This window comes from Garra rufa, chromosome 18 (genome assembly GCF_049309525.1).
Source record: "Garra rufa chromosome 18, GarRuf1.0, whole genome shotgun sequence".
In the NCBI taxonomy this organism is placed as follows: domain Eukaryota; kingdom Metazoa; phylum Chordata; class Actinopteri; order Cypriniformes; family Cyprinidae; genus Garra; species Garra rufa.
The window spans coordinates 26,979,289-27,123,467 of record NC_133378.1 but is presented as its reverse complement, the minus strand read 5'-3'; the positions used below and the strand labels follow the sequence as shown (position 1 = coordinate 27,123,467).

The 144,179-nt window shown below is 35.3% G+C and overlaps 3 protein-coding genes and 1 long non-coding RNA gene across 5 annotated transcripts in view; 3 read left to right on the top strand and 1 right to left on the bottom strand.

Annotated features, from left to right (window-relative positions):
- neurod4 (neuronal differentiation 4) overlaps window positions 1-1,472 on the top strand; it is a 3,147-nt gene extending 1,675 nt beyond the window's left edge. Inside the window, exon 2 of the mRNA XM_073823463.1 lies at window positions 1-1,472. This exon is cut by the window's left edge and continues 17 nt beyond it. Within this exon, the coding sequence (XP_073679564.1) occupies window positions 1-1,027 (1,027 nt within the window). The 3' untranslated portion in view covers window positions 1,028-1,472.
- Window positions 1,473-12,710: 11,238 nt separating this feature from the next.
- Window positions 12,711-15,184, bottom strand: birc5b (baculoviral IAP repeat containing 5b). The gene is made up of 4 exons (XM_073822563.1): window positions 15,059-15,184; window positions 14,778-14,887; window positions 14,274-14,391; window positions 12,711-12,791 (listed from the first exon to the last, which is right to left on the bottom strand). The coding sequence occupies exons 1-4, from the start codon at window positions 15,182-15,184 to the stop codon at window positions 12,711-12,713; spliced, it is 435 nt and encodes a 144-aa protein (XP_073678664.1).
- An 18,194-nt stretch (window positions 15,185-33,378) lies between these two features.
- On the top strand, window positions 33,379-139,970 carry znf385a (zinc finger protein 385A). Of its 2 annotated transcripts, XM_073823139.1 has the most exons (8): window positions 33,379-33,649; window positions 94,136-94,278; window positions 105,443-105,553; window positions 119,894-120,065; window positions 129,955-130,284; window positions 134,901-135,085; window positions 135,216-135,308; window positions 136,745-139,970. In XM_073823139.1, exons 1-8 carry the CDS (start codon window positions 33,640-33,642, stop codon window positions 136,967-136,969), a joined length of 1,269 nt encoding a protein of 422 aa, XP_073679240.1. In that variant the 5' UTR covers window positions 33,379-33,639; the 3' UTR covers window positions 136,970-139,970. The 2 variants fall into 2 exon arrangements, with proteins under 2 accessions (XP_073679240.1, XP_073679241.1); XM_073823140.1 differs by lacking the exons at window positions 33,379-33,649; window positions 94,136-94,278 and adding an exon at window positions 100,027-100,517.
- LOC141290463 (uncharacterized) lies at window positions 49,985-51,432 on the top strand. The gene is made up of 3 exons (XR_012340156.1): window positions 49,985-50,747; window positions 51,017-51,102; window positions 51,381-51,432. It is a non-coding gene; the product is annotated as an uncharacterized lncRNA (long non-coding RNA).
- Window positions 139,971-144,179: the final 4,209 nt, after the last annotated feature.

Here is a 144,179-nt window from a genome sequence, read left to right as displayed (position 1 = left end):
ACCTTATGGAAAACCAGGAGATGTGACTGAGCTAGTCAGTTCTCTCGGGTGGATGGAGGAAGACCTCAGCTCACAGGATGGTGACCGCACACCTGAGATGGGTCACTATGCGTTACACAGGAGACCTGTAGAGCTTGGCAGTGAGGATATGGAGGAAGAGGAGGAGGAGGAAGAGGAAGAAATGGGTCTTGACGGAGAAAAGGCACCTAAGCGAAGAGGTCCTAAAAAGAAGAAAATGACCAAAGCCAGACAAGAACGTTTCCGTGCAAGACGCGTTAAGGCCAACGCCAGGGAACGCTCACGCATGCATGGGCTCAACGATGCATTGGACAATTTAAGGCGTGTCATGCCTTGTTACTCGAAGACTCAGAAGCTCTCCAAAATCGAGACCCTGCGGCTGGCCCGCAACTACATCTGGGCGCTCTCGGAGGTTCTGGAAAGTGGCCAGTCACCTGAGAGCCTTGGTTTTGTGGAGATGCTATGCAAGGGGCTTTCGCAACCTACCAGCAATCTCGTGGCTGGCTGTCTCCAACTCGGACCCTCGTCAATGATGGGCAACAAGCTGGATGAAAAGTGCGGGGTTCCAGGAGTAGGTCCACAGTGTCATCCCATTAGCTATCCCTCACCAGGACTTCCTAGTCCACCCTACGGCTCATTGGAGGCTTCACACTTGCTTCATCTGAAGGGCTTCAAGGGAGCTAATTATGAGAATTCCTCGCCTAATGAATGTAGCAGTGGCACGCCACCTTACGACGGCCCTCTTACTCCACCACTCAGCATCAGCGGCAACTTCGCTCTCAAGCAGGAGCCGTCACCACATGAGGCTGAGAGGAACTTTACACCTCACCCCGGCCATTACATCTCCTCACACCCTTACCCACCTTCCTCCTTGGCTGGTCTTCCAGCTCCTCAGGGTCACCCGCTGTTCCCAGGCTCCCGCTTCGAGCTTCCTTTAGACATGGCTTTCGAGCCGTATACCCCTTCGCACATTGTGACGTCACAGATGAGCAGCATTTACAGTGAATAAACAGATATGACCACCAGAGACACTCAGCAATTCTGCCTCCTGCTCCTCAGTGTGCCTCCAGGGGCGCAGCACATTTAAGGAGACACTTTGCATGTATCCTGTCTGATCCCTTAAGAGACCAGAGCGGTCACTGAGAGCGAGAATATCTGAAACGCAACCTACCTGTGGCAACTGAAGTACTGAGAAAGAGATGCATATTTTTCGTTAATTTATTCTTGTTTTTGTCATGACTGAGTTTGTTACTTCTTTAAATGTTATTTTTAAGTGTTCTGGGATTTGTATTCTGTATAAACTTGATGTTCTCCATCTCAAACCTGACGGATTTGGTGCACATGCCATAAAAGTGCACCAAAATTGACAAACTGAAAGGTTTTTAGACGCATATGGAGAATAGGAAGCTCAATGTCTTCAGCGCTGTTCAACCAGATGCTGATTTTCCACTCAACAAAACATAAATAAATAAAAGGAAAGGATGAAGGAAAAGGACAAATTTAGTTCACTACATCTGCCATAACAAATGCATTTATTTATGACTGTATTTAATATTTATTTTGATGACAATTGTATGTTTTGAAGCAATTTGTCAGCACTGTTTTTATTGGTTCTTTGGTACACTGCCAGTCACTGCTACCAATACTCATAAAGTATCTAATTTATTTATTGGAATTCATTCAGTTTAATGTATTTTTCTTTTGTCATTCTCCACAATATTTGTAATTTTGCTCAAGCGTTTGTAAATATTTACCTGTTTCGCACTTAATAAAATAAATATTCTTATATAATATGACAGTATTTTGCTTCTTCTTTTGCTTTTTCATTCATTTTGCATATAAAACACTGAAGTTATATTTTTTTTACAATGAATTCAGACATTTAAAAAACACATTGTATTTTGAAATAATAATGCAAAATTTAATTTGATTTTTTTTTTTTTTGGCATTATAATTACATTTTGCACTGTTATGCCTAATACTCATTTCATAGTCATGCTGAATATGTGACTGAATGTATTTATAGACTTCCTAAAAATTTTAAACACTACCAGTCAAACGTTTTTTGGACAGAAAGATTTTTAATGTTTTTTAAAGAAGTATCTTCTGCTCACCAAGCCTGCATTTACTTGATGTAAAGTACAGCAAAAACAGTACAATTTTGAAGTATTTTTACTATTTAAAATAACTGTTTTCTATTTGAATATATTTTAAAATGTAATTTATTCCTGTGTGTCACATGATCCTTCAGAAAATATTCTAATGTTCTGATTTGTGGCTCAAAAAACGTTTATTATTATTATTATTATGTTGAAAACAGCTGAGTAGAATTTTTTCAGGTTCCTTTGATGAATAGAAAGTTCAGAAGAACAGCATTTATCTGAAATCAAAATCTTTTGTAACATTATAAATATTTTTAGACAGACTTATGGGAAATTTAAAGCATCCTTGCTAAATAAAAATATTAATTTCCAACCCACAAAAAAAGATAGATTTATTTCAGATAAATGCTCATTTTTGGATCTTTCTATTAATCAAAGAGAAAAAAATTGACTTAACTGTTTTAAATATTGATAATAATAATAAAAAATGTTTCTTTAACAGAAAATCAGCATATTATAATAATTTCTAAAGGATCATGTAACAAGAAGACTGAAGTAATGATGCTAAAAATGTAGCTTTGATCACAGAAATAAATTACATTTTAAAATATATTCAAATAGAAAGCAGTTATTTTAAAAAGTAAAACTATCTCACAATATTACGGTGTTTGCTGTATTTTAGATCAAATAAATGCAGGCTTGGTGAGCAGAAGAGACTTCTTTAAAAAACATTAAAAATCTTACTGTCCAAAAAACAATGACTGTTATGTGTTTATTATTATCTGTAAATTGCAATCGCTGACTTTGTAAAGTGATGTTAAATCATATGTATATGTAATAGCTATTTTAGTGATTAATATTAGTGTTATGATGGGCATGGGAGTCAGTGGAGCATGTGGAGCCATGGGAACACATAGCTGTGGAACAGGTGACTGTGTCATGGGATCCCTTTTCACTCTCACTTGCGTTTTCCCAGCCTTTTCATTGCCAAAATGGTTGGGGAAATCAACAAAACAAAACAAAAGCACACAAAAAGGGGGTTAATGATGTATAGAGAAAAACAAAATGAGTGTGAAAAATGTATTTTTAATGGTTCCGTTAACGTCACATAGCTGTACTGAACATTGTCTGCGTTTTTCCACAAACCTTTATATCACTGGAGTACAGGGCGATCGTTGACTTTAGCTCTGTGCTCATACCGGACAATGCGATGCCTCTCCAAACAGACAAACAGAGGGATGATGGGGTAACAAGCTAGAGAAGCAGTGTGTGATTGTGTGTTTATTGTTGGAAGCGGCACTAAGATGAGAATGGGTGCCTCAGAGGGTGTTTTGCCTGAAGTGGACCCCGCCTCATCCGCCGCTCCAAAGGTTTGTCTTTTCCAGCCCTGCCAAGGCGAGAGAAGTGAAGGAGAAAAAGGGAGTGATTGTTTTAGCGGGCGCCACTGGTCTATTGTAAGTGCAGTGTGTTCTTTCTCTCGACCTCTGACCTGCATTGTTGTGAGGCTGTTCGTTCGGAGAGCCGAGACAGCTGGGAGAACTGCGGGGGGCTGATGGACAGCTGGGGCCAAACTAGTGAGAGAGAGAGAGAGAGCGAGCGAGGGGGAAAAGAGAAAGTGGGAGAGGGACTAAACCAAAACAGAGGAGGTGAACAAGACCTTATTCTTGAGTGACCCCTTTCCCTGTCCTCTTGTGGGTCAGCTGGACATTGGAATGACACATAGTTCCACACGTTGAGGCGGTGAGAGGTGCTGCAGATGAGGAAAGGATTGAATAGAGGGAGTCAAGTGCACAGAAGGCTTTCAAGCAGTGCCGTCAAGAGCATTTTGTTTTAAAACATTATGAGAAATACCTGTAGCTTATTGTAGGGTTGAATTGAATTGAATCTTTGTTTTAAAAAGGCGTTTAATCTATATTTTGTTCATTAATGCTAATTAATAAAGTAAATGATTAAATGTGGCTGAAGTGTTCAAACACATTTGATTGCACTGCAAACTCAGCAAGTTACTCTTAAAACTGTGCTGTTTACTACCCACAGAAGTTATACAAACTATAAAAAATGTTATGAGTCTTTGGTATTGTTCATTACAGCCAATACATCAGCCGTCTGCAGAACTCAGCAGGGCTGAAGTAAGGGAACGGTTTCAGAGATGTCAGCTGCTGTCGACATATCTTTTGAAAACAGATGAGAAGGCACAGAGGAGAAATGTGCTAGCTTAAAATGAAAAGGCATGTGAAGATGGTTGCATTTTCCCATAGGGCAGATGGTCATTGCTGTGACCTCTGTGCCACAGCAAATACCCATACAAAGTTTATGAAAAAAGTGATGTTTTAAGACCCTAAATTAATTTTAAATCTTATTCTAATACAGCCATAGCTCAGAAGGTTTATCCGGCCTCTTCAAATGAATAAGGCAGATGATAGTCTGATAGGGTGGGCCAAAGAGTACTTAGATATTTTAGCCATTTTAAATGAAAAGATATTTAATTTAATTTCATTAATGAATGCAATTTCAAAACAAGTGACATTCGTGAAAATAATCAATAATTTAAAGAACTGAATTAATTCATAAAACATTAGCTTTATGATTGTCAGGCTTACAGATGAAGTCAAAAGTTTACATTCACCTAGCGGAATCTGCAAAATGTTAATTATTTTACCAAAATAAGAGGGATCATACAAAATGCATGTTTTTTTATTTAGTACTGACCTGAATAAGATATTTCACATAGAAGACATTTACATATAGTTCACAAGAGAAAACAACAGTTGAATTTATAAATATTACCATGTTTAAAAGTAAAAAAAAAAAAATGCATTACGAGCCAGGGGTGTAAACTTTTGAACAGAATGAAGATGTGTACATTTTTCTTATTTTCCCTAAATATCATATTTTATTTATTTAGTACTGCCCTTCAGAAGCTACAAAAGATACTTGTTTCCTAGAACAAAATAAGTTCAATTTACTCTGATTTTCAAAAGTTTTCATCCCCCGGGTCTTAATGCATCGTGTTTCCTTCTGAAGCATCAGTGAGTGTTTGATTCTTCTGTAATAGTTGCATATGAGTCCCTCAGTTGTCCTTAGCGTGAAAAGATGGATCTCAAAATCATATAGTCATTGTACACAAAAATGCGGAAAAACCAAAGAATTTATGGGACCTGAAAGATTTTTCTGAAGGACAGCAGGCAGTTTAACTGTTCAGGACAAACAAGGGACTCTTGAACAACTATCACTAAATAGAAAAACAGCTGTGAATCATTCAGGTAACAACACAGTATGAAGAAACAAGTGTATGTAAACTTTTGAATGGGGTCATTTTTATAAACTATTTTCTATTGTGGACTATATGTAAACATCTTTTATGTGAAATATTGTATTCAGGTCAGTACTAAATGAAAAATAACATGCATTTTGTATGATCCCTCTTATTTTGGTAAAATAATTAACTTGTTTACAGATTCTGCAAGGTGTATATAAACTTTTGACTTCAACTCTATTTGAACACTGTTGATGAACGAACCTGTGGTAACTCTGCTAGAAAACCTTTTTAAACTTGAGAGGAACTGACTTAATACACTAGAAATCACCTTGACACCAGATGCTTTCTGCAGGTCATTTAATCTGATATTCCTTAACGTGTGGCTATACAGTGTTTATATCGTGCACATCTTCCTTTTCTGGCACGAAATAATTATATATGTTGTGTGGAGTTGTGATTTTACAATGTGAGTTCGAGAGTAGGAATGGATGATGGGACATTAAAGTGCAGTCTGAAACCTCTTTCACTCCTCCGCAGTTTTTTTTTTTTTTGTCTCTCTGGCACTAATCCATTGGCCAAACAACGCAGTCTCCCACTAAATGAAAGGTCCTGATCCATAGGGGGGAGATGGGGATAAAGCATTGTGATTAAGATTGTATTAATGGGGCCATAGGAGGCTGGAAGGCTTTAATCAGTGTCTGTGCTGCCGTAATCCCCTGCCTTTAAGCTTCAGCTAACGCTGTGATCCTCCTCCTCATGAGTCACATCACACACACTCGCACAAACACACTGGATAGGCCGGAGAACAGGGAGGTCAGGGTACAGAGCTGGAGTACAATGAAACTGATAGGAGGTATACTGTAGGCTAGGAGGCAGCTGGAGAAGGAAACTAGGAGGAGGAGGATGAGGGAGGATGAGGTTCGGAGAAAGACGAGAAGTAAAAATGCTGAATCTGCAAGATTAGATAGATGGATGGACAGACAGACAGATAGACAAACAAACAAACAAACAAACAAACAAACAAACAAACAAACAGATAGCCAGCCAGCCAGCCAGCCAGCCAGCCAGCCAGACAGACAGACAGACAGACAGACAGACAGACAGATAGACAGACAGATAGACAGATAGACAGACAAACAAACAAACAAACAAACAGATAGCCAGCCAGACAGACAGATAGCCAGCCAGACAGACAGATAGCCAGCCAGACAGACAGACAGACAGACAGACAGACAGACAGACAGACAGACAGACAGACAGACAGACAGACAGACAGACAGACAGACAGACAGATAGACAGATAGATAGATAGATAGATAGATAGATAGATAGATAGATAGATAGATAGACAGACAGACAGACAGACAGATAGATAAACAAACAAACAGACAGATAGATAGACAGATAGACAAACAAACAAACAAACAAACAAACAAACAAACAAACAAACAGATAGCCAGCCAGACAGATAGACAGATAGATAGACAGACAGACAGACAGACAGATAGATAGACAAACAAACAAACAAACAGACAGACAGATAGACAAACAAACAAACAAACAGATAGCCAGCCAGACAGCCAGACAGACAGACAGACAGACAGACAGACAGACAGACAGACAGACAGACAGACAGACAGACAGACAGACAGACAGACAGACAGACAGACAGACAGACAGACAGACAGACAGACAGACAGACAGACAGACAAACAAACAAACAGATAGCCAGCCAGACAGCCAGCCAGACAGACAGACAGACAGACAGACAGACAGACAGACAGACAGACAGACAGACAGACAGACAGACAGACAGACAGACAGACAGACAGACAGACAGATAGACAGATAGATAAACAAACAAACAGACAGATAGACAAACAAACAAACAAACAAACAAACAAACAAACAAACAGATAGCCAGCCAGACAGCCAGACAGATAGACAGATAGATAGACAGACAGACAGACAGACAGACAGACAGATAGATAGACAAACAAACAAACAAACAAACAAACAGACAGACAGATAGACAAACAAACAAACAAACAAACAGATAGCCAGCCAGACAGCCAGACAGATAGACAGATAGATAGACAGACAGACAGACAGACAGACAGACAGATAGATAGACAAACAAACAAACAAACAAACAGACAGACAGATAGACAAACAAACAAACAAACAAACAGATAGCCAGCCAGCCAGACAGACAGACAGACAGACAGATAGATAGACAGACAGATAGACAGACAGACAGACAGACAGACAGACAGACAGACAGACAGACAGACAGACAGACAGACAGACAGACAGACAGACAGACAGACAAACAAACAAACAGATAGCCAGCCAGACAGACAGATAGACAGATAGATAGACATACAAACAAACAGACAGACAGACAGACAGACAGACAGACAGACAGACAGACAGACAGACAGACAGACAGACAGACAGACAGACAGACAGACAGACAGACAGACAGACAGATAGATAGACAGACAGACAGACAAACAAACAAACAAACAGATAGCCAGCCAGACAGAGACACACAGACAGACAGACAGACAGACAGTATATTTTACTCTCTCCACAATGTGCTTTTCCGGATAGCAAGTTTCCAGCACAGCAGACGGCGGTGCACCTGCCCTGTGAGCTCAGGTCAGACTAAAGAGTGACAGCGAGAGCCAAATTCAAAGACGATCCACAGCAGAGTAAAGGTAAAGGGAGGTTAGAGTTCACAGAAGGGTGGAACAAGCCATTAAAGTGACATTGTGAGGCGAGACTCGTCTCCTCAGAGCTTTGTGAGAGTGCTGGGTTGTCAAAGTTAAAGAGCTTCTAATAGGATGGGGATGCTGTCATGTTTACCCTGCCTCCCCCCTCTACACGCCCACTGCATTGTGGAAGTGGCCCGGCTTTGAGCCCCCACAATGGCTGGAGAGGAGGGACAGATGGGGGTCCCTATGGAAGGAGGCACAAAAAGAAAGCAAGGTAGGAGGGCCCGACTGTGTGAGAGAGAGCCTGCAGTTAGCTCACACTGATTGCCATGCAAAGTAATGGAGAGTAAAAGAGAAACGGATGGGAAAAGTAAGAAAGAGATGGAAAAGGGGAGGGGAAAAGGTCACAAAGAGATTTGAGTGATGTGTAATCATATAAGCTATACAGTATAAGCCTGAATGCACCGATGCCCTTCATAAATCTAAAGTGGGGAAAACTCAGCAGAGGATGATGGAGGTTTCAGACTGGATCATTTATCGAAAAGTCTTAAAGTGCTGTATGTTCACAAGTCAACAAATATTAGACTATCAAAAATAATACTGATTTGTGTTGAGGAACTATTCAACAAAAACATGTCGGCATAAATGCAATGTTGAATTTGTCCAAATTACAGAAAATATGTGATAAATATGTCTATATCTATACCAGTCAAAAGTTTTTGAACATTTTAATTTTGTTTTTTAAAAAGTCTCCTCTGCTCACCAAGTCTGCATTTATTTGATCCGAAGTGCAGCAAAAACAATAATTTTGAAATATTTTTATTATTTAAAATGGCTGTTTTCTATTTCAATATATTTTCAAATGTATTTAATCCTATGATTTCAAAGCTGAATTTTTAGCATCATTACTCCAGTCACATGATCCTTCAGAAGATTCTAATATTCTGATTTGCTGCTCAAAAAACAATTATTATTTTGTTGAAAACAGCTGAGTAGAATTTTTTCAGGATTCTTTGATGAATAGAAAGTTCAGAAAACTGCACTTATCTGAAACAGAAATCTTTTGTAACATTATAAATGTCTTTATCATCACTTTTGGTCAATTTAAAGCATCCTTGCTAATTAAAAGTAATAATCTCTATAACATATAATATACATACTGACTCTAAGCTTTTGAATGGTATGGTGTATAATGTTACAAAAGCTTTTTATTTAAGATAAATGCTGATATTTGGATCTTTTGATTCATCAAAGAATCCTGAAAACAGCAAATCAGCATATTAAAACGATTTCTAAAGGATCATGTGACTGGAGTAATAAAAAATTAGCTTTAATCAATGAAATAAATTACATTTTAAAATATATTTAAATAGAAAGCAGTTATTTTAAATAGTAAAAATGTTACTGTTTTGCTGCACTTTAAATCAAATAAATGCAGGCTTGGTGAGCAGAAGAGGCTTCTTAAAAACATTAAAAATGTTACTGTTCAAAAACTTTTGACTGGTAGTGCATATCTATCTCTATATATCTTAAAGGAACCGTATGTAAGAAATTTATGTCAGTTAATCATAAAATGGCCCTGACATGTCACTAGACATTAAGAAATCATGTTAATTTCAAATACTTATATCACTGACAACAGTGGTCCGGCCAGGATATTGTCATTTAAAAGTGAGAGTTGCAGCCCTCAACTGATGTTATTGTTGTCGTTTTGTGTTTTGGTCTGAGGCTCCACCCTCCAGCTGTCGACCAATCACGAAGTCAGTAGAGTTTCGTGAGACGGGTTGCCAGCTATGCTCTAACTTAGTTACAGCTGCTGCTAAGAACGAGTCGGATAAAACATGTATAAAGTTACGAAACCTAAAAGACCTCGTTATGAATCCGAAATACGTCGTGACAAAGTCCGAAATAAAACAAGGATTTGTATAGGAGATGCCTTTGAAAGATGGAGACGGCTGAAAACGGAGATGAATTTGAAGATAGATGCCAACGTTGCTAATTTTCTCCTTGACAGGTAAGATTCATCTATGTTTGGCTAACTTTGGTTCCGTAGGCTACACAGTGGATTTTCTGTGGTCGCCTGTACTAAATGCGTTCGTAAAAAGCTTTATATCGCACCACGAGCAGGGTATGAAAACAACCTGTGTTCCGACTGACTGAAATGTGGTATTACAGTACATCTTTACGAAATATTTGGCTAATCGCCATCTGTAAATTTTTGCGATACATAATTACTTCGCAAAACATCTCTTGTGAAGCATAAACATAATTAACAGAAGAAAAACAAATTACTGTGTAAGACTCGTCACTTGCCATTAGAAGCTCCTTGTAGCCTACTCCTGCAGTTTAGCTGGCAACCTGGAGTCAGAGGGGAGCGGGAGGGGAAACACCGTTCTACAGTATTTTGAATGTGATTGCAGTACCAGTTTTGGCCACAATCCTACATACGGTTCCTTTAAGGAACGTTCAACAAAAACTTGTCAGCATCCATAAAATGTTTACTGATGAACAATGCTGAATTTGAAAATATTATTGAAAATTACTAAATATACACACACACACACACACACACACACACACACTTATTTACTTTTGTAACATATTTTATAATTATTAATGCATGTAAGAATGTGAGTAACCAAATGGTTTCTGGTCACCATTGACTTCCAGTATTTTTTTCCCATACTTTCCATACTATTTTTTTCCATAAAAACTCTTTGGTTACCCATAGTTATTAGATTTTCTTTTATGTTCAACAGAAGAAAATACCAAATTATATTGATTAAATACTGTATTAATTTTAATGGAATAGATTTTATAATTAATGTATTCATTTTTTTAAACAGAATCATTACTATCATATTAATACGTATTCAGAATATGATAACAGTTTGGACATGACATCACATATACATTATATATTAAAAATTAATTTTTTGATGATTATCATTTGCATTTACCATTGTTTTTTTTGCTGTTTTCCATGGCCACACAGTCTAGTAAATCATCCTGCCACACGCATTTGCCTGCTTGGTACATATTGGCTCTTTAAAATATTTTAATAAAAAAAGTTAAACAGTTTGTCTGTTCCTAACATTGGTAGAATAGGTCTTTGTTTGCCCCTGCATGAGCTAATCTACGCTCTTCCAGGTGAGTCCCTCAGCATTAATTTGGCTCAGTGTGTCATAAAGGCTGAATGGGGTGGGAGTTGAATTATGAGTGAAAGGAGGGGATGCTGAGCGGAGGTGAGGCAGGGGTGTGTGGCAGAGCCTCTTCTGGTGTAAGATGAGGAGAGCCGAGGGGGAGGACCCGCGCACAGCAACAGATGGGCCCCAATGGCACTCTCAGGTTGTAAACTTTCTGTTGGGAACATCTGTCAGTTTGTCCATATGCCACATTTTGAGAGGAGAAGCCCCAGTCAGTGTGGAGTGTGGACACCTGTCATTCCCTGTGATCAGACGGGAAGTGATGGACTGTGCACCAGTATTTCATATTTGTATGCTGCTCGTGTGACGTAGGCACGAAAACCACTACAGCCGAAAGGCAGAAAACTAATTGTTAATGCTAATTGAATTATCAACAGACTTAACATATTCAAAAATGCCTGTGGTACCCACGACTGCACGCATATAGCCAGGAGCAGGGCTAGGGAGCTGCTGGACAATGCAACATTTACAAGTTATAAAAAGAATTTCCACATAATGATGCAACTACGCGAAATCAAAACCGTGATTTCAGACCGTCGTTATTTTGAGAATTTAAGGGTCTCCTCTGAGCTCCTCCTCTAGATGAGTGTTACATCATTTTTTTTTCGAAAATGTCTTATTTTTCTATTTGCTCTGTTGCGAGCGGATAAAGGAGAATTAAGCAGTTGATCGGGGCTCAGTGTCCAGAGTGTTGCATTAGACAGTAATCCAGGGCATAGGAAGGGGGAGATGGGATAGCATCTCTAATCCCTCGCCTACCCTATCCCAAACACACAAAATAAAGCTGTTTATACAGTTATCACTAAAGAATGCCTCACATTTTATTTCAAAGTATGGCACAAGATTCATCTAAGAACAACAACACCAAGACAATTTCCTAACGGACCATGTTTGTTTTTTTCCTGTGTACACTTCTAAACACTGGTAAACCTCAGTACCAAAGCCCACTGAGCCCTCCAGTGGTAGACAATGTTTTTACACACAGTTCTCCCCAACTCTGCTACCATCTATAGTGACAGATGTTACGGGGCAACAGTTGGTATTGAGAGGGAGGGGCTTAGGGCCATCTGCCCAGGGTCAAGTTTGGATGGGAGAAGGTCTCAAAAAAGAAAAAAAAGTGGCAAGTTGAGCTACATAGCTAGAATAGTGTTGAATACTTATGTTCTGTTCATCCACTTAAACCTGTGGTCATCATTTACAGATACTATAGGAGTCAAAGAAGATACAGAAATGCTTCCCAATTCACATGATCCAAACAAACAGCTTCCAAACAGTCCAAAGCTGTAGGCATCAGTGGCAAGAAAAAAAAAAAAAAATCAATTACGCTGATGGAACATAAATATATAATTTATTGGTGCAAGTTAAAAAACAAAGTACCATTAAAATAATTTAGCATCAGTAGAGATTAAATAAGTGCTCGCAGATTTTTGCTAGTGGTCTCCACCTCATCACGAAACAAGGCTATCTTCCTGTGGCCCATCTTCCTCTGAGGGGGAAATCAATTATTGATTAATACATATACATTTTATGACTAGTAGCAAATAACCATAACCCATCAACCTTATTCTTGAAAAAAAAAAAAAAACCTATGGGTGAGGCTTCTAGTTCATTAGCCGCTATAGGGAAATAACATGCAGTAAACGGTAAAACTGTTTGCACTACAAACCAGTGTTCATAATTAAGAAAATACATTATATTTGCAATATCAAGCAGCAAAGCGAGCCGTTTTGTACAGCAAAAAACAATTGCGTTTTCACAATGCATCATCAATCGGCCATATTGGCGGCACTGAATGGAAACAATGCCACTGAACCGAACGAAACTCACATATTTTGTGGATTATGGCTGCTGAAAGTGACCAATTGTCGTCATGTTTTGGGCTGTACTAATCTGTCGGACCGGGAAAAACACTTGGAGTACTATAGACTGCCAAAAGTTATAACAAATCAAGCAGAAGAGTGGACAAAGCTGTCTGAGGAACAAAAGGCATTTGTGGTTGGCCAAACTAAACTAGGATTTCCAGGGCAAGAATCTTGACAACATTAGTGTCTGTTCTTATTTCCAGTCAGGTAGATGAACTATTAGGCTAACATCAGAATTAATACTTCTTGTCTGCATCTTTACCATCTATTAACTTCAATGTGTCAAAATATTGCTATCTTTTCTACTAAGTGCTTATCTATATGTGACCCTGGACCACAAAACCAGTCATAAGGTAAAATTTTACAAAACTGAGATTTATACATCATATGAAAGCTCAATAAATAAGCTTCCTATTGATGCATAGTTTGTTAGGATAGAACAATATTTGACCGAGATACATCTATTTGAAAATCAGGAATCTGAGGGTGCAAAATACTGAGAAAATCACCTTTAAAGTTGTCCAAATTAGGTTCTTAACAATGTATTTTACAAATCAAAAATTACATTGATATATTTACAGTAGGAATTTTACAAAAAAAAAAAATCTTCATTTCACATAATATTTACTTAATTTCCTAATGATTTTTGGCATAAAAGAAAAATCAAATTTTGACCCATGCAATGTATTTTTGGCTATTGCTACACCCAGCGACTTAAGACTGGTTTTGTGGTCCAGGGTCGCATATAGTTTAGCAGCCTCTACACATTTTTTCCATGGTTTAGAAAGCATAAATTAGCAGAACAACGTATTCAGTAGTACATTAACCGTGCAATCCATGCTGCTGTTTACATCAGAGTATCGCAGATACGGCCAAGTATCCAGGTAACGGTCCAAGTCGCAATGTTAAGTGCAAACCCTCTATAGGGAAATAACGAGAAGAGTTACAACGTGCAGTAAACTGTTTGCACTACAAACCAGTGTGCTCGTAATTAAGATAATACATTAAAATAATATGGTAAGACACACCAATTTGCAAAATCAAGCTACAAAACAGAATGATAGCTGGATGAGAACGGAATCCACCACCGATGCATTCACACTTACAATGTAGATTCGAAGCCGCTCCTGTTCCAGCTGAAAAAACTCAATGGCTGTGAGCTCCTCAAACGTCTTTTTCATATGAAGAAAAGCACAATTGGGGGAACGCTTTTCATGTTCAGACCTTGATTAAAGGACAGTCAGTCAATTAAAGTGGTGAAAAAAGTTATTGCCTTGTTGATGCAAAGTCAATTGTGACCCTGGACCACAAAACCAGTCAAAAGGATCATTTTTTGTTGTTTTTGAAAGCTGAATAAATAAGCTTCACATTGATGTATGGTTTGTTAGGATAATGATTTTTGGCATAAAAGAAAAATCGATAATTTTGACCCCGACAATGTATTTTTGGCTAGTGCTACAAATACACCCGTGCTACTTAAGACTGGTTTTGTGGTCCAGAGTCACAATTGTTAAAATCTCAGGTTTACAACAGCTTAGAGAAGTAAACAATAAAAGGTGTGCTCAAAAAACAATGCCCATAGATTATAACGGGGTGCTGCAGGAGCTCACCAGGGGTTGTCTTCTGGCTCCCAGCCCTCAAGCTCTCTGAGACAGTAGAAACAACAGACTACGTCTGGCTCATTCTCACTAGGACAGTGCACAAAACCTGCCTTGGCCATCTGAAGAGAGGATTCAGAGGATCTTCATTAGGCCTACTTCTTTTAATTAAAGCAGCAGTGGATTTGTAAAAGCGCCTATAGGCTACTTAAAGCAGTGCTGTCAATTTTACTTTCAGTATTATTAGCCTATTTCCTTAGCCCTCTTTTTCTTTTTTTTTCCGACACACTCACCAACTCTGGTGTGCACTGGCAGTCTTCTCGAAAAGGCCACTCGGAAAACGTCTGTAGTCGCTTTTCATAACTATACATCTGATTAAACGATAAAAGCCGGGAAGCAATGACTTCTGCGTTAGACATTTCTGCGGTAGCTAGGTCTGCAAACAGACAGCAATGCACCTTCACACCATAAACCTGGTTGAGTGCGGGTGTTTAATTGGTTGGGTGCTTTTGATGATTGATTGATGAATCGCTGACAGCTGTCTGAGGATAAACGAAAAGGTAAAACATGGCTGTAAAACTAGATATTAAAACTATTATAACTTTATTATGTTACGCATGTAGATTATCAATGTGTGTTGTATGGTATTAAATGAAAAAAACATTTCGCTCAAAAATGATAAGGTTCAACTGAAACTAGTGAAGTTTGTCACACATTTGAATAAACAGTGTAATGTCTCCATCTGCTGGACGAACATAAACAAGTACAAATTGAAATTTAGCCTAGTGACTGAAAAACCATAATAACACTTGTTAGTGTCTAAAAACATCTTTAGAGCTTTTTGAAAAACTGCTAACAAAATGTTTGATAAAAGTTTTAATTAATTGACTGATGTCAATCAATGTGAATATCAAAAAGTGTATAAAATCTATTATTTAGTAACATTACATCATGGCTTTTTAATAGGACGAAAAACTAAAAATATGTTCATTGAGGAAGTTTTTTCACATCATATTCGCTTGTCCCACACACACACACACACACACACACACACACACACACACACACACACACACACACACACAATGTTGGGTTTACATGTTTTATGGGGACATTCCATAGGCGTAATGGTTTTTATACTGTACAAACCGTATTTTCTATCGCCCTACACCTACCCTACACCTAAACCTAGCCCTCACAGGAGATTGTGCACACTTTTACTTCCTCAAAAAAACTCATTGTGCATGATTTATAAGCCTGTTTCCTCATGGGGACCTGAGAAATGTCCCCACAAGGTCAAAATCTACTGGTATTCCTATCCTTGTGGGGACATTTGGTCCCCACAACGTGATGAATACCAGGTACACACACACACACACACACACACACACACACGGTTTACCATGTTTTATGGGGACATTCCATAGATGGAATGGTATGTGTACTCTTGTATATTCTAACCCTTCCCCAAACCTACACCTCAAACAAAACTTTCTGCTTTTTTAGTTTTCCCAAAAATTCTGCTACCATCCTATTCTTTTTAGGCTTTTTATAGACTTGGTGCCCAAAATGTATGGAATACCAGGACCACGCACAAACATATACAAATATTATTAAAATAATTATTAAATAATGAATGCGTGTGTGTGTGTGTGCATATTTAAGCAGTTGTATGTGTGTGTTCAATATTTAAAAATGTTTTTATTTATATATTTAATTTATATATATACATATTTTTTACACTACCAGTCAAAAGTTTTTGAACAGTATGGTTTTTTTTTTTAAAGAAGTCTCTTCTGCTCACCAAGCCTGCATTTATTTGATTCAAAGTACAGCAAAAGCAGTAAAACTATTTAAAATGACTGTTTTCTATTTGAATATGTTTTATTGAATATTTTTTTTAAATGTAATTTATTCCTGTGATCAAAGCTACATTTTCAGCATCATTACTCCAGTCTTCAGTGTCACATGATCCTTCAGAAATTATTCTAATATGCTGATTTGCTGTTCAAGACACATTTTTTTCCCAATTATTATTATCAATATTTAAAACAGTTTTTTCAGGATTCTTTAATGAATAGAAAGATCCAAAGATCAGCATTTAACTTAAACTAAAAGCATTTGCAATATTATACACTATACCATTTAACAGCTTGGAGTCAGTACAAATTTTTTTGAAAAACAAAAAAGGTTAGAAATTAATACTTTTATTTAGCAAGGATGCTTTAAATTGATCAAGAGTGATGATAAAGACATTTATAGTGTTACAAAAGATTTCTATTTCAGATAAATGCTGTTCTTCTGAACTTTCTATTCATCAAAGTAACCTGAAAAAATTACACTTAGCTGTTTTCAACACAATAATAATAATAATAATGATAATAATTGTTTGTTTGTTTTTGAGCAGTAAATCAGAATATTAGAATGATTTCTGATGGATCATGCGACTGGAGTAATGATGCTAAAAATTCAGCTTTGAAATCACAGGAAAGTACATTCAAATAGAAAAAGTTATTTTAAATAGTGAAAATATTTCAAGATTTTACTATTTTTGCTGTACTTTGGATAAAAAAAAATGCGGGCCAGGTGAGCAGAAGAAACCTCTTTAAAATACATTAACAATCTGCTGTTCAAAAACTTTTGACTGGTAGTGTATATGGTGCTATTTTGGAGAAACAAAAATTGTGTTTTAAAATATTTTTGAATAAATTATTTATGAGTGTCACTGACTCCACACAGTAAATGCTTTGGAATGGAGACCTCATGTCAAGCATAATCCTTAACAAGCCCTATAAAGATTCCTGTGTTAGGTATTTGACTGCTTCAGCTGCACACATACTTCCGCGGTAGAAATAGTAGATTCCCCTGGGCTGTACATCATCAGCTATTTACTGGACACAAATTCAAGTCTAGAAGTCTCAGCAACTTGTGTCCCTTCTTTCTTGGACCAGACCAATTACCGTAAGCCAATACATACACCATAAAATGAGATCATAGTGAGTGGCAGACAACATTAATGGTTTGTGGTGTGAGTGTTTGGAAGCTGTTTATGACCGATGGGTATAGGGAGAGGCCCTGTTGCTGTCACCATGTTCTGTAACTGTATCTTACTGCGCCTGGCTGCCGAAATGTGCTTACTGCTTCGAAAAAGCCACCCCTCCACCCCTCACTGCCCTTCATTTGATAGGAACTTCCCTGTGACTGTGGGTTTGTGTGTCACAAACAAATTCTGCTGTTAATATGATAATCTATCTGAAAGGCCAATGCAAGATCACCTAACTAGGATGGTCATATTAAGTCTAAAGGAGTTTTTTCTGTGAAATGATTAGCGAGATTCTTAGATTTCAAGAAGATTTGCGGCTGCTTGTTCTCTCTTTTGTGCTGATAGTTTGTCACCTAATATTCGGGCTAGAGTTTCACATCGGACATGACATTTGTTGTATTCATTTCAGACGAGACCCCACACCGGAGCTGTCACTCATCTGCAGTCGGCCGCTCTGGATTCATCCCAGAAGTTAAGCGGAATTACATCACCATCAGCTGTTGTACGGCCTTCTCTTGTGTGTGGCTTGGTCAAAGCCACAAAGTAAATACTTCATCCAAGCCACACTCTAAATGGAACTGACTGGAATTACGTTGCATGGCTGAAATGTTTATTTTATTCATTGACGTTTTCCTTTACTACACAGGATACTTGAGAACGGAAAGGAAAGTGGAATGAGAGGAATCGGGACATGAATCAAAGCATGAATCCCAGATCAGCTCCCTATATGTCATGTGCCACAGCTCCAACATGACTGGAATTTTCTTGATATCCTTCTCCAGTTGCATGATTTCCAAACTTCAGATGTAAAAGGCAAAAGATTGTGGTTTCTTATTTATTTGATGATAAATAAACAAATATTAAGCAATATTTGATCATGATAATTCTAACAATTATTATATTTATTATTTTTTATTATATTTCATTATTATTATTATTATTATTATTATTATTATTATTATTATTATTATTATTATTATTATTATTATATTTATCTCAATATCAAGTAATAATAAATAAATATTATTTTCATAATAATTATTAACAATACTTTTTAAATTTATCACAATATCAATAATACAAATGATTGTTTTTGTTTTTATTGAATGATAAATAAACAAATAATAAAAATATTTCATAATTATTATAATACTTTTTTATTTATCACAATCATTAGTAAAAAGAATGATTGTTGTTGTTTTAGTTTTTATTGAAAGATAAATAAACAAATAATATTTAATACAAATTATAATCATACTTTTTATGTATCACAATATCATTAGTAAACAATATCATTAGTAAAAGGAATAAACAAATAATAAATAATGTTTAATAAAAATAATTTTAATTGATCACAATGTCAATAATAAGAATGTTGTTTTGATTTTTATTAAAAGATAAATAAATAATACATTTAATAATTATAATACTTTTTATTTATCACAATATCATTAGTAAAAGGAATGATTGCTGTTTTTGTTTTTATTGAAAGATAAATAAACAAATAATAAAAAAATATTAAATATTAATTATAATAATACTTTTTAATTGACCACAATATCACTAATAATATGAATGATTATTGTTTTTTTTATTGAAAGATAAATAAACTTAACTATAATAATACTTTTTTATTTATCACAATATCATTAGTAAACAATATCATTAGTTAAAAGAATGATTGTTGTTGTTTTTGTTGGAAAGATAAATAAACAAATAATAAATAAATATTTAATAATAATTATAATCATATTTTTTCATTTGATCACAATATCAACAGTAAACAATATAATTAGTAAAAAGAATGATTGTTGTTTTGTTCATTTTATGAAAAGATAAATAAACAAATAATAAACAAATATTTGCCAATAATTATAATAATATTTTTATTTATCACAATATCATTAGTAAAAATAATGATTGTTGTTTTTGTTTTTATTGAAACATAAAGAAACAAATAATAAATAAATAATATTTAATAATAATTATAATAACAACACTTTTTATTTTATTACAATATCATTAGTAAAAGAAGGATTGTTGTTGTTGTTTTTAATTGAAAGATAAATAAACTTAAAATTAATTGATCACAATATCAATAATAATAGTCGTTTTAGTTTTTATTGAAAGATAAACAAACAAATAATATTTAATAATAATTTCGTAATATTTTTATTTATCAAAATATCATTAGTAAAAAGAGTTTTTGTTATTTTTATTGAAAATTAAATAAATAATAAACAAATATCACATATTAAGTAACATTTACAATAATTAATAATAATAATTATTATTAGTTATTCATTCTTATTTTCATTTTTGTAACCCAATTATTTGCACGACAGAATTAAATGCTTTTATACAATCTTCTCTCACGAGATCGATTTGACTAAATCTGGTCACAACTGAATTACTGTAAAGCTCTTGAGATGTATGTGTGCATTTTTAAGTATTCATATGTACAGCCTCAAATTGATTCGATATACTTTGCATGGCTGAAATGTTCATATTATTCATTGCCCTTTTTTAACTGCAGAATTTTCCTGAATTCCTCCTCCAGTTGCAAGATTCCCAAACTTGACTGTCGCCAATGACATTCTATGCATTCACTTTTTGCTCACAAACTAAAATAGTTCCAAGCGAAGTCGGAACATGTTAAAAACATTTGTTATGCAACAACAAACTTGTCCATATTATGAAACAAGACCTAGAGGTTCTAGTTGGATTTCGTCATTCCACTCCCGGTTACATTTTCCCAGCTGTCAGGTATGTATCTCACATTCCCCAGCCTATACCTCTCTCCCTCTCCATCCCAGTCCATGCTTCATTGACACTTGACTCTTAACTCTCTCACTCTCTCTCTCACCCACTCCCTCCTTCTCCTCAACGTTCTCCTCCTCTCCGCTTCCTCACACGGTTGTCCTTACTTATTAAGGTCCTGGTGTGATTATCTGCTGGAATCTCTTGCACTTGTCCTGTATTCTCAGTGTGGTGAGATTGAGAGTGGGATGGGCTAAAAGCGGGAAATGTGTGTCTCTGTGTGACTGTGTGATACTCTGTGCAGCAGACACTCCCGTAAGTTCATCAGGACTATTTTGGCTCCAAATATCCCTGGAGCCTCAAAGAAACGGGTCCGGAACACTCCGTTGTTCATGCCAGGAAAGGTTTCCACGGGGAGATTGTGGTGTCAGGGTGCCAGTGGAAAGACCCTCGGAGGCAGAAAGAGGAGACGTGAGGACGGGAAACAGTCAGAGGAAGAGGGTTTAATGTGGGGTACAGGTAAGAACATCCACTAATATCTATTTCTGCATGCAGTCTCAAGTGAACACATCCAAGTGCAAACTTTTTCCCTGGAGATCGATCCTTTTTGCTGCATAGGCAGAAATGTACTGCATTCATGTGTATATACTAACACACTAAGTCAGAATAACACTGAAGCTGATTTTCAGGGTTAAAATTATTCATGTACTATGGCATTTACGATAGATGGATATACATAGCACGCAAGACATAGATTAATAGTTTAGGAGATGTGATACATCTTATGGAGTTTCGACAGTCTATGACCAGCATCTACTCTTCCTAATTTAGTCACGTCAATGTTGTCATTAAACAGATTGTATTTCGTATGAAGAAGTGCATACTTCTCCTGGACATTTGAATTGGCCTTTTCTATAGATGTGTGCTTCCTCTCTTCATCAGTAATAAGAAAGCTGACGTTCAACAGTTTTGTCAGAGCGCTCATTATTCTCACCAATACAGCTTAAATGAATTTGATCTGAGATGTACAAGCCACTGAAACGCAAAAAGCCAAAGATATATTATATGTGTGAGTGCACAGGCCTGTAGGCTTTGTGTAATGTGTGTGTTTGATTGAGTGCACTAACAATTTCAGAAGAAATATTGCCCACTAATGAACTATATTCTGTCAAAAAATATGAAAATACCTTTGCTCTTTTGATTGTATGTGAAGGACATAGAAAGGAACTTGTTCATTAGACCATTTAATTTTTTTCTCTCCTAACTTTTAATACCTGTACTTGGATGTAAAATAAACAGATGTTTAGCTTCAAAGGTCAGCCGATGTCCTTTCTTTGTGAGTTTGAACTTTGCAGGAAAGTTTTTAAACCAGTTTAAAACCTATGACATATTCTTGTTCATTTTTAATGTTATGTATTATTATTTTGCATATGTTTCCAGTTGTTAGTAGACTGACTAGACCAAAATGAGTCACTTTCATATCAAATCAAAATCAAATCAAATCAAAATTTATTTATAAAGTATCTTAAAAAACACAGTGTGTACCAAAGTTCTGTACAATTACATAAAACACCATCAAATATAAAGATTAAGATAATAACAATACAGCAAAGGTAAATAAAATGCAATAAAATACATATACATAAATCAGTTTATTGTGAATCTCTTGAGATTAATGTGTGCACATATAAGTGTGTGTTTATGTGTAAGCGTCTATATGTACAAGTCTGAATATTTGCTGAGATAGATGGGTGTAGACATGGTATTAGGAGGCTCTCTGTCTTCTGGCAAAAGTGTGAAATTAGCATCTCTGTGTGAGAGAGAGTGACAGTCAACTTCGACATTCCCCTCATACGCAGAGCTGGAAAAGCACACAGGCTGTCCATTTGGAAATGTCTCATCCTTCCGACCACTTTCTAGAAATCGCTCCTTCTTGTTGCACAGGAACCTAACTGATATGGATCCACTCTTGATCAATAGTCTAATTTTAGTGTGATCATCCACTGTCATGCAAACGGATACTCATAAGCCGGCTGCTGGCTCGGTGCTTTTCAAGGGCATCGAAGCGGAACTGTGAAGGTCTTGCGCATATTTAATGAATATCAAAATAAAACCCTTTAACCTTGTACTAGGCATGCATTATTTTCCCCGTTTTCAAACTAAATTAGATTTGATATATATGTGCTGAGTACATCAGAAAAGGTTACATGGATGAATCGACACTGATAAACTATATTTTAAATGTCACCTTTATTATTACACATTTATTTCCTCCTCATATAGCTGATGTTTTTCCTCTTGCACTTTAGGTCTAGGTTATTTTTCATATGGTGGGCTGGACCCTGGACGTCCCTTTGACCTTTCAGCGCAGTCTCTAAATTCACCACCCGTCTGCCAGAACACACTGCTGTTGATATATACAGTATGTTCTCAGAGCACATGGCACATAGGCTGCAGCTCCCTAAAGTCGTGATCAGTTTAAGAGGAAGATCAGACAGGAAAGAAAATCTTAGAAATAGGCTGTGAAATACATTCCCTATTGAGCCATCCCAGAAGTGGCCTATATGAAATCTGCATGACCAGATTTTTCTCTGTATCTTTATTTTTTTCTCTGTATCTTTATCCACCGTATTTTTTCCCATAAAAGCGGGTGTAGCCATTTGTAAATTGTATGTGCAAGGCATCCGGTCTCATATGCTTCTAGCTAGATTTAGCTGTACAAAACAGCTCATTTTGCTGCTTGATATTGCAAACTGGTGTGTCTTACCATATTGTTTTAATGTATTATCTTAATCATGAACACAGTGGTTTGTAGTGCAAACAGTTTTGCTGTTTACTGCCCTTTGTGGGTTCAAGCGCATAGCGCTAAAACCCTATTGTAATTGTTAGAATTGTCTCCATGGCAGACCAGACTGTAAGTCGTAGAGACTTGACACTTGAAGCGATCAAAAGTACAAAATTGCTCATAGCTCATGTCATTGTCATGTTCATAGCTCATGTCATGTCAGCTTATGTCATTGGAATCCTTGGCTCACATCGGACAAAACACATGCCTCGGATTTGTCCTTCACTCTTGGTGAATTTTTGGGATATTTAGCATTCTTTTATAAAACCTACTTTTGCAAACTAGTCCAGGTTTTTCTCCTGATCAGAACCAAACCAGTGCAGAAGGATTCTCTGGAGAGTGAATATCAATCATTATCCAAAAAAAGGAACTTTTGACTCTCCTTCGCAAAGGGACGCCAAAACGTTAAAAAGGGGTAGGGGTGCTTTTACTAAAACATCTATAACTTTTGAACAGTACGAGATATCTTTGCCACACTTTTAACTTATATATAAGAGTTAAATCTGAGGTCACATAAAAAAGTTAATGAGCTTGGGCACTTGGTGGCGATATAAGAGGGAAAAAAACATAAAAACGGCCATAACTAGCACCTGTTTTTCTTATCAACATGAAAAACGGTATGCACATCTTTGTCCAAAGTGCCACAAGTGGTAATGAAGACATTTGCGTATCTCAAAAAGCATGGCTGCCATAGGCTGATGAACTTTGAGCACCTATTAGCTTAATGGAAGTAGATCAAAATTAAACTCAGTGGGCCTGTTTGACTTACAACCCTAAAGGTCTTAAAAAATTTGTTTGGGGTTCTGCTGCTGCTGTCAATCAAACTGTTTGTTAAGTGATTGAGAAAATGTAAAAAAAAAATAAAAAATACTTTCGCAAACTAGTCCTAGGTTTGGAAAAAAACACTGTAGTGCAATTCTCTGGACTCTGGATTTGAAATTTGCTCTTTGGGAGCCCTACCCCCACAGCAAAAAGCCTAAATCAATAAGTTAAAACTTCTAAACAAGCATGCAAAGTTTTTGGGAAATCAGACCACAGCTGGTGCTATAACAGTCATATAAACATTAAAAAACATATTTATATGGCAAATTGCCTGTATTTGGCAAAAATGTTTTTTTAAATCATTACTTTAGGTGGTTACAGGCTTGCTAAATAATGTAATATCTTATTTCATATGTGCTTAAATGCCTTGAAGCGCTTGAAGGACCATGGTAATCGATGCATGCAGCTATATTTATTCTTCTCGCTATTTCTACAGTGACTGATGAACCTGGAGTCTTGCACTTATATTATATAGAAAAATATAATCAGGAAACAATGTCTTAGCTTCTGTTATTCTGTGTTTTTGTAGCCAAGAAAAGCAGTTTGTTCTGCTGCTTGTAATGATACTGAAAGGTAAAGCGCCTATTTTGGTGCCTCTACAGGCACTAAATGGTATTGCAAGAATGACTTAATCAAAAAAATGTTTGTCTTTACAGAAAAAGTTATAATACTGCTAAAGGAAACAGTCACATTTACAGTTGTTTGCCAAATTTTTGCTGTAGAAATCAGTTCATTTTAATTGGGAATTTTGCTGGATGGCCAATTTCAATGTTGACCGACAGAAAGCTGTTTGTTTTGAAAATTAGTTAATACACAAACAAAACAAAGATAATTAGAGTAGGCCTATGATTTACAAGATAACAGTGTTTCAGTTTTTGGAACATCAACATTTAACGTCTAATTCAGTGTGTTGCTTGCCATTTCTTTGTAATTATTTGTGAAATGTTCAAATTTCTGAGGTGAAAACTGTATCCAACCAATTCTGTATATCGTACACCAGTTTGTTTTCAGTGTAGATTGCTAAATCATTGACAATCAATCTTTTTGCCAATGAAATGTTGCTGTGTGAAAGACAGCTGATTTTTGTGCCTCTAAAAATGAATGTCGAGTTGATATGATGCAAACACTGACTTAAGCACTATTTATATACTGTACGTCCTTTTTCCCTCCAGAGTTCCAGTTTGTTCTGTTCTTAGTGGCATGTTGAAAATTGATGATGATTGAAGATCTGTTAGTACACAGATTTTTACAACTGGGCCTCACCCTATCCCTAGATATACAGTATCTATGTCTGCTGAACTAGCCAACTTAGAGTCCAGATTTAATTTCTTGTTCTCTGGTCTCTCATTAAACACATTTAAAATAGAACCTCAATATTCCAATATATCCATGGGCCTCCCGCCAGGCAGGGAAGCCTTCATAGAATCCCTAAAGTGTTTTTGGCCCGGTCCCCCCTAACACATGGAGCCTTTCCCTGCAGCTGGGCAGTAATCTCAACACGGAAAGCTCCATTTCTCTCTCTGGCTCTTGGATGTCTCTGCATCTTTGATCAGGCCCAGAGTACGGTGTTTAATTTTGCATGCTAGTTCCAGGTTTGTTTGTGTCCCAGGTTTGTGTCCCTGCTTTGCCCTGCGGGAGATGGCTTGGTGCTTGCGTGAGAGGCTTAGTTTGCAAGGCTTGGTTTGCAGTCTGGAGGCGGTCCAGGCTGCTGCGCTACAGAAGTGTGTACGTTTGGGGATGTGACTCCCCAAGGCTCTGTGTAAAAATAGCTCTCTAAATAAACTATAATTCTCTGTGTAATCGGTACTTTTAAGCGGGAGGACGATAGCAGGTATGCTAAAATCCTCTAGCATGATTCCCTACTGTATATTCAAATATCAGTTACGTAAGCATCATATCACTATATATAATGAAAATATGGTAGATGTATATAATGGACTGAGGGTACACCTACCATATTTTCATTCAGAATAAAGTGATGTAATACATTATTTAAATGAATAATTTTTAAATCAATAATTTTTTATGCTGCACTATGTTGTTTATGGATGATTCTTGTGTGTAATAGCAATTCTGAACCTGCAGAGGGCAGCAGAGTGCTTTTACCGTGGCTGTAGGGGTTAAGCAGTGAGGAGCTTTATAACAATGAAATGGACTGTAGAGCAGGAGTCAAGGCCTTGTCCTCTGAGTCTGTGTCGCAGTGCAGGTTTATTCTGGCAGTGGGCTTTTATGGTTGACTGGTGGCAAGCGGAGGTGTTCCAGGCTCTCTCCCACACTCACTCACTGTCTTCCATATGGTGTCAGGGATATAGACAGATTATAGGGTTCACACACAGCCGCATTTGACTTCCTGGGCTAGCATGGCCTCAAATGGGCTTTGTCTTAAAGGATAACTATTGCCAAAATGCAACCTGGGCTGTTTTTTTTTCTTTCTGTAAACGAGACAAACTTGTATCTAAAAGCATAATTACGACAAACGTGCCTTTTGAGATTGACCGTGATTTCGTTTTGTGGTCAATGGCCGGTGAATGGGAGTACTAAGGGCATAAATTTGAGCGCATCAAAATCGATATTTTTACAACACTAATAAGGCTCGACACACCATGAAACTTTGCTCGAAGTATCGCCTGGGTCTCTACACATGAGAACATTGTTTGTGTACACAGAGTTTACTAAAAAGAAAGCTTTTGAACAACTCACTTTCACTGTTTGAGTTTCCGCTCACGGCCGTCTTGCCAGTCAAGAGGTGTCGATCTCCGAATGCGAGGATGGATAGCTCCTAAACCATATTTCCATATAAATGCATGGCTAATTCGTTGTTTTGTCGCAAGTGAAAAAAAAAATATTAACCTTCTAGTTGTAAAAAGAGCCTCATATAAGCCTAATATGTCGTCCTATGGAGTCCATTCATTCACATTCGGAGATCGACACCTCTTGACTGGCAAGACGGCCGCGAGCAGAAACTCAAAAAGTGAAAGTGAGTTGTTCAAAAACTTTCTTTTTAGTAAACTCTGTGTACACAAACAATGTTCTCAATGCTCGAGTTCATGTATAGAGACCCAGGCGATACTTCGTGCAAAGTTTCATGGTGTGTCGAGCTTTCTTAGTGTTGTAAAAATATCGATTTTGATGCGCTCAAATTTATGCCCTTAGTATTCACCGGCCATTGGCCACAAAACGAAATCACGGTCAATCTCAAAAACGGCACGTTTGTCGTAATTATGCTTTTAGATACAAGTTTGTCTCGTTTACAGGAAGAAAAAAACAGCACAGGTTGCATTTTGGCAATAGTTATCCTTTAAGGTGACTGGATTTTGAACACATTTTGGCAACATTTTACTAGTTCACTACTTAACGGTTCATTAAAATGCCCAGTGTTACAATCTGAATTAAAAATGTGGAAAATGTGCATCCTGACCAAATTTGTGATGAATGATACACGTTTCCAGAGTATAATATTTTTTATAATACACTGACTTTTTAGTGACTCTTTCTGCAGTTTGCATAGTTACGCCTGTAGGGGGCGACAAGTGGATTTTTGTTCATTAAGGAGTAATTTATTTCTTAGTTCAAAAACACTTTATTCTTGAGTTAAAATCTGACTGACTTTGAATTAGGAAAAGCATACCACTATACTACTGCCATATCTTTACATGATAGAAATAGTATTCGAAACGACTCGAGCCAATCAGTGAATCACTGAATCGTTCACTCACTCAACCGATTCGTTCTGAAACTGAATCATTCGGCAACGCTAAGTTGTTTTGGCTTTGCTAGGAAGTCTTTTCGTTTGTGGAGCAAAAACAGAAACCACAGCTGGAAATACTTCTACTAAAATGTAAGTTACTCAATATTAACTTCTTGTTTTTTGAAGTGATGCATAAAAGTAGAAATAGGGTAATCGTTGTGTCTCTTGCAGTCTTTGTTTGGGCAAAATATTAGAACAGACTCTGTGATATTTGTTTGTTGTATATTGCTGTAATATTTTATGTTTTAATGAGGATATGTGAACTTGCTTCTACTCTCTGTGCATAGGGCATTCATGTACTGTCATCCCATAAATACATTTTAAACATTAATTATACATTAATTATAGCTAGTGGCCAATTATAGCCTTTTAACTGTCAACTTCCGGTAGTAAAAAACAGAATTTTAATCAGGCCAAAGTTGTTAAAAGGAGTTGGGAAGTTTGTTTAAAGTTTTGTTTGAGGTTGTTAAGTCTGTGAAATAGCCTACCTTTTTACTTTTGGACGGACGGAGTAATATAAAATGTGTGTGTGTGTGTGTGTGTGTGTGTGTATTTATATATATATATATATATATATATATATATATATATATATATATATATATATACTACCAATCAAAAGTTTTTGGACAGTACGATTTTTAGTGTTTTTTTAGTCTCTTCTGCTCCCCAAGCCTGCATTTCTTTGATCCAAAATACAGCAAAAGCAGTAAAATTGTGAAATATTTTTACTGTTTCAAATAACTTTTTTTCTATTTGAATTTTAAAATGTATTTTATTCCTGTGATCAAAGCTACATTTTCAGCATCATTCTAATATGCTGATTTGCTGTTCAAGAAACATTTATTAATATTATTATCAATATTTAAAACAGTTGACTACATTTTTGTCAGGACAACATTCAAAAGTTCGGAATCAGTATTATTTTTTTTTCTTTTTGGGAAAGAAATTATAGAAAATATTACTTTTATTCAGCAAGGATGTTTGAAATTGATCAGAAGTGGTGATAAAGACATTTACAGTGATAAAAAAGATTTCTATTTCAGATAAATACTGTTCTTTTGAACTTTTTATTCATCAAAGAAACTTGAAAAAATTCTACTCAGCTGTTTTCAACAAAATAATAAGGAATAGTTTTTTTTTTAGCAGCAAATCAGAATATTAGAATGATTTCTGAAGGATCATGTGACTGGAGTAGATGCCTAAAATTCAGCTTTGAAATCACAGGAATAAAATATTAAATATATAAAATAATACACAAAATATTCTTTCATTCAATTCTGTCAGTAAAAAAGAAAAAGAAAAAGTATGATACAAAGTTTTTTTCTCTCTCCTTTTATGTTGTAGTGTAATTAATGACTCAGAGGTAGTGATGTGATTCTGTTCTGCCAGAGCTGTCAAACTCAAAAAGAGCTAATTGAGTTAATTGAGTAACAATTTTGGGATGTGGAAATTACTGTAGGGTGGCTTGTCATCTTCAGCTCTATTTCTTGATGCTCTCATCTATCTATCCATCTCCTCACACCTGTTTTTTGATAGCCATTCTCCTCACGCTGTGACCATAGCCATCCTAGACTTCACACACACACGCACACACACACACGGAGCCAGGGGGTGCAAAAGGATCCCCATTCTTGGATTTCACCCTCTCATCATGACATCCATTAAAGTCCTGCTGGGTCCCAGTCCCAAGCGGGTAGACAGCACATTAGCGCTTGGACCATTGAGCTCAACAAGGCCCTATTCTGAATTATTGATCCCAACACAACTAATGAGGAAACACTATCCCCTCTTTTGATGAGACACACACATGGTCACACTACTGTTTGAGCTCTGCATTGCCATCCACATCGGCACACCGTCCGCCCAGCCGTCACTTGGTTTGCCAGGACTGGGCTGGCCCATTTAATTAACCTGTTTATCAGTGTTTTGACGTTCACAGGCTCAAATGGCCTCAGTGAACAGACCAGGGCTGTGTTTCCCAAAAGAATCGTAAGCATATGTAGAAACGCAGCCCAGGTTAGAGGAGCATAAATTTTTATGCTGGTCCAACTGGTTTATTAAAGGATTACTTATTCCTCGGCTGGGATCGTGTAGAAGCTGCATTGAAACTGCATTAACCTTCAATCCATCGAGCACCATTTAAGTCCACTATATGGAGAAAAACTCTGGAATGTTTTCCTCATAACTGTGACTGAAGAAAGAAAGACATAAATATCTTGGAAGACATGGAAAATTATCAGGAAATGTTTATTCTGAAAGTTCACCGTAATAATTTAAAATAACATTAAACATTTAATAACACTGTTACAAGTAATTTTGAGCAAATCACACACAGTGTTTACAGTACGCTTTTGAACTGTACATTTTAATGCTATAATTCAGCATTAAAATTATTTGTATATTTTTAATATGTGCCATATTGCCAGTTCACAATCTTTATTGGCTTATTATATTGGCAGTTGCTAAAAATGCTATTGTTTATGCTGGTTTTTGCTGGTTTAGTTCCGTCAAAATGTTGTTCACTAGCAAAAAAATGCTGGTTGACCAACCAAGGCTTGTTGGTTAACCTAGTTAAGAAGCCAGGTGTAGAATTAAGTTTAATTCCATTTCAGTTGAAATTGAAAGGGTTAATTCACCCAAAAATGAAAATTTTGTCATTAATTACTCACCCTCATGTCATTTTAAACCCATAAGCCCTTTGTTAATCTTTGTAATACAAATTTTTGATGAAATCTGAGAGCAACGCATAGACAGCAATGTTCAAGGCCCAGAAAGGTAGTAAGGACATCAATAAAATAGTCCATGTAACATCAGTGGTTTGACTGTAATTTTATGAAGTGTACAAAGAAAACAAAAATAATAGCTTTATTTAGCAATTTCTTCTCATTCGTGTCAGTCTTCAAAGCATCCATAACTGCACCACAACATTGTGTTGCTGTCTATGCAAGGTCAAAAACCTCTCGGATTTCACCAAAAATATCTTAATTTGTGTTCTGAAGATGAGCGAAGGTCTTGCAGGTTTGGAACAACATGAGGGTGAGCAATTAATGATTTTTTGAATAATCTAAATAGGAATTGAAAGAAATTAATATAATTCCAATATAGTTTTTAACTGGAAAAGGAAAGTTTGTCAGAACAAATGGTGACTGTTGGCATGATAACCTTGTTTGAAAGCTTAATAAAAGTTTATAGGTCTTATAAGAACACTTAATTTCCTAGAATGGCTTTTCAGAAAATAAATTCCACGTTCAGTCATTCCAATTTAAATTTCAATCAATTTTATGTGGAGTGTCGCCAATTCAATCCAAATTCACATTTGTGACTCTGGACCACAATACCAGTCATAGGGGTCAGTTTTTTTTAAATTAAGATTTATACATCATCTGAAAGTTGCACGAATAAGCTTTCCATTGATGTATGGATCGGATAGGACAATATTTGGCCGAGATACAACTATTTGAATCAAAATATTGAGAAAATCATCTTTAAAGTTCTTAGCAATGCATATTACCATTAAAAAAGTAAGTTTTGATATATTCATGGTAGTAAAAAATATCTTCATGGAATATGATCCTTAATTAATATCTTGATGAAAATGATTTTTGTCATAAAAGAAAAATCAATAGTTTTGACCTATGCAATGCATTTTTGGCTATTGCTACAAATATACCCGTGCCACTTAAGACTGGTTTGTGGTCCAGGGTTACATTTATTTTTTTAAATGCTGCCAATTATTAAATTCTAAATTTAAGGGAATAAAGCCCAATCCCATCATATCCTCAACAGGAGGGTGCTTTGCATTAGTTTGGTCAGTGTTTGCATCCACAGTTGACGAACTGGGATTCACGACCTTCCTCTTGACCTTTACAAAGTGACTGTTTAAGCAAAGCTCTAATAATGAGTAGTTAATCAGTAAAGATCAGTATAAAGACCTCACCTGTATCAGTGTGTTTACCCATTGGTGTATCAGGGCACACATGAGTCCATCTTCATTATGAGCTGTTTACTCAGGTGCTGGTGGTAATAGTGTGTATGAGTGCCCTCCAGGATCAGATGACGGTGTGCGTGTGAGTGCACGTGTAATGCACCTGTAGTTTTATAATAATGGAGCTTATACATCCAATTTCCCCCACCCTCCTTTATTTTCTGTCTCTGTCTCTGTGCGGTGCACTATCAAGAGTGTCAGCCAGCCTCCTTAGTATTCACATCCCCACTCGCTGACTTACTGCACAAGCCAGAGACAACAGAGGAGAGAGAGAGAGCGAGAAAGGAGGGAAAATGAACAAACAGGAAGACAAAATAAAAGATCGCAGTTTTGCTAGCCTCTGGCTCAAGCATGCATAGTGTGTGTGCTTTAGAGAATTCATTTTTTAAGTCTCCTTTCTTCTAAATGCTTGATTCACCCCTGCAGTATCGGAAAGGCTGCCATAAGCTCGGCTGTTGTCTGAGGCGAGCCGAATCGCTTATATACCGAAGATGTTCAATTTTGAATTCTTTATGAGGTGCATTTCAACCCGACAATGAACGTTTTGAAATTGGCCCAGTTGTGCTAAATAAGATTGCGGCTTGTGTCTCTCTCTCTCATTGTTAGTTTCTCTGTCTCTCTTATTCTTCCTTCCAGTCTTTTCTCCGTGTCACTCCATGTCTCCTCATACCTCTGTCAGTTTGAATTTAGTTTAATCTCCCCCTCCTCCCCCTGATTCCTTCGCTCTGTCGCTCTCCGTTTCATCTCTTCCGAACGCTCCGTCTCTTTTCTCATATCTTCCCAAACTATTGAGTAACAAACATTTCCTGCAACAGAAAGGCTAAAGGAGAGACTCAGGGAGGTGCAGAGAGGACGTTAATCCCCTTACAAGTTCACGTCACAGGGTTGCAAAGGGGGCGAGGAGTGAGAGATGGAGAAGTGACCACCACCATCGCGACTGCCATAAACAGACCGATTATGAGAGTGAAAGAGATGGAGGGAAAAAACTGAGAGGGAGAGAGAGAGAGTGTGGCAATGCTTCCATGCTTTCAACTCTGCAGGATGACAAGCGGCTGCTGCTTCTCCAATTGGTTGGGACTGCCACCAATCAGAGCGCAGACAGGGAAGGTGCCTTTAGGTTATACCCAACCCCAAAAACAAGAAGCGGGGAGAGAGAGAGAGAGATAGAGAGAGAAAAAAGAGAGAGAGAGAGCGCGCCGCAGACACCGGCTTGACTGTGCTACTGAGGCATTTCTTTATGGTATCTGAGAAATGTTCCTGTTGAGGGGAAACTGTCCATCTTCTGTCTACCGTAGAGAAGCACTGTGCGTCCCATTGCACCTACAGGGATTTCGGCTCATTCACTGACCAGGGCTCTGGCATTTCTGACCCCCCCCCCCAACCCCCGTCTCGGGACCCTCCCCCACGTTGCCCTCTGACTCACCTGAGAGAAGACGGCAGAAGACCTGCAGATCCCTCCCCTCAGAATACTGCTCGTTCACCTGGAGAGAGAGGACATACCAGATACAGGATGGACAACAGCTATGCTCTCTCTCACTCTGCGCTGGCTGCTTGACTCACTTCTGGTTCGGAAGAGAGACGCAGAGAGGAGCGCCGAGAAGAACTTGTGTTCCCCTGGATTAGAATTCGAGGAGAGTTGGTCCTGATCGCTGGAGCGAGTGTTTAAGGATGATCTTGGGTAAGTTCTTCTTCAGATCTTCTCCAAAGCGTGCTGCCACACTACAGGCACTTCAGTTGAATTGGTATTTGCGAAACATCAAGCCTTTGATTGAGCTTCTAACTCATAACTTCCTTAATGGCATTCTTTTCAACTTGTGTAGACCTGATTGTGCAAGTATTGAATCATACGGGTTTCTTCAAGATGAATTCGGGCTGAAGCTGAAGGTCACAGTTGTAGCAGCGGGTGTTCAGCAGTACAAGCTGTTTCACCCTTGGTCTGACTCCCGCTGTCCATTCACAGAGGGATTTTGATATTTAAAAAGGAAAACAGAAAGGTTTAAGATCTAAAGGAACTAAAGAAACCACTTCCCAAGTTGAACTTCTGTAGTTGTACTTTATAACAGATTATGACAAGATAAAACGATCAGTTGTTTTGTTTTTTTGTTGGCTTTTTGTTTATTGCAGTTGGGATACACTGCTTTAAGGATTCTGGCCAATACTGATATGTTGATAATAATTTTAATGTTATGGGCTATAATATATTTTTAACATAAATTTCTATTTAATTTTCATATGTGACCCTGGACCACAAAACCAGTCATACGTTTTTTTTTTATTAAGAAAAATTAGCCTTATGATTGAAAGCTGAATAAATAATTTTTCCATTGATGTATGGTTTGTTAGGATAGGACAATATTTGGCCGAGATACAACTATTTGAATATCTGGAATCTGAGGGTGCAAAAAATCTAAATATTGAGAAAATCGTCTTTAAAGTTGTCCAAATGAAATTCTTATGCATATTACTTATAAAAAAATTAAGTTTTGATATATTTACGGTAGAAAACCTACAAAATATCTTCATTGAACATGATCTTTACTTAACTTTACTTTCCTAATGATTTTTGGCATAAAAGAAAAAACAATAATTTTGATCTGTTCAGTGTATTGTTGGCTATTGCTACAAATATACCTGTGCTACTTTAAACTGATTTTGTGGTCCAAGGTCACATATTTGACAAAAAAAAAAAAAAAAAAAAAACTTATTTTACAAGTTAATTTGCTGCAAATGAGTTTAGGCATCACTACATCACATTATTTTGGAAATTTACTGAAACTTACAATGCATTTAACAGTGATGTTTATTGCTGTTTTTAAAGGGTAACTTGATGACAAACATGCTCTAAATGTAAAAATAAAGAAAATGAGCTTGCATAATTAAATATCTAAAATCCAAAAGAATTTATAACATCTGCAGAAAACCGATATGGTACCGATATCCTACATGTATCCATTTGCAAGCCTTAAATCTTCTTGGGCAATTTATAATCGTATACATCATGAGCTTTGAATTCAGTTCTGGAATTAAACCTATAAACAACCTCTGCAGTTTATTAATGTTGAGCATGAGCAATTTTTACAGTCTTTTGGGTGCTTCTAGAGAGTTCCTTCATTGCTCTAGGCTGTAGATATGCGTGTGTGTGTGTGTGTGTGTGTGTGTGTATGGAGACTAGAGGCTGCAGCATCTGAGCCAGCTTATATTCCTGCAGGGGTTGTGTGAATATAGCCTCTGCACTCTATCGCAACAACACTATCGTGTCGTGCAGTTGTCGATGTGTGGCTTAGTTCTAGATGTTTTAGATCATGATAATGGGACTTTCTAGTGTACCTGTAACATACCTGTGTTGCCGTGCTATAAAAGTGTTGCTGTGTGTGTTTGTTTGTGTAATGCTCTGTGAGGGAACACCAGTTGAGGCCACATTGTTTAACGCATGCCTGGGCTAATTTAACAGCCGGGCTGCTACACTTCTTGCCGGCATTTTCCTCGGGGCATGTTTTCCAGGGAGCCAAGCATAATGATTATAGGGCTTGTAATGTGTGATCTGTCTGCTCTATATGTGTGTGTGTGTGTGTGTGTGTGTGTGTGTGTGTGTGTGCGCATATGCCATTATTACTACAGACAGAAAGGATTTATAGTTGCAGTATATGGTTGTGCACCACAATCAGCCTCACATTTGCTAAATATATGTCTTTAGCATTTCTAGCATGCAGAATGGGCTGGCTTTATATATTTCCAATATGTAATTTAGAAAAGTGTGCATTCTCGCCTCTTATAGACTTTTTTTTATAGACTTTCTTCACTGAAAATATTGTCATCACTTACTCATCTTCATGTTGTTCCAATGATAATGATTTTTTTCTTTTTTGTAGAATACAAGAGGAGATGTTTAGCAAAATAGACGGAGACCAGGCTCATGGTTACCATTTACTTTCATTGTGGGTAAATGTGCAGCTTGGACATTCTGCTAAACTTCTCTTTTTCAAGTCTCAAGTCAAGTTTGGCATTATTTTACTGAAATATTATTTAATTATTCATTTAATTTATTTGAATTGACAATTTAATCTTAATCCTCAGAATTTTCTAACACTTTTTCAAGGTGCTTTCCACCTTAAAAAATGTGTTTTATTTATTTTGTATGCGAGGGGTTGCAGAATTGTGATGGAGTACTTGAATTTGGTCTCGTTGAACAAACAGACAAGCACAGACGTGCTGCTCCGTTCCCATCAAAAGAGGCAGGAATGATGTTTGTGACTGGAAAGATGGGCTAATGGCTTCATTAACCCATCTGATTACAGCTGCGTCTATCCAATCTAATCAGTCACGTCTGACAACGAATGTATTCAAGTAGGCTACTCCGTCTGACAGAGGGATGTTTTTAAGCACTCTGTCAGCCTCTGTGTGTTCATTACCACATTTACGTCTATTTACCTTTTTTGAAAAAACGATCAGACTATTAATAAAAGAATACTTGATTTTTATTTGCACAAAATGAGCTTGGTGCTGCTATGACCTCATGTTTAAGGACACATCTGCGTATGATGTAAAATATGCATTGCTCATTAAAAGCTCTTTTTAACTTATATGTTGTTGTTTTAATGTAGATTGTTGCTATTTTCGAACAAAGCCGTTTTGTCATTGTGGTGACCTTTAAATTGCAGATGTATTTAGGACGTTACGTCTCAGCACTGTTTTACACTCGATGTCACACACTTCGGCGGACAACACACTACATTATACGAGCTGTAGTGTGATGAAAACAACCCTTTTATGAACTTCCTTTTTCGGGCAGAATGTGTAATGACTCATTTACGGTCCTTATCTGAATATACTCTGAATGACCTTGACCAGATCACCTTCCTCCTTTTTATTCTGCACCTGCTTTTAGCCCTTTAAAGGCCTATTCACATCAAAAAATGAGAACTGTAACGATAACTATATTAGCATCCACACCAACACATGATAATGTTTTGTTTATTATAAGCGAGCACTGCAGTTATGTCATCCGCTCCTTTTCTGATTGGCTGTCAGTGTCTCAATTCTATTATATCTTTACATGTGTGTGTTTGGAAAAGTGAGCAGGTTGAGACATTTGTTCCCAGTGGTGGAGAAGACACAGCTGACTCTGATAATTGGACATAAATGTTCAGCAGTGTATACAGCAGAGATCCGCTGAGCCCCACAAGGCAGATCATACACTGACTGCCATAAATGCACACATGCAGACACACATTGACTCTCTGGAGCCATGGCATGCCGCCTGGTCCCCAGTGTTTTCATCGGCAGGACTGAGACAAAGAGTGGGGTTGGCTGCTGAAGGAGAGGTGAGTAACCCGAGCAGCAGCACTGCGATGTGCATTCACTGCCGCCTGCCCAGTGTGGAGTTTCCATTGTGGTCAGCCAGTCAGTACCCCCCCCCCCACTTTCCTCCATGCACACCTGCACACCTGCCTGAGCTTACACACAGATAAGTAAAGCTCTCAGAGCCAGTTCATTTAAAGGAATAGTGGCCAAAAATAAACGTTTGGTCATTATTTAGTCAGCCTTATGTAGTGATCTCATCTCACTTCTCTTCTATATTTATCTGATCCTGTACAGTAGCTGTATTTACATTCACATTTAGGCATTTGGCAGATGCTCATCCAAAGCATTCAAGGTATGCACTTTCAGTTCTTGCATTTCCTGGAAATCGAACCCATGACCTTTGGGTTGCAAGCACTAGGCTGTGTTGCCTGAGCTTCAGGAATGTAGTGTGAAGAAAAGGCTGAAATTTAAGTCATTTTTTACTGAAAATCTTTTTCCTGTCGCAGGTTTCAGTTATTTTATGCTTGCTCAACTTTCTGACACAATCAGTTGTGAGACGCGTTTAGCACCATTTGCTTGGTTGAATCCACATATTTTTTTATGTGATTTTTTTGGGGAAAATGCTGGATGTTCAAGCAATTTCCAAAATGCTTGTAAAAACTTACAACTTACGTTTCTGGTTTGCTTTTTTGGTATGCACAAATTGTCCTATAGGTGGTGATTTTGGTATCTTGAATTTGGAAATTAAAACTTAGATTTGTGGTTTGCACATTTCTGGTATGCACCAATTTTCCCATAAGTGGTCATTTACGAAAGGTATAATATGACATAAGTAGATGTACAATATATTACATATAGACTATTTTTATAGTACATTTGGTCATGTTTGGAGTTTGACAAGCATCTGTTACCATAAATTTTAACCAAAAAAATATAAAAAATTGAAACAAAATAATAGTGAGGAAATGACAAAATTTACATTTTGGGTGAACTATCCCTTTTAAGGGTTGACTATTAATAATATATATATTATATATAATATCAGCGCTGATATTAAAGGCGGCCAGGCCGATATTAAGCATTTTATAGCATTTTTATAATTGTTTTATAGTTAGCACTGATATTATAATATATTATATATAATATCTGTGCCGATATTAAGCATTTTTATAGCATTTTATAATTGTAGGTGTCAGTCATTTGACTGTCATTTCAAAACCAATTTGCCGATAAAATAATCTAAAAGCATTTAAAGAAAGTTTTTGTTAGAGTTCATGTTATTCATAATTTTTACATAAATTTAAATTTTTACATACAGATATATATATCGGTTTAAAATACCAGTTATCGGTCTACTTGAATTATGAAATGAAAACTTACATTTCTGGTCTGCACACTTCTGGTATGCACTAATTTTCCCATAAGTGGTGAATTTGGTATCTTGAATTTGGAAATTATTTATTTGCAAATAATTTTTGTGATTTATTCAGACCATTTTTGCATTTTTTTGCATACATTTTTTTGGTACCTGATCTACTAATATAAAACTTGGCCTAATGTGTTTTCATGCATCATATATGACGTGAATGAGATTTATGACTTGAGGTAAAGATTTATTTCTACTTTTTTCTATTTTGAGATTTTGGTAGGTTTTTCATGAAATGTGTCATATGACTTCAATAGACTTGCAATATATATGGACTATTTTTATAGTACATTTAGTCATTTTTGGAGTTTGACAATCATCTGTCCCCATACATTTTTGCAAAATAAAAAAAAGTTCATAAATTTGAAACAAAATGATAGTGAGGAAATGACTAAATTAACATTTAGGATGAACTATCCCTTTTAGGGGTTGACCTAGAGGGGCGTTTTATAGTTAACAGCATTTTTTATATAATTTTTAGATTTTTTTTTATAATTAACACAGATATTATATATAATATTATATATGATATCCATACCGATAACTAGGCCGATATTAAGCGTTTTATAGCATTTTACAGTTATCGGTATCTGTCATTTTCAAAACGATTTTACATTTCAGTTTTTGTCAGAGACCTTGTTTTTCTTAAGTTTGACGTACATTTTCATTTTTACACTAGACATACTGTATGTATCGGTTTAAAATATCGGTTATCTATCGACTTAATCTGTAATAATTGGTATTGGCATTGGCCCTGAAAAACACATATCGGTCAACCCCTAATTCCTTTAACACCAGTGTTTCCGCTTGCTACAGACATTTTAGAAGGAAGGACTGAGAATACTTCTCTGTATTTACACATGCCGTCCCTTATTTGTTTCCCCTGGAGGGATCCGTTATGTTTTGTGACATTTAGGCACAGTGCCCAGGGTCGTCTGATGTGTTGGCTTTTCTCTCAGTCTGTCTGCATCTGTGACTTTATGTTCGTTGCATGCACATCTGTCTTTATGATACGGCGTCCTCTCACGCTTCCTGTCTACCTGGTTATCTGTCATACATCCCCTCCCCCCCTCACCTTCTGTCTTCTGGCTCTCTCTCCTCCTCTCTTTTGCTGCGGTCAACCTTAATACTCACCTGTCCCTTGAGGTTGTGAAAAAAATGTGTTTGTTTGAGAAGTTCAGCATTTTTTTCCATCTCCTCTGCATGGCTAGAAGAGAATGACACAGCAATTATAAGATCTGTCCCCTGAAGTGCAGTCCGAATGCTGCATATTATAGCCTAATTTAATCTAGACTCTTGCCCTTCATTTTTAAATGTGTACTTTACTTAAGCATGATGTACTACACTGTAGAATAGACTAGCGTAATTAGTTGTTGTGTTTTGAGCAACATGGCTTCTAGCTAAAGGGTTTAGCTGGTTAATAGTGTATGTTTACAGACCAATCTGCAAGACCAACCACAAACTGCTCTGGTCTAGGGTGGTCTTTATAGCCAGATGTTCAAAGTTTGTCTGGTTTGATGTTTAGAGAGTTTGGACAACAATTTTACTACATCAGTATTGAGCAAATTTATTGGGCAAATACCATGTTTCTTCATTGAAAGTACTTAATATTATTTTGCCAAAATGAGAGAGATCATACAAAATGTGTGCTCTTTTTTATTTAGTACAGACCTAAATAAGATATTATACTTAGGTAATTTACACATAGTCCACAAGAAAAATGAATAGTTGAATTAATAAAAAAGACCCTGTTCAAAAGTTTACATACACTTGATTCTTAATACTGTGTTGTTATCTGAATGATCCACAGCTGTTTTGTTTTTTTTATTTAGTGATAGTTGTTCATGAATCTCTTGTTTTCCTGAACACATAAACTGCCAGCAGTTCTTCAGAAAAATCCTTCAGGTCCCACAATTTCTTAGGTTTTCCAGCATTTTTGTAGCCTGACGAGCCAGACCCACATAAATGTAGGGTCTGGGCACTCTCCATAGACGGGGCTCAACCGGAGGGGCGGGATAAACGGTTGTCTTTTAAACTCACTCTCCACGTAATAGGATAGCGCTACAACCAATCAGAGCAACGAAGAAGGTGACCTAGTCAACTCCAAATACATCCTTCTTTTGTAAGAACGACCTCAGTGCAGTTTCTTGTTCTTTTTTTAGAGAAAAGCTTAATTCCAAGTCTTTCAGAGTGGCGGTCAAAGCCGATTCGAAAGAGAGTTGTCCGCTAGCAGCAGCCATCGCTCTATCTCTCACACGTAATTCACGGAACCAGAGAACGTCTGACGGAACTTATGGTCGCAGGTCAGTCATCATCATGTTAAGCCCGCCCACCGACTCGTGATTGGCCCGGTCGATTTTGGATTTTTGGAAATCTCAAGTGAACGGAGAGTTACTAGACTGCCCTTAGAAGCAAATGTAATTTGCTGCCGCTAGGGGCGCGTCTAGATTCTAGGCTAGCATTTTTGAGTATTTGAACCCTTTTTCTAACAATGACTGTATAATTTTGAGATCCATCTTTTCACACTGAGGACAACTGAGGGACTCATATGCAACTATTACAGAAGGTTCAGACGCTCACTGAGGCTCCAGAAGGAAAAACGGTGCATAAGAGCCAGGGGTGTAAACTTTTGAACAGAATGAAGATGTGTACATTTTTCTTATTTTGCCTAAATATCACATTTTTTTTCATTTAGTACTGCCATTTAGAAGCTACAAAAGATACTTACATGTTTTCCAGAAGACAAAATAACATTTACCCTTAACTTTAAAATTCAAAAAGTTTTCACCTCCTGGCTCTTAATGCATTGTGTTTCCTTCTGGAGCATCAGTGAGTGTTTGAACATTCTGTAGTAGTTGCATACGAGTCCCTCAGTTGTCCTCAGTTTAAAAAGATGGATCTCAAAACCATACAGTCATTGTTGGAAAGGGTTCAAATACACAAAATGGCTGAAAAACCAAAGAATTTGTGGGACCTGAAATTTTTTTTCTGAAGAACAGCAGGCAGTTTAACTGTTCAGGACAAACAAGGGACTCACAAACAACTCAAAAAAAAAAAAAACACAGCTGTGGATCATTCAGGTAACATTCAGGTATTAAGAATCAAGCGTTTGTAAACTTTTGAAAAGGGTCATTTGTACACTTTCAAATATTGTTTTCTCTTGTGGACTATAATTCTACTTTTGACATCACGGCTCTTGTTTGCCCCTTTAGAGCACTCAACAGTCAAATTTGTATTTGCATGATATTTTTCATTTGTTTTGACTGTGTAGATGCTCTACAGTATACTGAGGGATTTTTGGCAGATCATTTTTATCTTATCACTTCCACAGTCTTTTGTGACAGTTGCAGAACCTGCTAGAGCATAAGTGTGTAATGCTAAACATGCAGAGTTTGTCACACTTATGTTGTTCACTTTGGAGAAACTCAAACTGTTTTTTCCATGCTGTTTTCCCCCTCCTCACACAGATACTCTTCAGTTTGATTTTATGTGCAGTTTCACACCCATTAAAGCTAAACACCTGCTAGTGGTTTGGCTGAGCAACTGCTGGTTAGCCACTGCACATTCACTTCCCGTTTTATAACCTAATCAAACCTGATGTTAGCGTTCTCCACAAATGGTTTTGTTTTTGTCTCAGCTGGCGAGATTTCACTCCGGAGAACCATCAAGAAAATCCGATATCTGACAAAACGAGCAGGGAAACGTTTGAAGAAATGGGGAACGACGTAATAAATTAGACCCAAGGGGGGAAATCATTACTCACTAAAACAGCACGTGTGTGTTTTTCTCCTAGACAGGTCAGCTGCGCGCATCGTAGGAGGTCAGTTTATTTTTTTGCCAAATGGCAGGTTAACTGCACTTGAGCTTCAAACGACATGAGCATAGCTTACATCTCCGTCCACCTCCTCCCTTTCCCCATCAAACGCAGCCATCACTCTTAGCCGGACATACAGACTGGCTGGGTGCTAGAAGACTGTCAATAGTGGGTGTAACGGACACTAATGAATTGCCTATAACAAGAGCTCTGGGAGGCGGAAATGCATTACTGGCTGTGTGAGGCCCAGCAGACTGAATGAAATGGTCCCAACTGTCTCTTCATCCACACACACACACACACGCATTGCACCTCATTCCTGGCCCGAATACGTACTCTAATGGTTTAAGCATAGTGTGTGTTAGTGCCAGGTGTCCAACAGAGCTGCTCTTTAAAGCACGCGGCCAACCCTCTGTGGGATCCTGTAACACGGTGTGCTTTCTAACAAAATGCGCTCCTGGTATATGTGTTTGCTGTGATGCACATGGTCGACAGGATCCTGGCTTTGTTACAGAGCCTTCTTGTTTGCTTTACGGTTTATTTTGTTGTATAGACAGGACTCAGAGAGCAAACAAATCATAAAAGCCTGAATATACAATAGCAGCAATGGGGTCATCCTTTGAATAAGGCAGTTTATGAAATACGCCAACCAGAGCGGATGATAAATACATACATCCGTCCACAAACAGCTCACATTTATCAATAGTTTGAGCGCAAATCCCTGACAAATTGGACGGCTGGATGAATTATGAAGCTTATATCTCCAGGTTTTCGAGGGAGGGAGAAGTGTGTCTGTGTTTGTGTGTGTGAGTGAGTGTGTGTGTGTGGAGAGAAAATACAGTGTTTGCCATTCAAGCAAAGATGTGTATAGCTGGTATTACATTGTTTCCCACTGTTGTTAAGGTTTCGAAAAAGAGGAACAAAATCAATTCTCCTTGAAATTCTGGAAGGTCGATGCTTGGGAGCGTGGAGGGGGATATGAGGGAGGGCTGGAGATGTGATAGCTTGCAGCAGAGAGGGAGAAATCTCCTCCAAGCCTACTGACAAGACTATTGAGTCTTTTAATACCCTCTCTGGATAAGTTCATGCATGGAAACTGAAGCACTTTTTGTAAGTCACTCTGAATAAACGTGTCTCGCTATATGCCTTTAGGATAGTTCACCCAAAAATGACACTCCTGTCAGCCTGTATTTACTCTCATTTCAATTGATACATGTGTGATGTGATTTTTTTTTTCTTCTTTCCCCTGTGGAGTATAAAAGAAGCAGAATGTCCAGGAAAAACTTGTTTTTTGTTCTTAGAAAAAAAAATAAAATGGTACATTTAAAATTAAATGTAAAATTTTTAAATGCTACATTTAAACCGAAAATTTGAAATGCTATATTTAATTATATTTAATTTAATTTAATTTAAATGCTGCATTTCAAAACAGTATATATATATATATATACTGTATATTCTAAAATAATAAGATATATTATATATAAGGTAATAATTATAAATAGATTATAATTATAATAGAAGGAAATTTATTAACAAAATAAAGTATATTATATTATATTATAAAGTACTGTATGCTTATATGGTAAATATATACACTAACAAAAAATGTATAAAGGTTAAAAGTATGAATTGTCTTATAAATCATGAATGAAGGGCACTACCACAATTTTTAAAATATTTTTTTTTTAAATGTTTGAAATTAAATTAATTTAGAAACTTTTTATGGTTCTGTGCTTTGCAGTTGAATTTTATGTTGTTTAAAAAATGCATTTTAAGGCATTTATTTAGTGTAACCTTCTGTTTTGTTTATCTTTCTTTTTTTTTCCTTTTTTTTTTTTTTTACAATTTAGGATTTAATGGCATACAGTTTTGTAAAGTAAAAAATAAACTACCAGTCAAATGTTTTTGGACAGTAAGATTTTTAAACGTTTTTTTAGGTCTCCTTTACTTACCAAGCCTGCATTTATTTGATCCAACATACAGAAAAATATTTGTATTATTTGAAATAACTGTTTTCTATCTGAATATATTTTAAAATGTTATTTATTCCTGTGATTTCAAAGCTGAATTTTTAGCATGATTACTCCAGTCATTTGATCATTCAGAAATCATTCTAATATGCTGATTTGCTGCTCAAAAAACATTTATTATTATTATTATTATTATTATTATGTTAACACCAACAGCTGAGTAGATTTTTTTCAGGTTTCTTTGATGAGTAGCATTTTAAAATTTACATAAAAATTAAAATATATTCAAATAGAAAGCAGTTATTTTAAATAGTAAAAATATTTCACAATAATACTGCTTTTGCTGTATTTTGGCTCAAATAAATGCAGGCTTGGTGAGCAAAAGAGACTTACTTAAAAAACATAAAATCTTCCTATCCAAAAACTTTTGACTGGTAGTGTATACCTATATTATATATATTTTTTACCCATCAAAATTTAATTGGACTGGGAAAATTGCGCTTTATATACACCCAGAATGTTTAGTGATGCCAAAAAGGAAAGTTTCAAACTTGTAAATATGACTTGTAAGTATACATATTGACTTAAATGTAAATGCATTGTAGCTTAAGTCTAAAAAAAATTCCTGGGTTCTCCCATAGACACATCATAGGGGAAAGTTCAGTCAAAATTTTTCTTTTTCATCACTTTTTTTTTTTTTTTGACTATAAGGTGTTGAGCAGTCTGACAGCTTGTGGGAACAAACTGTGTGATTGTTTTGGCCTGAAGACTAGCTTGACCCTCTTGTCCCCTCTGTCCCAGAGAAAATGTCACGTTATGTTTATTCAGGCTCCAAATTACTGACTGTTTATTGTAAATCCATCATTAAAAAGAGGCTGAATAGTTTTAATGGGCTTTGGAGGCAGTTCCAGCTATGAAGGCTGGGCTCAGACCTGCCTGAATGCTGTGTGTGTGTGTTAGAAGGAGATAAAAGGAGAACATGTCTCTGTGTGTGAATGTGGATCTTGCAGCAGTGTTTGGATGAGTGCCATAGAGTCATTGGCTAGCAGGTAGCTTCCTTGGTGAAAAGAAAAGTGATGCGCCAGTCAGGGGCTTGTGGTATGCACACCTGCACCTCCTCTCCGCTTCCCTTCCTCCTTCATTTTGCGATCTGGTAAAGGGCAGAGGATATGGAGGGACTGCGCTCAGACCTGCCCCTGCCCAGGAGGTAAATGCGCTGATGAGTGTGTGCATGCACATACCTCTGTGGAGATTAGACTAGGTGCACCAGGCCCACATGGCTAGCCAGGTCCAGCGATGAGTATGGAAACCTATCCAACGTAGCTGCACTTTTGGCGGTGACAGACATGCCTGAGCACATTGGCTGATATTTCAGCTTCCTTGCGGAGGTGTATCCATGAATTATGAACACTTTAGTCTCCCTTTGGTCTCAAGCCCTTAATGAAAAATGCCTTTTTTCTTGAGTATGCCCTCGTTAGTGGTAGGAATTTTGATTAATTTAAGAAAAAACATGTTTATAGAGCGCTCTCTTGTTTGATAGCTTTTTTCAGAAAGGTAGATACACATTAGTATGAATCACAAACATAACATGATGGTCTGTACACGAATAATATCACTCACTTTCTGTTTAATTAATCCCATTAGACACATGAATGAAGGTGAAGAGTGTTGAAACCTGTTTTTTCTTTATTAAATAGCAAATAATAATTATTTAACTTCTCTTTTTTTTTTTTTTCTGCACTAAGTGACTTAATTCTTTTGAATCAGTTTATCAAAAAGATTGTTTAGATTCATTCACTGATTATTTCACTTCTTTTTTTTTTTTTTTACACCAGTATGTAGTTACAAGTGAGTGTGTTTTTGTTTGTTAAGAGTGAATCATTCAGTTGATATCTGAAAATTTTGGAAAACTGGAAAAAATCGTGATTTGTTCACTTAAATTATTTGGTCACATAAAACAATGGATTGTTAAAAAATAATATTCATATTTTATTTCTTTCTTTTTCTTTATTCTTTTTTCTTTATTCCATTGACTTTTTGAATTTTGAATCTGTTCATCAAAAATATTTGTTACTGATTCATTTATTTACTGGCCCTTTCATTGCACCAGTATGTAACTACAAGTGAGTATGGTTTTGTTTGTTAAGAGTGAGTAATTGAATCATTTACGCAACCAGTTTAAAAAAAAATTTAAAGTGAAAAAAATAAATAATTCTTTTAAATAAGTTCACCAAAAATATTTTTTTTTTCTTTATATCAGTATGTGGTGACACGTAGGGTTGCAAAAAGTGGAATATTTCCTGAAATTTGGAAACTTTACAGTATTTTTTGGAAACATTTGGGGTGTTTTCAGAAATTTTCTTGACATTTTCCACCCCTTTGCAACCCTAGCGATAAGTGAGTGTATTTTTGTGTGTTAAGAGAGAGTAATTGAATCATTTACACAACCAATTTATTTAAAAAAATTAAAACCTAAAAATAGAAGCTCAGTCACATAAATATTTTGTTAAAAACATTGATTTATATATATAAACTGTGCTTTGAGAATAATTTATATTATTTAAGTCTGTGCAATCAATTTATTTATATTTATTTTTTTTGATTCATCCCAGTAACTTGATTCTTTTGAATCAGTTCACCAAAAAGATTTTATTATTTCATTATACCAGAATGCGGCAACAAGTGAGTGTAGTTTCGATAGTGAGTATTTGAACAATTTATGCAACCAACTTATTAAAAACATATTTAAAGAAAATTGGGTAATACTTTATTTTACGGTCTCTTAACTAGTTGCTTATTAGCATGCATATTACTAGAATATTAACCATTTATTAGTAGTACGAATTAGGCACATATTAATGTTTTATACTTCATGACCTTAATCTTCATTCTTAATCCTACCCAATAGCTAAACTTAACAACTACCTTACTAACTATTAATAAGCAACAAATTATGAATTTGTTGAGGGAAAAGTGGTAGTTAATAGTGAATAAGTGTTCCCTATCCTAAAGTGTTACCGAAAATTGATTTGTTTAAAAACTGTGATTGATATTATTTGGGTGTGGACCATCAATTTTTATTTTTTGACTTGATTCTTTTGAATCAGTTCAACAAAAAGATTTCATTATCTTATTATACCAGTATGTGGCAGCATGTGAGTGTATCTTTATGTGCCAATAAGTCATTGAACCATTCACATAACTGATTTATTAAATGCACTTTGTTGATAAGCGAAAAAACTATTTGTTGAAATGAATGTTTTTATTCCCTGTAACGATTCACTCATCTAAATTTGCTCATAAACAAAACACTATTTAATCAAAGTTGAAGTGTTTACAATCTTCCACTTGAGTTACAGAGGCAATTTATAGTATAGTCCTGAAAAGCACATAAGCTTTTAAGAAGAGATTCTAGGTTTCTCACCAAAGCCCTCCATCACTGGTCCATTTCCAGCTCAAACGGCAACACTGTGCTCTCCTGCGTCGTCTTATTGAGATGTGGCCAGTGGCTTAAACACGTTGTGAGAACTCTGATGAAAAACAGCAAAGCGGCTTGTGGAAAAAGACGTGGGCCATTTCCATAAAATTAGCTTAGCAAATGGAACGAAGCAGCAGCCCCTGCAGAGCGAAGACAACAGCAAGACTCGCTGAAAGACTCTGCAAAACGGCTAGTGCTGATCTCATATACGTGGCCTTTCATGGAATTAAGCACAAAATATCTTCACACTGGCAGTGGATTGGATTAAAGAGCATATTATACAGCACCGCATCGGTAAAGCACCACTAAATAAGATCCCAGCCGCCACATTCCTGTGTTTTTGTTGTCTATCTCCACATAAGTGTTGCTATATTGGGCGATGGGAGTGATTCGGCTTTGTGGCACCCCAATAATCACAGCACATGCACCGCTACATATCTTCATTAGCAGATTAGCTGTGGGAAATGAATCCTGCTTTGTTCCTCCTCCACCCAAGCCTCATTCCCAGTTTTTTCTTCTTCTGTCATTTCTACTTAGGCTTCTCTCTTGGCTTTGTACACACACACGCACGTCAGCTTGCTAGGATGCTAGCTTCTGTTAAGCTCTTCTTTTGTTCCCTGAAGGTGCATCAGCCGCCCAGTGGGTGTACTGACTCGAGACAGAACAAATTAAGGTCACAGCAGGCAGTGGACAGCAGAGAGAACCTGTGCTAGACCAACCTTCCCTGTCCACCTTCAGCACATCACAGAACGCAGTTGAGACCCGCCGCTAGCTTACTCTAAGGAGTCATAATCATTTAATCAAGACCCTTCACGTCTAGCCGTCCTCCCGCTCTCCCCGGAGGCCTAAATCGCCTATTGTTCGTATATAGAGAATTGATGAAAGGTGATGAGTGTCTTTGAACTTGAGTAGGAAGAGAAAATGGGGATTGTGAAGTACATGTGAGATGTGCTGCCGCAGCTCTGAGGGCTGTTTTTTGATACGGACCGGAGCCGAAAGAAGAGAGAGAGCAACCTTATTACTCGTGAATGGGGTTGGCATGACTCATACTGCTCTCTGGTGCTTAATGGTGGAGTTCTCCCACAATGCATCTATTTCGGGTTTACTTTTTCTGTCACTCTCTATGTACTTAGAAGCGTAACTTCAGAACACTTACATAAGGACCTCCATGCTGTGCAAAACAAAACACAATAAAGTCAATTCACTCTCCGAAAATCAGAGTGGCCGACTACTAAAATAAGAAACGGCGTTGTAGAATTTGGCAAAGCAGAATGTTCATGGGTCAGTGACGCAGTACTCATTTTTTATATGTAATATTCATTTATTTAAAAAAATTATAATGCAGTGACTTCAATGCACCTCTTCTGTGTTGAGCATTTTAACGTAATAATGTTTCTAAATAAAAAAAAACTGAATCTGATTTACTGAGAGGAGTGAGATATTCTAGTGATAGTGGAACTCCAACCTTTTCACTGTTTGTATCACTCGACTTGCTGTAGTAGACTGCGAGTGTCATGGCGGGTGCCCAAAACCACTATCATTTTTAAAACGATAGTGTTTTTTGTGTCACAGAATGTAGTTTTAGGAGTTTATAGGCAAGGATGTACTTGTTTAGACTTCAAATATGCAGTTTGTTAATAAATATAACGGGTATTTGAAAATTAGCTTTGACGTTTTCTGAGATGTGAGCTCTAGGATGATTGCAGCTTTACCTCGTCCAGATCTTCTGGAATTTGCTGCTGGTTCTGATGTCTCTTTAGTGGTTAAACGTGAGATATAATTCATTTTGGGTAAATCTAACGGTAGTCTTTGGTAGGGCTGTCGCGATAACCGCAATATCGCAATACCGCGCTATTGACGTGCATAACCGCAGAGGAATGCAACAACCGCGATATTTGCCCGTTTTCTTTTTTCCTAAGGTTTTGCCCTTCTCACTTAATGCCTGTGTGCTGAATATTAAATTAGTAATAAGTTAGTAATGATAACATAATGTGTTTATTATGAGGCTCAGTACACTGTAACCGATTTTTGTAATTTGAACAGTATTTTACTGTAATATCTACAGTAAGATACTGTAAAATGTATATACAGTATTTTACTGTAAACTGCAAAGGATTATGGGAAAATATATGATCACTACTGTAATTCTCCACTACTGTAAATCCGTTTACAGTAGTGAACTTGCCCGCGAAAAATTGACCAATGGCAAGGGAGATTTTTTTTTTCTCCTGTTGAGAGGAAGTGGCGGTAAAAAGGACAAAAGAGAAATGTTGCATCAATAACACGACAAAAAGGTTAGTATATTATTTCTGTTTTATGAAAAACTGAACAATTTTAATTTGTTTTCACTTGTTAACAGCAAACTAACAATATTCATCGTGTTTTTCATGTCGGTAGCCTTTTTTTTCTGACTGGCGGCCGGGGCGCCGCCATAACGGTGAAAACATGGACTGGTGAGTAAATTAAGGTGACCTATATTAGTCGAAATAAACTTTATTTAAACTGAGAAACACGTTTGTATATTCGGCTGCCCTTTAATGCAAGTTAGTTCGTCTGACGAGCCCTTACTCAAGCTTAACAGCAAACTGAGGTGAAATACTGAGGTAAAGTGCGTTAAGCAACACCACTGTTTCTGTGGAGATTTTAAACTGTATTTTCAAGCCCTTCTTTTGCTTGTCATTTTCAAGTTTCTGGTCTGGATGTCGTCTGTAACGTCGGAGCGCGGAGGTGTATTTTGGATCTTCTTCTGTGAATGACTGCCATAGTATCGACGATAATGAACTGGTAAGCTAATAATGTCAGTAAGCCGAAGTTGACAAACTTAACGTTAGTCACAGAGCAGCATAATATCTTTTAAACGCTGCCTCTTTATAGCTGGCAAGGTAATTCTCTTCAAATGATGTTTAAGTAAGAAATGTGTGTATGAATGTCGTATGTAACTTTATAGACGGTCCCTTCAGTGACAGACGTGACATAAACAGCGTGCTAACATGAAACACTGAGGTAAAACTGAACACCGCGGTTAACTGCATCTTTTGTGTTTTATTTTCAAGTTTGTGGTCTCGTGGTCATGTCGTCTGCATCGGAGGTGTATTAGAGTCTTTTCTGGTGATTGCCGTCGTCGCGGTGCAAACAACAGGTGAGCTTCCCCTTTCATCAATTTAACTAAGTTAATGTTAACGTTACTAAATTAGCCAAATTAGCCACAGGCTGCTGTTCTCCACTGACTTGCAGAACAGGTTAACTTTTTAAAGAGAGTAACGGGCTAGCAATATATTAATATAACAAGTTTTGCTAATAAATATTATAAATGTTTACTTTATTAAAAATGTAGATTTTATTACTGTACAGTAGTTTTCTTTTCTGATCATAAACTATAGTAACACTAAAAGGGTGTTGTGACACTGTCTGTTACAGGAGATTTCTCCAAGCACTAACTGGATGCTGACCATCAGGGGCAGAATCATCAGCCAGCTGTCCATTTTACAGACATGCAGAATCAGGTAACCCAAAACATTTTTGTTTTACATTGCATTTACATTCATGCATTTTTCAGATGCTTTTATCCTAAGCAAGTTATATTGTATTTAAAGTACACATTTGAAAGGTATTTATTTCCGGGGAATGTTTTTTATTACCATGTCTTGTCACATCAAGATTGAGTTTGCATGCACATTAAAATTATTTCTATTAAACCAGCATTTAAACAGCAAAATGCAGCTGCTTCAGGTATCTTTAACTTACTGTAACCTTTAAATTCATAATAGCAATCTTACCGTCTGTCAATTTAGATTATTGTTACTGTAAAGCAACAATTAGAGATTTTTAATCATAGTAGGCTTATTATATGCACAGACTTTCTAGGAAACACACGTTTAGAATGTTTATATGAACAGATTGGTTAGCATTTAGCATGGTCTGTGGCAGACTTTTGAGTGTCAGGGCAACAAAATTCAATAAACAAGAATGTAATATTAAGTGATTTAAATCATGAAGAAAGTATTGTCTTTTTGCTCCATTTAGTAAAAACGGTTCTTAACAAAGCCATGTTGTGCATCTCTGCACACAGCAGTGTTTCATTACTGAATGAATTTACCTTTTTTAAACACCTAGAATCAGTGACTTACTGGCCCATTCATAAAATTCTTTATAAAAAATTTCAAGAAAAAGTTTCTTCAGTTTTTTTTCTTACTACTGCGTTCGTATGTAGTATATCATTTTTTTTTTAAATGCATACAGCACCAAGTTTGACAGTTGAGGCAAATTCTTTAAACACTGTTTTTCTTGTGCTTGCAGGTTTGTTCAGACAGTCAACCTTTGTGGCAGCAAATGCATTGACAGTCACAGATCAGATGGACTTCTGGAAAGAGGGTGCAAACAACAAGCATCAGCCTGAATCCCATTCTGCCGTTTCTCATCAGAGAGCTTGTCAACTTTGACTCAAAACTACTAAAATTTAACACAACACAAACACATTTTTACTGTATGATTTTATTTTATTTACACTACCAGACAAAGCTTTTGAACAGTAAGATTTTAAATGTTTTTAAAGAAGGTCTCTTCTGCTCACTAAGCCTGCATTCATTTGATCCAAAGTACAGCAAACACAGTACACTTTTGAACCATTTTTATTATTTAAAATAACTGTTTTCTTTTTGAATATATTTTAAAATGTAATTTATTGCTGTGATCAAACCTTAATTTTTAGCATCATTACTGCAGTCACATGATCCTTCAGAAATCATTCTAATAATTTGATTTTCTGCTCAAAAACTATTATTATGATGTTGCTGAAATTATTATAATGCTAAAATACATTTTTTTTTTCAGGTTTCTTTGATGAATAGAAAGTTCAGATAAACAGCATTTATCTGAAACAGAAATAGTTTGTAACATTATGAATGTCTTTATTATCACTTTTGATCAATTTAAATCATCCTTGCTAAATAATATCTTTCTATTCATCAAAGAATCCTGAAAAATCTGAAAATTAAATAATGTTTATCAGCATACTAGAATGATTTCTGAAGGATCATGTGATACTGAAGACGAGTAATGATGCTGAAAATTCAGCTTTGATCAAAGGAATAAATTAAATTTGGATCAAATTAATGCAGGCTTGGTAAGCAGAAGAGAATTCTTTAAAAAAATCTTAGTGTTCAAAAACTTATGACTGGTAGTGTACTTACTTATTTTTGCTTTTCAGTATGTGTATGTTTGCCATGATACAAAGTCTCTGTACTTTTAAAAAGAAAATGTTCAACAATTAAAAAGAATATTATCAGAACTAATGCTTATGAGTTATTGTGATTTTTATGGGGTTGGGGTGGTAAAAATCTTGAATTACAGTGCTGTAGGTTAATTGGATTGTTTTTACAGGTAAAAAATGTTTAAAATAAATGAAAATAAACTCTATAGTACTGATACTGTAATTGAAAATACAGTAAAAATACTGTAATTGAAGATACAGTAAAAACACTGTAAATTAAATTACAGTAAAAATAATGTAAATGAAATTACAGTAAAAATACTGTAAATGAAATTACAGTAAAAATACTGTAAATGAAATTACAGTAAAGACCTTTTAGTACTGTAAATGCACTTACAGTATTAATACTGTAAACATTTTTACAGTAACTTACTGGCATCCAGCTGCCAGTAAGTTACTGTAAAATTTACAGCAAACTTTTTACAGTGTAGATATGCACTTAACAAGCCTAAACAGACTAGTAGTATTTAATAATAGTATTTAGTGTTGGGAAATAATGTGTGTATTTGTGATAGTAATTAATTAAAATTTTCCGCCATTAGATGCCGTTGGACACATGGTTGTAAATAAAGAAGTTATTTTTACTTTTAACAAGACCATGTATGATGCAGCCAACAAATGCACCCTTAACTATGGAAGCCCTTTTGTGCCTATGAATAAAAAAAAGGTAATTGTGATATTTTGTTTTACAATTCTGTCTTTTTTCTTGCAATTGTGCGTTTACATCTCGCAATTCAGATTTTTTCTCAGAATTGTGTGCTATAAACTCACAATTGCGAGTTACAATGTCAGAATAGCAAGATATAAACTCAGAATTGTGAGTTTATATCTTGCAATTCTGGCTTTATTACTATGTACAATTGTGAGTTAAGTCAGAATTGTGAGATATAAACTCACAATTCTGAGAACATCTTAGTCTTTTTTTCCCACAAAACTGGACTTTATAACTTGCGAGTTTATCTCTTACAATTCTAAGAAAAAGGTCAGAATTGCGAGAAAAAAATAAGAATTTTGGGATATAAACTTGCAATTATGAGGAAAAAATTCAGAATTGCGACTTTATATGTTGCAATTCTGACTTTATAACTTGCAATTGTGTTTATATCTCACAATTCTTTCTGACTTTATTTCTCAGAACTGCAACTTTATTTTTCAGAATTGAAAGAAATAAGTAAGAATTGCGAGATATAAGCTTGCAGTTATAAGGAAAAAATGAAAAAATTGTGAGATACAAATTCACAATTGCAAGAAAAAAACATCAGAATTGTCACAATTACCTTTTTTTATTCAGTGGTGGAAACAGGCTTCCATACTTAACAGATAATGAAAGGATAGTACGACAAAGATATCGCTTTCCTCAGTGGACATTCAAACTAATGTTTTATTGTGAATATCAGATTGAGCTGAAGAATAAATGCTGTATCAGATGCAGGTAATCACACTCGTTCAGTCAATCTCTCTCTCATAATACTCCACATAATACAGTGAGCTTTTAAGATAGTAATACAATAAGCTTTTAATGATACCACTCAACATTCCTTCGTTAGCAGCAGTAAAGTGATTTTTGAATAATAATGGAGGCTTGGACTCAGCTGTTGTACTGTCAAACAGAGATTTTAAACTTTTGTCGAAGAGTATCGTTTGCACAAAAGAGGGCTTTTAAAGACACTGTTGTTGTTTCGTATGTATTTCCACACTCGTGCTGTCGAACTGTTGTATAAACACAAAATCACACTCGTAGCTGTGCGAACTTGAGCTTTTATATCTAAATGTTTTTTTTTTTTTTTTTGGAAATGGCATAAATGTTTTTCAAACCCAACTGAACTGCACAGAGTACTGTTATTGTGGACACTCATATACGTCATTGACCCTTATATGTTTTATATTCTTGGGTGAATCCCAATGCCTCACCAACATTAACACCTTTGTGGAGGTGGACGGCGTTAGACAGACCTCCCCTCAAGGACGGTATCCAATTCTGCTTGTGTGTGCGCGCCTGTGTAATCCATAGCTGCGGGGAGGATGACCTTCACAGCGTGGAGCCTCAAAGGCTAATGCGACAGGGAGAGAGACAGAGGAAGGAAAGGGAAAGCGGGGTACGAAATGACATATTTAGACATTTGCCTTGCTGACGATCACTCAAGGGCGAAGTCGCACCACTTTCACGTGTGGTTTCAGTACAAAAAACACAGTCTTCTTCCTTGACCCTTTAGAGGATGTTAAGTAAACCCTACACCTGCTCCACTTTCCTCCCTTTTCATTCAGTTTCCAACTTACCAGATTCAGACCGTGTTATCTTATGCATGTCATTGTGGGAGGTTTGGCTAGTATGATTGTGGTTAAAAGAGTACTGGCCTATCAAATATTAATTGATCTTTGATGTAGGAGAAGAATAGGAAGTGCTATGTGATGCTGATTCAGCGTTTGGCAAGTGCAGTAAACCCACAGTGGCGTTTTATCGGATCTCATCAAACATGTTCAGATGCCATTTACCCATGTCACAATGCATCAAATTATATATATATATATATATATATATATATATATATATATATATATATGTAATATTTATTTAATATTAGATCCTATATAATATATATTTTGCACACACAATTTATTTAAAATTAAAATTTAATATTTAAATATAATAATACATTTAATTTTTGGTTAATATTGATTAATATTATTGAATAATATTAATGCGTAATTTTTGCATAGAAATTTAAGCAATTTAACATTAGCTTTTGTATTATTTAATATTAAAATGATTAAGTGCACTATTACTACTATTTATAAATTATTATAGATATTAACAATTAATTACAATAAATATATTATTTAGTATGTAATATTGTATGTATATAATGTATTTAATATTAGATATTATATTTTGTTTTTCATTTATTTATTATAACATTTAATATTACTATTAATGAATATTTTGAATACTTGTACACACACACACACACACACACACACACACACACACACACACACACACACAATTTTATATATATTTAATAGTAAATTTAAATTGAATATTTTATTTTGAGCATTACATATTAAAATGATTAAATACACTTCTACTACTAATAAACTTTATTATTATTATTATTATTATTGATATAAAAAATTACAACAAATATATTATTTAGTTTGCAATTTTGTTTGTATGTTTAATATTAAATGGAAATTATATAACACATTTTTTGCAATAAGGTTTAATTTTTATTACTATTAATGAATATTCTGAATACTCTCTCTCTCTCTCACACACACACACACACACAATTTTATAATTTATTTCATATTAATAATAAATAGTACATTTAAATTGAATATAAAAATAATTTTTTAATGAATACTATTTAATATAAATACGTAAAATATATTTAATATTAGGTTTTATTTTGAGTATTAAATATTAAAATGATTCTACTACTACTACTACTAAACTTTTATTATTAATATAATTATTAATTATAATAAATATATTTTATCTAATTTGTAATATGTTGTATTTATATAACATATTTAATATTAGATATTAAATATTATATATTATAGAATACATTTTGTTTTTATTTATTTGCTATAACATTTAATTTTTATTACTATTAATGAATATTCTGAATACTTGTACATACGCACACCATTCTATAATTTATTTAATTTTAATATTTAATAGTACATTTAATTTAATATTAAAATAAATTTTCCATGAATATTATTGAATATTATAAATACGTAATATATAAATGCATAGGAATGTATTTAATATTAGGTTTTATTTTGTTGAGTATTAAATATTAACATTACATTTTTTTATATTATTAATGAGTATTCTGATTACTTGTACACACACATATAATTGTATAATTTATTTAATATAATATTGATTGGTACATTAAAATTTTATATTAAAATGAATTTTTCATGAATGTTATTGAATATTATAAATATATGTATAATTAATGAATATTCTGAATACTTGTACACACACACACACACACACACACACACACACACACACACACACACACACACACACACACACACACACCCACACACCCATGTTGGGTTTACATGTTTTATGGGGACATTCCATAGGCGTAATGGTTTTTATACTGTACAAACCGTACTTTCTATCGCCCTAACCCTACCCTACACCTAAACCTAGCCCTCACAGGAGATTGTGCACACTTTTACTTACTCAAAAAAACTCATTGTGCATGATTTATAAGCCTGTTTCCTCATGGGGACCTGAGAAATGTCCCCAGAAGGTCAAAATCTACTGGTATTCCTATCCTTGTGGGGACATTTGGTCCCCACAACGTGATGAATACCAGGTACACACACACACACACACACACACACACACACACACACACACACACACACACACACACACACACACACACACACACACACACACATTAAACTAAATTATAAAACTACCGAACATTCCCATCTCACATTCGCAGAAAGGAACTGTGAAGTTATTCAGAAGTATTTATTTTTCCTTTAGTCATGTCTTATTTTGCTTAGTCCACCAAGTGAGCCAGAATACGTCCCGTTCTCCACCTGCAGCTCAAATCCACTGACCTCTAAAAGTGCTTCTTTTCAAATCTATTGACGGGCCAGCCATTCTCTATCTCTCCATCCAATTTCTCTTTTTAATTTCTTTTACCATCTATCTTTTCTCTGTCACCCCCTCTATTTTTGTCAGAAACAATCAGTGAATTTTCCAGTTGACTGCCCTGCATTGCCGCAGTCACAGACATGGAGGCAAGTATGAAGGGAGGGGGAAAAACGGAGAGAGAGAGGGGGTGAAAACGCACATAAGAAGCGGGGACAAAAGAGGAGGCTGAGGGCTCTCATGACTCAAAATCTTTTGAAGAAGCATCATATCGGTCCCTCCTGGTGCCCCACAGTGAGCAGACAGCAATGCGGAGCTGCATTCCCTTACATGCAGCCGTTCTCCCGTCTGTCTCTCTCCCCCTCATTCCCAGCCGGAGCTCCGCCACCATTGCTCCCCTCCTCACCCGACTCTTCACTCGCACTCCAGAGGAAAATGCGCATCTCGCATTCTGACACTATGCACCACGGTCCAACCGGCAAGCCAGGGAGACCTCTGAGGTGCATTAAATTATATGTGCGTGTCCTTTGCTACCAAGAGACAGGATGTAGCCTTAAATAGCAGCGGAGAGAGGCTGACTGAGGAGGAGATAGATAAAGAGAAACCAAAATCAACACTGAGGGCTGAGATAAAAGGGACGAGAATGGAAAAAGAGAAGAGAGAAATATTTATGGGTCAGTGACAAATAAGGATGAGCAGAAGAAGTGTTTTCAAAATCTAGCTGGCTTCATACATTTTTGAAAACATTTGTGCCATTTTCTAAAAAAACATTGTCATTTAAAGGAGTAGTTCACTTTCAAAACAACAATTTACAGATAATTTACTCACCCCCTTGTCATCCAAGATATTTATGTCTTTTTTTCTTCAGTCGCCAAGAAATTATATTTTTTGAGATAAACATATCTGGAAATTTCTCCATATAATGGACTTAAATGGTGCCCCGATTTTTCAATCTTCAAAAAGCCGTTTAAATGCAGTTTAAATGCAGCTTCAAATGGCTGTAAACAATCCCAGCCGACGAAGAAGGGTCTTGTCTACTGAAACGTTCTGTCATTTTTCACAATTTTTTCCTACCACCTAGACAAAACAGTGACAATAAAATGCTAAAATAAAAAGTGATAAAAAATGTGTGATTTAAAAATTTATGCCAAGTATTTTTTCAAGAAAAATTTTCACGTTTTACACTTTAATATAATTTTTTCTACCATTTAGACAATTAAAAAAGTGCTAAGAAAATGTAATAATAAAATGAAAAATAATTATACAATGTGTGAAAATTCACAAATTTCACACTTTTTAATGAGATTTGTTCCTACCACCTAGACATTTATTTAAAAGTGATGATAAAATGTAATAGTAAAATAAAAAGTGATAATAAAATGTAACATTAAAATGAAAAGTAATTATACAATGTGTGAAAAAAAAAATGATGCCAAGTATTTTTTAATTCATTCACAAATTTCACACTTTTTAATGTGAATTTTTTTTCTACCACTTAGACCTTTGTTTTTAAGTGATGCTAAAATAAAAAAGATGATAAAATGTGTTTTTATTCATTCACAAATTTCACACTTTTTAATGAGAATTTTTGTCCTACCACCTAGACATTTTTAAGTAATAATAAAATGTCATAATACAATAAAAATTATATTAAAATGTGTGACTAAATTGTATTTTTGTTTAATTTATTCACAAATTTCACACTTTTAATGAGACTTGTTCCTACCACCTAGACATGTTTTTAAAAGTGATAATAAAATTTGATAGCAAAATAAAGTGATTAAAATGCGTAATTAAAAAGTGATAATAAAATAAAAAGTGATTAAAAATTCTGACAAGTATTTTTACATTTATCCACAAATTGCACAATTTTTAATGAGAAATGTTCTTACCACCTAAAAAAATTTTTTAAAAGTGATGATAAAATAAAAAGTGACAACAAAATGTGATTAAAATTATTTTAAAATTATTATTATGCTTTTTAATGAGATTTTTTCCTACTACTTAGACATTTTTTGACCCCTCAATATATTTTTAAAATTAGTTGGAATTCAAAGAGTTATGATTTGTATAAGATCTGTATAAGTCATTAAGTCACTATATTTTTCATTCATTTTTGGATTATTTTATACTGTAGATGCAGGACGAAAAGAAATCAGTGCCTTATCATTGATCCTTATGCAGAATGAGCAAGACTAGGATCAATAGAGGAAAGCAGTGATTGGGTGAGAGAGCACCCCATTTGTTTCCGCTTCCGTGCCTAGTTGTTTGCGCAGTGTACAAAGCCTGGCATTATTCTGGATCAGCGGCCATGTTGCCCACATATGTCAGCGGTGGCCAGAGGTACACATCAATATTCATTGAAACAGAAACTCTGACTTCTCCAGTTTGTTCCGGCCAGGCTGAGAAGGGAATGACTCCAAGGATATTTGTAGCAGATAAACTGGCCCTTTAGACATGTCAATTGATTGGGATGGAGGCGATCTCTAAGCAACTGTAACAGTGATAGATCTAAATGCTTAATACAAACACACAGGGATTCAAAAAGAGAGGACTGATCTTTTCATTTGTGGTGGGAAGCCATTATGGCGAGTTGATGGAGTCCGTTGCCTGTTGTGTCAGCCCCACGCAAGACTGATCACACAAACAGATCAATTTAATGGCCCGCATGATCGAATCGACATCACTGCGCGGCACCGAGCGTGAAATTTCTACGAATGATTTTGTCCTCAGTGTCCTTCATGGTGCAGGTGGAACACACACCAGGTAAAGACCAGGGCAAAGAGCTATTCTTGAGTTGATATAAGCGATGAGCTTTTGAAGGACCGCCATCTTCTCTCTAAGTTTGGAGTGCTGGCTGATATCCTCTCCGCTATGGAAAACATGCGGTAGCTTCCTCTTAATCCACATGAGTTGTACAGAGTCATTGATTTCATGGCTATCTGAGTGTGTGCAGAGGAGAGAGTCAGAGAGGGGAGAGCAGGAGAAACAGTAAATGTGGTTTTCTTTGCTAATCTTATGACTAGAAGAGCTCCTAACGGTATAGTTCAGTCATTATTTATGCACCCTCATTTTTATTTCAAACTTGTATGACTTTCTATTTTTTTGTTAATGTTATTTTGGAACCCACTGACTTTCATTTAAATGTAAATGACAGCAGAAATAATTAATTAATTAGGTTATTTATTTATTTTGTTGTTTTTGTTGATTTTTGTTTGATTATACAATTTTTTATTACTTATTTTATTTGTGGTTTTTTTTGTATTTATTTTGATTAATTTTTATTGATTTATTTTATAATTTTATTTTGATTTATCTTTATGTTTTTATTTGGAATTATTAAATTATCTTATGTTTATTTTTTTATGTATTTAGTCATTTATTTGGTTGGAGTTTTTGTTCATTTTTATTTCTTTGTTTTTATATATTTATTTTTTCCCCATTTATCTGTTTTTTGTTTGATTTTATATATTTATTCATTTTTGCATTTGTTTATTTTATTTGTATTTTATGTCGTTTGTTACATTTATGATTTTTTATGATTTTATTTTTATTTATTTTTTATATTTTTGTTTGGATTTATTTTAGTTTTTATATTTATTAAATTATATTTTTTGTTTTTATTTATTTTTGTATTATTATGTATTTTTATTCATTTTATTTTAGTTATTTTATGATTTTATTTTTATTTATTTTTCATGTATTTATTTGGATTTATTTTTGATTTTGTATTTATTTAAATACCTTTTTTGTTCTTTTTATTTTTGTATTATGTATTATTTTACATGTATTCATTATTGTTTTTGTTCATGTTTATTTGTTTGTTTTTATATATTTATTTATTTATGCATTTATTTATTTGTATTTATTTTTGTGTTTATCAAGTATTTATTTCATGGTTTTTTATTGTCTTTATTTTTGTTTATTGTTAATTTTATTTGTTCGTGTTTTTTATTGATTTATTTTAACATTTTATTTTATTTTTTTGCATTTATTTATTTGTTTTTTGTATGTATTTTTTTGAATTGAAGTATTTATTTCATGTTTTTATTTGTATTTTATGTCTTTTTTGTATTTATTGTTATTTTTATTTTTAATAATTTTTATATATTTACTTTGGATTTATTTTTATATTTATTTAATTATCTATTTTACATACATATTTTTTGTTTATTTTCATTTTTTTGTATTTAAGTGTTTATTTCATGTTTTTATTTGGATTGTATGTCTTCATTTATATTTGTTTTTGTATTTATTATTATTTTTATTTATTCATTTTTATTGATTGATTTTGATCTTATTTGTTATTTATTTTTGGTTTTATTTATTTGTTTGTTTTTTGTTTTGTATTTATTTATTTTTTATGTTTAAGATTTATTCATTTATTTATTTATTTTAATGAACACAAAAGAAAAAAAGTCATACAGGTTGGGTGAATTATCCATTTAATAATCACCTTTTAATCTCACATTAAGTAATAGTAGTGACTCAGTGAATAAGAGGAAGCAAAGAAATATGGGCATATATTAAGATTATAGCAATTGTGACCACAGAATCATGAATTATGCATCTGAGACGGCAAAGAGTCTCCGTACGTCGCAGTTACAGGCTTATCTAAATGCGTCATCTTAATGCCTGATGAGCTATGCAAAACCTTTCATCTGCAAACAGCTTTTTCCCCCTAATGAAACCGAGACAGACTCCTCCAGCAAAAGCACCAGATGACATATGAGACATTAGGCGACTTTCAGTCCCAGACTTCCCTTCAAACCTCCTCAGAAGACGTTTACAGCAGTAGTGAAGTGACAGCTCAGATGCCGTATGTCTTTCGTAGTGGAGTGGAATTCTAACACTGCAGTCCTTCTCTTTCATTCACTGTTTTCCTCTCTTTTGCTCCTCCTCTCCCTGCCTTCAACACAGCTCCTGGGCTGTGAGGAGAAACATCAAAGTCACAGAAGCGTTGAAAATGTACCTACAGGTGCACACGGACCCTCAGAGGCAGCCCATCATTGGACGTTTTCCACATTGCTCCCCTTTCTTTCTCTATCTTTCTCATTCTCTCAGCCGTCTCTCCTGGGTAAGCTGGAGATTGGGGTTAATGTATACACTGTGTCACATGCTGCATGTTGCCACTGTCTGCCAGTTTATCTCCAAAGCCACGGAAGAAAAAAGGAAGGAGCTTATAGAGGAAAGAGAGAAGAAAACAGAGAAGAGGGGAAGAGAGGTGGTTGATTTGGGATGCGAGGCACGTGAAGGCCGGATAACCATCTTTTCTGCAGCCCTCCTCCAGTGTGCTGTTTGCTCAATCATCATTTACTGCAGAGAGAGAGAGACAGAGAGAGAGAGAGAGAGGAGGGGTGTTCAGTGATGCAGGAAGGAGGAAGTAAAGGAGTTTGAAAGAAAAGAGTGAAGGGGGAAGAATCATTCTAGATACAAAAGCAGGCAGTGAACGGTACTGCAGAGGTGATGCACCAACCCGGGAGTGTAAGCACAACAACTATGCTATAGCTCTGAGAACAACTACATTGTACAGTAGCTCGGATGTCTTCAAAGTAGTTTAGCTTTTCTCAGGAACTGTCTAATTTTCCAGCAGGGTCATTCCGTGTCAACTCAACCAGAGGTCCCTGGCTCAATTTTTTGATTTTGCTGATATCTTTTCTGAAAGAAGATAGACATGTATAGTGATGAAACCCAAAATATTAAGTGTCATGGATGAATATTTACTGAGTAATCCACTATGTTGTAAAGGGGGTCAAAATAATTTTCACCTGAGATTTAGAGCCAAAATTTCTTCAGAAAGATGGCAGCATCATTATCTTATTTTTACATAGAGATTGGTAGGTCTGTTTGTATAATCAGTTGACTTTAGCAATCTTTGTTGACTGTTTGTTGATCTTTGCATTGAACATACCAGTCTGAGTGCCATAAATATTCTATTTCCAAAGTTTGCATGCCTACACTCTTAAAAATAAAGGTGCTTTAAAGGGTTCTTCAAGCGATGCCTAGAAGAACCATTTTTGGTTCCACAAAGAACCATTCAGTCAAAGGTTCTTTAAAGAACCATCTCTTTCTTACCTTTTTATAATCTGAAGAACCTTCTTTTGCACAAAGAACCTTTTGTGAACCATTTAGACAGTAAAGGCTCTTCTATGGCATCGTGAATCACCTTTGTTTTTAAGAGTGTATAACTCCAGAAATATTAAAGATATCGCAATATGACTTTAGATTCTAGTTCTTAAAAATCTTTTTTTTTTGGAATCTTCATTTCCAAGGCCCTATATTATTCAGTCCCAGAGATATCTCAAAGAGGCTCCATGTCCAGATTGTTGAATATTGTCCATTTTCAGTGGTTGAAAACCAAATGTTGGTTGCTTTGCATACAGCTGATACTTATTATATTTAAAGTGGAATGTCTGAAGAATAAGCAATGTAAATAATTTGCGAATCGTTAACTGTAGATCAGAATAGGTTTGTGAATCATTTGGTGAATTGAATTATTCAAGTCAAATGATTCACGATATGTGATTTGATACACAAATTATGGTTTGTGAATTATTATTCAGTAGGGCTGGGACAACAAATGAATGCATCACGAATCAAGAAATGATTCAGCATCGATTCTGAGTTTTTCCGAACACATTGCGATTCTTTCTCAAATCAATTCTGAGCTTAGTTTTCAACAGCTGTTTCATTATTCAGATTGGGAGTTCAGAGCGTGTATCGCAAATATTTAGCGTTAGATTGGAACTTCGGAGCACGGATCGTAAATCATTTGATTTAGATCGGGACTTCGTTGCAGGTTAGCGAATCATTTGATTCAGTTCGGGACTTCATGGTGAATCATTTGTTTTAGATTTTAGGATTTTGGAGCGGTTTCCTGAATTTTCTTAAACAGTAGAAAACATCAAACAATTAAGATTGTTTAGTTATAAAAACAAAACAAAGAAAAAAGAAGGTTTACACAAATTTTACAAAATGTTTTATTATAATAAAAGTGTAGTATACTTTGTAATACTTTAGTAGTAATACTTTACAAAGACAACTAAATTAACAACTTTTATCAAAGTAAACCGCTTTTGTATTTTAATCAAAAATATCTTAATTTGTATTCCAAAGATGAACGAAGGTCTTGAGTTTGGAATGAGTAAGACGATGACAGAATTTACATTTTTGGGTGAACTGTGTAGCTTGGCTGTTGTTGATCTTTAAACCTTGTCAAGCTTCAAGCTTCTCAAACTTTAAAGTAGCTTCACAAACTCTTGTACGTTTCGCTCTGTTGAGTTTAGTGTCTGCAGCTACTTTCTTTCTCTCTTGGCTCACGCCACATGTAACCTTTCTGCTGTCCACTTAGCCTTTCTGTTCTACCGCCCACCTGAGTGTGTGTGTGTGTGTGTGTGTGTGTGTGTGTGTGCGCGTGCAGAGGATTCTTGCGCAGTGTTGTGTAATAGTCTAAAAGACAGTCTAACAGTGCACAAAGCACAGCTCTCATCCCAGAAGACTCTTCCTGGTAGAGACGATTGAAGAGAAGATCCACCGCCCCCTCTAAACTCTCTCGCTCACACCAGCTCCAGAAGATTCCAAATCTCTCATCCCCCTGCTCCCTCTGTGTGCTCCTCCAAACTGTGAGTGAGTGAGTGTCTCCAGTGCAATTACTCAGATGATATCAGCTGTCAGTCAGCGGCTCAAAGATGAAGCCAGGCTCTTTTACATGATAATGGGATGCCACATTCAATCAGGCCTTTGTGTGGCACAGAGGGGGCAGTTGACTCATTAAAAAATGCGGCACAATAACAATAAAAGAAGCGGCATCAGCAAACTTCCACTTTTACACCTCCATTAGAGCTCTCTGTCGCACTCACCTTTCCTTCTGCTTTCCTCCTTTTTCTGCAGAATTGGTAGTGCAGGGTTGAGAGAAGAAAACAAGGTAATGGAGGAGAGGGGGAAACAGAACAGTAGAAAATAAGCGTGGAAGAAAAAAAGGAGAGGGGTGTTAATGACAGTGAAGGAGAGGAAGACAAATCTGAAAAAGAGCAGTGGAAAGATGGGGAAAAATAGTAAAAAAAAGGAGAGGATGAAAGGAAATGTTAAACATAAGAATAGAAGATGAGTAAACACAAGACAGTAATGAAAAGTAGGAAAAACAGTAAGGACAGTAAAAAGATTCACTGATTTATTCAGTGAATCAAAAACAGTAAAACAGATAGTAGTGAATGAAACAAAATGTACAATGGAGAAAAGAAAACTAAACTAAAAAGAGAGAAGAGGAGGAAATAAAACAGTAAAAAGAAGAGAAGAGCAGGAAACAAAACTAGAAAGAAGAGAAGAGGAAACAAAACTGTAAAGAGAAGAGGATGAAACAAAACTAGAAAGAAGAGAAGAGGAAACAAAACTGTAAAGAGAAGAGGAGGAAACAAAACTGTAAAAAGAGGAGGAAACAAAATTGTAAAGACAAGAGGAGGAAACAAAACTGTAAAAAGGAGAGAAGAGGAGGAAACAAAACTGTAAAAAGGAGAGAAGAGGAGGAAACAAAACTGTAAAAAGGAGAGAAGAGGAGGAAACAAAACTGTAAAAGGGAGAGAAGAGGAGGAAACAAATCTGTAAAGAGAAGAGGAGGAAACAAAACTGTAAAAAGGAGAGAAGAGGAGGAAACAAAACTGTAAAAAGGAGAGAAGAGGAGGAAACAAAACTGTAAAAAGGAGAGAAGAGGAGGAAACAAATCTGTAAAGAGAAGAGGTGAGGAGGAAACAAAACTGTAAAAAGGAGAGAAGAGGAGGAAACAAAACTGTAAAGAGAAGAGGAGGAAACAAAACTGTAAAAAGGAGAAAAGAGGAGGAAACAAAACTGTAAAGAGAAGAGGAGGAAACAAAACTGTAAAAAGGAGAAAAGAGGAGGAAACAAAACTAAAAAGGAGAGAAGAGGAGGAAACAAAACTGTAAAAAGGAGAGAAGAGGAGGAAACAAAACTAAAAAGGAGAGAAGAGGAGGAAACAAAACTGTAAAGAGAAGAGGAGGAAACAAAACTGTAAAAAGGAGAGAAGAGGAGGAAACAAAACTGTAAAAAGGAGAAGAGGAGGAAACAAAACTAAAAAGGAGAGAAGAGGAGGAAACAAAACTGTAAAAAGGAGAAGAGGAGGAAACAAAACTAAAAAGGAGAGAAGAGGAGGAAACAAAACTGTAAAGAGAAGAGGAGGAAACAAAACTGCAAAAAGGAGAAGAGGAGGAAACAAAACTAAAAAGGAGAGAAGAGGAGGAAACAAAACTGTAAAGAGAAGAGGAGGAAACAAAACTGTAAAAAGGAGAGAAGAGGAGGAAACAAAACTGTAAAAAGGAGAGAAGAGGAGGAAACAAAACTGTAAAAAGGAGAGAAGAGGAGGAAACAAAACTAAAAAGGAGAGAAGAGGAGGAAACAAAACTGTAAAGAGAAGAGGAGGAAACAAAACTGTAAAAAGGAGAGAAGAGGAGGAAACAAAACTGTAAAAAGGAGAGAAGAGGAGGAAACAAAACTGTAAAAAGGAGAGAAGAGGAGGAAACAAAACTGTAAAAAGGAGAGAAGAGGAGGAAACAAAACTGTAAAAGGGAGAGAAGAGGAGGAAACAAATCTGTAAAGAGAAGAGGAGGAAACAAAACTGTAAAAAGGAGAGAAGAGGAGGAAACAAAACTGTAAAAAGGAGAGAAGAGGAGGAAACAAATCTGTAAAGAGAAGAGGTGAGGAGGAAACAAAACTGTAAAAAGGAGAGAAGAGGAGGAAACAAAACTGTAAAGAGAAGAGGAGGAAACAAAACTGTAAAAAGGAGAAAAGAGGAGGAAACAAAACTGTAAAGAGAAGAGGAGGAAACAAAACTGTAAAAAGGAGAAAAGAGGAGGAAACAAAACTAAAAAGGAGAGAAGAGGAGGAAACAAAACTGTAAAAAGGAGAGAAGAGGAGGAAACAAAACTGTAAAGAGAAGAGGAGGAAACAAAACTGTAAAAAGGAGAGAAGAGGAGGAAACAAAACTGTAAAAAGGAGAAGAGGAGGAAACAAAACTAGAAAGGAGAGAAGAGGAGGAAACAAAACTGTAAAAAGGAGAAGAGGAGGAAACAAAACTAAAAAGGAGAGAAGAGGAGGAAACAAAACTGTAAAGAGAAGAGGAGGAAACAAAACTGTAAAAAGGAGAAGAGGAGGAAACAAAACTAAAAAGGAGAGAAGAGGAGGAAACAAAACTGTAAAGAGAAGAGGAGGAAACAAAACTGTAAAAAGGAGAGAAGAGGAGGAAACAAAACTGTAAAAAGGAGAGAAGAGGAGGAAACAAAACTGTAAAAAGGAGAGAAGAGGAGGAAACAAAACTAAAAAGGAGAGAAGAGGAGGAAACAAAACTGTAAAGAGAAGAGGAGGAAACAAAACTGTAAAAAGGAGAGAAGAGGAGGAAACAAAACTGTAAAAAGGAGAGAAGAGGAGGAAACAAAACTGTAAAGAGAAGAGGAGGAAACAAAACTGTAAAAAGGAGAGAAGAGGAGGAAACAAAACTAAAAAGGAGAGAAGAGGAGGAAACAAAACTGTAAAGAGAAGAGGAGGAAACAAAACTGTAAAGAGAAGAGGAGGAAACAAAACTGTAAAAAGGAGAGAAGAGGAGGAAACAAAACTGTAAAAAGGAGAGAAGAGGAGGAAACAAAACTAAAAAGGAGAGAAGAGGAGGAAACAAAACTGTAAAAAGGAGAGAAGAGGAGGAAACAAAACTAAAAAGGAGAGAAGAGGAGGAAACAAAACTAAAAAGGAGAGAAGAGGAGGAAACAAAACTGTAAAAAGGAGAGAAGAGGAGGAAACAAAACTAAAAAGGAGAGAAGAGGAGGAAACAAAACTGTAAAAAGGAGAGAAGAGGAGGAAACAAAACTAAAAAGGAGAGAAGAGGAGGAAACAAAACTGTAAAGAGAAGAGGAGGAAACAAAACTGTAAAGAGAAGAGGAGGAAACAAAACTGTAAAAAGGAGAGAAGAGGAGGAAACAAAACTGTAAAAAGGAGAGAAGAGGAGGAAACAAAACTAAAAAGGAGAGAAGAGGAGGAAACAAAACTGTAAAAAGGAGAGAAGAGGAGGAAACAAAACTAAAAAGGAGAGAAGAGGAGGAAACAAAACTGTAAAAAGGAGAGAAGAGGAGGAAACAAAACTGTAAAAAGGAGAGAAGAGGAGGAAACAAAACTAAAAAGTAGAGAAGAGGAGGAAACAAAACTGTAAAAAGGAGAGAAGAGGAGGAAACAAAACTAAAAAGGAGAGAAGAGGAGGAAACAAAACTGTAAAGAGAAGAGGAGGAAACAAAACTGTAAAGAGAAGAGGAGGAAACAAAACTGTAAAAAGGAGAGAAGAGGAGGAAACAAAACTGTAAAAAGGAGAGAAGAGGAGGAAACAAAACTGTAAAGAGAAGAGGAGGAAACAAAACTGTAAAAAGGAGAGAAGAGGAGGAAACAAAACTAAAAAGGAGAGAAGAGGAGGAAACAAAACTGTAAAGAGAAGAGGAGGAAACAAAACTGTAAAAATGAGAGAAGAGGAGGAAACAAATCTGTAAAGAGAAGAGGTTAAGAGGAAATAAAACCGTAAAAAGGAGAGAAGAGGGGGAAACAAAACTGTAAAAAGGAGAGAAGAGGAGGAAACAAAACTAAAAAGGAGAGAAGAGGAGGAAACAAAACTGTAAAGAGAAGAGGAGGAAACAAAACTGTAAAAAGGAGAGAAGAGGAGGAAACAAAACTAAAAAGGAGAGAAGAGGAGGAAACAAAACTGTAAAGAGAAGAGGAGGAAACAAAACTAAAAAGGAGAGAAGAGGAGGAAACAAAACTGTAAAAAGGAGAGAAGAGGAGGAAACAAAACTGTAAAGAGAAGAGGAGGAAACAAAACTGTAAAAAGGAGAGAAGAGGAGGAAACAAAACTGTAAAAAGGAGAGAAGAGGAACCCAAACTGAAAGAAGATAAGGAGGAAACAAAATTGTAAAGAGCAGAGGAAATAAAACTAAAAAGAAGAGGAGAGGATGAAACAAAACTGTAAAAAAAAGGACATGATGAGGAAACAAAACTGTAAAAAGAAGAGAAGAGGAGGAAACAAAGCTGTAAAAAAGAGGGAAAAACTGCAAAATGAAAAGGAGGAAACAAAACTAAAAAATAGGAGAGGAAGAAACAAAACTAAAAAGGAAACAAAAGGAGGGAAAAAAGGAGAGAAAAGGAGGAAACAAAACTTCAAAAAGGGAAATAGACAATGAAACTAAACTTTGAAAAGAAGAAGAAACAAAACTAAAAAGAGGAGAGGAAACAATACTAAAAAGGAGAGAAGAGGAGGAAACAAAACTGCGAAAGAGGAAATAGAGGAGGAAACAAAACTGTAAAAAAAGAGGAGAGGAGGAAACAAAACTTTCAAAAGGGAAATAGACAAAGAAACAAAACTGTAAAAAAAGGAGAGGAGGAAACAAAACTAAAAAGGAGAGCAGAGGAGGAAACAAAACTTCAAAAAGGGAAATAGACAAGGAAACAAAACTGAAAAGAAGAAGAAACAAAACTAAAAAAGAGGAGAGGAGGAAACAAAACTGTAAAAAATGAGAAAGAGCATGAAACAAAACTGGAAAAAGAGCCAAAATTGTAAAAAGGATACAAACTAGTGAAAAAGAGGAGAGGAGGAAACAAAACTTTCAAAAGTGAAGAGAAGGAAACAACACAGTGGGAGAGGAGAGGACGTCAGTGATTCTCATTCTCTTACCTTATGCTCAGTTCTCCCTCCTCCTCTTCTCTTCCTCCTCTCGCATTCAGCTGGAGTGCAAGGTCAGCTGTAGCCTTTATATAAGGAGACTGCCACTACACATTTGTTGGATGTAAGCATGTGTTAGTACAGACGTGCGATATATATGTGTGTGAGTGTGTGAAAGAGGGAGATATGAAAAACCTCACAGTACATGCTGTACACACTCAAGGTTAAATGGGGATTAGACCCTCGTGGGGCTGTAGATGTATTTTCTGGATGTAGACATGTAGCCTAAGGATGACTTATTAATAGCTGGTTCTCACTGTTCAGCGTGCGATTCAGTCAGCGCTAGATAAATGTTAAATGAACACACTTCCTTCTGAGAATTGAACGATTCTGCAGTCAGTTATATTAGGTGACAGTATTCAGGGAGACTGGTGTTGAAGTGTGAGATTCATAGAAGCAGGTCAGGATTCCCCTCTCTCTGTCTTCCTCTGCCTTTTGTTTTGCACGCCGCCTTTGGGACCTTTACGTTCAAAGAGAATAAGTTTTCAGACTAACCCAGTTCCCTGCTTGTTTTTTTCTCTTGCTCTCTTTCACTCTCATCTTTGTATGTCTCAGTGTCTGCTTCTCTTGGTTTTAAAGGATTAGTTCACCAAAAGATGAAAACATTTACTCGCCTTCATGTTGTTATAACCTGTATGACTTTATTTCTTACAAGGATCACATAAGGAGAAATTATGAATAATATACAGGACCTGGTCACTCTTTTGGAGCTCTAAAACTTTTAAAAAGAACCATAAAAGTCTCAGAAAAATTAATGATTTAGACTGGAGAATGAATGATTTAGACTGGTTTTGTGGACCAGATCAATTTGGATCTGGATTTGTTTGCATATCAGATAGCACTAGTTTTCTAAACTCTCATGAGAAGATTTTTAGTGCATACCTTGGTCTGTTTTGCACACAGATCTATTGTTTGGCTTCAGAAGAATGTACAACCGTGATTCTTTTATGGTACGTTGTGGTCATTTTGGAATTTGCAGCCCAGTTCTCATTTACTTTTTACAGTTCAAAAGTTGAGTCAGTGATGTGTTTTTGTTTCTTTTTTGTAGGAAATGAATACTTTAAGCTTTAAATAGTTAAAAAGTGACAATAGATTTCTAATGCAGTGTTTCTTAACACAGTGTCCAAAACAGTTTCCGAAGGCTTTGTAGCTCTAGATTTGTTTTCAAAATGTATTTTAATGTTTTTTATTTTTTGTACACTACTGGTCAAAAGTTTTTGGAAAGTACGATTTTTTATTTTTTTTAAAGAAGTCTCTTCTGCTCACCAAGTCTGCATTTATTTAATCCAAAATGCAGTACAATTTAGAAATATTTTTAGTATTTAAAATAACGGTTTTCTATTTGAATATATTTTAACATTTAATTTGGTCCTGTGATTTCAAAGCTGATTTTTTTGCGTCAGTACTCCAGTCACATGAACCTTCAGAAATCATTCTAATATGCTGATTTGCTGCTCAAAAACATTTATTATTATTATTATGTTGAAAACAGCAGAGTAGAATTTTTTTCAGGTTTCTTTGATTAATGGAAAGTAAAAAAAAAAACATTATAAATGTCTTCATCATCACTTTTAATCAATTTAAAGCATCCTTGCTAAATAAAAGTCTTAATTTATATATATATATATATATATATATATATATATATATATATATATATATATATATTTCTTTTTTAAAAATAAAATAAAAATAAAATAAAATTATACTGACTCTAAGCTTTTGCATGGTGTAGTCAGTGTATAATGTTACAAAAGCGTTTTAATTCAGACAAATGCTGATCTTTGGATCTTTCTATTCATCAAAGAATCCTGAAAAAAATAATTTAACTGTTTTAAATATTGATAATAATAATCATCATAAAAATGTTTCTTTAACAAAAAAAAATCAGCATATAAGAATGATTTCTGATGGATCATGTGACACTGAAGACTGGAGTAATGATGCTTAAAATTTAGCTTTGATCACATACATTTTAAAATGTAAATAAAAAGCAGTTAATTTAAATAATAAAAATATATTTTACAATATTACTGTTTTTGCTGTATTTTGGATCAAATAAATGCAGGCTTGTTGAGCAGAAGAGACTTCTTTTAAAAACTTTAAAATTCTTACTGTTCAAAAACTTTTAACTAGTAGTGCATATATGTTTATTTATTTATTGTTACATTTTTTTTTCTAAAATATTACTTGCAGTTACCCAATAAAATATTTGAGAGCTTGGCATAACTTTTAGGAACATTTAGAAAAATTGCTGTTCGCTTGAACTTTCTAGGCATCAAATAAATAGCAAAAGAAAGTAATAAAGGTTTCCAGAAAAATATTAAGCCAAAAAATAAGCTTTTCAAAACATTGAAGAAAAAAAAAACTATTTTCAGTTCAAATTTAGTTTTTTACAATTATTCTTTTTAATGTTTTTTTTTTAATAAAATAAACAGCCTGAGTGAGCATGAGATATTATTTGTCAGAAACAGTAAACAATTTTACCAACCCCAAACCTTTTGAACAGTAATTGTAAGCAACTTCAAACTGTGCTGTTTACTAAGGAAAAGTTTATAATTATTGTTCTCAGTGATTGAAGAATTTTCTCAGTGGGTGATAAGAAAAAAAGCACTGTTTTGACTTGGAGCAGTAAACAACCACCTACAGTAGCAGTGCCCTAGAAGTTAAGGACAATGTTAAGGACAATCAGCCTCCTGTGAACACACACCAATAACGTCACGTTCAAAGATCTCAGAGCACTTAAAGTGATTGGACCGCTGGCGCTAATGGTGTACGGAGAGAACGCAAGATACACTCGTTTATCATGCCACCAAAAAGCACACCACCACTCCACAGATATGAACCTTTCCTTCGCTGTGCAAACCCTTCTCCATTATTCATGTCCCATGACTTACCGAGACCATTCTGCAGTTTTTCCTTTTTAAAGACACAGAGGCTTATGTGGAGGCCTCCAGGAACTGCTACTGGATCATCTTACCTATGTTTTATCAGTGCAGGAATCTCCCGGCCCTCTTTCTCCTCTCCCTCCGCAGATGAATTTGCCCTAATCCAGCCATTTGTGCTGAGTGATAGGATTTCATACCTGAGGGCAGGAGGCTTTGAGAACGACAGGACGGCTATTGTTTTTCCTGGGTGTGCACCCCAGACTTTTAATGGGGAGGGGGGAAGGTTATAGATACAGATTGAGAAAGGATAGATGGGAAACTGCTGCAGGGGAAGCTCTGGAAGTGAATAAAACAAGGGAGTGTCCACGTGCCACAGCACTGGTCAAAGATGCAGTACTTGTTTTATGGTGGACTCAAGGCAGTGTCATTTGTCAACAACATTTTTTCACTGACGAAAACGAAACGATAATGAAACAAACTTTCGAATGACAAAAACTATGACGAAATTCTATTGACATTTATGTCATCAAATAAAAATTTGACAAATGTTAGGGAGGGACGGTTTGAGGAGAGATTCATTCAGAACGAATCTGCTGCGCAGTGTTAATTTAGTATAACAAATACGTTTCGTCATTGTTGTCATCAAGACACTTAACTGACGAAAACGAGACGATAACGAAATGAAAACTCGTTTTGAATGACAAAAACTATGACGAAAATCTATTGACATTTTCGTCGTTGAATAAAAACAAGATGAAAATGTTAGGGAGGGACGATTTGGGAAGAGATTAATTTGAAACGAATCTGCCACGCAGTGTTAATTTTGTTGAATTATTTTCGTCATTTTTTTCGTCAACTGACAAAATCTAGATGATAACAAAATGAAAACTCGTTTTGGATGACAAAAATCTATTGACATTTATGTCATCAAATAAAAAAAGTAGACAAAAATGTTAAGAAGAGATTCATTCAGAACAAATCTACTGCACAGTGTTAATTTCATTGATAAATAATTTTTGTCATAGTTTTCGTCAACAACACTTTTTCACTGACGAAAATGAGACAATAACGAAATGAAAACTTGTTTTGAATGACAAAAACTATGACGAAAATCTATTGACATTTTCGTCATCAGTTAAAAACAAGACAAAACTGTTAGAGAGGGATGATTTGGGAAGAGATTGATTCAGAACGAATCTGCTGAGCAGTGTTAATTTTGTTGACGAATAATTTTCATCAACATTTTTTCACAGACAAAAACGAGACAATAATGAAACGAAAGCTCGTTTTGAGTGACAGAAACTATCACAAATCTATTGACATTTTTGTCAACGAATAAAAACTAGACGAAAATGTTAGGAAGGGACGATACGGAACGAGATTCATTCAGAACGAATCTGCTGCGTAGTGTTAATTTCGTTGACAAATACTTTTCATCATAATTTTTGTCAACATTTTATCACTGACGAAAATGAGACGATAACGAAATGAAAACTTGTTTTGAATGACAAAAACCATGACGAAAATCTATTGACATTTTTGCCATTGAATAAAAACAAGAAAAATGTTAGAGAGGGACGATTTGGGAAGAGATTGATTCAGAATGAATCTGCTGCGCAGTGTTTTCGTCAGCGTCATTTTTCACAGACGAAAACGAGACAGATAATTTTCGTCAGCGTCATTTTTCACAGACGAAAACGAGACTATAATGAAACAAAAACTCGTTTTGAATGACAAAAAACTATGACGAAAATCTATTGACATTTTTGTCATCGAATAAAAACCAAACAAGCAGAAAATGTTAGGGAGGGACGACTTGGGAATCTTTTTTGGGATTCTTTTTGGGAATCTGCTGCGTAGTTAGGAGGTTGGATATGCATACATTTGATCTGTAACAGCCTATTGATCTATCCGGCGGGACATAAGCTGGCATACATTTGCTGCTTGTTTCAGAAAATGTAAAAAAAGGTCAATATCTGGGAGTAAGATAAGAGCAGACTAAATTTGACAACGCAAAAGAGAACTCAATTTTTTCCCATTTTCTGAGTGCAGACACTGAAGCAGTACTCTTTCGTGTCACATGAACAAAGAAAAACACAGAATTATGCTGAATTGTCCATTTTGTCAATTAAACACTCTGTCATCTTGGGTGAACGTAAACAGTTGGGTTTGGTTTTAAAGGGACAGCAGCCTAATTTAGTTGCTATTGTCTGTGGCTGTGATCTCAATAAAGCAACAAAAGAAAGACAGAAAATCACTCACTGCTCTGGACTGAATCTCTTTAGTGGCCCTAATAAAGATCAATCAAAATGTATTTATATAAATAAACACGTCTGCTTGAAAGAGGTGAAGAATGTGGTAAACAAGTTGTTATAAAGAATGCATAGTGAGCCTACTGTAACTATAGCCATTGAAAAGAAGACCATGTTCTTGTTTCTTAATGAGAAGCGGTTTCATTTAATTTGAATATAAAAGCATGTCGCGTGTCTATCATGATAGAACCTTAATATCAAACCTATACAAAGAGTTGAATTTTAGATAAATGCTTAATAAATGCATCACACTGTAAATAAACCCATTAGATTTCAGCTGACTAAATTTACAGTAGATTTAAAATCTTCTGATATTTAGTCGACTAAAACTAAAACAACTCGGCTGACTAAAATAAGACTAAAACTAAATGCTATTTTAGTCAAAAGACTATGACTAAGACTAAATCAAAATTTTTGCGGACACAAACGGTTCTTGCACTTTCAGGGCACAGGGCCAGTTTAAAGATAACCGCATTATTCAGAGGGTCAGGGCAAAGACGCTTGAGACTGATTAAGGATCAGATAGTTGAACTCTGAAGTAGCGTGTCGGTATGCTGGACTCTTTCTGTAATTGCCAATGAGGATATGGATAAAAGGCGCATTAGATCATTAGCTGCCCCCATCCTCCTCCTCTCTCTTTCTCTTTCTTTCTAGCATACATTCCCTTTTCCGATTCACCCTGAGCACTTCATGCCATCCTGCCATCCATCAAAGACTCCGGTGTGCCCTACAGCCAGGAACATTCACATAGATTACAGATGGATAAGAACGGATCATCTTACCAGTCAAGCTGGCCCTCAGCCAAACATGGGCGATTTATAACAATGGGAAGAAAATGATAGAAACTTGAGGAAGAATAGCTCAGGGAGGATAAAAGAGGTGGAGAGGTAGAGGAATGGGGTGAGAGATTAATGAACGCTAATGTAAAGTGAATCAGCGTTGTCCTTATGGGATATCTGTCAGTTTCACAGCGCTTTAGTAGTGTGTAGTAAGAGAAATGCGTTTGAGTGTGTTATTTGTCACACGCTCGCACACGTGTATATTTTTGCATCTATGAGAGGGTACAGTCTTGTTTGGCTGGTCTCTTGTCTGTTTGTCTGTTCTGTCTCCTGTAGTAATGAGTGGGTTTTGTTTGTATTGTAGGCGCTGACCTCAATACATCTATTTGTTCTCTCTGTAAAGCCAGGCAATCATTCCCTTGATGAAAACATCTCTTAACAGACCAAATGAGTTACGCCACTGTAGTACTAGTACGTAATAATATGCCGCAATAACCACTTTGATTGCATTTAGTGAGTGAGTCATCATGAGTCAGATGTATTCAAGGAGTTAGGGCCATTTTAAAATTAGCACCGTCAATTATTGTTCATTTAGAATATTAAGAAGTGTATATATTTTAAATATTCCTAAATAGTTAAGTGTGTAATCTTATTATAATCTAATTTTGTAGGGTTTTTTTTTTGTCTGTGTTAATGCTAAATGTTACTGTCAGTTGTTAATGATATACTTATTGTTTTAGAATATTTTGGAAACGTATTATATACATTTTAATAAAAGTATTACTGTCAATTATTATAATTTTAGGTGTAAAAAATATTTTTTAGCCTTTTTATATTTAAAGTATATATTTTTTAATATGTTAACTCTTGTTCAATATTTAAGGGATCTAATTTTGTAGTTACTTTTTTAATAAAAAAATAATATTGGTTTCTGCTAAATGTTAAAATGCTTATTATTAGAATATTTTTAAATATTTATAGTATATAATATTATATTAAATATTGTATATATATATATATATATATATATACATACATACATACATATTAATATTTAATTAATCAAGTAATCTAGTGTAAATGACACATTTAATGTGATAGAAAAATGTTAAAATTAGAGCTTTTAATTTATTTTATTCTTATTTTAAGTATAAAATAATAAAGACATACTTATTATTTGTAATACATTAAAATATTTTGTACATAGTTTTTATATTTTAAATTTTTATAACAATTTTAAATTAGATTTGTATAATAAAGTTATTTGTATATATGTTTTTATATTTAAGTGAAGAATCTTATTTTCATAGTTCCTTTATAATATAAATTAAGTATAAAATAATAAATATATACTTATTTTTAGAGTAATGATATTTAATGTGCTAGAAAAATGTTAAAATGACAGCTTTTAATTTATTTTAAACTTATTTTATTCTTGTTTTAAATATAACATAATAAATACATACTTATTACTTTTAATATATTACAATATTTTGTACATAGTTTTTACATACATTTAAAAAAAAAGATTTTTAAATTATTCATAGATATTTTTTTCATATGTAAGTGTGTAATCTCATCATTATCATAGTTCCTGTATAAAGTGCTGAGTGTTGGGAAAATGTGTTGGAAAAGTTTAAAATTTAGAGCTTAAATTTTTTTTTAGGTACAAAAAAAATAAATATATACTTTTTATTTTTAATATATTATAATATTCTGTACATAGTTTCTATATTACAACACAATTTAACAAAATGTAAAAAAAAAAAAGTAAACATAAAAAAAATTATTAATATATTTTTTTCATATTTAAGTGAGTAATGTCATTTTTATAGTTCCTTAAAATAAATTAATACACGTCATAGTTCTTAGAGTAGATGTGTGTAAATGATATATTTAATGTGCTAGAAAAATGTTGATATTAGAGGTTTTAATTTATTTTATTCTTATTTTAAGTATAAAATAATAAGTATTATTATTTTTTAGAAATTACAATGTTTTTATATTTCAGGTTTTGTTTTGCAAAACATAACTTTTTTAAAACAAATATTTTTTAGATTTTACGATTTAAAATCCTTATAGAAAAATGGAATCAAACTTATGTTTTAAACTTATGTTTAAAACCAGATCAAATATGCCATTTGCAAAAATAAAGAAAGAAAGAACAAAAGAATAAGAAAATAAATAAATCTCAAATTAATTTGATTAATTTTAACTTTATCTTATGCGGGTTTTTTTTATGGTTGATGGCTTATATTCTAGCCAGCTTTAATCTGTTCCTGTCTGGACTTGAAGAAGAAGTGTGTCTAAGTGTCCAGAGCCCTTCTCCCACAAGCCATTCTGCCTCCCACTGTAGGGAAGAAACACCATTGAGCCCCACGGTGGAGCCAAGACCAGATTTATCAGAGGATTAGGGTGTGAATCTGCTTCTGTGTCTGTAACACGTGCATGGAGCGCTGGGCCGTGAGGGGGAGGTATAACGCTGGGGCCGCAGACGGGGGAGATGAAGACAGAAAGTACCTGTGAACTTCTGTCTAACTTTAATCAGTTTCAGAGCGGAGCAAAGGTACTTTCAGCACGACTGCATCTGGCCTGTAACTCAGACAGACTCAGCACTTTTCTATGAGAGACAGACGGGTAATTAAAGCCTCGCAGCCTTGATTCACCTGCTTATAAGATCAAAGCACGGTCCGTTCTGGGGCTTTTCGTCTTGGGCTGTCTATTATCTCAACGGGGTGTCATTACACACGTGTTGCCTGTCATTACTTCACCCGTATTTAGCCATTGGAAACCTTCCTGGCTGAAAATAGGCCATGTGTGCAGTTATATCTGTTTGTGTGAGTAAGATTACTTGCTAGTAATGGATACAGCATTTGAGAAATAACTGACTAAAATAGTGATGTTAATAACATAACTACATTTTAGCATCAGATTTCTTTTTTTAAGAATGTATAGTTTATATAGTAACAATTTGCTTTTTGAATAGCAGTGTAGTGTAATGAAATTACTATTTTGTTGTTCTGTTTGTTTCCATTTTGCTTTATGTTACGAGGCAATAATAAACAGAATAAACTGCATTACCTATAGAGGGTTTGCACTTACGTCACAATTTGGTCAATTACCTGGATCCGTGGCCATATTGGCGATACTCGGATGTAAACAACAGCGTGGGTTGCACAGTTAATGTACTACTGAATACATTGTTCTGCTAATTTGTGCTGTTTAAACCACAGGAAAAACGTGTGGAAGGTGCTAAATCATATTGAGAAGCACTTAGTAAGCAGGAAAGGGGCAATATTTTGACAAACTAAAGTTAATAGGTGGTAAAGATACGTAAACATCAGTATTAATTAAGATATTAGCTGAAAATTATTACATTCTTGATGAGAAATGATAAGAACAAACACAAATATTGTCAAGATTCTTGTCCTGGAAATCCTGCTTCAGTTTGGCCAACCACAAATGCCTTTTGTTCCTCAGACAGTTTTTTGCACTCTTCTCCTTGATTTGTTATAACTTTTGGCAGTCTGTAGTACTCAAAATGTTTTTCCCAGTCTGACCGATTAGTACAGCCCAAAACATGACAATAATTGACGATTTTCAGCAGCAATAATCAGCAAAATATGCAAGTTTTGTTTGTTTCAGTGGCATTGTTTACGTTCTGTGCCCCAATATGGCCGATTGATGCATTTTTGAGCATTTTTGTGAACCCTTTTCAACAATGACTGTATGATTTTGAGATCCATCTTTTCACACTGAGGACAACTGAAGGACTCATATGCAACTATTACAGAAGGTTCAAACGCTCACTGATGCTCCAGAAGGAAACACAATGCATTAAGAGCCTGGGGGTGAAAACTTTTTTAATTTGATTATCCAGGTAAATGTAACTTATTTTGTCTTCTGGGAAATGTGTAAGTATCTCCTGTAACTTCTGAAGGGCAACACTAAAAAATAAAATAAAATGATATTTAGGCAAAATAAGAAAAATGTACACATCTTCATTCTTTTCAAAAGTTTTCACCCCCGGCTCTTAATGCATTGTGTTTCTTTCTGAAGCATCAGTGAGCATTTCAATCCTGAATTAGCTTTGAATAATTCAGGTAACAACACAGTATTAAGAATCAAGTGTACAGTATGTAAACTTTTGAACGGGGTCATTTATATCAGTTCAACTATTATTTTCTCTTGTGGACTTTTGTGTAAAATATCTTACTCAGGTCAGTACAAAATAAAAAATAACATGCATTTTGTATGATCCCTCTTATTTTGCTAAAATAATTAACATTTTGCAGATTCTGCTAGGTGTATGTAAACTTTTGACCTCAACTGTATATTGGAACTTTGGCTTTTTAAGCTACAAAGACAGTAGTATAAGTACTTGACTCTGGTTTGAGAGCTTGCTTTGCGAGTCTAGTTTGTCTGTGTCGATTTACAGAAGTGCTTAAATCAGACGGATCTCTATTCAACACAAGCTCATTTAACACCCGCTTTAATTTAATCTAATTTAGTCTCCATGGTCGGATTTGAACCGATATGGTGACCTCCTAAATATGTGCGCACACTACAACCCAATCTATAATTCAGGTTGGAGTAAATCATCATAAAATACTGAAATTATAGCACCCGTAAATATCATTTGGGCCATTATGATGGTGCATCTCCCACAGGTGTATAATTTGTGGTGACATTTTAAATCACAGGTCTGACAGGACACACATTCTTTATCTGTTTTCTTCTCTTTTACTGTCGCTGTTTTTCACACACGCATACAAACACAAATCGTTTAGCTGCTTCACACTATTTTCTCGTAACCTTTTTTCTGTCTCTCTCAGCCAAGACAGAGCATCGCGCAATGCAAGTGTGCAGCCGTGAACGTGTGTTTATATGTTTGCGTAGGAATGATGTGTGGGATTAATGGCAGACATGCTGGGGCTCATACCGGCCTCCCGCCGCAGCGTCTTGGAGGCTTATCACAGTCAATCATCTCTTTGTTCACCTTACTTGCAGCACGCACACACACGGACCGCAGACATGGCTCATGTGGTAAGGCATGACGGTCAGGTTGTGCTTGAAAGTGCTGAGCACATGCAGTTGGTGAGAAGTTTTTATCTCCCTGCGAAACTTCTGCTTAACATCAGAAGCTCTTGGGGGGGGAGGGGGGGCCTAAAGATAGAGAAGGGGAGACTAATTGATTAAGAGCTGTGAAAAAAGGATAAAAGGGATTTATATCCTGTTTGATATCTGCGGAAGGGTCAGCAGGCAAGGTCACAGTAGCACCTCCTTGTGGCCAAATATAGCATGTGACGCAGCCAGACGGTTCCAGTGACAGCAGAAGTGTGCTGCTTGATCAATTCTGCTTTTAACATCGGTCATTTAAAGGGCTGAGACAGTCATATTGCCTTTTATACACATAAGCTGTTTGGAATACTGTAGCAAGGTAGTTAATGTTTTTTAAAGAATTGTCTTCTGCTCACAAAGCTTGCATTTATTTGATCCAAAATACAGGAAAAACGGTAATATTGTGAACTATTTTTACTATTTAAAACAACTGCTTTCTATTTGAATATATTTTACAATTTAATTTATTCCTGTGATTTAAAGCTAAATTTTCAGCATCATTACTCCAGTCTTCAGTTTTACATGATCCTTCAGAAATCATTTTAATATGCTGATTTGCTGTTCAAGAAACATTTATTATTATCAGTATTTAAAACAGTTGAGTACATTTTTTTATACACTATACCATTCAAAAGCTTGGAGTCAGTATACTTTTTTTTTTAAATATAGAAATTAATACTTTTATTTATCAAGGATGCTTTAAATTGATCAAAAGGGACGCTAAAGACATTTATGTTGCAAAAGATTTCTATTTCAGATAAAAGCTGTTCTCCTGAACTTTTTATTCATCAAAAAAAAAAAAAAAAAACTGAAAAGTTATACTCAACTGTTTTCAACATAATAATAATAAATGTTTTTTAGCAGCAAATGAGAATATTAGAATGATTTCTGAAGATCATATGACTGGAATAATGGATAGTGAAATCACAGGAATAAATTACATTTTGAAATATATTCAAGTAGAATATTCAAATAGAAAAAAATATTTCCAAATTGTAATGTTTCTGCTGTACTTTGGATTAAATAAATGCAGGCTTGCTGAGTAGAACAGACTTCTTTAAAAAACATTTTAAAAATTCATATCGACCCCATTTTTTTTTATTTTTTTAATATCTTATGCTTAATTTGTTAATTCTGCAAAAAAAAAAAAAGAAATTCATTATATTATACAGCAAGCATGAATTGGAATAAATAATACTGACAGTAAAGACATTTATAAAGGTGCAAAAGATTTCTATTTTAAATAAAAGCTGTACTGTACTTTCTATTCATAAAAAAATCATATTAGGCAGCACAACTGTTTTAAACTGTGAATATTTTTACTTAATTATTTATTTATTTATTTTTTAATAAATTAATTAATAACAAATTTGTTTGTGGCCAGGTGTTTCAGTGCTGGTAACATTGCTGTTCAGTGTGTGTGTTTTTATCCTGAGGTTGGTTTTGGTGGCAGATTGTAGTAATATTTCACAATATTACTATTTTTACTGTATTTTTGATCAAATAAATACAGCCTTGGTGAACATAAGAGACTTCTTTCAAAAACATAAAAAAAATTCATACTGACCCCAAATTTTATTTTTAACATCTTATCCTTAATTCTGTATCCACATTTGTTATTTCCAAGATTATAACTTTTGTGACATACAAATTAGTGAAGTCATGACAACCGTACAATATAATATGATTTAAAATATTTAGTGCGTTTTCTCTGTTATGGTTCATTTTTAATGTTTCACACAGTATGTAGTAAGCAATATGCTAATGTTTAATTCCAGACACAGCCAATGATCTTGTACAGTCTTGTCAAGATCATTACTTGTCCGTATTCCTTTGCTTGTACTTTATACATTCAACTGTACATATTATTTTAACAAATAGTAGGCATTGACCTTATATTCTGCATAGTATGCAGTAAAATAGCAAACATAGCCAGTATTCTTGTATATCCTTGTCTTATTTTACTTTATACACTGGACTGTCTTCATTAAAAAATTAAAGGCATAGTTCATCCAAAAATGAAAACTCTGGACCTTGAATGTGGTAGGACCTTTGCTGTCTGTGGATTTCGGATTTCATCCAAAATATCTTAATTTGTCTTCTGAAGACGAACGAAAGTCTTATGGGTTTGGAACAACATGAGGGTGAGTAATTAATGGCAGAATTTTCATTTTTGGGTATTTTTTGTACATAGACGGCATACAGTACATAAAAAATTTAGCACTGTATACCACATTCTGCTCCACATACTATTTTAAGCAAATAGTAGGCAGTATACTGTACGGTATATTCCATTCCAGACATAACAAGATCATTGGCTCTCATTCATTTCTTATCCCTTAGACATTGGACTGTGAAACTGCAGTAGTCAGTTTTCAGTAAACTGAGTTTCACACGTATGTTTTTTCTCTCATATTTGTTTATGCACTCGAGCTCAGGCTGAAGGAAGCCAGGCGAAGTGCAGAAGCGTAGAGAAGTGTGTTCATTCTAATTAAATGGGAATCTTAATGAGTAGCTCTCTCCACAGACCTCGAGCCACTTTCATGTTCTCAGCCTGAGTGACGAAATCCAGCCAGTGGCTTATAGAGGCGGCTGGTGACCAAACACTCACTGGATTTAGGCGTATAAAATGTTTAAGAGTAAAAAAAATTAATAGTTCCAGCTATAAAATCTGTATGTGCCACTTTGTTAAAAGAGCCAATACAGATACAGAAGCATTGCATTACTTAGCAGATACATGTTGTGTCTTTTACTGTATTATTGTGGCTGTGTTTTTCAGTGATAAGATCATGTTTGAGTGTATGTGTGTGTGTTTCTATCCTGAGGTTGGTTTTGATGGCGGATTGCGTTGGCGGTCAGATGAGGGGCAGGCTGTCTCTCCCTGGCGTTCTGAGACGGGACTGGAATAGCGAGCAGTGCTATTCTGCCGTCACAGTAATTGGACCTAAATTGGTTAAATGAATGAGCCATTTCTGCTGCCTTGGTCACAGCTGAGGACAGGACGGACATAGGCTCGGGTCCCCAACCGGACGAGTCTGTCAGCATACAGATGAATGAAAAGAAAGAAATTAATTTGCTGGCGACAGTGTGTGATTTTATTCTTTTCCCCCATCGGCAGAAGTGATGAGTTCTGATGAATTTCGGTTGGAAAGCTGATTTGATTGTTTTCCTTCTAATTTACAACTGTAGACAGTTGAAGACACACCTTGACCTTATCAGCAGACTGTCTTAGATTTCAGCTAATTAGATTTCTCTCTGGCACAAAAAAAATGCATGTGCGTCAGCAGCGCACGACAAAACTGTCACTGGAAATATTAACAAAAATCAGAGCGTATATCTGGCCTACTTTATTCTTTATATAAACGAATGTAAATGTGACACAAAACTGTGTCTGAAGAGCTGTTGCAACACATAATCATGAATTGCAAACACAGTGCCGTGCTGTCGCCGCATACTTTAATAATTAAAACATCTGAGGAGTTGCACATTCAAAAGCAAAATAATGAAAACGTACAAACAGTTTTCGTCCCATGCTGAGTGCTTCCTCTAATATACACCAACTGTTCCTGCTTATAGCTTTCGTTTGATGGTTGAAGGAGATGGCACCTGTCTGCTGTAATACAAGCAGTAATTACACAGCACTTTGTGTTCTGGAATATGCAGTGCAGGTGGCTTTTAGAGGATCTGGGTATTTTGTGTAATCTGACTTTTTACAATGTTTATACATTGTACGTTTTTACATTTTGCACCTGAATTGCATTGAATGTGACATGGATAAATTTAGGGCTGCTCTCGACTAAAGATTTTTCTGGTTGACTAGTCGCTCATTTTTAGCGATTAGTCGACTAATCGCACATTTATTAACAAACCATAAATCATAATAATGAGCCTTTAATTGCCTACATAGCCTAATAAGTCCTCAAGTGCATGCAAAAAAAGAAATAAATTATAATTATGAATGTGTCAGGGAAAAACAGCAAGGAGACTGCGTTAACTTTTGAATAATTTATTGATAAACTAGCACTCTCTTTGTTTTCGGCTTAAAGGATTAGTTCACTTCCAGAACAATAATTTACAGATAATTTACTCACCCCCTTGTCATCCAAGATGTTCATGTCTTTCTTTATTCAGTTGTTAATAAATTATGTTTTTTAAGGAAAACATTTCAGAATTTCTCTCCATGTAGTGAACTTCTCTCCATGGTGCCCACGAGTTTGAACTTCCCGCAGCTTCAAAAGGCTCTAAATGATCCTGGCTGAGGAAGCTAGTCTTGTCTAGCTCTGCATGAACCATGTATCCCAGTTCAAGACAGTTAGGGTATGTTGAAAAACTCCCATCTAATTTTCTACTCAAACTCCAAAATCATTCTACATCGCTGCAGAAGTACCGACCCAGTGTTTACAAAGTGAACGTGCAAAGAAGATCAAATGCCTTTTTGAGGTTAAAAAGTATATAAATTGTAATTTTTTTTAGAAAAAAACTGATAATTTCGCTAGATAAGACCAATCTGCTTCGGCTGGGATTGTTTAAAGCCCTTTGATGCTGCATTTACACTGCATTTTAGAAGTTCAAACTTGTGGGCACCATAAAGGTCCACTATATAGAGAGAAATCCTAAAAACGACTGAAAAAAGAAAGACATGAACATCTGGAAGTGAACTTCTCCTTTAAGAAATGAAGTTGGTGACACTGACTCCTGTTTGCATGCTTTATACAGATTACATATTTATTTTCTATTTGCATTTGTTTATTTAAAAGTAGACATTTCACTCTCTATAGATATAATTTTCATGTCTGTAAGGCAAGTATACCCTGAGTTTCGAAGTTTCGTGCTCAAGTTCACAGAGACGGCAGAAGGCGCATCCTGTTTGCTTTAATTATTTTATAAAAGCAAACGTTTCGTTGTTATTCATTTGTTATTTATTTGTTGAGTGCACACAAATAAATGTAGAGTCTTTAGATTCAAAAGATGTATTACTTGTATGACCAAACATGGCGGAGCCAAGTGACCGCATCGGTGCCTCCATCTGTCATGCAGCCTCTACACTCACAGACACCTGAAAATAGTGCATTTTTCTAGGTTTACATTAGATTGAGCGGCCGTGTAAAGTTCCTACTACTTGCATATTTTAGATGAAAAGCCATATTTGAGATCAATAAATAATAGGTGAGCGTTTGGATGTCGCTGCCCGATGTACTATATTAACACATAGACCTGCCATAAATGATCTGTCCGTCACGGACTACGTGACTTCGCCACTTCATGTGGATTTTTTTTCTGCAACTAAATGACTAGTAAAATTTTGGTCGACCAAGCCTTTTCTCGTCGACTAACGGTTAGTCGACTATTAGAAGAGAAGCCCTAGAGAAATTTCTGCAGCACTAGTGATCACATGATTGTCAGTGCAAAAACCTGAGGTCTACTTTTAGTTAGTTACTCCCCAGCAGTGAATGGCGCTAATCTAAAGCTCATCAGAATGGCTATGATTAAAGTACACAGAGCTGAAGGGGAGAGACAGACAGAGAGCGCTGGATTCAGAGGGGACTAAACATCCATCTGCATCTCTCATCTCATTAATCTGCATTTGCTCCAATCTCACTCTCCTTTGGATCATCTGCATGACAGGTGCTCAGTGAGGGACTCTCAGGGACCCTCTCTCTCTCTCTCTCTCGCTCTTTCTCTCTCTTTCCAATTTGTTCAGGGCCACTGCTGCTTGCCAGGGGACATCTGTGTTCATCCAAAGCCAGCCATCCTCTTCTTTCTTTTAACCTTTCTCTCATTTCTGGCTGATGCAGCTTTGGACCCCTTATTCTTCACTCGTATACGGCACTTTCAACGTACAGGATATGAAACAGGGTATTTGAATCACATTAATCATTAGTCATTTTTCATAATGACATAACTGTATTTTCCATAATTTAAAATGTATAAAATATTAATACCAATAACGCTTTATAGGTTTATTAATTTAATTTATTATCATTTAATTTAACTTAAATAGTAATAAAAATAACAATTTTCCAAACAATTTCTTAAAACTGCTTAATTTAAATTGTATAAAATAATAACAATAATAAACCTTTGTAGATGTATTAAATTAATGAATTTTACTTAAATAACACATTTTAACATAAATTATTATTATTATTACTTACAAAAAATAGTATCATTATTATTTGCTTACATTTGCAACTCTGTTGTCCTGTTAGCCAATACAATAATAATAATAATAATAATAATAATAATAATAATAATAATAATAATAATAATAATTTTACAAAACAGGATATTGTAATCATATTAATCATTGGTAATGTTTCATAATCATATTAATCAAGATTAAAATTATTAAATTTCTTAAAACAGTTTAATTTAAAATGTGTAAAATAATAACTCTAGCAACCCCTTTATAGATTATTTTTTACAAATTTTAATTTAACCTAATTTATTAAAATAATAATAATAATAATAATAATAATAATAATAATAATAGCAATGTTGTTCATATTATTACTATTATTTTTTTCTCCAAAAAATGTTTTATTACTTCAAAAAAAAAGTATTATGGTTAATATTATTATTATTTGCTTACATTTGCAACCCTGTTGACCAGTACAGTCATTGTAATAATAATAATAATAATAATAATAATAATAATAAGTATTATTATTATTATTAATAATAATATTATTATTATTATTTTACAAAACATATTAATCATTAGGACATTTCTTAACTGATTTTTAAAATTGTATTAATTTAATTTAACTTGATTTATTAAAATAATAATAATAGTAATGTTGTTGTTCGTATTATTACTATTATTTTTTCCCCCCCAAACAATTGTATTATTACTTACATTTTCAAAAAAGTATTATGGTTATTATTATTATTATTTGCTTACATTTGCAACCCTGTTGACCAGTACAGTCAGTGTAATAATAATAATAATAATTTGTATTATTATTATTATTTTACAAAACATATTAATCATTAGGACATTTCTTAAAACTTATAACTTTAATTGTATTAATTTAATTTAACTTAATTTATTAAAATAATAATAATAATAATAATGTTATTATTATTATTATTACAAATATTATTGTTTATAATAATAATAATAACAATAATAATTCTTATTATTATATTATTATTTATTGTTATTTTTATTTGTATTTACTACAAATAACCTTTTATAGATTTATGATTAATTTTAACTTAATAATAATAATAATAATAATTTCCCAAAATAATACAAGTATTGTGTATATACATATATTATTATAAGTTTATTTTTATTCATTTATTTATTTTTGTCGAAAGGATGAATAATGTTACTTGTTTGGGTGTCGTGAGTATTTAATACAGTGAATTGAATTCAGCAGAAATCAAAGCAAAGTAATGACACCAATTTGTATCCTATACATACTGTATGCATTCAGATTTGCAATAATGTTACCCAGGGGAGCAGCCTGAGGCCAGAAACGCTGTGCTGCTCCCCTGGGTGCCTCTCCACACCTGAAGAAACCAACTCACTGATTTCTCTTCCATTGCAACCAATTAAACTACTAACCTCCCGGTTTGAAGGTGACCGGCCACCTAATGAGATACAGCTCAGTGCCTTTTATGCACGTTTCAACGGCAACATCCTTTTATTTTTGCAGCCGTCGTGAAAATCGTCCCTCCTTTCCTTCCCTAGCTGTGTCAGCCTTGACCTCATCATGATTATTCCTTATCTCCAAACCATTTCATCCTTATCTCCCCCCGCGCTCCTCACAATTACGCCAGCCCTCAGAAAATGGCAAACGCACGGCCTAAGAAATAGGATTGCCAAGCTTCAGTATTAGAGAGCGCCACCACGCATGAGATTCCATTTATCAGGCCCAAACAGGCTCCGAATTATTTGAGTTTGTTGAATCGCTTCCCCTCGCCTTTGATCTTCCCGTGCCCTTCTCTCTATTTATAAACCCCACCTCCCCCACTCTTTCTCCCGCACTTCTCCCATATCCACACTCGGCTCTGGATCGCTCTCTCCCAAATCCTCTTCCCAAAGATTCCTTTCACACCAGCTTCTTTATCCCTGTGCGCGCCTGTCCCTCAGTTCCCCGGCTGCCCCCTCACCGCATGATCTTTAAACGTAGTGATTACGGGCCCCGGCGTGTGTTGCAGAATTCCTAGCGTGTCCCTGGCTTTAAAGCCCGGTCCCCCGCCCCCTTCTCCAGCCCGATCAGGTTCCCGCAGCTTGTTAGGAGAATCAAACTCAGATACAGTGGCAGAACAACATCTCCCCCTTCGCCACATGGGCTTGATGAGGCTGTTAAGACTGCTGGTATTATCATCAAGGCACTTTGTTTGTCAGCGGAGGATCTGCTAGGGCTGCAGTGTCCAATCAACGAGCTTGTTTGAAGCCACTGATCTCAGTTGTCATTGTGCTGATCTTTATTGGTTTATTTTCCATACGTAATCCGAGCAGTGAGTATGAGGTCTTATTCCCGTTTTTATAAACGCATGACACACGCGTGCTCGAATGCACTTACCCTGTCACCGTGATTTACGGTGTGAGCCGGGCCCTGAAAGTGTTCTTTAATTTAATGAGGTAATTATACACTAGGGGCAGGAAGCAGACTGGACCTGATTTATGCATGCTGGCCATGGTGTTTTGTCACACACACTTTGACTCTGCTGCAAGGACAACTGTCCCCCACACGCTTCGAGTGCTCTCGTGTTGTGCTCCCTCATGTGTTTCTCTCTCTACATCTTTCCCTCGTTGTCAACAAATCTGTGCCGTTTCTCTGCTGGCATGCGGACAGACTAAACGGGCTTGGGTCGTCTCGTCCTCTCTCGTTGGATCAGTCACACATATCCTGAATTATGTCAGCACTGTATTGCAGTGACAAGCACACAGAGTGACGGTGGACATTAGAGCTTAGTCTTCTGTCTTGTTTACAGTATGTGGCTGAGGGGCACAGTGCCATTCAGACTAACTCTTTCCTCTTATCCAGTTAAAAGGATAGTTCACTTAAAAATGAAAGTTATGTCATTATTTATATACTGTATTTTCCTTTTTTTAATCGCCTTACTTGAAATTCATAGTGACAGTGGTTTTTTAATGTTTAAAACCAGAAAATTACCTCATTATTTACTCACCCTCAAGCCATCCTAAGTGTATATGACTTTCTTCTTTCAGACGAATACTACTGGAGATATTTAAAAAAAAATGTCCTGGCTCTTTCAAGCTTCATAATGGATTGAATTGTACGTCCATCCATAATAAAAAGTGCTCTACATGGCTCCCTAGAGTTAAAGGATAAGTCCACTTTTAGAAAAAAATATTTCCTGATAAATTACTAACCATCATTTTATGCAAAATGTTCATGTCTTTTTTTCTTTAGTCACAAAGAAATTGTTTTTTGAGGAACTCATTCGAGGATTTTTCTCCATATAGTGGACTTTAACGGTGCTCAACGGATTGAAGGTTAAAAATGCAGTTTCAATGCAGCTTCAAACGGATCTACACGATCCCAGCTAAGGAATAATACAATACAATATACAAAACAATTTTATTTATAGTGCGTAGCTACTTCAAGCTTCTTTAAAGATAGAAATGGCTTCATTTTGAGGCTGTCAAACCAAACACCCACATTTCTGACATATGTATGTAGTTTAGAAATAGTGTACACGTTGTTCATTGGGACCAAACAAAATGAATTCCGTTTTACTTTCATTGAGGCACAAGAAATTTGTTGCAAGCTAAAGTTTTAGTTCTTCCAAACAAACTTTTTACCATGCTTTAATAGGATATAAATGTGGGTGTCATCTGCATGTAGGTGGAAAGAGATCCCATATTTGTTAAAGATAAAGCCTAGAGGAAGCATATAAAGGGAGAACAGTGCTGGACTGAGAATCGATCCCTGAGGTACACCTGATCATAAGTGTACATAAGTGTATCTCCTATAAGATATTACCTAAACCACTATAGTAAGGGTTTTATAGAGCAAAATGTAAAAAATCTGCAAAAATCTGTTATTTTCTAAAAAAAAAAAAAAAGTAAGTGTATATATTTTTTAACCTCAAATGCTCGTCTTGTGCTAGCTCTGCAATGCGCATGCATACTCTGTGCACTGTGGTTCAAAACAGTTAGGGTAAGTTATCCAACACTGTCGGCGAAGGTACCGACCCAGTGTTTACAGAGTGAATGCCCTTTGTAAAAAATGGTAAAAGAGCGATGTTGGAACATTTTGAAGTTGAAGAAAATTTGTTTTTTGACCTACCCTAAGTGTCTTGAGCAGGAGTGCACAGACTATGCATGCACATCACAGAGCTAGCACAAGCATTTTAAGTTAAAAAGTAAGAAAATACCTGATCGTTTTACTGGATAAGACCATTATTCCTCAGCTGGGATCGTGAAGAGCCCTTCAAAGTTACAGTGAAACTTCATTTTTAACCTTCAATCCATTGAGCACTGTTGAAGTCCACTATATGGTGAATTAACATTACAACCCTGTTACAAAATTTGGGATTTGTTAAAGAAGTTTTTATGAATATTTTTAGTAGCAATATATATTAAACAAACATCAAAATAAAATAGAATGTTTCTTTTTTTATTATTTATAAAATTGTAATACTGTATATATGTGACCCTGGACCACAAAACCAGTCATAAGGGGCAATTTTTTCAATTATGCAACATCTGAAAGCTGAATAAATAAGCGTGATGTATGGTTTGTTAGGACTGGACAATATTTGGCCAAGATACAACTATTTAAAAATCTGGAATAATTTAAATAATTAAATAAAATTAATCTAAATATTGAGAAAATTGGCTTTAATGTTATCCAAACAAATGTCTTAGCAATGGACATGACTATACAAAAATTAAGTTTTGATATATTTATGGTAGGAAATTTACAAAATATCCTCATAGAACATGATCTTTGCGTAAATTTTTTTTTATTTTTGATGCATACAATGTATTTTTGGCCATTTTGGCTCATTTGAAAATGATTATTTAATATTTCAATACATTTAAATGTAATTTATTCCTGTGATCAAAGCTGAATTTTCAGCAGCCATTACTTCAGTTTTCAGTGTAACATGATCTTTCAGAAATCAAATTTAAAAAATTCAGTCTATATGGCATCATTAGACTTGAAATACAGTGAATGAGTAATAATGGTGTTTTTATGGTATTTGGTAGCTTGAAAGCCCCTACTAACTATATACTTAAAGAAAATCTTCTTTTCATGTCTCTTAATAGGAACAAACAACAACATCCGAGGATGAGTAAATTACAAATTGTTCATTTTTAGGTGAACTATCTCTTTAAGGCACACTGCGGCACTTTTGAAGAGAACAGTTTGCAGCAAAAGGGAGTATTTAGAGTGTGAGTCATGTGACTTTTGTTGAGCACTGCATCAGGGACCAACAGTGCCCACAAGCGACCACTGGCACTTGCTCTCTCTATCTGTCTCTCTCACTCTCTCACCAGCAATCTTGCAACCAGTCTGCCTCCTTATTGTTGCTGTTCTCCTTCTCTCCCTCGCTCTTTATCTCCCTGTGTGCTGTGCAACCACTGAGGAGTCTTGCATGCCTAATTTGAGTTAATGATGCCAGGGCTCGTCCAGGCCTGAGGCTCCAGCAGGAGAGCAGGAGGAACAGCTGTGGCCAGGCTGAGACAGCATCTCCCAAGCACTCTCTTCTCCTTCGCCTCTTCTCCTCGCGCATCCTGGCATGTGTGCCCACAGCAGCCCTGACTGCAGCACAGCCTAATGACGTTTCCAACGTGAGGAAACCATCTCAACATGTTCAGAAATCAGGAGAGACGAGTATTCTTGAAATAGAAGCGGAGAAGGGGCGAAAAATCATCCAAGATTAAGAAGGAGACAGGCAGTGAGAGGAAGAGGGAGAGAGATAGAAGGGAACAGATTTAAGACTGCAGGGAATTTGAGGCGAGGAAAATCCAGCAGCAGAAATTAAGCAGCTTAAAGTAACTGCTCGCTAAAGCTTAATTCTGATGAGAGGGTCCTCGCACGGTCTCATGCAAGAGGTTGCGCGGGCTGTAAAGGATAAGAGAAGACAGGCTGACAGGGAACAGAGACTCTGTGACGTGGATTGGGAGACAGAAAGAGAGAGTGAGAGAGATAGAGGGGGCTGTTTCGTAACCAAAGGTTGACATCTCTCTGATGAGTTTTGTGCTGACAAAAAAATGTGTCAGCACAGCCACCTCTCAGCCTTTGTGTTTCACCTCTGTATGGCATAAAAAGTCAGAATTTGAGCAAAGTCGCTTTATTCAGACTTGATGTTGCAAATTTACCCCAGTGGCAGGATTTTAAGCTCTTTTGGAAAGTTTAAAGAAGGAATTAGTGTGTTTGGCTTCTTTAACTTCTTTCTTGTTGTCTCCGCAGGAAGCATCAACCGAACAGGGGCTGTCCCCACATTTCTGCGGACCCCCACAGTCATCCAGCCTCATCTGGATATGAAGCCCTTCCTGCAGTTTCAGATGGAGACTCCTCCACACAGCGTTGGGCTCTTCCACAACTTCAACGCGGTGAGATTGGGCCTCGGAAAATCTGTTCACAGTGCTGCATTATTGCATCACTCTTAAAAAAAATAACAATTACTGTATGCTATATTGTTACTTTTAATGGAAAGTGTCTGGACTCATCATGCCACTTGCTCTTACATTAGACACAGTGTCTGCAAACAGTGTTGCCTACAGTATGCATAAAATAACAGTGAATTAAATAAAATATTAAAAATGTAAATATAAATAAAACAAAATTTAATTTAAAAGTATATTATTTTAAAATTTAATAATATTTCACAATATTACTGTATTTTTGGTCAAATAATCATAGCTTTGGTGATCAGAAGAGACTTTTTTTTAAAACATAAAAAAAAAAAAATCTTTGTGACTCCAAACTTTTGAACATTGTATAACAAAGGAAATGACTTTTTAAATATTCAGACATAAATCAGACATAAATGAATAAATAAAAAGTGATGCTGCTTTGCAAAAGCAATATTAAAAACATGCAAAAATTAAATAGCAATGAAAACTACGGAAAATTCAGCCGGAGAAATAAATGACATTTTTAAAATATATTGCAACATTTTTAAAATATATTACAGCAGAAAATGTAAAATAAATGTAAATTAAATAAAATAATTAACTAAAATGTAAATGTTAATAAACTAATTATTTAAGAAAAATTAAAAAAGTATATTATTTTAAAATGTAATAATATTTCACAATATTACTTTATTTTTGGTGAAATCATCATAGCTTTGGTGAGCAGAAAATACTTTTTTTGAGAACATAAAAAACTAATATTTCTGACTCCAAACTTTTGAAAAGTGCATAGCAAAGGAAATGGCTTTTAAAATATTTAGACATAAATGAATAAATAAAAAGTGATGCTGCTTTGCAAAAGCAATATTAAAAGCATGCAAAAATGAAATGGCAATGAAAACTACGGAAAAGTTTTCTAAACCATACATTAAAGGGATAGTTTAGTCTCTCTGATGACCCTGATTTTGGTCACCACTCCAAACCTATATGATGTACTTCTGTGGAACATAAACTGAGCTGTTTTGAAAAATGTATCAGTGTTTGTCCATACAGTGTAAGTCAATGGACACCAAAACGGGTTGATTCTCCAAGATATCTTTGTGTTTCAACGTGTCCTCATTGTACTGTACACTACTAGTTTTTTAATGTTTTTTTAAAGAAGACTTTTCTACTCACCAAGCCTGCATTTATTTCATCCAAAGTACAGCAAAAACAGTACAATTTTGAAACATTTTTACAATTTAAAATAACTGTTTTCTATTTGAATATATTTTAAAATGTAATTTATTCCTGTGATTTCAAAGTTGAATTTTTAGCATTATTACTTCAATCACATGATCCTTCAGAAATCATTCTAATATTCTGATTATTTAGCTATTTAAAAAACATTCACTGGAGACTGGAGCAGTGATGCTGAAAATTTAACTCTGATCACAGGAATAAAATACATTTCAAAACATATTTAAATAGAAAGCAGTTAATTTAAATAGTACAAATATTTCTGTTTTTGCTGTACTTTGGATCAAATAAATGCAGGCTTGGTGAGCAAAAAAAGACTTCTTTAAAAAACATTAAAAATCTTACTGTTTAAAAACTTTTGACTGGTAGTGTATAATTTCAAATCTGATTACATAAACAAGCCAGGTATAATATTTAAGGTTATCTTTGTGTATTTGAATTTCTCTGGCTGCTGTCCGTTAGACAGTATAATGCTGTATGAGTTCTCTCATGTCATCGTGACTTATAGCTAATCATTTTGATTAGCATGCAGCTCATTTCCCCCTCTCAGCACTTTTACTCCGAGTCTGTTCTGCACATTTCCCAGATTGCATTCTGTTATGTAAATGAGAATGCTGGTCAGCAAATTAAACGGGAAAGGTTAGTCGTGGGATCCATCCATGCCTTAGGTGTCAATCACATGTATTCTCTCTTACATTAGTTAAATTTCCTGTATTTGCTTGCACTTGTTGCCAGTATGAAAGATAGCCTGCCCCTTGGCACAGTCTCGTAACACCGAGAAGGAAAAAAAACACTCTCTGCATGCCAGCTCAATAAATCCACATCACACATTTCCTGCCACATTATTATCTTTTTAGTAAAAGCCAAGGGATGTTTAAATATTTTGAAATATGCATGAGCTTGTGAAAGAGTCAGCATCTAAGGGCTTAACTACTGTCTCTTGTACTTAAGCCATTTATTATATATTCGAACAGTGGACTGTAATCTTTAGATTGAGGCAGTTTTAGCATTGCAGCAAGCTATTAATCACAAGGCTCAATGTGAGAGTGACCAGATGTCCAATGAGGAAGGGGAAATTGTCCTGATGCCCAGTAGGGGGCGATGTTGGAGAGGCTGGAAGGACAGGCTGACCTCTCTCTAGGACACTGCTGAAAGCACACTGCAGTGTTTACGCCATCGCCTAATGGAATACTGACATTTATAAGAATTCCTTCACACAGACTGCAATGTATATAGGATTCTACCAAGGTATTAAACTAACAGCTGTCATCCAATGTGGTTTAATTAAGTATGTTTTGACATTTGAATATGATTTGATTTCAAATGAAAGACGAGCATACACAGAACTGAACCCTAGCTTCACTTTACATTTATTCGTTTTGTAATATTTTATGCATTTGGCAGGCATTGTATAAAAAATAAAACTATTTATTTTTTATATAATGCCTGCCAAATGCATAAAATAAATGATATAAAAAATATTTTTATTCATTATAATAAATAAGTATATTTATTAATTTAGCAGAACCTTCAAACATTAAATTAGAACTTAAAATAATAATCAGATGTACTTATTCATATATGTGACCCTGGACCACAAAACCAGTCATAAGGGTCCATTTTTGGATGAGCTATTGGAAAATCTGGAATTTGAGGGTGCAAAAAAATCTAAATATAGAGAAAACTGCCTTTAAAGTTGTCCAAATGAAGTTCTTAGCAATGCATATTACCAATCAAAAATTAAGTTTTGATATATTTACGGTAAGAAATGTACAAAATGTCTTCATGGAACATGAAGTTTACTTAATATCCTAATGATTTTTGGCATAAAAGAAAAATCGATAATTTTGACCCATACAGTATATTTTTGGCTATTGCTACAAATATATACACGCTTCTTAAGACTTGTTTTTGTGGTCTAGGTTCACATACTGTATAGTGTTGTTTGAAAGTCATTCTAGTGAATTGTTTATAATGGCCCTCTCTCTGTTGCGCTTAAAACAGTGTTGCCAAGTCCATGGTTTTTCCACAGAATTGGGCTATATTTATACTGCTGCCGTGGGTTTTTTTTAGTCTATGGGTTAAAGTGAAATCCCCCGTTCTCCAGAACATAATTACGACGAAGGTGGGACCTCCTGGAAGCAGGTTTTGACCTTCTGGAACACGATATTGATAGTCATTTCCCCCAGAATGCAATTGACCCTTCTCAGGGGGCTTGATTGACAGGCCATCTGACAAATCATAACACGGAAACCGCCATTTTGTCCAACAAACAAATCAGTAGAGTAGATAAACTTTGGTGGACTTAAACTTGAAAAATGGTGTGTATTGACGTCATTCCGCGGTTGAAACAAAATACGTCTCAACATTTTCATTATTAAAAAAATAAATATGACCTCACGTTATTAATCATGCTTTAGCTTTTTCTGATTTTTCACATCCGTAGCAAGCACTTTGAGAGGTGTTTTGATGTTCTGTGCTTGACCAATTTTGACGAATATGAAAAAATGCATACAAAATCTTGGACTCTGTGTCCAAGGACCTTAAGTCTTCCAGGGATACTTCCTTTACTCTGAGGCTTATTCATTTCACTTTTGGTGTGAGAGGGCCTTTAACAGTTGCCAAAAATATAACTTTTGTTTTTTTGTGTGTTATTAAAAAAACAAATAAACAAGTCTTTTTTTAATTAAGGAGTCACACATTAAAGAACCGCAAAATGGTATTTATTGTTTGAATTTCTTTAAAAAATGCCAACATTTTAAAGCTGAGACTTAAAGCTTGTTTCATACCATAACACACCGACAGACAAGACAGAGCAGGTTACTTCTGGTATGAAACAAGGTCTCAGCTTTAATATGTCATTTTTTAAGAAATTCAAACAATAAATACCATTTGTGGCTTTTTAATGTATCGTGACAGATCCCTCTATTGCCTTGATCAATTGACACTTAAACTGACCGTCTTTTCTTATTTACTTAAAACATGAAATAAACATGAATGGATATCAGAATGTATACACACAATTTTTCAAGTTTAACTTCACAAAAGTTAACCTACTCTCGTGTCTGATTTGTTTGTCGGACATAGTGGCGGATTCAACATTTTGACTGGTCAGATTGCCTGTCAATCAAGCTGTTTGCGAAAGGTCAATTGGGGTGGTTTTGTTACGCAGATCTGGCAACCCTGTTTTGAAAGTATTATTGAGTCTATTGAATCATGTCATCTCAAGAAGTTCTGTCTTTCTTATGTAACTCTGGAAAATGCGATTCATTCTAGTGAATCTGTTAGGCAGAATAGATTAATTAAATCAACAGATTCATAAAATGATTCACACATTCAAGCCACTGTACCAATGTTCAATGTACAGTTCTTAGATAGTTAAATCTTTTTATTTATAGTTTATTTTATTTATTTCTAAAAATATATTATGCCTGATATAACTTTAATGAAGTTATACTTTTGTCTACTACTTGTTTGTGGTTTGTTATAAACTCCCTAAATTATTATTTGCTTTGCTTGGCAAGTTACAGTTTCAAAGTAGCTTCCCCAGCACTTCTTATAAACATGCAATACGTCAGCTGAGCTTGAGTTGTTCCGTCTGGAATTGCATTCATGTTGGAATGCAATGGCCTGATCAAACAGACTTGAAGCTGCAATCTAGTTCAAAGTATTTTTTAAAAACATGTGGGTTTGGCCAAATAATTATTTTGCTGTGTAAATTTCACCAATATCAGATGCTTTTGATCAGCTGTAGATCACAATCTTCCATTCCTTTACAGTCCAGCTGTAATTTGTCTTTAATGTGATTTGGCTTTTACCTGCCTGTCTAAGTCAATGCGCCTGCAGGCACTGAGGCACCTGAATAATTTATACCAAGCAGCTGGTTGTGGCGTGGAAGTGCAGAAAACCTCCCCCAGACACTCGCTTATTCTGCAGAATCAGGAATTTCGGAGGCGTTAAATTGGCCGGCTCGTGCACCAACTTGTTGCATCTCACCTGCAGCCACTTCTTTCTGCATTTCACTCACAAAAGGCTACGTTTATGCGCACGGCTTGCCAATTTTCCTTACTGAGTAATGTAACTCCACGTGGACTTTTGGAGTTGAAATCTTTTGGCTGCATGCACTTTACCTCTGATTACCCCCTCGAAAAACGTAATTCCCGACTTTAATAGCTGGAAGATATCAATCACAAGGCATTATGGGTTTGAATATTTTTTAGAAGTTTTACTAATTAAGCCCGGGTCGCCGCTGTATTGGTTCCACATGTGTTTTAGAAGTATGTGGCAAGAATGAAAGGACCATCATGACGGGGGAGCCGGAGGAGGGCTGAATTCTCCAGCTTGTGCTTTTGATAGAATGAGGGAGTGGAGGGTGATTTGGGGAGTGAGAAAGGAGAAAAAAACAGAGGGAGTGCATGACATTCTTAGTGCATCTGGGCAAAATAAGCAGTCAGTCAGCATGTAGAACAGAAAGAGGAAGGAGATCGTTGAAAGAGAGCACAGGAAAGGACGGCAGAATTTATTATTGGAGTAAACCGGGAACGAAAGGAAAGAAAAGCAAGTGAGAGGCAGAGGAAAATGAAGAGAGAGCATCCAACCAGGAACGTAGTCTTGGCATGCTGTGAAGTGTCAGGAAGGATGGAGGGAGGAATGGAAGGAAGGTGGATGAGATTAAACAACGGAGAACGAGAAACCAAACCATAACGGCAAAAGTGACGACTGATTGTGGAAAAGAAGAGGCAATACTAGGAAGAGAGACATCAATTAATCATAACCTGGAAGAATCGCTCACTGACGTGCCCAGAAGGGGGCACAGACGTGTGTGGATGTTTGAGAATCAGGTGGTGTGGTGGGACAGCTAGGATCCCTTCTGGATGAGTGACATTCTCGCACACACCCTCCCACACACAAACACTAGCTCCCTCATGGAGGATCCAATGCAGCTGCGAGATCCAAGCGCTTCTGAGGATATGAAGGTGAGTGCCCTCCGGCTAGCTCAGGCAGAGACGTAACAAAGCTGGGTACTTTTCTCTGTGTAAAGCGCTGGACGCCGAACAGCTTTCATTAGCTTTGTGGGATGTTTGATCTGGCATTGCACCTTGTTCTGTATTTTGAACACAGTGCATTTTGGGCTTGTGGTATTCGACACGCTGAAACACTCCATGGTGTTAACTGACATGGGATCTTGTATCATTTTTGAATCCAAATTACACTGCTGTTCAAAAGTTTGGGATCAGTACGATTTTAATAATATTGTAAATATTATTACAGCTTAAAATAATGGTTTTCCATCATAATATATTTGAAAATATTATTTATTCCTGTCATGCAAAGCTGAATTTTCAGCATCATTACTCCAGTCTTCAGTGTTACATGATCCTTCAGAGATCATTCTAATATGCTGACTTATTACTTTTAATATCAATGTTGGCAACAGTTGTCCTGTTTAATATTTTTTGGAACCTGTGATCATTTTTTCAGGTTCTTTGATAAATAAAGAGTTAAAAGGAACAGCATTTATTCAAAATAGAAATCTTTTCTAACAATTTATGTCTTTGCTATCACTCTTTTTTAAATCAGTTTAACACATCCTCAGTTATTAAAAGTTTTAATTTCTTTCAAAAAATCAACAAGCTTCAATTAAGCAGCACAACTGTGTCCAACATTGATATAAATCAGCATATTATAATGATTTCTGAAGGATCAAGTGTGACTGAACACTGGAGTAATGATGCTAAAAAATCAGCTTTGCATCACAGGAATAAATGTCATTTTAACATATATTCACACAGGAAACAGTTAATTTACATTGAACTAATATTTAACAATTTTTGATCAAATAAATGCAGCCTAGATGAGCATAAGAAATGTCTTTAAAAAACATTGCTGTATGGATGCATTTCCTCTAACCAGCAATCATTTACTCACCTTTATGCTGTTTTGAAGAATGTTTCGTGTATTTTTGTCCAAACAGTGAAAGTTAATAGGGTCCAAAACAACACTGACTTCAACTGTATAGAAAAAACACTACTTTACAGTATGCTCCACAGAAAAAAATCGACCTGGAACCACATTAGGATGAGTAAATGTTTGCAGGATTTGAATTTGTGCATAAACTATTGCTTTAAGGGGTCATTAAAAGGTCTGTTTTTATAGTGAAAAGAATCTGGCTATTTTTGAACAGTTATTAGTTTGTGGGATGTGGTTTTCCACAGGGAGCATCAGGAGGTCATATGACAGACAGTGTGCTTGCCAAATGGATAAAAGTAACATGTACTGTTAATTGCTCCTGTTGATAATTAGCATAGATGCAGTGTCTGCCAATACCATAAAACAGCATGATAAAATATGACCAATATTTTACACACTGGCCTTTAAAGAAATAGTTCATTAAAAAACTGATCATTTACTGTTGTTCCAAACTTTTATGGCTGATAGAAATGACTGAATATACATTTTCAGTTGAGTTATCTTTCAGCTGTGGTTTGGTGGTTTCCTTAGTTTGATTCTTGAAGCATCATCATAAGCTGTATCATAACATCGACTGCGCTGAAGGACATTTGTTGGGATAGTCATGAGCCAAGATGTCTCTCGTCTGAGAAAGTCAAAGGAATAAATCACCACCAGCAGAAGACCACATCAATGCAGTGCTATTATTACTTCACGATGTGAAGTACTATGGACCAACACCCAGGATTTTATTCTATAGACGTATGTTAACTTCTGTATGCTATTAAATCTTAATTACAAGGGCGTTCTGATGTAAAATGCAGGCAGTAGATTTTAAAAAGGACTTTAAAAGTAGTCTTTTTCTTATAAGAGGCCTTCGCAGAGCTTTGATTTTTTTCCAGTTGGAGCCCCTCCCTCGTCCTGTTTCCTTGCTGAAGCTGTTAGTACTGACAGTTGTATCTATTGATGTGTTTTAGCTGGAGGTGTTCTGATTACCCAGCTAACTGCCAGCTTCACTTAATCCTCTGGAGATTCATGAAGGCGAAGCCATAGAACAACATCATTGTGGCTAATCCAGTGCCTGTCTGACTGATGTGGTGTGGACTTTGCACATGCACCATGGCAGAACAGAAACGAGTTTTAGGGCCAGAGCCAAAAGAGATAAGAGACAAAAATCAGAGGAAGTCCGGTGCAAGGCCTGCTAACTCACAAATGGTGTGCGCTGTCACCCTGAACCACATCTTCTTTCTCTGTATGTGTTTGCTTTTCGTAGGGGGGGGGTTGCCTGGATACGATCCGTTTGAAGATTTTCAAAAATGTTTTTGTTTGACTAAAGAATATTCATTTCAGCCTCTCCCCGTGTTTCCCAGCCAAGAGATGATGTTCCAAACTGGCCCGCCTTACACTATTGTTTTTAGAGGTTGAATCGAAAGCACAACTATTATGGATGTTTTTGAAAGGTTAAACATTTTCGTTCTGTAACTAGCTGTAATTCAAATCAGGCATCACAGTTATTTCCACTTCATTAGTCCAAAAAATGAGTCAGGTTTGTCAGAAGAACAGTGTTGATGAATTTTTTTGTAAATGGAGATTAGCTGCATCATATTGTATGAAATGTTAGGTCTAAATGTTGTCTAAATGTTCAAATGAAATTTAATTGTATCAAGTGAATAATAATGGGAGGAATTATATTACAATAGCGTGGTGAATGCAGACCACAAGGCCAAAGGATTTTTGGACTGCGACCATCAGGCTTTGTGCATTAAGCTAGTCATAAACAGAGGCTTAGCCAATGGCACTATGGGATGCGGTACTTAGGATAGCTAGTTAAATTTATTTTAAAATCTGACCTCTTACATGGTAGACACTGATCTAACAGAAACAATTTAAAGGATTGTGTGTGTGTGTGTGTGTGTGTGTGTGTATTATGCACATAAATACATGCCCCTGGACCACAAAACCAGTCTTAAGTAGCACAGGTATATTTGTAGCAATAGCCAAAAATACATTGTATGGGTCAAAATTATCTTTGTTTTTTTAATGCCAAAAATCATTAGGATATTAAATAAAGATCATGTTCCATTAAGATATTTTGTAAATTTCTTCCCGTAAATATATCAAAACTTAATTATTGATTTGTAATGTGCATTGCTAAGAATTTCATTTGGACAACTTTAAAGGTGATTTTCTCATTTTATAATTAAATTTAGTACTCAGAACAAATAATTATTTAAAAAACTGATGAATAAATAAATATACATTATTAAAATTAACTTAAAGGGACTGTATTGTATAGTTACCCATATATATTTTTTTATATTTAAGTATTTGAATTTTAAATTATATGAAGTTATTACATAATATATTATATTCTAAATTATATATTTGTAATTATATGTGTGGCTTAAAGAATTATTTAAATTATATATTTAATTCATAATAATATTAAGAAAAAATAGTTATTACAAAAAGTATATAAAGAAAATAAATAGAATGTATGAAATAATTATTTTTTTAAAAGTATGTTAACTAAAGGGATCTTATTATAGTGTTACCAACATATTTTTAATATTTAAATTATATTTAATTAGAATTTAATATGTATAACCATATTTAATCCATATATCATCTACAATATTATTAATAATATTTAATCAAATTATGTTTTATATACACTACCAGTCAAAAGATTTTTAAGGTTTTTAAAGAAGTCTCTTCTGCTCACCAAGCCTGCGTTTATTTGATCCAAAGTACAGCAAAAACAGAACATTTTTGAAATATTTTTACTATTTAAAATAACCGTTTTCTATTTGAATTATATTTTAACATGTAATTTATTCCTGTGATCAAAGCTAAATTTTCAGCATCATTACTCCAGTCTTCAGTGTCACATGATCTTATAGAAATCATTCTAATATGCTGATTTGCTGTTCAAGAAACATTTTTTTATTTTGATAATAATTATCAATATTTAACACATGATTCCTTGATAAATAGTAAGATCCAAAGATCAGCATTTATCTAAAATAAAAAAAGCTTGTAATATTATACACTATACCATTTAAAAGCTTGGAGTCAGTATAATGTATTTATATATATTTTTTTTTTTGCGGGGGGGGGGGTAAATTATATAAATTAATACTTTTATTTAGCAAGGATTCTTTAAACTGAGCAAAGGTGATGATAAAGGCATTTATAATGTTACAGAACATTTCTATTTCAGATAAATGCTGTTCTTCTGAACTTTCTATTCATCAAAGAAACCTGAAAAAAATCTACTCAGCTGTTTTCAACATACTAATAATAATAAATGTTTTTTTAGCAGCAAATCAGAATAATACAATGATTTCTGAAGAATCATGTGACTAGAGTAACAATGCAAAAAATTCAGCTTTAAAATCACAAGAATAAATAATTAGATTTGAAAATATATTCAAATAGAAAACAGTTATTTTAAATAGTAAAAATATTTCAAAAACGTTTTTGCTGTGCTTTGAATCAAATAAATGCATGCTTAGTGAGCAGAAGAGACTTAAAAAAAAAACTCTTACCTATATTCTATTCAAGAATGTTTTGTTATGCAGTCTACATGCTTGTTTAGAAATGATTTAGTGTAGTATGACCCCCATAAAGGTAAGTGAGCAATTGAGTAAGTGAGGTTGTCTTCGTTTATTAGCGAAGCCATTGATATTTAGTAACTAAATACAGGGCCGGACAACATTTGTGCTGGAGATTCGCTGCTCACCCTGACTTGATCTCACAGGTGTCCTGACTCTTCACACCATATGGCCGCCCTTAGCCATGTTCTGATGCCACTGTACTGCCACCTAGACCTTTCCATCAACATGATTAATGACCTTGTCTGTCTAATGGTAGTCAGAGCAGAGTTTAGTTTCACACGTCCTTTCTCTTTTCCCTTTCCCTCTTTCTCGTTCTCCTGTTCTGTATTCAGATGGATCCTGTTCAGAAGGCAGTGATCAACCACACCTTTGGAGTCCCACTGGTGAAGACCAAACGGCCAATCATTTCCTGTAATGTCTGCCAGATCCGTTTCAACTCGGAGGTAAGGCATCTGATATTGGACTGTTTGACTTCATGCATGTTGTGCCTTACTCAAATGGCTTAAGTTATTAGACATGAAATCGTAGTGAGTTTTCTATGTAATATGAGTGTTTTGTTTATACTGCTCGGATATTTTGCACACTCTGCTTTCTAGTCCGGAAATAGCCAATGGCAAATCCTCTTTGAAGTACTGTATCCGCAAAGCATGACAGAGTGGAAGCTTACAGCATGAAGTTTTTTTCAATCTTTCGATTATTAAGAAAATCTCTCTCAATATAGTCTTAAGGTATTATTTCCACAAGCAAGAATTTCCGACAAAAACAACGCTCAACTTTTCCATTTCGGACTTGCCACAGTCATTTATTGCAAGATCCGTATCACTCATTTTTACGTTCCAGTATTCCTCGTGCATCAATGAAAGCAATTATGTAAGTTGTTTGTGCACCAAATTGCTGCTACGCTTGTTAAGGGAGAAATTTTAGCCTGAAATATTCAGGGCTGAATTCGGTTGCAGCTGTGGCAGACATTGTGACATGTGTGAGCTTAGTAACAGAGCAGGACCTGGGAGTGCCCCACTAGCCTGCGCTATTTTTACGGACGAGAACTGTAATCATGGGCAGAAAGTGGCTTTCTTGGTGTGAGCCTGTAATCTCGGTCCTCCAGTCGAGCAGATGTATGGCCTTCCTTAAACCACAGCCACAGACGATGAAAGACACCGAGAAGATGGAGAGGCCAAGCCTGCCTGTGGAGACCTGCGAAATTAGCTGTTCGCCCGGCTCGCTTTTAATGATTTACAGGGAGAGCGTTTGAGTCAACTCAGCAATTCTGTGAAACAATTGGACTTAAGAGTTGGACTCGAGGGAGGTGATATTTCATGGAGGTGAAGATTAGATTGAAGTTTTGTACTACAGTTGCTTTCATCATCTAATGTTGCTTTGTTTTGGCTCACAGTAAATATTCTAGACGCTGTAAATTCCACATCCCAAAGTGCCATCCAAAGATGCCTTTAGTTTACAACCCAGTTCATGACCCTCAAGTCAAACGAGCTTGACACATATATAAGCACGCTTGTAAATAATGATGCATGTTGTTCAATAAACCTTAAGCGCTTGACTGCTGATTGGACATCTCTGACCTGATACCTGCAGCTGTCCTGGTTTGTAAAAGATATTCATATACTTTCAACACCCCTGTTTTTACAATGCCTCCCTGCTTGTTATCATTGCATTTAGCTATATGCAAACCTAATGGGGGTAGTTCACCCAAAAATGAAAATTCTTTAATTACTCACCATCATGTTGTTTTAAACCCGCAAGACCTTTGTTCATCTCTGGAACACAAATTAAGATATTTTTGATAAAGTCCAAGAGCTTTTTGACCCTACATACATGCGTTGTGGTACTCTTGTGGTACTCTTGTGGTACTCAGTGGTGTTAGCGAATTACATTGTTGAATAAAGTTGTTATTTTTGTTTTCTTTGCGAATAAAATATAAACCACTGGTGTCACATGGACTATTTTAACAATGTCCATACTACCTTTCCAGGCCTTGAACGTGTCAGTTGTGTTGCTGTCTGTGCAGGGTCAGACAGCTTTAGGATTTCATCTAAGGGTGTGTTCACACTTGTCATGTTTGGTTCGATTAAAACAAACTCTGGTGCGTTTGCTCTGTTAGTGCGGTTCATTTGAGTAAGTGTGAACGCTACCATCCGAACCCTGGTGTGCACCAAATGATAAGTCTCGGTCCGCTTCCAAACAAACTCTGTGCAGTTTGAATGAAATATGAATGCAATACAGACTTCTAAACAAACCAAAAACAGGAAGTAATGACAAGATGCTGTGCTATGCGACATGATTTCACGCAGGGAACAAGCGGTGTATCCAAAACTAAATGGGCAGAGGGCAAATGTGGAGCAACGAGGAGGTAAAGTGCCTTTCATGAGCTCTTTGTGAGTTTGCAGGTAGTGAAAATAAAATCATATACACGGAACAATGAGCGCGCTTAGTCCAGCAAATGGCATTAGGTGTATTCGGCTTAAAGCGGCACTGAGCAGACCGATGAGTGAATGGGTCGAATGCACCTTTTGTTTGGTGTTCGGTGAGTTCCGTCACAAAATATACGTCATTCTACCTGACCAATCAGGTTGTGAACGTATCACTTTGCCTTTAGGTTCGATATCTTTAAGTTCACTGTCAAAAATGCCAGTGTGAACGCTAAGCAGATCAGGACCAAATGTATAAATTTCCTTTTTGGTCAAATGAACCAAATGAACCAAACATGACAAGTGTGAACACACCCTAAAATAGCTTAATTTGTCTTCCGAAGATGAACAAAGGTCTTACTGGTTTGGAAGGGTGAGTAATTAATGACAGAATTTTCATTTTTGTGTGAACTATCCCTTTAAGCAAGCAGCTCTTTCTATGAAAAGGGTACAGTATGGGGGCTGCTTTCTCTTTATTTATTTATTTGTTTGTTAACTAAAAATTTGGTCATTGTTTACTCATTAGAATCTGATGCCACTTTAAACCTGTATGACTTTCTTTCTTTTGTGGAAAATACAAGACTTTTTGAATAATGTTGGTAACCAAACTGTTTTGGTCTCCATTGATTTACAATGTATGAACAAAAAAAGAAACACAAAGACATTTCTCAAATTATCCTGTTATGTTCCACAGAAAAAAGTAATGGGTGGTTCACGCTACACATTTTTTGTCGTTATGACAGTTACTGTGTCAGATTATGCGATTTTGACTCCTAAAATCTTGTTGTGTTGTGAACAAGAAACATGTCAGACTACACATTGCTACCCGACCATTTATCGTTTGCCGTCTTTAAAGATGTGCGCGCTGTCATCGATATGGTGGGACTAGACAGAAATTGCCATGAGCGTAAACAAACAGTGGCTAGCAAACAGCTTATTTTGCTCTGTCTTGTCATCAGAATAAAAACAGAAAAGAAAGAAAACCTGACAGTGGACACAAATCTGGTCTGCATATATGTGACCCTGGACCACAAAACCTTGAGTAGCACGGGTATATTTGTAGCAATAGACAAAACATACATTGTATGGGTTAAAATGATAAATTTGTCTTTTATGCTAAAAATCATTAACTAAATATCATATTCCATCAAGATGTTTTGTAAATTTCCTACCGTAAATATATCAAAACTTAATTTTTGATTAGTTATATGCATTACTAGGAATTTGGACAACTTTAAAAGTGATTTTCTCAATACTTTGATTGTTTTGCACAGATTCCAGATTTTCAGTGAGTTGCATCTATTCGGCCAAATATTGTCCTATCCTAACAAACTATATATCCATGGAAAGCTTTCAGATGATGTATAAATCTCAATTTCAAAAGACTGACCCTTATGACTGGTTTTGGGGTCACAGGGTCACATATGGACTGTCAAAGAGAACTGAGGTAAAGTAGTTTTTATTTGGCTTTTTCACTCGTGCTGTAGTCCCTCAAGGAAGCATCATAAATGCAGAAGTATTGTTGGCGTAGCCCCACAAACATTTCCTCCATTGTAAAACTCCACTTAGCAGGACCGATACCATTGCCTTTCTTTTGTTTCAGCATGTTTAAAAGCATGCACGAAGGCGCTTCTGTGATTCTATTGACCAGTATCACAAATATGATGGAACTTCCAAGAATAAAAAAAAAAAAACTAAAATTAAACATGCTTGTCTTTGGTGGTGCTGTCGTGAAGCGTCACAGACATGGCATCAGTTGTCATCCGCTATGATACACTACACTAGATAAAACGATTGAATCTTGTGATTGTTGTTTTTTACAAATCCTCACAACACTCTTCGCCCAGCAGAATGTGCCAAAATCGGGCTAAAATGGTGTGTTCTGAACCGCAGGGCATGCAGGTTTGAAACAGCTTGAGAGTGGGTAAATGATGACAGAATATCTTCAATGCCCATTTAAATCCCATTAACCTCATTAATCCCACAAATGTTTTTTAAGGATTTTTGTGTTTGAACCCTTTCCAACAATGACTGAATGATTTTCAGATCCATCTTTTCACACTGAGGACAACTGAGCGACTCATATGCAACTGTTTGCAGAAGGTTCAAACGCTCACTGATGCTTCAGAAGGAGACACGATGCATTAAGAGCCAAGGGTGAAAACTTTTGAACAGAATGAAGATGTGTACATTTTTTTTATTTTATTTAGTACAGCCCTACAGAAGCTACAGAAGATACTTAGATGTTTCCCAGAAGACAAAATAAGTTCAATTTAAAATGATATTTAAATCAAAAAGTTTTCTCTTAATGCATTGTGTTTCCTTCTGGAGCATCAGTGAGCATTTGAACCTTCTGTAATAGTTGCATTTGAGTCCCTCAGTTGTCCTCAGTGTGAAAAGATGGATCTCAAAATCATACAGTCATTGTTGAAAAGGGTTCAAGTACACAAAAATGCTAAAAAACCAAAGAATTTGTGGGACTAGAAGGATTTTTCTACAGAATAGCAGGCAGTCACTATCACTATCTCTCTTGTGCACTATATGTAAACGTCTTTTATGTGAAATATCTTATTCAGCTCAGTACTAAATTAAAATAACATGCATTTCTTATGATCCCTCTTATTTTGCTAAAATAATTTACATTTTACAGATTCTGCACAGTGTATGTAAACTTTTGACTTCAACTGTAGTATAAATGCATTAATGCCACCTCTGAGCTACAAAAAGTGTTTTAAAGGATAACTATTGCCAAAATGCAACCTGCTGTTTTTTTTTTTACTGTAAACGAGACAAACTTGTATCTAAAAGCATAATTACGACAAACGAGCCGTTTTTGAGATTGACCGTGATTTCGTTTTGTGGCCAATGGCCGGTGAATGGGAGTACTAAGGGCATAACTTTGAGCGCATCAAAATCGATATTTTTTAGAGTTTACTAAAAAGAAAGGTTTTGAACAACTCACTTTCACTGTTTGGGTTTCCGCTCGCAGCCATCTTGCCAGTCAAGTAATATTAGGCTTATATGAGGCTCTTTTTACAACTAGAAGTTTAATATTGTTTTTCACTTGCGACAAAACAACCAATTAGCCGTGCATTTATATAGAAATATGCTTTAGGAGCTATCCATCCTCGCATTCGGAGATCGACACCTCTTGACTGTCAAGACGGCCGTGAGCGGAAACTCAAACAGTGAAAGTGAGCTGTTCAAAAACTTTCTTTTTAGTAAACTCTGTGTACACAATGTTCTCAATGCTCGAGTTCATGTATAGAGACCCAGGCGATACTTCAAGCAAAGTGTCATGGTGTGTCGAGCCTTCTTAGTGTTGTAAAAATATCGATTTTGATGCGCTCAAAGTTATGCCCTTAGTACTCCCATTCACCGGCCATTGACCACAAAACGAAATCACGGTCAATCTCAAAAACGGCTCGTTTGTCGTAAATATGCTTTTAGATATATGTTTGTCTCGTTTACAATATAAAAAAACAGCCCAGGTTGCATTTTGGCAATAGTTATCCTTTAAGTGTACTGTATCTGTGGAAAGTAGCACACACACACACTCATCATCCCACATGCAAACTCAAACATTCTTTTATCATGGTCCTAACAATTTAAACTCTTGTTTATTTTTAAAGTTGTCAGGCATCAAATCACGTCGTCACATCAGCAGCGAGCGAAAGACAGAAAGATCAAAAGAAAAGACATCAAAGTATGCGAGTTCTGGGGCCTCATTTATAAAGACTTGCGTAGAAACCATCCTTGATTTTATCTAAGAACTTTTCTGATTTGATCGTAAGAGCGATTCAGAGAAACGAACGTACACACGAAATCCATGCGTACGCCAGTCATTCGGTTATAAATCACAAATGATCGTGGAATTGTGTGCAGCTGAATGTTCCGCCGTCGAAACGCCCCTGCTTAATTAATTAACATATAAAATGAGCTCATTCCTAAAGCAAAAACTCTGTGACAATGGCAAGTAAAAAGGAGCACAAGAAATCAAATTATAGTGAGGCTGAACTATCTGCAATACCAGGCATTACCACAAGGAAACGGTCGTACGCCAAGCTGGAATCTGACGTGGAGATAAGTACTTTTCCACATCAAAGACGGTTTTTATAAATCTGTACTTTGACGCGGATTTGATCGCACGAACACTCTAAGATCAAATCAGTGCGTAAGAAAGTTTTATAAATGAGGCCCCTGATGTTGTATTAGACATTGTGCTGCGTCTTTCATGCACTGTTGCACTGGAAATGATTCAGCTACGTTAAGAGATTAAATTATACAATGCTATATTTCATTAAATGGTTACACAGAGCAAATGAGTCCGCATTTACTTCCTCTACTATATGCTGAATAAAGCAATGCTTTTCTTCCTTGAAAATATCTATTCCCTCGCCTCCTTCCCATCATCATTTCACGCTCCATTATGGATTCATAGATTCCTAACCCCCAGTGCCGATAACTGAGGACATTTGTAGTGGAAAAAGCAGACTATTGGCTGCCAGCGTGTGTTATCTGATGCATTCATCAAACTAGGGGCTCAGAGTTATGTTATGCTATGCTTCCAGTGTCCCTCTGTCCCTTTCACTCTAGCGCAAGATGGAGGTATAACCTTGCCGCGCTGCAGAAGTGATGTCACCATATTGTGTCACTGCTGCTGCAGGACAGGGTTGACTGCACGTCCCTCCCCCTGCCTGAGCTGCAGTGGCCCGCCGCTGTCGCACAATTTCAGTCATTCACTGACTGGTTTTCCATCACGAGGGCAAATTAACCTTCCATGTGTGTGTTGAGCTTCGGGAATAGCCACAGCTGTCAATCCTCTGTATGCAGCTCTTTTTTATTTTGTTGTTGTAATTGTATTTTTGTTGGCGCGTGTTGCGTTACATACCGTTCACATGTGGTTCGATGAGACAGGGACAATTTGTGCCCTAATTTGTCCTTGGAAAAGTTCTTTCTGCTCCCTGTTTTTGCTTAAAGTATTTTTCTCGTGCGCTCAGAAGCAACTCATCTGTCTTATGTAAAACCCTGTGCCATCTGGGTGAGAACTTTCCTCATTTCCTAATTCTATAGATAGCGCTGCATTCATACAAGCACTTAATTTTCATTGGCACATCGTGGATTTGGCTTGGTACTTGATTTGTATTCATATCTAACGGCTGAGGTATTCTTCACATAATGTATGCCCTCGGTTCATTAAGAAAGCATTCAGTGAGAATTTCAATGAATGAATTCTGTATGTGGGTTCAAAGAGTTCAAACGTGAAAATTGAGTTTGTATTGCTGAAAGTGGTCTGCTCCTCTTATTGAATTAGAGTTAAGAACTGGCCAAAACAGCTCAGCTATAAGCTGGTTGTTAAAAACAAATATGTATCTAAAGGATGGTAGTGTCATTTTATCAGATAGGCTGTCTCAAACTTTATTACATTAAATGAATGACTCTCAATTCTGTGAACGGTTCAAACATCAATTTGTCCACCGGTGTTGCACCACTGTACTAAAATACTCTTGACAGAGAACTGTATTGGTATTCAGTGGTGACACAACAGCATTACTGAATTTACAGCATGAATGGAAAGCATAAACAGTGTAGTCAGATTCCTGTGGAAGCCCATTTCTACCACTGAATAAAAATTTTAGAAAAGGTAATTGTGAGCTTTTATCACACGCTTTTATCTCTTTTTTCCTTACAATTGTGAGTTTACAACTTGCAATTCTGACTTTTTTTCTCAGAATTGTGTAATGCAAACTCACAATTCTGACTTTTTTCTTCAAATTCCAAGTTTATATTTTGCAATTCTGACTTTTTTACTTGCAAATTTGTGTTTGCATCTTGCAATTCTGATTTTTTTCTTGGATTTCAAAGTTTATAACTTTTTTTTTCTTGCAAATGGGAATTTGCATCTTGCAATTGTGACTTTTTTTTTTGCAATTCAAATTTTATATCTTGCAATTATTATTTTTTTCTTGCAAATGGGAATTTGCATCTTGCAATTCTGACTCTTTTTTTTTTTTTTTTTGCAATTTCAAGTTTATATTGCGATCCAAGTTTTTTTTTGCTTGCAAAGGCGAGTTTGGATCTTGCAATTTTGACAGTTTTTTTCGCAATTCCAAGTTTATATCTTGCAATTCTGACTTTTTTCTTGCAAATGCAAGTTTGCATCTTGCAATTCTGACTTTTTTACTTGCAAATTTGTGTTTGCATCTTGCAATTCTGATTTTTTTTCTTGGATTTCAAAGTTTATAACTTTTTTTTTCTTGCAAATGGGAATTTGCATCTTGCAATTGTGACTTTTTTTTTTGCAATTCAAATTTTATATCTTGCAATTATTATTTTTTTCTTGCAAATGGGAATTTGCATCTTGCAATTCTGACTCTTTTTTTTTTTTTTGCAATTTCAAGTTTATATTGCGATCCAAGTTTTTTTTTGCTTGCAAAGGCGAGTTTGGATCTTGCAATTTTGACAGTTTTTTCGCAATTCCAAGTTTATATCTTGCCATTCTGACTTTTTTTCTTGCAAATGTGAGTTTGCATCTTGTAATTCAAAATTTATATCTTGCAATTCTGACTTGAGTGAATTATAAAGTCCAGTTCTGAGGGGAAAAGACTTATGTTATTAGAATTGCAAGTTTATATCTCACAATTCTGACTTAATAACTAACAAATCTGAGAAAAGTCAGAATTGCGAGATATAAACTAGAATTTGTGTGAAAAAAGTAAGAATTGTAAGTTTTATCTCACAATTCTGACTTTATTTCTCGCAATTGTGAGTTTATTTCCCGCTATTCTGACTTTATTACGCACAATTGTAAGTTTATATCCTGCTATTCTGACTTTTACTTGCAATTGTGAGTTTACATCTCGCAATTCTGACTTCTCAGAACCACATGATATAAACTCGCAGTTGCGAGTTATAAAGTCCAATTCTGATGGGAAAAAGACTGATGTTCTCAGAATTGCAAGTTTATATCTTACAATTCTGACAATAATAACTCACTGTCTGGGGGAAAAAAGTCAGAATTGCGAGATATAAACTAGAATTTGTGAGAAAAAAAGTTAAAATTGCAAGTTTTGTCTTGCAATTTTGACTTTATTTCTCTTAATTGTAAGTTTATATCCTGCTATTCTGACTTTATTTTTTGCAATTGTGAGTTTTTATCTCGTAATTCTAACTTTATAACTCGCAATTGTGAGTTTAAATTTCAGTTTGTATTACACAATTCTAAGAAAAAAAGTTAGAATTGCGTAACTGGGAATCCATAGATTCCTGAATGAATGACTCTTATGAACCTTTTCTTTGTAGTAAATCAAAAATATGCAGAGCAACCAGTGTAGTTAGACTCCTGAAATAACAACTATTATGACCCTATTCTTTAAGGGAATCAAAAACAGGCAGCACAACCAATTTAGTCTTATTTCCAAACAAAATAACTAGTATGAGCCAGTTCTTTTTAGTAAATCAAAAACTTGCAGCGCAACCATTGTATCTGACTCATGATCAAATGACTCTAATGAATAAGCTCTTTTTAGTGCACCAAGAACATCCAGCACAGTCTTTTTCCTAAATAAAGGATTCTTATCGTTTTTTTTGTTTGTTTTATAAATTGAAAACATACAGCGTAGCATATACAGTGTAGACTGATTCCCGGACAAATGATTATAATGAGAAGTTTCTTTTCAGTGAATCAAACAAATACAGCTTGCAACTAACTGTGAGAAATCAGTGTCATTTCTAAAAATGCACATTTGTGATTTTTGTTAGTAGTAGAATATAATGTAATATACGGTACAGTTAAATATGGAAGCTCGTTTCTGCCACTGAACAAAAAAAAACAAAAAAAAAAACCAAGGTAATTGCGAGTTTTTATCTCACAATTCTGACTTTTTTTTCCAATTCCAAATTTGTATCTCGCAATTCTGACTTGTTTTTCCAATTCCAAATTTGTATCTTGCAATTCTGACAATTCTCAATTTCTTTTAAAGTCAGAATTGTGAGTAGTCTATAACTCACAATTGCTGGTTTATATAAGTTCAATTCTGAGTGGAAAAAAAACTTATATGTTCTCAAAATTGCAAGTCTGAAAATTTTCACTTAACTCGCAACTGTGCTATGAAGTCAGATTTGCGAGAAATACACTCACAATTCTGAGAAAAAGTCACAGTTGTGAGATATAAACACGCAATTCTGAGCAAAAAAAATCTAGATTTATATCATATATCTGACATTATTTCTCAGAATTCCGAGTTTATATCTTGCAATTCTGACTTCATTTCTTAGAATTTTGAGTTTAAATCTCAGAATTCTGAATTTTCATTCAGAATCAATTTTTGCAATTGTGAGTTTATGTCATGCAACACTAACTTTATAACTTGCAAATGAGTTTATATCATGAAATAAGATCAGAGCTGCGAGTTTATATCTCGCAGTTCTGAATAATTTCTCAGAATTGCATATATGCATTTACCTTTTTTATTTACATTTTTATTTTCAGTGGCGGAAATAGGCTTCCATAGGTAAAGCTAATTATTTGACTGCATTTATAACTCCTGTGTAAATGCATTTTTCAAGATTTACATTTTTTAAAATTTATCTCTGCTTTTGTTTTTTCTTTTTTAAACATATTTCGTTCTTACAAGTACTAAAAGAATCATTAATGGAACTGGAATCGTTAAGAGCAATTGGAACCAGAACCAAATAAATTAAATTCCTTACGATTCCCAGGCACAGACTGATAAAAAAAAAGATATTTGGAATCTCCAGTATTGACATCTTTGTAACTCATGGTTGTGATTACTGCCTAGACTGTTTGAGTCTGTCGCTTGCACATGAACTGGCAATGGCATGAACTGTGTTTCTCATTTGTTCTTGGATGTGGATGTGCATTTTTTCTGCACTCTTATCGCAAGTCTGATCAGTTTTACATTGCTAAACGCATATATGTTGTTTCACATTTATTTCTCAGTCTGCACCTGTGCTTTAGCCCCATATCCACTGAGTTTTTTGTTAGTTTCTGCCAGAGCCACATGGCTATCTTCTACTCTTTCCTCCTTAATCCCAGGGATCTGTACTCTTTTAGTGCTTCTTTCAAACATCCTCCTCAGTTTCCTGTGTGCTGTAGAGAGGCAGCTCCTTCAAACCCCTGAAGGCTTCGATTACAGACCACCAGCTATATAAGGCTCTGTCATCACCAATTACAGCCCACAACCTGCCACAACAGACAGGAAGAGCCAACCTAATGCCATTCCCCCCACTGCCAAGTGTACCCTATCTGTCTCTGAGGGCCTATCCTAGCTGTCTTAATCTCTTCTGTTCCCATGAGTCTCTGCGGTAGTTCCACGCCTCCTCTAATGCAGTGATGGTCTGAGCCCTGGATGACACTCTGGTATGAGTCTCTTGGTCCTGCTCCCAGTGTCTGCAGCAACTGTTGTCAACTCTTTCTCGGTTTCACACAACAGATAATCCAGCCACTTAATAATCGTCGTGTTTGTCTTGATGGGATGCATTCTGAAGCCATGGCTGTTTTGGGAGGCCGCTGTTAGGTGATCTGTTTGAAGCGTGCTGCTGGGAGGCACGTCAGATACGTGTTGTGCCACATGGAGGCGGCTCCGCTTCCCCGTAACGAGGATGCAGACTATAGGCGACAGCTCCTGTGTAAACGTTTCTGGAAATATCTCTTTGTGTGTTCCTGCTAGAGGTCAAGTCAACATGATCGATGAGTTGGCTAGATTGTGCCACATCAGAGAAGTGGAATTGTTTATGCAGATTAGAGCTTTCACAATAGTCAACTGTTTCCTTCGGTTTCGTGCTGTTTATGCACTGACCGCTGAGACGGCTAAATATATCCTTTCGCTCAACAATGGTCGCATTCATTTCGACTCATTCAAACAGTTGAAATCATGAAAATAGACCTCATATTCTTCGTCATATCTAATGATATAACACATTTTATGTGATTTGTTTTAATATAAAATTATACATTATTATTAGCATTATTGTTATGTATAGTATAACTATTAAGTATAACAATAATGTGTAATAAAGTAAAATTAAAACAACTTATTACAATAACTTAAAATTATACATTAAATGATGTTATAATTATTTTATAAAAATATTATTTTGTATTCTTCTTCTTACTATTATCATTATTAAAAAATCAGTATATGTATTATTTGTCATGAATAATGGTATAATACTTTAAGTTTTTTAATTACACGAAATTGAAACTCTAAAATATATAAATTAAAATAAATGAATAATATTAATAAATAATAAATTATCTATAGCCAGAATACATATTCTTTGTCATGAAAATGGTTATTTGTTATATGTAATGTATAATGGCAATAAAATTGTATTAAAATAATGTTAAAATAACTTATTATAATAACTTATTATACATTAAAATGATGTAAAATGATTATTATTACTTACTATTATTAAACAATATTAGATCAGAATACATATTATTTGTCATGAATAATTTTAATACTTATATAACATAAATACATTATTTGATTGCATTTATATTACCTTTGTAAATGCATTTTTCAATATTTTTTAAAAATGACAAGAAATTGTAACTTTAACAAATTATACATAGAAGTGTTAAATAATTAATATTTTATATCATTATCTTTACTAAATGATATATAGCCAAAATTATTATTATGTATAATCACAATAAATTTGTACTAAAATAATGTTAAAATGATTATGATAACGTAATATAATAATGTAAAATTATACAATAAAATGATGATATAATAATGATTATTGTTATTTTATATTCTTCTTACTATTATCATTATTAAACGGTATTAAATCAGAACACATTACTTGTCATAAATAATGGTATAAATAAATAAATAATTTGATTACATTTATAACACCTTTGTAAATGCATTTTTCAATAAACTGAAAAAAAGAAAAAAATATATATATATTAAAATAATTTGTTTATTAAATTATAAATAGCCAGAGTGCATATTCCTTGTCATGAATAATAATAACATGTCATATGTAATTATATGTAATTTATTTGAATAATAATAACAACATAAAATTATACATTTATTAATATTTTGTATAAATGACAATAAAATTGTATTAAAATAATTACTTAAACTTAAAATTATACATTAAAATGATATATATGATTATAATTTTTTTACTATTATCATTTATTATATTAAATCAGAATACGTTATTTGTTAGAATGATATATTAATACTTAATAAAATAATACAATAAACAATATGAATACTAATTATATATTTATTATATTTAATTTAACACATAAAATTATACATTTATTAACATTATGTATAATGACAATAAATTTGTACTAAAATAATGTTAAAATGGCATATTACAATAACTAAAAATGATATAATATAATGACAATGATTATTATTATTTTTTATTCTTAATATTATTATTAAATTATATTAAATCAGAATACATATATAATGTCATAAATAATATGAATATATGTAAATCAAATACTATTTAGATGATTGCATTTATAACATTATTGTAAATGTATTTTTTGAAAATGACAAGAAATTGTAAATTTAAAAAAATATATATTAAAATAACTAAAAAAGTATACATAGAAGTGTTAAATTATGAATATTTTTATATTATTAGCATCTTTATTAAAGCATATTATATAGCCAGAATACATATTCTTTGTAATGAATAATGGTTATATGTTATATATAATTATATATAATGTTTTTGAATAATAATAACAAAACTATACATATATTATTATGTATAATTATAATAAAATTGTAACAAAATAACCTTAAAATAGCTTAAAATATACGTAAAAGTAGTAATAATAGTGATTATTTTTTATTATTTAATTATTGTTGTTATTGATTTTATATACAGTGGTTACATGGTCAATTTTGAATGATCATCACTAAAGAAAGATGCTTTTTTTTAGAAAAAGTGTGTAATAAGTATCAACCATGCTAACCAGCCAACCTTAAGCCAAAACTAACTACAATGCTGAAATAACCACATCTATATTATGTCAACTATTTTATATACAAATTAAATAACATTTTATTTCATTTGAAGTTTATTTGTTTGTTGTTTTGGGGGCTTTACGTTATTAGACACATCTAAAGCAGACACATTAACATAGTTTGCACATGTGGCATCAGTGTCCTGGGACAAGCATGTAGCTATAAGCCCATTTTATGACTCCTGGACAGGACATCTATTACCAGATGTCAAAAACAGCCTCTTTCCTGAGCTTTAAACTTGTATCTCTACATGTTTAGTTTGTGTGCAGCACCTTGTAGACAGAATGTTTAATCAGCATCGTCTGTGTGTACATTTCAGAGTCAGGCAGAAGCCCACTACAAGGGGAACCGTCACGCTAGGAGAGTCAAAGGTATTGAGACCTCCAAGAGCCGCCCACAAGAGAGTGACAAACCTCCTCCCGGGCCCGTCTCGTCCCCCTCACCTACAGGAACCATACCGGCCATCTCAGACACTGACTCCAGCAAGACAGGTAAGAGCTTGAGAATTAAGCAATTGTAAAACATGCACATCTAGTCTGCTATGCTCACTCACTCAGAACACTGGGGAAGAAAATGTGTTTCCACAGAAGAGACATTAAGCTGAAGAATCCATCATAATACAAGGGAGTCTATTCTGTTTCAAAATTCTCAAAAGATGTGACCGGAAAACTTGGACACTTAACTCACCCTATGAGACATGAAGACGCCACAAATATTAAATCTCCTCCTAGTGTGTGGTCTGACCTCACTCTTTAAGAAGCAGCCAATTGAACATTCCCAACACTGAAGGTCTGGGGTCTATCACAGGGTAATTACAACCCAACCATACAAACAGAAAGAGACAACATCCTTCAGCCCCAAGCTAAGATTTAAAATAGCCAGTGTCTGAAATATAAGATGCATGCATTCCTTGTTTGTCTTGTTTAAAACATCTTGAGAAAGGTCTCAAACATGGACCATCATTCACAGTCTAATTTTACTACAGTGGCGTGACTTTGACTGTCACCGCTTTATTAGGAAGGCCTAGCTGATGTGTTTATGGAGCTGTGTGCGGGGCTATTAGGTATTAGAAACCCATTTGTCTCAGTATCAGAATAAACTTCAGGATTAGGAGGGCTGAGCTGGAGCAGAGGATGAGCAGCCAGTGAGAGCTGGTGAGACAAAGAGCATGGATATAAAAAAGTTCAGAGGTTTGAGGATTAGCTAACAGGGCAGAAGGGAAACATCACAGTTGATCTTGCTTTAATGAGAAGTGATTAAACATTGGCAGATCTTAATGATGGTGAAATAAAATGGGGGTGCCGAGTTTATAAACCGCCAGAGGGTGGGTTGACTCCCTCTTGTGCCTGTTACGTTGAATGTTCTTTCCTCATTCTCCTTGCATCTGTCCTCCCTGATCTTTTCATGCGCCAGCTATCGCCAGTCTCAATCGGGAGCAAACTCTTAAAATGAGGTAAAAAAATATATAGAAATTTCAAGACAAGTACAGTTGAGGTCAAAAGTTTACATCTCCCTTTCAGAATCTGCAAAAGGTTAATTATTTTACCTAAATAAGAGGGATCATACAAAATGCATGACATTGTTTATTTAGTACTGACCTGAAAAAGATAGTTAATAGATAGATAATAGTTATTTATAAAATGTATAAAAATAATCTTGTTCAAAAGTTTACATACACTTGATTCTTAATACTGTGTTGTTACCTGAATGATCCACAGCTGTGTTTTTTGTTTAGTGATAGTTGTTCATAAGTCATCTGTTTGTCCTGAACAGTTAAACTGCCTGCTGTTCTTCAGAAAAATCTTTTAGGTTCCACAAATTCTTTATTTTTTATCATTTTTTGATGATATTTGAACCCTTTCCAGCAATAACTGTATGATTTTGAGATCCATCTGTTCACACTGAGGACAACTAAGGGACTCATTTGCAACTATTACAGAAGGTTCAAATACTCACTGTTGCTCCAGAAGGAAAAAATGTGCATTAAGAGCTGGGGGTGAAAACTTTTGAACAGAACAGAGATGTGTAAATTTTTCTTATTTTGCCTAAATATCATAGTTATTTCATTTAGTACTGTTCTTCGGGTTACAGAAGATATGTACATGTTTCTCAATATAAGTCAATATAAGTTAAATTTAGCCTGATCTTCAAATTCAATAAGTTTTGACCCCTAGCTCCTTCTGGAGCATCAGTTAGCATTTGAACTTTCTTTAATAATTGTTAATAAGTCCCTCAGTTGTCCTCAGTGTGAAAAGATGAGCCTCAGAATCAAACAGTCATTGTTGGAAAGGGTTCAAATACACAGAAATGCTGGAAAACCAAAGAATTTGTGGGAACTGAAGGATTTTTTCTGAAAAACAGCAGGCAGTTTAACTGTTCAGGACAAACAAGGGACTCATGAACAACTATCACTAAATAAAAAACACATCTGAGGATAATTCAGGTAAGAACACAGTATTAAGAATCAAGTGCATGTAAACTTTTGAACAGGGTCATTTTTATAAATTCAACTATTATTTTCTCTTGTATAGCCATATGTAAACATCTTTTATGTAAAATATCTAATTCAGGTCAGTACTAAGTAAACAATAACATGCATTTGTATGATCCCTCTTATTTTGGTAAAATAATTAACATTTTGCAGATTCTGAAATGGGGATGTAAACTTTTGACCAATCTTCATTTTTTAGGTTTTTCGAACATAACATACAGTATCATCTACAGAATAATTGCCTACTTTTCCACCTCCCCCTTGTTCTGCTTATCGTCTCTGTGACTGAGGATGGAGGAGGACAGTATAGCCGTGTCTCTCACCGAGGGATTTGCCTGGCCAGAGAAAACTGTCTATAGTCCTTAGGCCTAGAAAGAATTCCAGCGGGAGAGAGCCAAAACAAACCGGCCATGATCTAAATGTGAAACCAGATACGTATGAAAGAATGCCGTTTTCCATCCAAAGCTCACTCCCGTGACCCCGACCCCTAGCAGGGCCGGTGGCTCGAGTGTTTGTATATGCCGACAATTGCTTTGTTTTGATGCCTTCCTATGATACTAGTTTCACAACCGAGGCTTCATTGAGCTGCCAACCCCTAGAGTCCTGACAGCTGCAGTTCCATCTGGACATTGCAGTCCCAGCGTGTGGAGAAATATGTGTGTGTGTCTCTGTGTGTGAGTGTACATTGTAAAGTCATTTTGCAAAAGTTTAGAGCTCACCGGCGTGTTTCTCTTCATCTTTCCATTTTTTAGCTTCCACTGCAGTCTTGAGTTTTAAAGTAGGCGACTAGATATTGTGGATGCAGCAGGGCTCGGTGCTTGGACCTAATCACTTTATCTTACTTGTGTCTACACATCTTGCTGGCTGCACTGTATGTGTGTGTGTTTTTTATGTGAAAGCTCAAGAGGAGAATTCCCACGCTTCATGAGAAACACTAGGCTGTGTTGGACCTCAGCTGCCGGAGATGTAATTTATTGATGATTTTGTTTCATGCATCACTAGAGCCAGCATCTTTTCAGAGGTAGAAAGATAATACTTAGGCCTGTCGAGTCACCTTTACAGTGGTTATAGAGTTTCAGTTGCCTTCTGCATGTTTTCTTGACTATCTTATGAACCAGTGATAATTTAAAGTGATAGGGGAGGAGATACACTACCAGTCAAAAGTTTTTGAACAGTAAGATTTTTTTCAAGAAGTCTCTTTTGCTCACCAAGCTTGCATTTATTTGATTCGAAGTACAGCACAAACAGTAAAATTTGAAAATATTTGTACTACTTAAAATAATATATTCAAATTCTATTTGAATACATTTTAAAATGTAATTTATTCCTGTGATCAAAGCTAAATTTTCAGCAGTCAGTTTTCAGTGTTACATGCTCTTTTAGAAATCATTATAATATTCTGATTTGCTGCTCAAAAAACATGTAGTATTATTATTATTTTTATGTTGAAAACAGCTGAGTGGAATTTTCAGGTTTCTTTAATGAATAGAAAGTTCAGAAGATCAGCATTTATCTGAAATAGAAATCCTTGCTAAATAAAAGTACCGGTATACATTTTTTACAATTCCTCATTCTATCCATCAAAAAATCCTAAAAAAATATACTCAACTGTTTTAAATATTGATAATAATAATAATAATAATAATAACAACACAAATATTGCAAATCAGCATATTAGAATGATTTCTGAAGGATCATGTGACATTGAAGACTGGAGTAATGATGTTGAAAATTTTGCTTTGATCACAGGAATAAATTACATCCTAAAATATATTCAAATAGAAAGTAATTATTTTAAATAGTAAAAAAATATTTCACAATATTACTGCTTTTGCTGTGTTTTGGATCAAATAAATGCAGGCAGAAGAGACTTCTTTAAATACATTTAAAATCTTACCGTTAAAAAACTTTTGACTGGCAGTGTATATATATAAAAATATCCTTTTTAAGAAATTAAATATTTTATTCATCCAGGATGCATTAGTATAAAAAGATACAGTAAGATACAAAATGTTCCATTTGGAATAAATGGTGTTCTTTTAAACTTTCTGTACATTAAAGAATGCTGAAAAAACGTACACGGATTGGAGAAATGGCTGCTTAAAATTAGGCTTTGCCATCACAGGAATAAATTGCATTTTAAAACATATTAAACTAAAACAAAGTTCTATTAAATTTCAATATTTCACAATATTACTGTATTTCAGATTAAAAAACAGACATAATAGTTTAGGTGAACTGTCTCTTTAAGCTGAAATTCAGTATAGTTTGTGCTTAGATGCATTTTTAGCTCTTTTACAAAGAATTCTAGTCGTGGTTTGTCTAATTATGATGTTTGCTTATTCTTTATATTTAACTTTTTTTTACATTTCCTGTTGTATAACGCTTTTATCCCACTAAAGATTTGTTGTAAGGTCTGAATGCGGCTAACAGGGCCCATAATAACACGGAGACTTGGCAGGCTGCACGGGAGGTTTGGCATTGGACCGTTTTAGCACTGTGTTTGTCCCCCAAATCCACTTCTGCTCAGTCACTCTGTGTAATGAAGCCATACATCTCCAGCAGTCTTCTACACATCTGGAGATTGTATAGAGACAGACGGCTGCACGACACTCGTCTGGGCCTCCATATTTCACAGCATAAGATTGAAGTGCCATTAAATTTCCAGCTAGATCTTTCCCCATCTCCGACAGCACTGTTCTATTGTGTTACAGTGGCAGACTCTATAAAAACGACGAGGATCCTTTGGTAAACAGGCCTGCTGTAATGGATGGAAGATGCATCTGGGAAACAGTGATCTGAGAGAGGCAAATGAATGCAACCAGCTCCATAATTAATAAGTCCCACAGCACATTGGGGCTTCTTGTTTCAGGGCTTGTTAATTATTGATGATGGGCAGGGTGGATGTGGGGTAAAGGCCGGCCTCTATTCTACCTGACCCCTAGAACATCTGATCCACCTGCACGGGTCACAACCAGACCCCTGCTTCACCACGTCACACACCATCTTCTCCGCTACAGCTGTCCGAGGCTGTGAAACCGGAGCAGCATTAATAGCAGGTTTAGTTTACTGTCTGCAAACTGAGAGATTGTTCTCATGTGTTCAGGTTCTATATGTGAAGTCTGTAACTAAGCTATCATAATTCTACTGAACGCACAGGCATCATTTACGCTTTCTGTCATGGCCGGTTTGTTACCAACCACTTGATGAAACTAATACAGGCAAAGCTTTTTCCAGTTGTTCAGCACGAGTTTACATGCTGTTGTGTGTTATAATTAAGTCAATCATGAAACTAAAAAATAATAACTGCAAATGTAAGGTTTAAGATATTAAGTTTTTATTAACATTATATTGAACGTTTAACTGTTCTCTAAATGAGTTTGCACAAATAAAAACAAAGAAAGCATATGGGCCACTCTACACAATTGGTTCAAAGTCAGAGTTAGAAACATCTTGAAAGAAAATTATTTGTATAATATCCAATCCACATTTCTAGTAATTGTGCAGTTCATTCTCATATTGTATTTTCAGAAAGCTTTGGAATATTTGTCCCTACTAAATTTGTCACTACTGAAACAAAGTCATATATAATTTAATTAGAGGGGTTATATTGATCTATTAAGATTTTGCTTACATCTACATTGTAAAAAAAATATATATTTTTGCCATATTATTAACATTTTTCTGAGGTTAATCAATAACAATTAAAAAAGGCAATTTGTTGCCTTTGTGAGATTTGTTGTATTTTGAATCCAATTCTTCTCTGTAAAAAGCAAAAAGTTGATCATACTGATTTCAAACTTAAGGATTCATTAGTTTGAATATACATTGGACCAGAAATACATCATTTTATAACATCTTAGTTGATAATTCAGTATACTTTATTTTTGACAAAACATCCCATGTTTTGGTAGTGACTGCACATTTTCGGTAGTGCCAAAAAATTACATAACTGTACTAAAATTTAGTTTATTTGCCCCAAATAAAGGATTATGTGTTCCCTTTTGTCACTACCAAAACAGTGATGACATGTTTTGGTTGTGACTGTTTCGGTAGTGAAATTTTAGGGAATAATACCCCCCAAAAAATCCATGATGTTACTACCGAAACTCTACCAAATGTTTTGGTCGTGACTGTTCCGGTAGTGACAATTTTAGATACTTTTGAAGCTAGCTCAAAGATGCTAATCAGCACATGGTTAGCTAGCACAGTTCTGGGGCCTCATTTATAAAGACTTGCGTAGAAACCATCCTTGATTTTATCTAAGAACTTTTCTGATTTGATCGTAAGAGCGATTCAGAGAAACGAACGTACACACGAAATCCATGCGTACGCCAGTCATTCGGTTATAAATCACAAATGATCGTGGAATTGTGTGCAGCTGAATGTTCCGCCGTCGAAACGCCCCTGCTTAATTAATTAACATATAAAATGAGCTCATTCCTAAAGCAAAAACTCTGTGACAATGGCAAGTAAAAAGGAGCGCAAGAAATCAAATTATAGTGAGGCTGAACTATCTGCAATACCAGGCATTACCACAAGGAAACGGTCGTACGCCAAACTGGAATCTGACGTGGAGATAAGTACTTTTCCACGTCAAAGACGGTTTTTTATAAATCTGTACTTTGACGTGGATTTGATCGTACGAACACTCTAAGATCAAATCAGTGCGTAAGAAAGTTTTATAAATGAGGCCCCTGAACAGTTAGGAATAACTTTCAAAAAAAGTGTGCTTATTTGCAGAAAAAAAGGTGTTCAGTTGTGACATTTTAAAAAGTTCTGCACAGTTTTTTTTTTTAGAGTTTTGAACATGTTTACCTCAAAATGAAGGGGCCTATCTACTTACCATGTAGCTATGAGAGAGAGGGATACATTAATATTTCCTGATCATTAATGTAGGGTGTAGTTCAAATCAGTCTCAGCCAATGGACTAAAACATACACTGTTTCAGTAGTGACATGAAAATGTCACTGAAGTTTACATAAAGTTTCATTATTAACAAAGAAAATCTTAATTTTTTTTAACTTTACTTTTTAAAAGAATCAAAAAAATACTTTTAAAAACAAAAATTATTTAAATATCATTTTCCCAATTGCTGCCAATTGTTCCCATTTTAGAGTACCTAATAAATGATGATCTTATAATATATATATATATATATATATATATATATATATATATATATATATATATATATATATAGCTTAGTGATATTTTAAATATTATATAATAGAAGGATTTTAATAAAAATTTAAGATTTGAATACTTAAATGCTTTTAAAATGTGTTTTTAGGTTGTGGGACAGCAGTTTGACTTATGTGGCACCCATGATTCCATGCCCACTGTTGGTTTGTAACAGTTGCACGTTTAAAGCAGTATTAGAGCATTATATTTGGGATTCCTTTCGACCTCTGAACCTTGCTGAAAATATTTACATCATTACAAGCTAGTGTTTACAGCGGCTGACTCCTTCAGCAGTTGAAGGAAGGCGTGAGTTAATTTAATCATTAAATATGAGTCCTCTGAGAGTGCATGTTGTGTAACCGCACTTTCAAATATGCAGAGCAAGAATAAATGGAGGGCAGACGGGCACACATTGCAGGGAACATGGAGGGCATGTCAATGATGTTGGTGGATGGCAACCATCCAGAGGATGGAGGATTTTGAAATCCCCCATTACACACTCTCCTCTACCCCTGAACCGCGATCTGCTAACACAAACCACATGCACATGGCCAAACCCACATTTTTCACTACACACGCATAGTGTGTGTGTCTGTTGGAGGGTGGGGGCCTGTAAGGGAATGGGGTGTGTTGTGGAAAAGAGCCCTGGGAATATTAGCTCAGAGTTAAAAGTTCAAGCTATTCAGAACCAAAGCCTGTGCTGAGTATAAACCACATGGTTCGGTTCATCCATACTGATGCTAAAATAGCTATTGGACGAAGCGTTAATCTATATTTGGTGTTTTCTTAAAGGGTCACTGGGTTTGCTGTAACATCCTGTATCTTTCAAAAGAGCAGATACGTCATCACCCCGTGCTTTGATCCAGATGATTTTTACGAGGCTCTGACAGGAGCTCAAGCCCAAAAGAAATATAGAGCACGCTCTCATCTGCTCCACAAACAGAGAGAGACACACTAAGAAATCTGCCTGGAAACTTCCAATGTAGAGAGAGGGGACCGTTTCCTGTCAAACGAGGGATCTGGTTGCTTCTAACCAGCTCTTATCCACCTGCCATTCAAGATTTGCCACCACAGCACAGGCTGTGTAACTTAAAATGCCACAGTGAATAAAATCTGAACACTGTGTTACTTCAGGGAAGGGACATTGAATTGGAATGACTAAGAGTTTATGTAAGACATTGTGGTTAAATGTTTGTGAAATGACAAAAACATACATAACCTTTGTAAGAAAATTGAGCAGTGAAGTCACTGCTTACTTTTCCCCCTTAAGAGATACTTTTTCCTTGTCTTTCTAATGCCATAATCCGTAGGCTGGATGTTTGCCTTGTAGTTGATAACCCATTTTTTAAACTTAAGGTGACAGCTAGAACTGTGAAAACACCCCACTCACAATTTAAGGGTGTTTTTAGTATGCACCCAAAGTGGAGTGAATGACAAAACATGTTTTCTCTGTAGAGTAAATAGTTCTAGCAATGCCAGAGCACTGGATTTAATTTTTCAGTGACACATGGACTAAAACGAATACTTTTATTTATTTTATTAAGGATGCATCTAATTGTTCAAAAGTGACAGTAAAGACATGTTACGGAAGATTTCTATTTCAAATAAATGCTGTTGAACAAAATCAAAGAATCCTGATGGACTCATTTGCAACTATTATAGAAGGTTTAAACGCTCACTGATGCTTCAGAAGGAATAACAATGCATTAAGAACTGTGGGGTAAAAACTTTTTTTCTTATTTTGCTTAAATATCATATATTTCATACATTCATACATTTCATTTAGTACTGCCCTTGAGATGCTACAGAAGATACTTACATGTTCCCTTAAAGATAAAATTTAAATTTACCCTGATCTTTAAATTCAAAAAGTTTTCACCCCCTGGCTCTTAATGCTTCTTTCTGGAGCATCAGTGAGCGTTTGAACCTTCTGTAATAGTTGCATATGAGTCCTTCAGTTGTCTTCGGTGTGAAAAGATGGATCTCAAAATCATACAGTCATTGTTGGAAGGGTTCAAATACACAAAAATGCTTAAAAACCAAAGAATCTGTGGGACCTGAAGGACTTTTCTCAAGTCAGCGGAGCAGTTTAACTGTTCAGGGCAAACAACGGACTCATGAACAACTATCACTAAACAAAAAAACACAGCTGTGAATCATTCAAGTAACAACACAGTATTAAGAATCAAGCGTGTGTAAACTTTTGAACAGGGTATTTTTTTTTTTCTTGTGGACTATGTTAATGTCTTTTATGTGAAATTTCTTATTCAGGTCAGTTTTGCCTAGTCTCTATGTCAACAGAAACATGTTTCCGTTAACAAAGACCGCTATTTCGAGTCTTGAACGCTCCAAACTGTATGGTTACATATTGCTAAGCATGTCCCATTTTACTTGACATATTAAACTAAACAATATGTGAAGACTTATAAAAATACAAACATATGTATATAATTTTATTTTATGAAGTCGATTTTTTGCAAACTTGTTTTTATGTGGTCTATAAAAGCTGGGGTTGCTCACTTTAAGATGAGGCATTTGAGGTACGCCTGGTTTGAGGTTTACAGGAAAACACATTTCTGTGGCATGAAAGCTCTTGAATTCCTGCGTAGCAGCTTTGTTATTTTCAAAGAATGAAACAGCAGAGGCCATTAACTTCCACAAATACTCCATTTAAATGTCATTTTGTTGTTTGCTTTGCTTTGCAGATGAGACGCGGCCAGCGCCGCAGTTAAACGGACCAGCGGTGGCCCTAGGGCCCGCGGCCATTTCTGCTCCCCCAACCCCAGAATCCCCAGGTCCTTCCGCCTGTCCTCTTCTGCCCACCCCTACTACCCCTCAACCACCTCCGGCCACCTCCTCATCTCCCGGCTGTGGTTCTTCTAACCCAGAGCAGGCTGGAACCGGGGCCCCGGGGACGCCATCAGTCACTCCCAGCAATCCTGAGACCGAAGAGGACAAAGCCAAGAAGCTGCTTTACTGCTCACTGTGCAAAGTGGCCGTCAATTCGCTCTCCCAGTTGGAGGCCCACAATAAAGGTGAGTATTCATTTAGCAACAGCTCATCTAAACTCAGTAACTTACTGTGCTGAATGGTTACGCAAAACATCCATCATTGGAATAGAAAGTCTCCCAATGAGCACTTAGAAGTGGATAGATTATACATAATAACAAATGCTTGCTGTGTATTTTGTTTGAGGGACTCTAGTCTGTACTATGTGACTTTGTACTGCTATGATTGTAAAATGTTCATAAGCCATTTTCAAGTAATGCCAGTTACTTTGTTTTTCCATTTATTCACTGACAGAAGAATTGAGAGTGAGGTACAGAGGCTCTTCCTTTAAGATGAAGCTTATTCATTTCACTTTTGGTGTAAAAGTGCCCTTACAGTTGCCAAAAATATAACCTTTTTGTTGTTGCTATTAAAAATTAATAAGCAAGTCCAGATTAGGTGACAAAAAGTGCCACAAAAGTAACGTAATGCATTACTTTCTATTAAAAGTAACTAAGTAACCCAAATACGTACTCTTTATGGAGTAATGCTTTATTTTTACAGAAGGTTCAAATGCTGACTAATCCTTTGGAGGGAAACACAATGTATTAATTGGGTGAAAACGTCTTGAATTTAAAGATCAGGGTAACTTTAACTTATTTGTCTTCTAGGAAACATGCAAGTATCTTTTGTAGTTTCTGAAGGGCAGTACTACATGAAAAAAATGTGATATTCAGACAAAATATGAAAAATGTACATTCTGTAAATCTTCATTCTGTTCAAAAGTTTACACCCCTGGCTCTTAACGTATCGTTTTTCCTTCTGAAGCATCAGTGTGCGTTTGAATCTTCTGAAGTCCCTTAGTTGTCCTTAATGTGACAAGATGGATCTTAAAATCATACAGTCATTGTTGGAAAGGGTTCAAATACACAAAAATGTTGAAAAACCAAATAATTTGTGGGACCTGAAGGATTTCTCTGAAGAACAGCAGGCAGTTTAACTGTTCAGGAAAAACAAGGGACTCATGAACAACTATCACTAAACTTATCTTCTCTTGTGGAATATGTAAACGTCTTTTATGCGAAATATCTTATTCAGATCAGTACTAAATAAAATATCTGTCTTATTTTTGGTAAAATAACATGTTGCACATTCTGCAAGGTGTATGTAAACTTTTGACTTATATAAAGTCTATATATAAAATTTTATAATATTTATTCTCTAAGAACTTCCTATCATGAAACGTGAAGATATAATATTGTTTGCCATATTTTGGTTGTTTAATGCAAAAAATATTTTATGTAGAAGTATTTTTTTATATAAAATATGCATTCTAGATGCATTTCTGGCAGAAGATGCTCAAGTTTTTTTTATTTTTTGAATTGCATAGTCAGTCTATCATTCATCTGGAACAAAGCCATGTTGCTGTTCCTAATAAAGTTGCTGACAAACTGGGAAATAATGTATTTAACACGATTTTTATAATCCTTATTTAGTTTTTAGTTTAATTTTGCACATGCAAGTGTTAAATTGGAACCTTCTGGTTGTCTTTCTCAATACTTGCACAAATTACTTCAGAGGGCATAATTATTTTAAGAACAGTCTGCAAGATTTATCTTGTTCTGCGAGCAGCAGAAATATGCTTTGCGTAGCTCAAGGCAGCTCACAGTGGAACACTAGCAATTACGTCCATCACTGAAAAACTCCTTTAAACTTCTAACACAGGCATCTTTAGAAGCTTTCGCTCTCTCATGATTTATACACAAACTTCACAGCGGCGCTTGTCCTCTCGGTTTGCCCCAAAGGTGTGCACACAAACGAATAAAGTAGATCAGTTTTTGTACTGCAGTGCAGCTTGTAGTATTTTGGGGAGTGTTTGATTTCTCGTGGTATATCGAATGCTGGAGCATCTCTCTTTCTGCTCTATTATTCAGTTTGTGTCAACACAAACAACCCTGTTTGAAGAGACGAAGGTGGATGTAGAGGAGACTTTGCTGTAAAAGCGGCACACACAACTCTATTTATTATTGATCTCCTCTTTTATTTATCAGGGAAAACTGCAGTCATAGTTTCAGTATGTTTATACCATCTGATTAGGAATTTCTCATGTTGAGCTTGTTGATTAAATGGTCTGTTTTTCCCCAGGCCAAAAGAAATGAATGCCTTTACATAAAGTATTTGACAACTGTTTATGTGGTTTGAAATGAAAAAGTGCACATTCACACTTTGATACATGGAAGCCACGTGGAAGTTGTTCCTCTTGGAACAAGACCATGTTTTAAAGTAAACATTACAAGTTATGAGTGATATCATGCAAGGGCAAATTTTAATCAGCGTCTGGGTTTAAGAAAGCTATCTGGAATCAATACTTTCCATTCCCTAAATTAATTCTCCAAACCACAGCCAAAAAATCAACTCATATGTTGTGCAGACAAGCACAGATGTAAGTCGGGAGGGGAAGGCAGAGTTTTAGCTTACTATATTTCTTCAGCTGTATGTTCAGACACAGCTGTCAATTCCTGTTTTATCTGTTTATATCTTAGATGGCATTTATAAATGACCGTTACCCTGTGAAGCTAGCAACGCTCATTGCCTGGAACAAATTTTAAGTCTAAATATTGCAACAGTGCATTTTTGAAGAGCACAAAGGTCATTCATGCTTGTTTTTTTTTTGTTTTTTTTTTGCAGAGTGTCCTTAAACCCAAACGTAAGGTGAACTTTTGGTCAAAAGGAGAAAATAAAGCCTGCTTTGGGTTTGGAAAGAGAATGTTGAAATTCTCAATGTTTTCTTGGTTAAGAACAAAACAGAGACATTATTTCTTAGGAACCCAAGCATGTGAACGTCACATGTTTCTTTTCTTGTCCATATCTTAGCTGTTTTCATTGACATTGTGAGGCCAGGAACATGACGGCGAAACATTTGAGGAGAACCATGTGTTCCACGGCTCCAAACACAGGAAATGGATAATTGACGAGCTTCGTTGTAACAAGGACAGCCAAATTTTAACGTATCACTAAGACTTGAGGAATTCAGTTTAGCAACAAAGTTTTGAAATCGAAAGCCAGGCAGTACACTTCTTGATTTATGAAGAGTACTGTACAATAATGTAACCTGAATGAAGTTCAGAAAGGATATGATTCACAAGTGCAAAGCATTCCAGCAAAAGAATGGTATGACCGCCTATTAAACATGTGGACAGAAATGAGAATCATCCCTGGCATGAGCAGTTGCGTTCATGGGTAATTCAAAGCGGAAGATTCAAGAGCCCTCTAGTGGCCATGACCAGATATTACAATACTGCCTGTAGTTTATATTTTAAGGATTATTTCACTTCAGAATTAAAATTTCCTGATTATTTACTCACCTCCATGTCATCCAAGATGTTCAACTCTTTCTTTCTTCAGTCGAAAAGAAATTAAGGTTTGTAAGGAAAACATTGCAGGATTTTTGTCTATATAGTAGACTTCAATAGAGATCAGTGGGTTAAAGGTCCAAATTGCAGTTTCAATGCAGCTTCAAAGGACTCTACACGATCCCAGCCGAGGAATTAGGCATACAAATGCTCGACTTAACGCATTACAAAAAACATAGTTGGACATTTTCGCAGAGCTACTGTGATGAGCATTTGTGGTCAAAAAATATATACATTATCTTTTTTTTTTTTAGAAAATGACCGATCATTTCACTAGACAAGATGCTTACTCCTTGGCTGGGATCGTGTAGAGCCCTTTTAAGCTGCATTGAAACTGCAATTTGGATCTTCAACCCGTTGACTTCCTTTGAAGTCCACTATACAAAGAAAAACATGAACATCGTGGATGACACAGGAGTGAGCCAATTTCTTAGGAAATTTTAATTCAGGAGTGAACTAATTCTTTGAAGTACATATTTATTTTTATCATAATCATTAATCATTTACTGTTCAAAAGTTTGGGTTAGTGAAATTATTATTTAATAGGTTTTAAAAGAAATTAATTTCATTCAGCTAGAATGCATTCAATTAGCAAAAGTGATAGTAAAGACATTTATAGTCAAAAAAATATATATAATTTTCAAACTAGTGCTGTTCTTTTTACATAATAAATAATAAGCAGCACTACTGTTTTCAACATTGATAATTAGAAATGTTTCTTAAGCAACAAATCAGCATAGTACAATGCTTTCTGAAGGATCATGTGACACTGAAGACTGGAGTAATGGCTGTTGAAAACTTAGCCTTGCCATCAAAAAAAAAAAAACGTAAATGTAACAAAAAAAATTCAAAAGAAAATTATTTTAAATTGTAACAATATTTTAAATTATTACTAAACAAAATATTACTTAAATAATTGCAGCTTTGTTGAGCATAAGAGAATCTTACTGACTGAATTTTTGAACAGTAGTTTATATGCATGTACAGTCAAACCAAAAAATATTCAGACACCAGATATCATTTTTTATATTTTTTTACTAGTGGGAGCAGGACACTATAGTTAATTTATGTAAGTAGGGATAGCAAAATAAAGTAAACTGTGACATATTATACCCCCCCAAAAAAAAATTCATACAGTGGACTACCAGTAAAGTTTCAATGAGTTGTGGTTTGATATATATACACAATATATTTTATTTATAGCAACACTCATTTTCAAAACTCAACTTGTATTTCTCTGCACTCCTCAGGCACTAAACACAAAACAATTCTAGAAGCCCGCAGCGGACTGGGCCCCATTAAGGCATACCCTCGTTTGGGTCCGAAGCCCAGCGGGGAGCAGGGAGGCGGGGCCACAGACCCCAATACTCAGGAACGCACCTTCCACTGTGAGATCTGCAACGTGCGGGTCAACTCAGAACTGCAGCTCAAACAGGTAAGCAAGAATCATGTTGTCCATCATTTCTTTTTTTTAAATGCTTATGTTGTTTACGTATATACTGATACTGAACGACAAATATTAAATCACATTTGCTTCAAAATTGGTATGTTTGATTCATACGCAGCACATATCAAGTCGAAGGCACCGGGACGGAGTGGCAGGAAAGCCAAACCCCCTCCTGAGCCGACACAAGAAGCACAGGGGAGCTGACCTTGCGGTAAGTGATGTATTAGTTACAATTAGGGTTGGGTATCGAGAACCGTTTCCATTTTAGTACCGGTTCCAACTTTCCAAGAACAATAAGACAGGTGCATTTCGATTCCACTTAATGATTCCTGCGTTCGCATTTTAATGTGATTTTTAAAGTAAAAAAAAATGATTTAAGCGCAGGAAGAGAAAGAAGGTGCGCAATGTTTGTGTGCAGTGCACACATCTTAAGCGTGAGCACAGTAAACAGCGGTCCCTTTGTGGGTGCCCGGCCTGTGTCCGTTCTTGAACCATTCTGCGCATTTCCACTGCAGAAAAGGTCATCAGTATATTACAAAAACAGACCTTTTTTGTCATAAGTGAAAGTAAACAAATGAGAAAGAAAACGCATGTGTAACAGTATTTTTAGATCCGTTTGCATTCGGTGTTAAAGAGACAGCAGCCTAATAAACATGCTGCCTGTCATTAATGTTAATTCAAGAACAAAAAAATCATTCACTGATGTTGACTGAATATCTTTCGGAACTTTAATGAGGATTAAAAAAAAATTTTATGAAAAGAAAACTATGCAGTGTTTTTGAAACATGTGATGCGATCTAGGAAAACCCAACAGTGAAACCCATGGTGATATTTGACCTTTTTAGGTTTTAATACCGTATGAAAGCTGGGTTCAAGCTCTTTCCAAACTTTTTATTTTGTCCATAGCTTGAACATAAAAGTTATATCTTAAGTTGGCTGAGAGCTATGATTTTCATTAATGGAATTTTGAGAAAAACGGGTTTTGCTTTCACTTCATAGATTTAACGTGAGCTGTCTGTCAAGTCAGGAGCGCTATACTGCTTCATTACACAAACAAACTAACGTCTGTTTTCCGTTGTTTATCATGGGCATAGTCTCCCCTTGTATGTTTAGATAGCATGAATAGTGTACTTTCAGAAACCTAATTTTAACAAAAAAAATTGACATTCAGTCTATTTTTCGAATTTCCTGAAAACGCACCAGTGCATCATTCAACACGTTTCCTAGATTGCATCACATTTGAGTTAAATTTCTGTATATGTTATTGCTCAATTATTTTCTTGTGCCTATTTTAGTTTACTTCTCTTTAACAATTTAATGTTTGAAACTTATTAGTCCAGTTGTTTTTGCTGTGGTATTTTTTTAGTTAAAACCATAAAATCATGTTCTGTAGGCTGCTGATTTTTGCTCATGTTATTCAGCTGCAACAAAAAGCTTTGTAAAAACACAATATAAATGTTTGACTTAATTTTTATATTGACTTAATGTTATTGCAATCGAAACTAGGAATCCTTAAGAAGTTGGAATCAATAAAATTCAAATGATGAATGACAAATATGCTAGCATGCACTGAAAATGATCTTTGATAACAGGATGTCAGATTACAATATGATATCATTGGGTCATAAAGTTTTTCTCTTCATATAGGATCTCACCAAAGCGTTAGGCGCCGGCCTCTTGCCGAGTCCTCTGGCCGTAGCTGCAGCAATGGCAGCGGCCGCCTCCTCCAATCAGCTGGCTCTCCGCGCAGCAGCTCCCGCCCCTCATCCACATCATCACCTCCTGCAGGGTCCGCCCCTCAGCCACATCTTGAGACCAGCTCCGGGGCCCATGCGCACCTCACACGGGCCGATCCTGTTCTCGCCGTACTGACTCTGCCCTCACCTCCCCCCTTAGCCAATCACAGCCAGTCCGGAGCCTCACCTCCAAAAGCACACTGTGAAGACGAAAAAAAAAAAATAGTGAAACACCACAGCAACGACAAGAATCGGCCCATCAACAATAACGTCAATCATCAAACCAAACAGAAGGGGGCGCAGCCACGAAGGAGGGTGTGACTGGCGATCCAACCCTCTTTTCATCATCCTTAACTGCCTCCTCCATCTCTGTTTGTTCGGATCGAGTGATTTATTCGTTGGTGGATGAATGGACGAATGCAGGGATTGTTGGAATAGAGCAATATTGTATGCTGAGTGCATCTGACGTCCTTGTACCTTCCTTCTATTTATACTCATACTGTGAGGTAGCAGCAGTCACATGGTAGCCAGACATGCTGGAATAAGTTAGAGACCCCCCAAAAAAACACAAACCAACACACAAAGACTACAGTTCAATGTTGTTCTGAATAAATGCACCCTCAACCCTATGCACCTTGAGAAACCTACAGAAACCATCAGTATGCTTCTCGTAGTATTCGCTGTATTCAACTTGTCCTGTCTGGCTTTGGCATCTTTGCAAGAGGAAAACGCCACAATCTCCGTCGCAGTTCCACCACGTCAAGACTCAAGAGCAGTGGATTGTGGGGAAGGTCTACTGATGCCCGACACGGTCTCGAATTGAGAAGCGTCATCGTACAGCCTGAATTCATACAGTCGCACCTCTCTAGGGAAATGGAGGGATTCAGAAGAGATACTCGAGATTTCTTTTGTGTGTCGCTTTTATGTCCGTTTACGCTAGGAGCGGTTGACTGAAAAACCCCCAGACCCCTGTCTTAGATCGTAGAAAATCAGTAGACGTCTATTTATTCTATTGTGTAGCGTAGTTTAGTTCAGAACATCCAAGCTGGTTGACTTTAGAAAATATTCTGAAATATGTATGTAGAGGATGACGTAACTGCTGATAGATAAGACGGACGGGTACTTTGATTCTCAGAGAAAGGCAACAAACCTAAGCACACACACACTTGGACTTACAGTACATACAGGCTCCTCTGTTCATTCTGTCTCTGTATGTTCGGTGGACATTATGCAACCCCAAGCAATACGGCCCCCCTTCTGTCCGACTTCCGCGTTCAGTCTCACGAGACGGCCTGCATCCCGCAAGGACTGACACCACAGGTCAGCCACTCCAGCGGACGCCCATGAGAGTCTGGAAAAATGAACAGAGAGAAGACGCAGAGGAGGTCACAGAGGACACGACTGTGCAATCTCCCCTTTTTTTGGTATGAACTTCCTGTCTTGAATCTAAAGCCATGCAATGCATATTATTTTTTGTTCTTTTATTATGATCTGATATGATTGTTTTGATGTCGTTTTATTTTTTTGGGTTCGTTTTCATAGCACACTGTTACGTTGAACAAAATATTGTTGTGGAAATTCTGACACAAAGAAAAATCATTGAGCAAAAGAAAAAAAAAACAGGAATATTTTTCTATGGAAGATTGAAAACCTGCACTCGGGTGGGATCTACAAGTTGTAGAAATCATATCTGGAGGAAGTCAAGTAAACATAAGCATTAACATTAAACTAGGGCCTGTCGTGTTGGTGGAGATCCGCGACGGTCCACTGATAAGCAAAGTGCGACAATGTCTTACTGTTGTTTAGATATTGCAATGCAATAAGCAATTGTCATTTGTTGTAGAAGAGAATTTATAAACGGTACGGCTGCTAAAAGGCCTCCATGTTCTTCCACAGAGATAAAATAGCCTTTTTAAGTACAAAAGCTGGGCGTTCAAAGCAAGAAAGGGGCACCCACAGGGACGGGCCCTTCATATTAAAGGGTCTTTTCTCATCTCTGACTGGGGGACAGGGTATATCTGAACGCAAACAATGTGTAGTCAGCCATAGCCTATGCGTATGTAGCTTAGTTCACTTTTTTTTGTTTGTTCGTGGCATTGTTTGCATTGTGTGGGAAACGTCATGATAATGCCATTACTTCATGCTAACTAAGGTTAGCGTCCACCATTGTGCTTTGATGGAACTTTACCTCTGTTTCTCATTAGTTACCGAGGCACTAGTATGGGTGCTGTAGTCTCACGTCAGTGTGTATCGTGTAGTGTCGTGTGCATACGAATAAAATCTGGTTCTGGGAAACTTGCGATTTAGACAGAATCTGGCTTGAAGGATAGTTCACCGAAAAAATGTAATTCTGTTGTCATTTACTCACCCTCATGTTTCAAACCTTTTTAAACAGGGGACAGTATGAAAGCCAGTTTCTGCCACTGAATAAAACAAAACTTTTTAATTGCAATTCTGACCTTTTTTCTAAGAATTGTGAGATACAAACTCGCAATTCTGAAAAATAAAGTCTGAGTTGCGAGATATAAATAGTGAGATGGGAAATTTTTTCTCAGAATTGCGAGTTTATATCTCACAATTTCGACATTTTTTCTCAGAATTATGTGACAAACTCGTAATTCTGTGAAATAAAGTGGCAATTCTGATCAATAAAGTCTGAATTGCGAGTTTATATCTCACAATTTAGACTTTTTTCCTCAGAAGCGTGTGATATAAACTTGCAATTCTGAGAAATAAAGTCTGAATTGCGAGTTTATATCTCACAATTTGGACATTTTTTCTCAGAAGCGTGTGATATAAACTCGCAATCCTGTGAAATAAAGTGGCAATTCTGAGAAAGTCTGAATTGCGAGTTTATATCTCATAATTTAGACTTTTTTTCTCAGAAGCGTGTGATATAAACTCGCAATTCTGTGAAATAAAGTGGCAATTCTGAAAAATAAAGTCTGAATTGCGAGTTTATATTTCACAATTTGGACATTTTTTCTCAGAAGCGTGTGATATAAACTCGCAATTCTGTGAAATAAAGTGGCAATTCTGAGAAAGTCTGAATTGGGAGTTTATATCTCACAATTTGGACTTTTTTTCTCAGAAGCATGTGATATAAACTCCCAATTCTGAGAAATAAATTTTGAATTATGAGATATAATTAGTGAGATGTGACTTTCTCAGAATTACAAGTTTATATCTCGCAATTAGGACATTTTTTCTCATAATTGTGTGATATAAACTCGCAATTCGGTGAAATAAAGTAGCAATTCTGAGAAATAAATTCTGAATTATGAGATATAAATAGGGAGATGTGACTTTCGAGTTTATATCTCACAATTGTGCCTTTTTTCCTCACAATTGTGACTTTTTCTGAGAATTGTGAGTTTAGTCAACACTAATAGTCTAGTGGGTCGTGTGCCGACATATAAAGCTTGTCTTTTTTGAGAAACAAAAGTCAAAATTGTGAGGTTATCATCTCATAATTCTGACATTATTTCTCACAATTGCGAGTTTATATCCCACTATTCTAAAAAAAAGTCAGAATTGTGAGATAAAAAGCCACACTTACCTTTATTTTTATTTAGTGGCGGAAACAGGTTTCCATACAAAGAATATTAAGCACCAAAAAAGCCCCATAAAGTGTCAAAAGAGTAAATTCATGTTTGCGAAATTTGTCATCACATTATTCCTGCAAATAAGAGAAGTTATTATTTGGGGTTGGAAATGAATTAGCATTTTCATTCAGCACATCTGCTGTTTTTGTTCAGGCTAATGATATATAAAGTTTCATAAAACTTTTTACCAAAACTTGCATTATTGGAACTGTAAAGTTGTTTAAATCAAGATTTTACGGAATGTTTAGGATGTTACCACAAACATTGGTGTTGTTTTAAAGCAACATTGTTGCTTAAACAAAATTTTATTTTGTTCTAATATTAAAATTTTCTAAAATGATTTCAACGCCTGATTCCAAATTTTGTTTAAGGAAATTCCCTGAACATGCGTTCTGATGCTTAAAAAAAAACAACAACAACAACAACAACAACAACAACATATTTTTGTGTTCTTGGAGAAAAAGAAATAACAGCATATGATTTTAAAATGACATGAGGGTGAGTAAATAATGAACAAGTTTTCATTTTTGGGGTGACCAATTCTTTTAAACTGCACATTTGCAATCAGCTGTTTCTATCCCAAACTCAATCATTAAAACAATCAGTGGACGGTGTTTTTGGCTGATTTCAGATGAGCATTTTGGGGTAACACTATGCGCACTGACACATGCTATAGTTCGAAACCAGGTGTCCGGTGCCCCATTGAAACTTTGTGAGGTGATGAAGCCATCACAGCTAACACACTCCACAAGCTTAAGACAGACTCGCTTAGTCCCATCCGTCAACACTGTAAAGACCACGTTCATCCTGTAGTCAGAATAATGTCATCACTGTACAGAATTGTCTTTGGTAGATTTATTCAACCTTTCAGGGCAGGTGTAATGTTAGTTGGTGAAGTCTATTTTAGCCTTAGCCTTATTCCACCCCAGGCCTCTCCAGGAGCGGACGCGGACGGAGAAGCTTCGGTCAAACCTCGTCTTGCCAATAAATTTATTTTTGAATCAAATTGTCAGATGGGAAAACAAGTATGTGTGATGGAACGTAGCAATATTCAACTCATACTGGCTACTCTTGTTTATTGCAATAAGGAAATCAACCAATAGATGCATATGTGAGTAAAATATTATAGATGTAATTTAAATCAAACACAGAAAATTATGGAAATATTTGGTATCAGAGAAACTTGGAGTTACCACAGGGAAAAAAAGAGAAAAAAATTAATGTCTATAAATCAATAAAGAATATTAAAACTCATGTCTCTTGCTTCTGTTTTTTCATTGCTTTGTTTTATGAATTGTTCTAATTACAGTTGGAGGTTAAAAGTGAGTCTCTTTTAAAATATTTAAACCATCAAGACAGTACAATATATTAAAAAAAGAAAAAACTGCCAGCTGTGGTTGGCAGAATAATTACATAAAAGTACATTAAATATGTAAACATATTTACAACCTGTACATTAAGTAAATTTTGCTTCCTTCTATTTTTGTACCTTGAACCAACATAAGACACAACACAATTCCACATGAAGAATCAGTCGTGGATTATACTAATAGAAGAAAATAGAAATACAAATATAAGACCATCATAGTACACATAAAACCCTAATATACATAACTGATAATTGTATGTTTATAAAGAAACAATTATTTAAACGACATACAATTGTGAAAATGTAAGTCTATATTTATATATATATATATATATATATATATATATATATATATATATATATATATATTTTTTTTTTTTTTTTTTTTTTACAGTTTTTCCCTGTACACTAGCAGTCAAAAGTTTTTGAACAGTCAGATTTTTAATGTCTCTTTTTCTGCTCAGCAAGACTGTATTTATTTGATCCAAAGCACTGCAAAAACAGTAACATTTTGAAATATTTTTACTATTTAAAATAACTTTTTTATTTGAATACATTTTAAAATGTATTTTAAGTTGTTGTTAAAAAAACATGTATTATTATTCTGTTGAAAACAGCTGAGTAGAATTGGTTTCAGGTGTCTTTGATGAAAGTTCAGAAGAACAGCACTTATTTGAAATAGAAAATATTATAAATATATAATAAATATTATAAATGTCTTTAACATTGATCAAAAGTAATTTAAAGCATCATTGACAAATAAAAGTATTCATTTCTCATAGAAACTCTTTACACAATTTATCTTTGATCAAAGGAATAAATTACATTTTAAAATCTATTCAAATAGACAGCAGGTATTATAAATAGTAAAAATATTTCACAATATTACTGATTTTGCTGTATTTTGGATCAAATAATTGCAGGCTTGGTGAGCCGAAGAGACTTTTTTAGAATTATGAGATTAACCAATTAGCATTTTTTTTCTTTTACCGCAGTATTTGAAAAGTAAGTTGTTTGTCGTTTCAACGGCACATTACACAGAAAGTGAACAATAATTTAGTCAGCTTCACATCCTAGCTCACGTGTGTAAATTCTATTAAGTGTCACAAGATGGCGCTGTAGGACTGATATGCTCACATCGCATCTGGTGTACTAAAACTGACAAGTGCGCTGAGGATTTTATAGCCTACACCGCCTGTAAAGATTACAAAACAAATATCGAGTTAATAGCTAATAAACAGGCTTTATATGAACTAACACCTTTGCCTCGTTAACATACCCACATCGATCATATCACAAATTATGGGGACATGATGTGCCCGTCTATCCTTCACAGACTGCACATTACCAAGCTCAAAACCAATTTGCCTTGAGATTTGAACTTCGAACTTTAATCTCTGACCTTGTTAAGTACTGTTTTTATTAGAGGCATCATTCAAAATGATTTAGTAAAGTAGTTTGCACACAGCATTTCAAAGCCATGGAATTTCCCAATTCGTATTACATTTATATTTTCAAGGAAACAAGTTAATACCAATACACTTGGTTAAAACACTGGAAATAAAAAATATAGATCTACAAAGAGAGTGTCATCAGCTATACACTAATGATTATTGTTTTTATTAATGCCTATAGGCCATTCTACAGAACTGGTTCAAATCAGTCAAGAGTTTTTTTTCCCCACAAATTTTGTATGTATGCATAAATCGTTTAATATCCAAGGGTATGCATTTCTAGTAATTGTGCAGTTAATTCTCATATTGTATTTTTAGTTTTGGAATATTTGTCCTCTCCGGAACTGCCAAAACACTACCGAAGTAATATATAATTTAATAAGAAGGGTTATATTGACCTATTAAGATTTTGCTTACATCTTCATTGTAAATATATATTTTTTATATTTTATTAAAAAGTCTTCAGAGGTAAATCAATAATTTATTGAACTAAAAAAAAAAAAACTACAAATTTGCAGAACTGTAAAATTGTGTTTATTTCCCCCAAATAAAGGATTATGTGTTCTTTTGTCACTATCGAAACATTGATGACTGTTACGGTACTCAAAATTTAATGGGAACACCCCCAAAAAAGTCACTATCGAAACTCCACTAAATGTTTTGGTTGTGACTATTTTGGTGGTGACAAGTTTAGATGCTTTTGAAGCTAGCTCAAAGATGCTAATCAGCACATGGTTAGCTAGCACAGTTCTGAAGAGTGGTACACATAATAAAAACTAAAATGTTATGGAGTATCTCCCAAATAGTCACTTTTGTGATGTCAAGTGACATTCTTTGAAGTTAAACAGATTTTTCAGACTTTTGAACCTTCCTCAGAAAGGAGGGGCCTATCTACTCAGACCATGTAGCTATGAGAGA

Excerpts from the sequence above, each read along its gene's own strand:
- birc5b (XM_073822563.1), bottom strand. The coding sequence starts at position 15,184 with ATGTCTAACGCAGAAGTCATTGCTTCCCGGCTTTTATCGTTTAATCAG. Across the intron at positions 14,888-15,058 it reads GCCAGTGCACACCAGAGTTG|ATGGCCAAGGCAGGTTTTGT; the intron begins GTGAGTGTGTCG and ends TCCTCTCTTCAG. Across the intron at positions 12,792-14,273 it reads AGCGGCTTCGAATCTACATT|AGGAAGATGGGCCACAGGAA; the intron begins GTAAGTGTGAAT and ends TTTCCCCCTCAG.
- znf385a (XM_073823139.1), top strand. Across the intron at positions 135,086-135,215 it reads CAGAACTGCAGCTCAAACAG|CACATATCAAGTCGAAGGCA; the intron begins GTAAGCAAGAAT and ends ATTCATACGCAG. Across the intron at positions 135,309-136,744 it reads ACAGGGGAGCTGACCTTGCG|GATCTCACCAAAGCGTTAGG; the intron begins GTAAGTGATGTA and ends CTCTTCATATAG.